Source organism: Manacus candei, unplaced genomic scaffold, assembly GCF_025592945.1.
Source record: "Manacus candei isolate 608988 ecotype Guabito, Panama unplaced genomic scaffold, ASM2559294v1 h1tg000065l, whole genome shotgun sequence".
NCBI classification, from domain to species: domain Eukaryota; kingdom Metazoa; phylum Chordata; class Aves; order Passeriformes; family Pipridae; genus Manacus; species Manacus candei.
The window spans coordinates 9,687,617-9,831,795 of NW_026138113.1; the positions used below are offsets into that span (position 1 = coordinate 9,687,617).

The following is a 144,179-nucleotide window of genomic DNA, read 5'->3' on the forward strand; positions in this document are numbered from 1 at the left end:
TCAAGTGAGTGGGGGAAGCTGCATGGCTGGTCCAGCACCCTCACAAATCTCTAGTCCTTGCAAAGAGGCGACTGAGAGGAGACCTCATCAATGTCTACAAATATCTGAAGGAGGGGTGCCAAGAAGATGGAGCCAGGCTGTTCTTGGTGGTGCCCAGCAATGGATCAAGAGGAATGGGCAGAAACTGATGCCCAGGAAGTTCCACCTCAACGTGAGGAAGAACAACTTTCCTGTGCAGTGACCGAGCACTGGAACAGAGATTGGAGCGGGTGTGGAGCCTCCTTCACTGGAGATACTCAAGAACCACCTGGATGCGATCCTGTGCCATGTGCTCTGGCACGGACCTGGTTGGACAAGACGAACTGTGGTCCCTTCCAACCTGACCCATCGTGTGATTCAGCGATTCACCCCTCGGACCGCGCCCCCCGCACCTCCGCACAGGTGCGCCGGCCCAGCCCAGCCCTTCCCCGCGTCCCGCGGCCGATCCCCCCGCCCCATTCCCGGTCCCAGGTGCCTCCCCCGGCCCGGCCCCGCTCCTCCCCATTGGTCCCGCCCGCCCGTTCCGCGTCGCCCCCCGGGCGGCGGCCGCTGCGCTCGCGGTGCCGGAGGCAGCGCTGCCCCGCGGCGGCGGCGGGTTAAAGCCCAGCCTAGAGCGCTGGGCCGGCTCAAAGCGCTGGGCCGGCCGGGGCGCGCTCACCTGGGCGCCGCTCCACGGGCTCCGCCGGCCGCCCGAGCGGCTGCGGGGCAGCGCCCAGGTGACCATGCGGGGCGGCCGGGCTCGCCCGCACGCTTTCGGGGGCAGGTAGCACACGCCAGGTGCGCGGCGGAACATGGACTGTCTCCTGCTGGCCGTCTGGACTTTACCTGTCGCGATCCTCGGCGGCGGCAGCTCCATGCAATTCCAGACTCTCCCGTGGCTTGGAAGCACTGTAAAGGCAGGTCGAGAGCACTTTTCTTTTGCAGTCGCCTAGTGTGCTTTACCGTACCAGGTTACTGCAGTCCCTGGTGCCTTGTCTTTCTGCCTTCCCTTGTGGAGGAAATCTCGCCCAATACTCCTTTTCTCTCTCTCTTTTTTTATTTTTTTTTCTCTTGCAGACCCTTCAGCTGTGCTGCCTCTGTTGCATGTCTCATGCAGCAACTTTAACCAGTGACAGCATCAGTGAATTGACTCATGGTTTGTATAGCTCTTTCTGTGTCTGTCTATGTGAACATTTGCATGGATGCTTTTTTTTTTTTTTTCGGTGGAGTGAGCATTTAAAGGGAAGAAGCCGCAGTGTTTGGGGAGCATAAAGTGCAGGCAGGCTGGCTGCTGTGGGATAGCGAACCATGGGCAGGGATTAACTTGTTAAGCCCCGTGTGTTAAAGCTGAAAGGAACTACGTGTAACAGCAAAGCAAATGAATGGGATAGTAAATACATCCACATTTCCATGTGTGATTAGAAAGATGAATGTGTGTGTAGCCGCAACAGCAGAACCTCGTGTGTCTGTTGTGGAAGCAGTGAGACAAAAGTAATGAAAATATTTGGGTGGGAGAGCGGAAGGAGCCGTGCAATGCAGGCTGAGTGAAAACAAACCTGGAGAGAAAGGACTCCTGTGAGCAGGAGCTCAGGAGCTGTTTGTTCCCAGGTCGCAGGGACTAACATGTAGATGCTGATGACTTTGGGATGTTTGAAGTGCAGTATATGCTTTTTACTGGGTGTGAGTGGAAACAAAGTACAATAGAGAACCACACCAGGGTGCAGAAAGGAAAACCCTCTTGCACCCTGTTCTCTGCTCACTGGGGATTCCCTCTCTCTAGCAGCTGCTCACATTTTTTGGCCACCAGCCTTCTTAGCGTCCTCAACTTCTGCTGTTGATTAACACCACTAGAGGAAAGTGAAAGCTCTTGATGTATTGTTTCCACTGTCTAAGGGAAAACAACCTATCAGTGGTTATGTTCTCAGCTTAATGTGTGTCCAATAAAGTCTATTCAGGCAAAGAGATTGATAGTTTTTGCAACATCTGTTACAACACAAGAAGAAAGGGGTTTTCCTCTTTTTTTACATGGTGTTATTTCAATTTACTAAGAGAAATTAATTGTTTTGTTAAATGCATGGACATCTAAGTATCCATAGAGAAATACAGCCCAAAAATTAGAATGGGGTTGGAAGGCAGTTTATTCAGCCTAATTACTTGTGTAACCAGGACTAGGTGCAAAGATCCTAGTTCAGGAAACAGCTAAAATTCAGACCCTGGTTCTGTGACACAAGTAATCCCTGCTAGGTCAACACCAATGGTGATGTACTTCAGGCTTAAGACACACACAGCCAGGTGAATCATGGCCTCTATTTTTTCCCCTTTCCTAAGTGGTTTTGAGTAGATCTCAGCATTCTCAAAAATAGTTTTGTAGTTTTTCACGTTTTATTCAAAACAATACATTTCTTTGACATGCAATTAGCAATGGTTGACTAAAGGTTATTAGGTAGGATGTAATCTCTTTCTGCTGAAGGTCAGTTACAATTTGAAACCCAGTCTAATCAAGTCACTACAAAGAGATGAGGTCTCACTCAGTTAAGGCATTAATAAATTAATCCTTTAATCCATTTGAACAAGTGGTATAGTTCTGCAAAGTCTCAGTCATGGTTATCCCTACAGTGATACAATATTTGCTGCATTCTTAGGGAAGGAAAAAGCCTCTCAAACCAGAACGGCCTTCACATTTGACAGCAATTAATACAGGGGGAGGGGAAAGTCTACAGATCTGCTGGTGATGACAAATGTCTTCAGAGGAGCAGTTGTGGGAATGTTCACAGCTATGCTAGTTAGTCTGTGCCTCTCAGTGGGGCACAAAAGAAACAAACACAGTCTGAGAGCCTGTGAGACTTAACAGGGGTGAATTTATGCAGGCAAGGCTGCACACACAGAGCCTGCAGAGCTTTCAGGCCAGTCCCTGAGTGAGGGGAGGCTTCATCCCAGAGTGAATGCCTGGTGCTCCCCGGGTCAGAGTGCTGCTTACCTGGTTTGTGGGATACCAAAGCTGATGGCTAACTTTTTATCCTTACAGATTATGTGTTTGTGACACCTGTCAGAGTGGATTCCAGCGGATCGTACATTTCACATGATGTTTTGCACAGTACTAGGAGAAAGAGATCAACTCAGAGTTCAAAGAGTTCCTTGCACTACAAATTTTCAGCATTTGGACAGGAACTTCACTTAGAACTTAAACCTTCGACCATTTTAAGCAACAGTTTTATTGTCCAGGTACTCGGGAAAGATGGAGTGTCAAATTCTCAGGAACATGACATTGAGCAGTGTTTCTACCAGGGATTTATAAGGAATGATAGCACCTCTTCGGTAGCAATATCTACATGTGTAGGCTTGGTAAGTGTCTATTTAAAACAAATCAGCACTAAAAGTATTTTCGTATGTGGAATAGTAGCCGAAGGAATGTAATTCATATAATATTCAGGGTACCATACACCATTTGCTGATTTTCCTAGCACCACTAGTTGCTACTGCATTTAACAGAAGAGATTTAGTTAAAGCCAGTGAACTGCATCACACCCTTTGTATTTGTTGATGACAGTCTTTCAGGGAAAACATCACACCCTTTGTATTTGTTGATGACAGTGTTTCAGGGGAAAAAACAAACAGAAGACTGGCTGGTAGTCCTAGTAATTATCCCATAACAATTTGTTATGGCTTGTGATAGTTTATACATTTCTGCTCGCTCTGAAGTATAAGCTCTTCCTGCCTTTGTGAACTCCTATGAATAAAGGAAAAAAAAACCAACAACTATCCAGAAGCTTGTGAAAAAATATTATTTTACCTAGTTTTGTCAACTGCTTTAAGGATGGGTGAATTTCCGAGCTCAGCAGGAGTCATGAACCAGTTTCCCTTTGTTTCCTTTGATAATTCAAGCCTTATTTGGGTTTACAAGTCTTGATGAGTTGATCTCTTATGAATGTGTTAAATATTATCGTTGCATATTTTCCATTTATGGCTGTCATCAAAGTTCATGAAAAATTGTCACTCACAAGTGGTTTTTTCAAAGTGTGTTTGACAGTGCTCATTGCCTGCAGAGAAGTCTGTACTGATGCAATTTAGAAGAATCATCTACAGAATTAATAGTTATGGATGTTTTTTAGGCTTAAACCCTTGCACTTGCAAAGCAGTCTGCTGTGGAGGCAGAGTAAGGCAGTGTCATTTTAGCACTGGTATATGAAGTCATCTGTGTGCTTTGTGCTTGACTAAGGTCCAGAGGATATGTTGGGTCACCCTCTAGAAATCTGTTTTGCAAAGGTACTTGTCTCTAAGGGCTATTGAACTGTGTGATGGGACCGAAGAAGGAGCACTTGAGACAGCCAGTGTTTCCTTTGAAACTGGAATCAGTGACTTGAGAAGCCTGTTCATTAGGAAGGGCTGTTGATAACTGGTTGAAGTGGTCTGGGTTATATTTTGAATGCTCTACTCTTTTTTTTTTTTTTTTTTTTTTTTTTTCTCAGCAAGTTAGAGGAATTAGTATCTTACAGTTCACTTGAACAGTTGCAAGTGGGAGTTTGGAGCAGGTGCCCGGAACTGGAATGAAGCTTTCTTTGGCTTTTAAAGTTGTGTTGTTAGTGCTGAACTGTTAATATTGGATGTGCTTAGTTTTTTCTCTGGAAGCCTCGTGTTCACAATTGCTACTTTTTACCAGATTTACTCAGAAAATACCCTGTTTTCACTTATTTGAGTGTTTTGCCTTTTCCTCTAAGGGAAATGCTCTACCTACACGCCACAGGTACAGTTTAGGTGACACCCCCCCTGTTTGGTCACGTTTTGGTTTTTAACATGCTTTCTGAGCTAAGTGAAGTTGGGCTTGTCAAGTCTTGTCTGGAGAAGGAAGGTTCAAGCCTGCCTCAGGTCAAAGAGGAACAGAATGTGGTGATCTTAACTGAGACTGAAATGGATCTTTTACCACTGTCTCGACACAGAGGTTGTTATGACTGGTGAGCTTCACTTAGGAGAGATCCAGAAACTGATCAAAAGAGAATAAATATTGTGGCATGAACGAATTTATTCTGGCAGTACCTAGATTATCAGCAATTAGAATCTCTCTTTAATTAGTTCCAAGGTTCAATAGATTTCACCTTAAATTGTTATTTTTAAACTGGTAAATGAAGTAAACCTTTACTTACAGTAATCTCCTGGAGAGTAGGTATCCCAAAGTATAATTGTTCCTTTATCCATCTGTTAATTTCAGTGCACCTAATGAATCTCAGGCAAATTATCAACAGGATTCTCAGTCTTTCAGTTTACAAGGCTGCCCTCTTAAAAATGTGTCGTCAGCTGTCTGTAATGACAACCACGTCACTTCTCACTGTGATCCAAATTCAGTAATCATATGTTAAGTCTGGACGCTGTGCTCTGATCAAGAGAACCTTGTGAATAGCTTCTATATCCTTTTTGCACCAACTACTTTTGTCACTTGGTTGCCCTTCTTTCCTATTTGCTTTGTTCACTGCAATTAAACCGAAAGTGGTGTTTCTTCTATATGGTTGGTAGCACTAATCTTTCCATTGTTCCTTTCATTAGCAATAGCTTCTCTACAATAAAGCTGCAGTGACCCATTCTTTCAAGCCTGGAACACCACAATGTGATTTGGAAGCAATTGCATTTCAATAGACTACAGGGACTCTTTGATCTAATTTTTTGGATGACCTAGAGTATTCAGTCATTCAGCTGTCTGTTATCTGCTATTGCCTGCAGAGGAGACTTTGGAGAGAGTCTATATGAAATGGTTTGTTAGGCAGGATGACCTTAACACTGGAAAGGAGCAAGAATTTCTTGCCTTGATATAGATCTATTAAGAGTTGTGTGTATCTTATGATTTAATGGCTTAGTTGACAGGAAGGCCCTACATTTTTATGCTGATTTGTTGATTTGAGACCAAATGTTTCCATCAGTCAACACAATTTTCTTGGTGTGTCAGAAGGCAGAACTGGATGTATGCTCTTCATGCTCTGATACAGTAAGTTGGCATTTCAGGAGGATGTGCACAAGTTTACTACAGTAGTTCCTCTTTTCATGATCAAAATGTTTAGGTGCTTTGCTTTTCAAATGGAAACTTGCTTTTTTTTCTGTTTTCTGCCCTTTCGTGCTTCAGTCAGCATCCTTTGCTTGCTGGGGCATCTGTTATGCAGCAAGAAAGCTGTGCTTTTACTTGTTTTTTAAATGAAAACTGTGTTCTGGGCTGTCTGTGGAGAACATCATACGTTCCTTCCACAGCGCTGTGATAGTGTTTTTCATATATTTTGTTAATCCATTCTCACTCTCAAGGGTCTTTTTTTTTTAAACTATTACACCTTCGGGTCAATGAGTTTGTTTATGTTAGTAAATACACAACTGGTTTCTCTCTTTGACATCATCGCAATGTGGCCTGAATAGAAATGCAAAATGTTCAACTTCTTTCTCCACTGATATTCATTATTGCTTTTAATAAACCTCTTCTGTTATCCCTGCATGACTTCTTGGAGTTTCCTTCAGTCCCTTGTCCTCTCCCAGTTGCTACATCCAGGCCACTGGTTTCTCTTGTTGCTTCATTCCCTTTTTACATTCTCCAATTCAAACTGTTCATTCTTTCCAAGTTCAGTCTTTTTTTCCTCCAAACCCCTGATTTGAGCTAATTCTTGCTTATTCTAATTATTTTTTTTATTACTATTATTATTTTGTAATTCATTATTACTTATAATTGCCTTTAGCTAGCTAACTGGGAGGCAGACTGTCAAATCCACAGAATGCAGTGGTTTTTCTGTTTTCCTGAAGGAGATGATGCTGGCCACTGTTAGAATATGGAATTGTTTTTTTAGGACCTACTCAGTGTGGTTGTGTCTGTGTTCCTACCTCATTCCTCTTGCCCATTCTCATCCACATGTGCTATTTAATCTGCAATAAAAACAGTATCTACTAGCTGCTGTAGGTTCAGCATCTCTAACTCTGCTTCCATGATGACATCTAAAAGCCTCACTGCTGCCTTCCTAGTCTGTGTATCCCTGTGTTGTCTCTCTTTATTTGCCAGTTTTTGTCTCCTTACTTTATGTTTCTGTATACAGAATCTCCTGTATACAGTGAGTTGTTTGCAGTCACACAGTAAATCAGGGCAGAGTACAAGAGAACCTCAGAGGTGTCCAGCTGTATTCTAGAGACACTCTCAAAAGTAATTTGTGGCTCTGCATTTAGGAGCAGGAGTCACATTTCCCTTGTGAACAAGAACTCTCCTGCAAAGTCAAACAAGTTTTACTGTAGTCCAATGCACAACACAGGGATTGGTGACCTAATGAGCCAGTAGTTTGTTATACAGCATTTGTGGGGGCACTGCTGGTGCAGGAGACAGGTGAGGGTGGAGAGCAGGAACTACACATGTGCCCAGAGGAGCAAACCACTCGTACAACGTAAGGGACTTGCCTGCCATCGAGTCCCAGAGGAGATCTGTGTGTGTTTTGGGTCAGAGAAAACAAGTACTGCTGAGTGGAACAGTTCAGGTCCCTTAAAACTATAGAATACACAGTTTTATTGTTCAGGCCAAATTTAGCCCTAAGCAAACCCCTTAGAATGGAGGCTTGAGAGGCTGCACCTGCTTGCACCAGATGTGAATGTGGGCCATTCTCTCCCATTTATTTATGTACCTTAATTAGAAGAAGTAGTGGTGCCCTCCTCTGGTTTTGGTAGGATGTGATTGAATCTGTCATTGTAAGGGGCCTCTTTCTCTTGTCTCAAGTTCTGTTATGTTTATTAGTGTCTAGTCAAGGGAAGAGAAAGAGGAGGGAAGGATGAATCATGTTACACTCACTGAGCTGTCAGAGGAGTCTAGGACTGGAGAAAGGGTTAGATGTAGCACTGAGAGATATACAGGAGATGTATTAATTCAGTGGAGATTGTGTGTGCTTGTCTGAGGGCAGGACTTTGCTCCAAGTATCAAAGAAACCACAAAATTAAAGCTACTTAATGCAGTCTGGCCACCTGAGAGGCAGGCAGGGCAACTCATGTACCCAGTCTTTGTAGTCATTTAATTGCACCCTGTATCAGCATCATGTAAGTTCGTGTAACAACAGCCTCCTATTCCTAGAGCTCACACTTTAAGTCCAATTAAATATGTTGAGACAAATCCCAAGGTTCTTATGCAGCCAAACTCCCATCAAACTCAGTGAGCCAGACTGCTGGTGAAGGTACAAAATAATTGCTGTTTGTAGTGAGGTTCCTTTAGGAATCTACAGCTGTAAAAGTATGACAAAATTTGTCCCAGTGGGACCTTCAAGAGAAACCAAGTAGAGAGCTGGTGATTTTTCTTATTCTTAAAACTGGTTTTAGTCCACCCAGAAGCTAGTACACAAATCTTATGTTTTCTGCCATTTTACCAGCATGACATGAGCAGCATCTGGCATGAGTTCTTTGACTTTCTTTATATTCACACACCATTGCATCTCCATCCTGTATAAAACACAAACTGTGTTTTACAGGATCATAATTTTGTCCATTGTTTTGATGAACATTTTTCCGTTATTATTCCATTAGTCCATAATATGGTAAATATGAAAATGAGAAAAATCTCTACAGGAAAATGAGGTGACAATGGGGAAAAGTAATATTCTTGAGGATATTTTAATTTATACTAGGCAAATACAAGACACTGTTTCTGGTCTCAACATTGAACTGACTGTGATGAATTGTGAGATTAGGTTATTGATTGCCCTTCTCCATATCTGTCTGATAAGCTTTCTGTTTAACTCTGCCTTTAACTCTGTGGGACAAAGACAGTGTTATCCCAGGCATTTTGACACTACTGATTCCTGATAGGTAAGAAATGTAATTAAAGAGGGTTAATGATGAGAAATGACCTGCTTCTGCTTGACGGATAAAGTAATAGAGGCTACATTTCTTTCTGGTTTTATATTTAAAAACCTGCAACATACATAGAGGAAGCACTGTGTCCCTGAGAGCACTTTAACTCCATCAGACTGAGCACAGTGGGCTGTGGATGCACAGCAGCTCTCAAGTACCCACAGGAGCTGGTCCTCTGTCACTTGTGCCTGCCCTGGTTTTGCTCCAGCAGAGCATGGAAATGGTTTGTCAGTGTTTGTCAGTGTGTTTCCAACCAGACTCGAGGCTGTTGTGAGCACTGTTGCTTGCACCTTTAGAGTGGTTCCAGGAACAGGGAACTGAGGTAGACAGTTCATCCTGGCCCTTCTTGTTAAGCTGCACTCTCACCATCACTTCCAAAGGCAAGACTCTCTCTATACTTGTAACATCAGCGTTTTTGCTGTAGCAAAGTCTTTCCACAAAACTTAGTTCCCACACTTTCCCTAGTCCATTAGAGAGAAGCTTATAGACAGATGCCCTCATGAGGGTCAGAAGAGGATGACCTGTCTGCACAGACTTGACCTCTTCATAACAGGATGTCTTTGATGTCATGAGGATTTTTATTTTCATTTGGACCACTATTTTCATTTGGACCATACCATCCCCACTGCCGAGAGGCAGAGTATTCTCTTCTGCACAGCTGTGAACTGCTGTGCTGAGAAATATCAGAAATATTTCTCCTTTTAGAGGCAGATTCAAATAACTAATAGCAGCTTATAGTCACTAACAATTAACCTAAACGAGGTTTTATTTCTGTCTTTCCTCTCTCCTTCCTTCACTTCAGAAGTGTTTGAGGAAGGTACCAGGTTTGCAGACCTGGTGTGTAAAGGCTTTTGTTTACCCAAAACACAGTGACAGTCTGTGAAAATGTAGTTCAATTCCAGCTCAAGCTGCCCACTCCTGGAGCTCTGTACCTGACACACAGCAGTGCAGTGGGGAGCACAGGAGTGCCTTGGTTGTGCCCTGATCCTGACACACAGTCCACTTAATTTGAGCAAGAAGTGATATCAAAACTGGTCTTAAACATTGTTTTTTTCCAGGCTTATTCCCTCCTTACCCTCTCTGCAGAACCAGTGCCCTGATTATGGTGACAGCTTTGTGACTTGCACACTTGCACTCAGTTGGAGACTTGACTTTGATTCACTGTGGACTGGTCTGGATGGTCACTGGGAGTTTACCAGCTCTTATAAGTCCCTCAGATCTTTGGGCACCTATGATTTTTGTTTGTCACTGTATTGTGTTTAAGTCCACAAGGTATTTAAGATAATTTTTTCTGACTTGCAACTTTTTAGGGATGGGTTTGTGTGTCTGATGTACAGCATGTCCTGTACTCATTGAAAGTAGATGGATCACTGGGATTGCTGCCCAGTACTGCAAACAGGAGAGAAGGTTGGAGGTCTAAAGACTGTTTTCAGTGCCTGTGGTTTGGAAATTTGCAGCCCACGGATGAGGGCAAGATAAAAGCTGGGGCCATGCTAAGCAAAGGCATCCAGAGCAGTGATGCCCATAACACATCAGTCAATTCTTCAAGACCATTTCAGAGCTATTTGCATTTGATTTCATTCTCTCCTGAGCATGGGCAATGTTGTTGACTTACAGCTCTCTAGGGATTTTCTAGAAGGTACCTGCTTTCTCTTTTTGGAAGTTGCAGTGTCCAGTGGTAACCTGACAACAACCCCACTAATGTCAGCAGCCTTTAGTCATCCAGAGTGTTTCCTCTGAGTGGACTGCTGACCACATACAGGAGCTGTTAGCTCTGTGTGCCTCACTTTGTTATGGTCTTCTCTCAGTGAGCTGGCAGGAGAGGGGTTAAATTTAGTTGTCTCTGCAGTGGGAGCTGGCAGTGGACCTACAGTGAGTTTTAGCAGCTGAAACTCAGACTGCAATATATTTTGTGTTAGGAAGGCTCTGACTAGCCCTTAAACGGTATCTGAATTGAACTTTAATGGATAATTCCATTACAAACAAGGTTTTCCTCTGTCTTTTTGATCATGTCACTGGGAGCAGAAATGTTGGTTCTTTCTTGCCTTTTCTCATCCCATTTTAATCCCAATTCTGTTGCTGCAGGTCTACCATAAATTACAGTATGCTAAAGGAATTTCCTATTGATTTGCTCTGACAGTGATTTGACCAGCTATGTGAATAGCTGATGGAAGCAGAACTTATCTTTGGTTCAGACAGTGGAGCATTGACTAAAGCTCCGAGGTAAACATTTACAGAAGAAACCTGAAATCATAATGCCTTGCAGCTCAGCACAATTTACAAACATGTATTAATTAAGCTTCAGTGCTGGCTTTACTCTGTGTTAGATGAGAACAACATCCTGGCTCATAATAGGTTGACATCAGTAACCTTTTATTGTTTATCGTGCTCGGAAGTCACCGAGAATGAGGGTGAAGAAATGTCAAATAATCAGGTCAGATGCAAGGGAATGAGTCTTGATGGTTGAAGCTCGGTACCGTGGGAACCATTATTGTCCAGAGCAGTTTCTGGAACATGCAAGGTAATTTCTTTCTTTACAATGTTAGTTCATAAGCTGGGGAAATCTGCAAACAAGTTGTACTGCAAGATGAAAATCCCTTTCCTGAATCTCGTGTGCGGCTGCCCAGCAAGTTCCTGCCAAAAAACAGTATAAGACAAAAGGTTTGATGACAAAGATCATGGGTCTTGAAATTAGTCTTACTGGAATAAGAAGGCCTTGCACAAACCTGCTTCATAGAAGAGGAAGCTGAGGCAATAAAGTGATATTTGCTTGCACAGACAATGGGGTGTTGCCTTTTCACTCCCCTGGGCATTAGCATTTCAGGCTGCCCCTCTCTGTACACAGCACACTCGGGGCTTTATTCTTTGAGGACTGGGTTCTTGCTGTTCACAGTGGGATCACTTGAATGCTTGTGCCTGCCTGCCTAATATATGTTAATTGAAGGACTTTTGTATCTCAACATCTTTATTAATATTAATGGAATGAGATTTTTAATGGACCTATACAAAATATGCTTGACCTAGCTTGAGCCCTCACTTTTGTTTTTATACTCTGCAGCACAGTGTGGCTTCCAACTAATTTAAGAATGTAATATTATATTCTGTGGCAGAATACACAAACTAATGAAACATGGATTACTCTTCAGACCTGCAGTTTCCTTGCCATGAGATAGAAAATTTATATAACACCAGAATATAATTAGTTCTTTTTAAATCATGAAATTAAAAACAGATTTGCTGTGTGCAAATTATTGCACTTAAGTGAAAAGAGCAAGCATTTAATAATAATTCTTTTTTGACCAGGCCTGTCTTATGCCACACTCTCATTCTTTTTTAAGGAAGAAGTCATCAAAACAGTAAGTCTTAAAATCAGGCGAGACTAAACCTAAAGAAATAATTCAAGTTAATACTGCTAGTAAAGTATAAACTGGTCATGGTAAGGGATAGGTATAAATAACAAGTATAAGGCAGCATCAGAGAAGAAGGTTTAAACTTCTGTAAAAATATGGCTACCCAGTGTCATTTCTTGTTAACACTTGACAGAAAGTTATGTTACTTATTTTGTTAGATGCAAGTATAAATTAACTATAAAAATATCAGTCTTGGGGTAGGGCTGAGGTGGGGTTTTTTTTGTTTGTTTTCTTTTTTTGTTGTTGTTGTTTTGTTTTTCAGTCTACTGTGGATGATTATGGCATAGACAAGAAAAATGCTTGTGTCACTTTGGCACTTATTTGTTACTTTTTCTGATAAAGAATAATTCCTTGTAGTCCACTCTTCCATTGTTTGCAATAAATGTCTCTGAAATCACTGGAGAGACCAGCCTACCACAGCAGGACCTCCAGCCTCTAGGTTTTTTCTCTATTTGCTGGTTCTCTTCATACCACAAGCCATACTCAAGGCCATGTGGATATTTTTTTGCAGTCCTGACATTATGTACTAGTAAGTACATAACGAGTCAGCTTGTTATCCTGCCTCTGGCAGCAAAAGCTTGGGACAGAAAAAGGATAATTTCCAGGCTGAGACACAAGGGAGCTGCTGACATCTGCTGATTCCTGCACTCCAGTATTGCCTACTCTCATTGACAGGTATTTGCTGGTTTATGGGCTTCATCTTCTTGTGGTGAGTAATATGTGTTATGCTGACTGCTTTGGATCTGAACCTGGCCTAGGGAGAGGTCTCTTTTCTTATTCCCTACATCATCTTGGCCCTTGAGTCAATAGGCACACCACTTCTTTGGGAAACATCACTGTAGTTGCTATTGGTTTAGAAAGACGTTTGGAAAACGGGAAGCACCACTGGCTCATCACAAAAGTGAAGCGTGTTTCTCCTGGCAGACCCCAAAATGCATGTTGTACATAATCCAAGGGGGTGCTGTATAATCAGATTTCACTGAATCAGAAGTTAAATGGAGGAAAACAGGATGTTGCAGGGCAAAGAAACCCATGTGCAGGCTGTGACCCTGTGCTGTTCTCATGGACTGCTCAGACTTGTGACAGCCAGCAGTGAAATGGGGCAGGAGCTCAGGCAGTTTCCCAGAGAATCAGCTGCTGCTGCTACTGCTAGAAAATGCACTCAAGTGCTTGGCATGTAGTGCCTGCAGTTGCCAGATACGTTTCAGTGTGTTAGTGCCAAGTGTTTTCATTCCACTCTGCTGCCAGAGTATTCTGACAATGAAGGAGTAAAGGAAGCAGGATGGCCACCAAAAAGTATGAAGCCAACAGTAAACGTTAAGTGGTTATTTGGCCTAACCCAAATCAAACCCTGATAAAGGCACATCTGGTATTGAGAGAAACAGACAATGGTAGCTTTTGAGGCTTGTTGCCCTTGTTATACAGCAGAGGGACTTCCCAGTTTGATCTGCAAAAATGTGCAAGGAGATGATCCGTGTCATCCTGGCACACCTGTAGGGGACAAGACCCTGTTCATCTTCTGCCCGTCCGGGGAGAGCTGAGTAACTGCAGAGAGGAGAACGCTGTGGCAGGAATGGTTAATTGATTCCTGTGTTTGCCAGAGAGAGTGGGTGGTCATTTTAACTGCCTGAGGCACGGACAGTCCTGCAGGTCCAGCTTAATGAGGACCATCCGTGGTCCCAAGGACAGGGTGGGAGCCAGGGCAGCACAGGGTACAGTCAGTGTCAGGGAACATCAGGTTTGTGAGGTGGTGACAAAGGCTTATGTTCTCCATCAGCCTGTGGGACAGACAAAATACCACTGAAAAGACAGTTTGGACCAGAAGCCAAACATAGAGGCTGGTACATCACCACAGATAGATGAAGCTGGGAGCAAAAACATGCCAGACCGTGGTCTTGGCCTCTGAGTATTGCCCTGCTTCTGTTTACAGGTTCTCAGTTTTTGGGTTACAGTGCCCTTAGAAGTTTATTTTAGTTGTAATTTCCCAAGCATTTCTTGAAAACTAGCTTTCTGGTGCAGAGCAGCACCACAACACTAAATTACTTGCAAATAGCTCGAGGGCTGAGGGAATTGTGTATTTTTTTGTTGTGGCTGTTCACGTGATTTATTTAGTCATTTGAAAGACTACAGTTTGGGAAAGTCAGGAACACACTCTGATGTGAGAAACAAAACAGAAGGAAATGTTATTCATCCAGAATGAAGGTCTGTCTTCTGCAAACTGAAGCATTTGGTCATTCTGCCTCCACAGCCCTACTCCTGTGTTAGGATTAACAGAAGATGTGGAGGATTTCCCATGGGGCTGTGTTTCATGCCCACCATCAACCTGCCCTGGATGGTGCCCATATGCTCCAAAATATCTCCCTGGACATGCCACATGCCCTTAACAATAACTTAGCTTTTGGACCTGGCTTCTTGTGTTTGAACTGCCAGTAAAAAGGAAGAGGAATTTATATATTCATACATACTTTTCTATACCAATGCACTGAATTAGTGTCAATTCTTTAATCTTTATCTTACAAAGGATGGTGCAATTTGGCATCCATTGTTAGTGAAATACTATTCGTATGTCCATAAAGTTGCACAAGGCAGTGCTTTTTATGGCTGTTCTCTCTTCTGCTGTTCAATAACTGTATTATCTCCTAGCAAAATAGTAATTATCACTTAAGTCAACACCTTCTTGCTTCTTCCAGGAAGGGACTTAAATTTTAAAGAGAAAGTAGCTGTGATTTGTCTTTGATTTTTTGTAGTAAGTGGATGGATGTTGGGTTATTGCAAAAAAAATTATTAATGTAGAGGTTGTATATCAGTCTTGCATGACTTCCTTTATCATTTGTTAAAATATGTTAAAGGACTAAGTCACTGTAAATCTCTAAATTATTTTTATAAAATTTATTTGCTATTGAAAACAAGGTTAAATTTATTTCAGATTAGTGACATTTCTGAGAATTAGTGATGGTATAAATAATCTGAAAATCTAGGAAAGTTCAGTGTCCTATTCAAGTCCCCTTGGGGGGTTCAGTGAAGCCACGGAGAGGGGTGGAATCAGATGTGGAATCTTGGGCTGAAATTATTCCGACAGGATGGGGAGTGTAGCTTAAACCCTCTGTTATCTTGCCAGCCTTGTGTGTGCTGTCTCTCCCCAGCAAGAGGCCTGATTGATTCATAGCAACTGATGGGCAGTTTAAAATTACAAAGCTTTCAGTTTCCTTGTTCCTAACAGATAAAGAGGGTGGGCATTTCCTGATTATATGGTATACACTCAAAATATTTAAGTTCCCCATGGTGCTATTTGTGCCTAATTTACTTCCAGAGCACATTAACACCGCTGGTTTTCTGCAGTGGGAGGAGTGTGTGGTGTAACATGCTGTGAAGAGAGGAAATGTTTCACAAGAGCTCCTTCTGGCTTTTCCTCTGTTTGCGTTACCACCTGGAAGGAAGAAAAGGTGGAGTGACTGACTGATGATCCAGATGGATTGCAGGAACACTCCTGTATTTAGTCACAACGTGTGAAGTGGGGCAGATTCACACTGAGAAGTGCCAGGATTGTGCTTTAACTCCTGGAAGCTTCTGTAGGAAAATGTGTAGTCACAAAGGGTGCTTGACTACTATCATGCCAATAGTCTTTTGGCAGGCAGTGCTCCTTTAGAGGCCACTGAGCAGCCAATTGTTTTGGGGAAAAGTCAGGGATATGGTCATACATGGGACAGGGGCTTGAGGACAGGCTCTAGCAGAGGAGTTAGAATATCAGAATGCTAAATCAGAGGCTGTGTAGAGACTGGGAATGGAAGGACCACATTTGCCACTTTTCACATTCATTTTTCTAGTTCTAGCTTATGAAAGTAGGCAAATTGTCTCTTGTTTATGGATGTTGGTGAGCTTTGATGCACTAATTATTTGACACGTGCAGCACTTCTCAGCAGACCAGGTGTGTCCTGATTTCTAGGCAAGGGCTCAAGATCCAAGAGCACTTCTCTCACTGCTGGCTGTGTCCTGTGGTGTCAGGATGGAGCAGGGAGAACACCCAGGCCCTGGGACTATGATCTACATTTGAAGCTGAAGTGTCTGTGACTCTCACACACTTCCCTGATGTCCCAGAGCCTTGGTGACCCTGACAGCACATTCCTCCCCTTGGAGCTTTTTTTCTTAACCTATGCTTAACCTGACCTTTGCTTAACCTACTGTTCAGTAGATTCATTGCAGAAACAAGGTCAGGCTGCTTAGGAAATTTTGCCTCTTAAATCTTTCTGCTGATATATATTTTTTTAACATCCTTTTATAACTTTGCAACATGCTGAGCTGTCAACAAAATACCTCCCTTGTCTTCACTGCATCTTTATTTCAGTAGAAGGCCTATGGTGTTTAACATAGTGCAACATCTGTGCAATAGATATCTGGACATCTTTGACTAATTTAATATCAGGAATATCTCATGGAAAAAGAAGTTGCTTTCAGGCACAACCTTCCCTTTGTCACTTTAGTTTTCCTATTTTCTGAGATCTCAGAGAACATCACAGGGTTACTTAGAGCTTTCAAGCTCCACAGACTATATTTTGAGAGCCTGATACGTAAGGTAGTGTGCTAAAAACACTATTGTACAAATGCTTTCATGAAGAAATGCTCTTCACAGTGTGTGCTTGCTGACACAGGAATCCAGGCCCTCCCTTCTTGAATCAGTTCCTGTGGGACTGTAGAGATGGGAACGTGTCTGTCCTCTCCTAACCTTCTTCTTTGTCTCCTGTTTTCACCTCTGATTCTCAAAGGTTGAACTGATTTCTTTAATGAAAAGACATAAATAAATGCTCCCACATCATCTTTCTTAGGAGTCATCCCAGCTAAACAGTCACATAATTCACAGGCTTACATTGATTTTTACCATCACTAGACTTTAGTATAACCTTTTGTGACCATTTTAGTTCTTCTAGCCTGTTCAGTGGGTACAATTCAAACATGGATCTGAATACCTGCAAACCATTGTGTTAACACTCCAAGTACTGGTTTAGGCTTGTGTTTTGGGCTCTGACTTAGTCAGCAGACAAGATGTCAGGAGATGTAAATGGATGCATTAGGTTGAAGAATGGATCACTTTATGCTGAAAACTTGGACCAATATTAAGGTAGTATTTTTCTATGTCCATTTTAAAATAGCCATGGCATGATGTTTTATTTCATATCCAACAGGACCTCTTTGTGGCAGTTTTTGCATGTCATCACAGTTGTTTCTACTACAGAGATTTCTATAGTTAGAAAATAGTACTCAAAATTACTTCTCATCAAACTTCCATTTATAACAGTATTAAAAATTACTCTAGTCTGGGACAAATCCAGGCTTCCTGCTTTTAACTTCAGCACAGTGTCTTCAGCAGAGCAGTTATACCATGCTCACATTTGGGCATCATCCCCTTAAAATAAAAGCATTGGCTAATTTGTGGGAGAGGAGTGTGAGTGAGTGTGTGCAGCTTTAAAGCAGGACAAAGATGAGTGCAGGAAGGCTGAGCAGTGCAGATCAGTAGCACTTGGCTACAAGGAGATTAAAAAAAAAGCTTTCTGGACCCATGACACACTTGGCAATATAATCTGGGGAAGACAGGTTTTGTGGTTGTAGACAGGGCTTACAAATATGAGGGTTCTTCATGACATGGAACACAGATGTGAGGTACTGCATTTATCTTGGTAAATAACTCCTTATTCAAATGTCCATTATAAACCAAGCTCTGGATGCTAAGGATGTTTGTATGGCTGTCAAAATATTATGTGCAGTTGCCATTGTACAGGTTTCTTAATGTTGTGGAAAACTGAGAAAATGGTGAGGTCTTATTTAAACTTGGTGGATCTTTGGGGTGCTGCTGCCCTGTATTTGGGGTTTAATCATGTGAATTGCAGTCAAGGTTTTACTGATTTACCTTTTCTTGGGTGGGGGGGAAAGATATTTGGAGGCACCTAGGCTGCTGGCCTGTTTCAAAGAGACTGTTGAAGCAAAAGAACAGGAGCACAGGCTAAGCTGCCCAGGGGCATCCTGAAGGCTGGGGCTGTAGCTTAGAGTAGGGCACATGGAGGCTCTTTAATAGAACCACCCAGCCAGGGTCAAATGTGAACCTTCACAAATCTCTCTTGAGCATTTTCTGGGTTGGTTACAGAATCCTACCTATAAAACTGAGACAGAAGGAGCAGAGGAGCTGAAATGCTGAAGAACTGGGAGTTTAATCCAGATAACCCAGGCGCCAGCCTGACATTCTCACTCCTGGGCCATCTTTGCTTCTTGTTTTCCATTCCCTTAATTGCCTAAGCTCTTTTGTTCCACTCCCCTTCTCCTTCCCACATAGATATTTCAACATATGTATATGTCTGTGTATGTGGAATATCAGCAAAGCTGATACTGTGCTCCCTACAGAGTTCCTTGTGACCACTCTCTCATGTAACTAATCCATAGCAATGTATACTCCAACAAGGAAAATTAAAAGGTTGGGAACCACTGATCTAACTTCTTAGTAAGCAATACAGCTGGCAATCAGATGTAACCCGAGCCCCTCGTTATTGGAGCTGCCTGAGCTATTCATAGCAAAGCAAAATTGCTATGGGAATTGAGCTGGATTTATTTTGTTTGAATGCAAATTATCCCAGGTCAGACAGGCTCAGATCTTCTGCCCCCTCAAATTCATTTGCATCAGCTCTGCCAGGCTGAAGTTTATATCAGGAGGATCTTCACTGGGGAAAAGTGGGTGTGGGTGGTGAACCACCCTCGTGGAGGGCATTTGCCTGGGGCTTTGGTGCAGTTGGTGTGAGTCACTGTGCAGCCACAACTCCTGAACAGAGGGAAGGGGCTGCCATCAGGTAGCCCCAGGTGGTGGGCACTTGCTTGGGCAAGTGTCTCTCTCTGTTACCTGCAGCCTCAACAGGGTGTCTTGTGAGGGAGAGGGAGTATTTCAAGCTTGCCTGCTGCTCTCATTCATGAAGTGTTCTGAAAGGTCCAGCTGCCAATGGCCCGTCATCACTGGAAAAGCTGTGTTTTCACTAAAAAAACCCCAAACAAAACCCAGTAAAGTTTGATTCTAGTACACATGATTATGAAGGGTAAAAAAGCCCCTTAAAAATCTCAGTTGAAAATTGTTGAAGAAATCAGAAAGAAAATAAAACACTGAAGCCCTTCAGTGTTATTTTTAAAAAATCTCATAATTTATAGTGTTGTTTTCTGCAGGGCCTAATTCATGACTTTAATGTTTGGAGTTGCCTGTCTGATAGGGAGGAATGTTCCTGATCAGAAGCACTCAAGCAAGCATCTGTTAATGCTAAGTACCTATGGAAAGGAATTTCCAAGTACTGATTTTAGTTATCTATTATCAGTTCTTTTCTTTTCTTTTTTTTTTTTTTTAAGCTGTTCATTTTCTGTGTCACTATGCCTTAATTTTATTGGTTTTGCCTTTATCACCACTCTAGGAACAGAAGCTTCATTAAGAACGTATGCACTTTCCCTGGAATATTTGTACATCTGAACTCCAGCCACATAAAATCGATTAGCTGCACACAGGGGGGAAGGAGAACCTTGCCAGAACATCTTCATTTCACCTCATCCTTTAAGCAGCATAAATAATTCATAGCAAACCGTCCTTAGGATGAAATTCTGCCCTGTCCAAAGATCTGTTAAAAAACCTGAGCATCTTGAAGTTGAATTTCAGATATTTAAGAGGGACATAAATGGTGCTTTTAGTTTGTGCTGTTACATGGAATGAGAGGACAGAGAGAGGGTGCTTTTGAAGATTTCCAAAAGGTCAACCTCCTCTCACACCTTGAGCATTTTCTGAAGCTGGGCAGCCAGTTATGTGGGATGTTAGATTAGGGAACTAACTAAGCTACCCTCTGAAATAAGTTTTTCTGTTATTTGATGTATCCTAAGTAACTAATCAACTGTCAGATAGCACATGTCAAATAGTGGGCTGCCTCTTTTTAGGAAAAGTGAAGCATAAATGCACTCATTAAATAATCCCTCTGTTTCCTGTTTGCTTTGTGATGGATTTCAGAGCTGTCATAACTAATAAAAGATGTAGATTTTATCTTACAATTGCAGGGATTTGCTTAAACAGGCCATGCCCAAGTGCTTGTACAGCTACCAAGGCCAAATTTGAGCTGTTGGTTTTAGCTAATTGCCTTCCAAAACCTTTATAGGGAGCCAAAGAGCCCTCCTGATGGAATTGTAAATTAACTGATCCTAAGTGCAACTTGGTAAACCTCTGGTGCTTCACTTAAATATTACTGGTATACAGTTAGTGCCATAATGCTGTAGTTTACATTAGTATTTTTCTTCTGTTCATTTATCATGCTCACTTCTGTGGTTGTTTTTTTTTTTCAAAAAAACCCAAAATATGAGAAATGAGGGAGCTCACATACTGACAAGCAAGTATTTAATCTGTGGCAAAGCAATCAACTTTGTGTTAGTTCTAGAATATCTCATTACCCTGCAATAAATACCAGTTTAATACATTTAAATACCAAGGTGACTGGTTCAATTACCTTAAGTGGAGGAACAAATAAGAATATTTCCTTATTTGCCGTATGCTGACAGGGGGTTGCATAAAGATGTTTGAAACAAGTTCAGTCAACTGCAGAAATACAAAGGCACTATTCAGAGATAACACCCTCTTTGTTCATATAGGAATAATTAAAGACATGCAATTTTGTTACCTTGTTTTAATAATTGCTGAATGTTCTGCATAGCATTTCTTTTGAGCAACCAAACAGAGTGGTCTTTCATTGACTAACTCAGACTGGTAATTTAAACATTGTACTCTCTTTCTGTCAGATCCTCAGGTAATAATAAAATGCTATATTGTTAAGAACTCGTAACATTTTACATTTGTAAGAAATCTATATTATGTTAGAAAACAGAATAATTGAGTTATTTTTGTGAGTCAGATTTTAAAGAAAAATGTCATCTGCTGACAATTCTCAAGTCAGAATAGGCAACCAGTGATTCTAATGCTTCTTTCACGATAAAAATATTTTAGTGTGTGTAAAGGCCATTAACTTAACCTAAACATTTGCTGTGGTACAGAGCCAGGTATTCCAATCTGGGGAAAATCAGTAAAGGTCTGCTGAGGTTATTCTCATTGGCCAAGGACCCAGTCCAATAAAACATCACTTCTGTATTTCCTTGACTCCAGGGTAGTCATCAGGAGCTGCCCATTTGCAGACTGGATACTTTTCTGAAGGATGGGTGCGTTTTTTCGGCAAACATAAAAGCTAGGGAAAAGTTTAGTTAAAAATTCTCTCTTTCCTTTGGTGTGTTTGCATGCCTTTGTGCTGCCTGGTTTGGGATGGGATCAAAAATGAACATGCTCCGAGTTTTACTCGTGGGATTCCTGACTTCAATAATACATGTGTATTATTGGAAACCTCATGAGAGTCCATTCTCACTAGTTTCCCAGAACATTTGCTTTCCCAAAGTGGTATAAAAGCACTCTGGAAATGCTTGCAGAGACAATGTTCAGCTCAATGGGAGCTCCTGGGTGCTTAACACTCTGTAAAAGTCTGTCATTACTTTAACAATCTGTGTATGGATTTAGGGGCCAGGCTTTTCACTTTTGGTTGGTGGATCATGGATGGTGTCCCTGTCACGGTGTTTGAGTGGCTTGTTTCACTTACCCTGTGCTTCAGTAATGTGGGTAACTGTGTAAGTGCCCTTCTGAAGGGGGACAGAAACAGTGTGTGGAGGCAAAATCCAGATCAGTTCTGTAGCTGCTGCTGTCCCCTCTGCAGCCACTCCCAGAAAAGGGGCTGTGGGTCAGAGTGGAGAGGGAACGAACTTGGTTAATTACTGTGATTTACTGCCATTGGCTTGGCTGTTTGCTCCTGATGCTTCCCGAGGGTAAAAATATCTTTCACCTCAGCAACACTTTTCTGCAATTCAGCTCCTTCTTTCTGCTTTCCAGATATGCTGCTTGTCATTTTTTTTTCTACCTAATTTCACATCTTAATTTGCTCATTTTGATTATATTTTCCAGAGCATTGACATTTTGACCCTAACTTGAGAAGGGCTCAGCTAAGCCATCTCTCAAAAAGTCAGTCAGTGATATCGGGTATCTGCAGTTCCAGGTCAGGCTGTACTATACTGCTGGATATAATTCTTGGAAGTAGTTTTGCTCATGACTGTAGTAAGGTTATAGTCTCACATATTTTTCAGACTACCAATTTAACCCATCCCCAGAGGTGAGTCTACTTCATTACACGTTGTCTAAAGAAACAATAATTTATTTAAACTGCTTACATGGTGCAGGATTGCTTTGAACAGCCTCGCGATAGCATTGGTTGAGTATCTTTGCTTTGGGTGAAAGAGGAATTCATATGATGAATGCTGACAGACTTAACAGGACTTTATTCTTCCTGGGATTCCTTGGCATGTGTGAGAAAATGATGTATTTACCACATTTTCAAGGCTTGACCCAAAACCTGTTCTAAACAGCTGGCACTTCTCCTGCTGGCCCGGCAGGATTCTGTCTCAGGCTGCTGGTGTGAGCACAGGGACTGCCACCTCCACACGGGTTTCTCCAGGGGTACTTTTGAAATGGCTCTGAAATCACTGGTCCTGCTCTCCAAGCTGCTGGCCATGAGCTGGCTGGTACAAAAACCGTGTCCAGACACGAGTTGTTGTGCTGTGGTTGAGCTGACCCAGGCTCTGAGCAGATCTGCTGCTCCTGGTTTGGGCTGGGCTGCCTCTGGCTGCCTTGGAGCATGTGCTCCTGGCAGGAATGGAGGGATGATTGCAGATGTGAAGATCATTTCTGTATTTGGTGAAGGGACTGCCATTACCTGATCATAAAACCTGAGGGAAGGGCCTCATCTCCCTGTCAGTCTGTGGTGGAGTCTGAGCACAGGTACAGGAGTCATGGAGAGACCTCTCTCCTCTTCTAGCACACGTTGCTGTATATCATTATTTAAAAATTGACATCTGCCCAATTCTAGTAGGCCAGTCTGGGCCCAAAGGCAGCTTCTGGCTGTTGTCAGGTAGCTCTAAGTTGTAAGTTCATATTCTCTGGACCCCCAACATGCCTGTTTTTTCAGTATGGGAAATGGTCTGGCAGGCAGAACCCGCAGGTGGGACACCTGAGCTAAGGCAGTCACTCCTCCTTTGTGGGCAGAGATGGGTCTTTTGTGTTTCCTCTGTGGTGCCAAAGTGCCAGAGATTTAGCAGAGCATCAGGGCAGGAAATAAAAGTTTGATTAAAATGAACTGTGGACAAGTTCATCTGTAGACAAGATAATTTCATGAGTTTTCCCTGCAAAGTGAATGAGGAAAGACTCCAATATGCTGTAACATGAGATGGTCCCAACAATGTGATGTGAATACTAGATTTCTGGGAATCTTTGACCTCAGATGATCTTAAATAACCAGCAGCCATCGTTCTTAGGTCATCTGTTCTCCTTGTTCCTTGTATTTCAGGGAAGTTCTTAATTTAAATTTTTATTTGATTTGAGTAGAACTAAAAACTGTGCTTTTTGTCTCTGTACATTCTGTAACTCTTGTTAGGATGTGTTTGAGTCAATGGTTTGGTTTGTTTTTTTTTAAGAGCTGGACATTTGGGAAATAACACAGCAGAAGTCTTGGATGGATGTCCACTGAAGTCTGTGGAAAGCTTTATGCCAATTTCAGTTGGCCTTTTGTCAAGTCTTTTAAAACTTTTCATGAATATTTGGAACTATTTTAATGGGTGTGAAATAAGATTTAACTCTTCCTTTTGAGAAATTTGGTGTAGACTTCATTGATTTCTTTGGCCATTGTTTTAGCTGCTCAGTTAAGACAGTGGGTTTTTAGCACCTAATTTTATCTATATGCTCATAGCATTGAATAAGGCATTTTGGATATAAGTAGTATTCCTTAGAAAATACATGCATATTTTTTAGCACTTTGTTTAGCTGAGATACTCTTGTTCTTGTATGAACTGTAATTAACTTTACATCAGTAGTTATGTTTAGCAGAGACATTGCAGTTCAATTATTTATCTGTTTTAATTCTCAGTTTCACTTCATTGTGCTTCTGACCTCATTATTTGCATCTGGTTTCTGAAACTCCTCTAGCTTTAATATGCTTAAAGCTGTTGCCTTTGATTTAATTAGCATGTTATGAAAATGCCTTGTATGCAAACAGAGAACCCACAGCCATGAGGCTCTGCTGATGTAGTGAGGATTTGCCTGATATCTCAGCACTCAGCTTTCTTAAATTATGGGTGAGAAATGGAAGTTCTGAAAGTCCTTCACTCCCTGTCACTGCTCTGGTTTTTATGGAGGGTCTGTTTTTTTGGAGATGCTGAAACCTCCAACTGAATGAGGTTTACAGGCTGGAAAAGCAGCCAAAGGCTTCACTCAGAGTTTAAGAACACAGGGGGAGCAAATGGGAGCAGCCTCTGTGCTGTTCCAGTAAGAGGCCAATGAGACCTGTTAGGAACAGATATGTTAGTGTGTGACTCTCAGAATTGTTCCATGTAGGTTGTGGTTTTGTGTAGCTAAGATCAACTGTTTCAGTGGTTTAAAAAGTTGTCCTTATTTTTGAACTTATAATCCATCTTCAATTAAAAAAAATCTTGCAGCAGATACCATGTCATCATTTCCCTTGTCCAAATTTAATTCTGATATTCTTTTTCCTTTTGAGACACACCAAGAAAACAGAACAAGTGCTGTACCTTGGTGATAACACCTGGATACTGAGGAATTTCACAAAGATATATTGGATCTGAAAATTCCTTCAGCCCAGAGCTAAGCAAATGTTTTATAACAAATAAGGAATGGGAGGAATGTTACCTTTTTATCTCTTCTCAACTTTTCTGCAAACAAACTACAAGTTCCTCTAATTTATTGATGCAAAATTATTTGCTAACCACACAGGTCAATGTATGTCTTTCCATTTTCTTTCCAATGGCATGGGATATCCCTTGCAGAAGGACAGCAAATATGTATTATGAGGGAAAAACAAGGGAACAGCGAATTCCAACTGAGCAATCTCTTGGGTGTTCCTTCCCACCATATTCTCACAATTATTGCTATTATTAGTGATAGCCACAGTGGGAGACAGAAGGAATAGACAGGAGTCCCTGGCCTTTTTCATGCTGTGTTGTCTAGACTTAGAAGAATGTTAGATTTTGTCATCCTGCTTCCTCTCATGGTGTTATAATTGCAGAGATTCTGAAATAAAAATGGGGGTCTGACCTATCTGACCCTGTCCTCATTGTGTCCTAAGCCCATCAAGGTTACTGGAAAGACATCCTTGATTTGAGGAAAATCATATGTATCCTGAAATCTGTGCTGACAATAGGAGACCCAATGCATAATTTTCCATGACGACTTTGACAGTATTTGTTCAACTACTGAAGTATTTGAGCTGGATAAATATATTTCATCCAACTCACAATTATGGAGATGTTTCATGTATTTGTAGAAAAAATTACCAGAACACCCAGGAGTACAGACTAGCCAAAATCTGGACTTCAAGAATCTGGAATTCCTTGGCTGTGTAAAGTTAGAAAAGAGGGCTCTGGGCTGGTCTCCTTCCTCTGTGCTGTGGCATTTCCCAGCTGGCATGTTTTCCAGCCAACACAACCATAGCCATGGGGTCACTTTGCTTTACCTAACACTAAAATTCAAGAACCTGCAAGAAAGTACCTGGCAGTTGTTGCCCCATTGCCCCCTTTGCAGTTCTCCAGAGGTCTGCAGCTCTGTCTGAAGCCGGGTCAGCATTCTCAGCATTACTTGGAATTCCCAAAGTGATTATTTCAATATGAATCCTTGAAACTATCCCGTCCCATACCTGGAAGAAGTGGAAAATAGTCTGTGATTGAATGAGTGTCCAAACTGTTCTGTGGCACTTCTCCTTTCTTCTTGACAACTTCATAAAACTGGATGTTATCAAAAAGAAGGTATCTTTCATTCACACAGCATTTTTCAATTTGGTGGATGAGCCTGATGTAAAACCCATAGGAAAGAAGTCTTAGTGGAGATTTAGGGTCATTTCTGCTGGGAAAAAGTGACTACATTTATAAGGCACTTAGTCATCTACAGCCTCTGTAAAGGTGCAGCAAAACACATGCAGGGCCCAGAATTCAGTTGCTTCTTCCCCCCCACCCTGAATTCTCAATCCGCCCCTATAAAGTTAAGTATAGAAATTATGTTTGAGGCTGAAACTTGGTGTACATCAGGGACAGTTTCTTACAGGAAAATGTAGGACCCCCTTTTTTTTTTTCCATATGGTTTGAATCATTTACTAAATGAATCCTACAGGAATAATTTCAGATGTGGAAACCTTTAAAATGGGGAAATAAAAACCAGATTCACTACATTTCTGTTTTCCAGCTGAAAAAAAGCCCCACTTAGCAGCACCCAATTATCAGTGCATTCTAGTAGATAAGGATAGCCTCTCAGAACCACTTGTAAATTGTGTGATGACACACATCATAAGGATTAAAATATAAGTCTTCTTCCCTCCAGGAAAGTACTTTGTGATGACCAAATGTGATCTGACATTTGAAATATGCCAATTTATTGCAGTGGGCAGGCAAGTTAAATTCCTGTCAATTATTTGAATCCTGTCTGTTATTGACGGAGGCAATTTTAACCTTCATTTCGAATGTTAAGTAGATACAGGCTGAGATACGTAATTACGAATTCATGTTGAAGAAAGGAGAGGGGACAAATCATTGATCAGAATATCTGTTCAGTTTGTTTTCTTATTATTACTCAGAGGGCAATTAGACACTCTCAGTTCATAATGTGAGATCTCTTCTGTTGTAAAAATTAAGATCACAGTATGATTTTATGAGCATCATTATTAGGCCCATGTGAGAGGTGCTTATATTGGGGAGTACTGCAAAGTTGCTTTTGATTTGGAACAACAGAAGTGAATTTCCATGAAAAGAGCACAGTAGATGACTGTAGACTGTTGAGGACCTGTAGATCTCTGATAAATCTCTCCTGCTGGAATTGGCTTAAAATCATTGTCAGCATTAGCTTAGTAAACAGTTAAAGCTGTGAAGATTTCGTGTGTAACTTTCTATTTTCTGTTAAGTTTTCCTCATGGGAAACAGTTCTTAAAGTGTAGAAAATTCCACAGATCCTTAAAAAATACCGTGCTTACGTTAGACACTGGAACTGCTTTCCTTCTGATACCCATGGCATTCTGGCCCTAGGAAGTTAGGCTAAAGAAGAGCATCCCTTTCAGAAGGGAACAGGTCATATACGTCTCTTACCTGCATTTCCAAAGAAGACTTTTTGGGGAAGGAGGTGGAATCATGGTCTGGGAGGACTCGAGATGTCAGGCAAGATGGTTTGCAATTGACATTTGTTTGTCTGCACATATTTTTCTGAAGCATAAGAGATATGTAGTCCTCGTGGGATGTCAATTTTGGCAGGAGGGTGTTGGCACATGGTAGAGCCTCACTGATCCAAACCAAAAATCTGTGTCTAGTATTACGTATATAATGTAGTAGAATTACCTGATGAAACTTCTCCTTGGTTTTTGACTTGGTAAAAAGGAGTGTTTATTACAACATGTTTTACAAAACCAAGAAATGAAATAAAATCATAACTGATTAATGAGCTGCATGGAAATACTTCCTCAGTGCCACCCACATTTCCCTGGCCCTGATCCTGGAAACACTTCATCACGTGCAGTTTTATGCACAGATACTATGTGAAAACTAGAGTGTAGTTTTCCCATACTTACTTCTGTCTTTCAGGGATCCAAGAAGGAAAACAATTAGATACTTGCTTTCACTGATTATCTTTCTCTTATAGGAGGGTATAAATTTTAAACTGTGTTTATTATGATTAAATTGCAGAGAGTTGATTACTAAATGATGGTGCAAAAGTGTTCAGATGCTTCAACTTTGTGCTACTGTCTTGTAATGTACATCTCTACTTATAGCAACCTGAAGTCTGGGATTCCAGTTTGGTAATACCTTGTTCTGAAAACCCCCTGAATCTTAACTGAAATATTTTGGTTTACTAATCTATGCTTTTATGAGAAGTTACATTTTCCAAAAGCATTTCCTTTTTTATGTGAGACTATATCCTGTACACAAACAGACATACAAATAAACCTGTACTGTGAAGAATGGGTTAATATTGCATATGAAATTATCCATGGTGCTGTGTGAAGGTGCTGTGCTGCCAGTCCCACAACATTCCTGTTCTGTGTGTTACCACATGTGAGGCCTGGTCATCTCCAAAGTGCAACGATGCATACTTTAATTGGGAAGACTGTCCAGCTCATCACTTGAGTAAATCTAATTTAGAGGTGCACATTGCAACCCGTCTGGGCTTTGCAGGGAGATCACTGCAGGAGTTAGCATTTTCCAGCTGTGAGCCTTGACAGTCTTGTCTCTAACTTGTGGTGGTGTTGCTTTTTTTAGTCAGGTTTGATAAGGACACGGAAGATCGAGTTCCTTATATCCCCATTACCTCAGCAGCTGGCACAGGAGCACAACTACACGTCCCCCGCTGGACACCATCCTCACGTGCTGTACAAACGAACTGCAGAAGAGAAGGTGCACCGGTACACAGTAGAGTCCCATCCCAAATCCTTCCCTTTTGGCCATGACAGAATGCACACTTCCCACAAGTATCATGCTCGGGCGAATGGTTACCACCATGGAAGGTTTCAAAAGCAGCATTTTTGTGGACGTCGCAAGAAATGTATGTAAGGAAACTTTCTCTCCTCTTTAGATAGTGGCTGTTACAGGCTGTGTGGTGATCCTGAGGTGTGCTTCACATCTCTTCACATCCCTTTGGGATGAGGATATAATAATTTTAAGTTATGTATTTCTAAAGTAAAACACGTATGAGAACTTGAGTTTTCCTTGACATTCACAGAATCATCTGTTTTGTTAAGCCATCAGAATCACTGTTTAGTTTCCTTGTGCTTTACCTAGATTTAAAGATCCCTTGCTTGATTTTTTTTTTTTACATTGATATAGTTCTCAGTAAGCAATTCTGCATAGTGATGGAGGCCAAGTCCCTGAACTGCTCTCTGTTAGTTTGGGGATCAAAAATTAATTAGGCTCGCAAATGAAGAGAAAGTCTTCAAAGTCGTTAATTTCTGAGAGGATAGAGAGTAAGTCTTTCAGAACTCGCCATTTGATAATGAAATTTTCAGCAACTAAGATCTTCAAAAAGAACCTCCCATGTAAATTGTTTAATAAGATTTTGGAACCACGTCTTAAAAAATACATTGAAAGATATTATCCTGCCAAGATCTATTCTGAGTCTTTCCTTAGGCCCTCATATTGCAGAACATTTTAGAGCCCCCTTGGTCCCTATATCTGTACTTTCAGCATTCAGTTGGTGCTTTTTGAAAGCTGATCAGCTTTGGAGCTGCGATTTTTAATGAGGGTCTCCTGGACTGCAAACAGTGTCTCAGTCCAGTTATATTCTTCCAACTTCCTGCTCAAGTTCTGAGAAAATGAGCAACTTCCTTTTCCAAAGGTGTGTAAGGAAGAAAGAGAAAATAAACAGAAGGGAAGGAATGAGCAAGGAGTTAGTGGAAAAGGTGTCTGGCTGAGACTGAGCCCTATCTGAGCCCTGAAAACAAATGGCTTGTTAAAAACTCCAAAATCCTTCCCCCCAGGTTTGAAAGCCAAACCTCAAATGCCAGATGCACAAGCCTGTGAGTCAACCTGTAAACATTTGCATTCTAATGTAGTCCAAAACTGCCTCATTCCATCCTCCCTTCCCCTCCTGTCTGGTTTTCCTGCTGCAGAGCAGGGGGTGATGGTGCTAAATTAGCTCCTCTGCTCTACACTGGTTAGTTTTATTTGCATTGTCCTCCATGGTCTTGTGTCTTACTTACTGTTCCTTCCATGACTGCTTGTCCAAATTCAGGATTATTCATGTCCTCTTGAGCTTTTACACGGTGCTTATTCCTATAATAAATGAGAGCATTTGGAACACTGTATTTTCATAACCTCCTGGGTTAGGGGTCTGAGAAGATATTATTGTTACTCCTGTCTTATAAATGGGACTCACAGGCACTGGAGAGGTCAAAAATAATCATTGCTTCTGGGTACCAAATCAAGAAACTGGGTTTTTCTTTAAAATATTTATCATATACATGCTTTTGTAATTCATTTAATTTTATATATATATGTATATTCATTAATTTCAGTTACAGTTATGAGTTCTTAGCTGCATATTCAAACTGGGTTTATGTTAAATGCAGAACATGCAATCAGCATCCAACTGTGATTAGTGTTAAGTGATTTACCCATCTTAGGAACTCTGTGTCAGACACACTGTAAGGATTTGATTAAGCAAGATGGCATTTAATTACCCACAAAACTCTTTTCACATCTTGTGGTCTTTAACTTCATGCAGTACATACCTATAACCTTCTGAGAGAAAGGAAGGAGTTATAAACAAAAGAACGTACTTCCAGATCCAGCCTTGATTAATCTATAGAACAAATCATTGAATGAATGCAGTGCTACAAATAAAATCACATGTCATTGTTTTATTTAGTAGGATGCAGAAGAAATCACTCCACTAAAGGGAACACTCCTTCTATGAGTATTTGTGTTTTTTTTTTTTTCTTTTTTCTTCCCCCCTCCTTTTTTTTTTTTAGGTGGTTTTAAGTTTTTACATTGTTTTCCTGGTCTTCTTCTGAGATCTGGAGTCATATCAGTTTGAAATTTTCAGCAAAATCCAGTCTAGTCACCTGGAATAGAAGATTTCAGCTCAAATGAACAAAGGGATGGAGAATTCAGTCTGACAGAAGGCAGTCCTCTGCTATTAACCCTGCCTAGTCAAGGTTAATTTATCCTAACCTAAGAATGAAATCAAACTTGCCGAACAGTAAGAAGGAAGAGCACGTTGCCACTTTTGGTGTCACAAAAATAGCTTGTCCCACTCACCATCTTTAAAAATTTCATGTGTTGGCAGTTTGTAAACATTAGAAAAGCCAGTCACTCATCTTCCCAACTCTCCTTCACAACATAAATGTTTTCAGATCATGAGAATTAGCTGGACTGTAATTAGTAAATCATGCATGAAGCACTGCCACTGCTTATGTCTTATTAGTAGCAGTGCAGTTAATTCAAGAGCAAAACTTCACTGGTCATGGATATTTGTGTCCAAAGCCTTGAAGTTGTATTGCCTTCCAAACAGTATTTGGACACTGATGTGCCTTGAACTGAGCTCTTCTCTCTTGGGTCAGGATTCTCATTATGTCTTGATGTGCTGCCAGAAAAGAAATGTTCTTTGAGCTTGTATAGGACAATTGTTTATAATGTGATACATTTGAAAATCTTACTAGCACAGTCCTTTGCAATGTTAAATGTACTTCAGAGTGACTGAGTTCTTGAAGGCAGACCACTGTTGAGCGTTCTGTGGTATCCTTGATTTCCCAGTTTGGCATGGAAGGAAGTAATCTGTGTTTTAACTCTGTCTTTGGAATAACTTTCTGATGAGGCACAGACAGGATTTTTTTCATTACCTGAGGCTCCCTGACTTGTGTGGTGTTACACCCTGTGTCAAAAAAACCCCCTATTGTTATCCAAAGATTAGGTTGAAGTGGCCTTTGAGCCACTTTCTTGGTGCAAAGGCAGTGTAGGTTTATGCAGCAGAAACTGTGGATAGCAGGAGCACTGCAGGATATGGGACATAGATTTCTTTTCCCACTTTCTGGCTGTCTGAGTGAATGGAGTAGAGACCATTCTCTAACTGTGCCATTGGCCATGCAATACCAGCCAGAGGGAAAAAGTGCACCCTGGCAATGGGATATGCATTGCCTGTTGTCAAGCCCTCCTTGCTGCTGCCTGACATTTCCCTGTATTAAATAAATATATTCCCAGCAGGAATAATCTCAGTGGCAGACTCGCATAGAAGGCTGATGTCAGTCACAGTAACAGGCTGGCAGGAATCTTACTTGTGGTGTGTATCTGCTTTCTGTACTGACCGTGGACATCTGTTCTGGAAAGGACTTTTTTGCCAACTGCTGTGTAAGTAGCACATGCCAAACACCTCAGGAAGTTATCAAAAGGACAGAAAAAATGTAGATACTCTGTTAAAAATTCTGTTGTGTTTTTTTGCACAGATGCTACCATTTTATTAGATTAATTCCTTATTTCAAACTGCTTATTGCATACGAATGTGGTTCTCCCATTTCCTTCTCCCCCTGTAGCCATCCTTCCCTCAGGAATGAATCGGGCCTTTTTTAATAAACATGGAAGAACTTAGCCAGAAGTATTAAATCACATGCTGTAAAAATAATCTAAGGCTCTAAACCTGTGATACTTCATTTTCTGATGAAACAGTTCATGGGTGATCTGAACCCTTTCCAAAACAGTTTTATTTCCTTTTAGATGCACCCAAGCCACCCACAGCAGAGATGTACATTCGCTCGGACGAGTACGGGACTTCTGCGAGGTTCAAGAGATCATCTGCTAAAATTCAGAAAAATGGAAGTCTAAACGTTGAAACCCTTGTTGTGGCGGATAAGAAAATGTTGGAGAAACATGGCAAGGAAAATGTAACAACGTACATCTTAACAGTCATGAACATGGTAAGATGTGGTGTAACTGAAGTGTGTTTTCTCTGTGGAATAATGTTATGTCAGAGCAGGTCCTTTTGTGAGTAGTGACACCAAAAAGAGCAGCCTTATCTAATGTATTACTAATGTAAAAAAACCTTTATAAATAGATCTTTAGATTATCACAGCTCTAGCAACAGTACTACAGAGTAAAAAAACTGGAACATATTTAAAATTTTAAAGTAGTTCCTGTGTAGTACAAAAAAGGCAGATACTCTGAAACTGTCTGTTTTATCTGATGTGTCTCCTTGAAACAAGCATTTATTCGAGAGAGCACAAATTTGTGTTCATAAAATTAATATAATATAACTAGAAATATATTTTCCTGTGTGGCTTTGCTCTTTACTTTTGTACTACAAAACTTGAGCTTGAACTTTGACCTTGATTACATTTGATCCAGGAGACTAAGGACAGAACAAAGCCCATTGAAGTCAATAGATGGTTTTCAAGTTTTTCAATAAGTGTAGTGGTTTGGGGCATAATTCTTCTGGCTTAAGCTCTTTTGGATTAGTCCTACAAGGTATATAACTCCATTAATTTGTATTGAAAATTCAAGTCCAAAGCAATAACTCAGTACATATGTTTAATCTATTAAAAAGTATTACACATGTAGGTGATATTTCCTCTTCAATAATTGTTGCAGGTCTCTAGTCTGTTTAAAGATGGAACAATTGGAAGTGATATAAACATTATTGTTGTAAGCCTGCTTCTTTTGGAACAAGAACCAGTAAGTTGTGTTGGAATTTTCGTCTCAGCTACTTTGTTTGCTCCTGTTCACTGGGAGCACTGGGTGCTCCCATGTTATGTACAAGGTTCTTAAGATATAAAACATGAGAATGGATTAATATCACAAAAACCTTCAAAATGACACTTTCTGCATTTCACTGCTTCTTGGGTTTTGATACTAAATTCCTTCATTTCATGTAAATGTTCTTTAGAAACGTTGAAATGCTTCCAGTAAGACAAAACTTAACAATTTCCAGAGTTTTCTTGAAGAGAAATGTCTGGACTGAGAAATCTACTTAATAAGTGATTAAATAAATAGAAAGATTTTGAACTGGGCTTTCCAGGGTGTTATGATCAGAAGTGGCTGGAATAAGAAATCTACTTAATAAGTGATTAAATAAATAGAAAGATTTTGAACTGGGCTTTCCAGGGTGTTATGATCAGAAGTGGCTGGAATAAGAAATCTACTTAATAAGTAATGAAATAAGTAGAAAGATTCTGAACTGGGCTTTCCAGGAAGTGATGATCAGAAATGGTAAGGATCCAAAATTCCCAAACTGAAAATAGCATGAAACAAAAGGTGGGAGTGGAGCCAATTCTTGTGTCAAGAGCGCTGAGACAAAAGAAGACAAAATCTCTTCTGCTGAAAAGAAATTTGTGATGGGTTGATCTACTTGGATTATACTTTTCCTCCCCAGAAATCACCAAACATTTTAATCACGAGATTTGAATATGGCTTAGTGTTCAGCTTTCTCAGGAATCAAATATATTTGTGCACTGTAGTTTCAACCACCAACTTTGGAAATATCTGTGTGTCTTGGGAGAGGTGCAGTTTTATTTTACAACTGTAAGACATTCACTCATCAACTGACTCAGTCATCACATGGGAACACATAAGTTTATGTAGAACAAATACAAAAAAATAATTCCCTTTTCCCTAACCAAATTCTATTCTTTCAACCCCCTTTCTTGAGTACTGATGGAAGCACCTTGTTTCTGTGTCTGTGCCACCCCTGCAGGGTGGGTTATTGATCAACCACCACGCAGACCAGTCCCTGAACAGCTTTTGCCAGTGGCAATCTGCCCTGGTCGGGAAGAACGGGAAGCGCCACGACCACGCCATCCTGCTCACGGGATTTGATATCTGCTCCTGGAAAAATGAGCCCTGTGATACCCTAGGTATGATAGCAAGCACGTGCTGAAAACTTGGGGGTGTCCACAGCAGAAACTGAAATGGTTTAAAATTTAAAAAGTTGATTTTTGCACATGCTGTCAGCCTCCTTGAAGAGGGAAGAGCAGTATTATTTTTGCATATTTGTCTTTGAGGTACCTAGAAAAAAAAAGGGTATTGCTGGTATCATTGCCCCAGAAATGGCAAAATAAGCTTTCTGAAGACACTCTCTTGGATTGTCACCCCTTCAAGGAATATTTTTGATTTTGAGATTATTTCTGAGCCACTCTTCCCCCCCCCCCGCCTTTTTGTGACTACTTGCCCTTTTTGAATGGGATTCCTCCCTAATTTGGGAGCAGTAAAGGCATGGGAGGTGGGATGAGAATCATCTTTACAAGTAAAGTGTAGTTTGAGAGGTGAGGTTAGACTTAAACTTCTTATTTATTTTTTATATTGTGTTATATTATAATTTAAATTTTATACTTTATTGTCCAATAAAAGTCTGCTGTAATTCCTCCATGATAAACCTGATAAAGTAAATAAGTGTCTTCATGCACCGAAATAAACTGGCTTATTAGGACCAGTGCAGATGATCTGTGTGTTTGGAATTCTGTAGAGGAACAAGCTATTTAACTGCTTCCTTCTTTCAGGATTTGCACCCATCAGTGGCATGTGCAGCAAATACCGTAGTTGCACCATTAATGAAGATACAGGCCTGGGACTGGCTTTTACTATTGCTCACGAGTCTGGACACAAGTAAGTTTCTTCTTCTATAAACAAATGTGTAAGTGAATGGAAACGTCACAGTTAATATAAATCATTTAAATAGAGATCATTTGGATTGGCTGATTCTACATATAGATCATTTGAAAGCTGGAGAGTGGTGAGGAATGGAGTTACATCCAGCTGGTGACTGGTCACCAGTGCTGTTCCCCAGGGATCAGAACTGGGGCCAGTCCTGTTGAGTACTTTTATCAATGATGTGAACAAGGGGATCAAGTCTCCCCTCAGAAAGTTTGGAGGTGACACCAAGCTGGGTGGGAGTGTTGATCTGCTGGAGAGCAGGAAGGCTCTGCAGAGGGATCTGCACAGGCTGGATCCATGGGCTGAGGACAGCAGGGTGGGGCTCAACAAGGCCAAGTGCTGGGTCCTGCCTTTGGGTCACCACAACCCCCTGCAGCTCCAGGCTGGGGCAGAGGGGCTGGAAAGTGCTGGTTGTGCTGGGAGTGCTGGTTGACAGTGACTGAACATGAGCTGGATGTGCCCAGGTGGGCAAGAAAGCCAAGGGCACCTGGTCTCTATCAGGAATAGTGTGGCAGCAGGACGAGGGCAGTGGTCGTCCCTGTTTCCTGGGCACTGCTGAGACACCTCCAATCCTGGGGTCAGTTTTTGGCTCCTCACAACGAGAAGGACATGAACATACTTGAGTGTGTCCAGGGAGGGGACAGAGCTGGGAAGGGTCTGGAGCAGCAGGAGCAGCTGAGGGAGCTGAGGGGGCTCAGCCTGGAGAAAAGGAGGCTCAGGGGGGACCTTCTGGCTCTGCAACCCCCTGACAGGAGGGGGGAGCTGGGGGGGGAGTCGGGCTCTGCTGCCAGGGAACAAGGGACAGGAGGAGAGGGAACGGCCTCCAGCTGTGCCAGGAGATCTTTAGATTGGATATTTGGGAAAATTCCTTCACCAAAAGGGTTGTCAGGCATTGGCACAGGCTACCCAGGGATGTGGTGGGATCATCATCCCTGGAGGGATTTACAAGGTGCTTAGATGTGGCACTTGGGGACATGTCTTAATGGTGGCCTTGGCAGTGCTGGGGAAGTGGTTGGACTTGATGATCTTAAAGGTCTTTCCCAACCTAAGATTCTATGATTCTATGACTCTGATTTATGGAGAAATATATAATGGTTAGGCACTGGGTTTCCATTTTATTTCTATTGTAGTAAGACTGTAATTTTCTTAAGAACCTGCTGTCTCTCATGCAAAATCAGTAATAATCTTCTGTGGAGCTTCAGCTATTTTTTCAAATTGTTGAACTAAATCTGAAGAAGGTGATTAGGTTTTGCTCTGCTGGTTTTTTCCAAAAAATTTTGAATTTCTTTTTCACAACTTTGTGCGTGGTTTTGGTTTTCAGTTTTAGTGTAGTTCAGTCTGGAGTCTGTCTCCCCAGTGGCAGTAGAGGAGCATAGTTTTCTCTGGGTGGTACAAACCCAAAATCAAGGCTCAGATAAAGCATAGGAACTTTATTTTGAGCAGCAACATTAATGCACAGAATATCTTTGAAAAGCAGTGGTACTGCATTCTGCTGATTGGTCAAGGCATGGAGCCTTCTGATTCTGCATGACTGAATCAGGACTATTTAGTTTTCATTGTACAAATATGCTCTGCAGCACATACTAGACCTAATGTCTACACGAGTGACCCTTTCACAGGTTTCTGTACATCTGAAGGGAAATAAGGAATTAAAGAATAATCCAGCTACCAGTGAAGCCTGTGGGACTTGTACCAAAGCATTCAAAGGGACCAAATATGTAAAATATGTATTGTTTGATCCTCCTGTCACACTAATGCAATTTCAAGACCTCAGTACATTTTTATTGATCAATATTAGGAGAGAATCAGGCCCGTAGCTTATTTTTCAAGAATTATCCCATTTAATCCCTTAATAGTCTCCTCCTTTTTTATTTTCTTATTTGTTTTGAGAGATTATACATGGAAATTTTAAAATTTTTTATTTTTTCCTTTTTTTTTTTTTCCTTTTTCACTGCTGCCTTTGATTCACATATTATTCAACCTTTCTTTGGTATACTTCCATATTCCTGTCTAATAAAATGCATTGAATCTCCTGGGAAAAGCCTGTGCCAGATAGAAAATGTCTTTATGACCATTTGCTTGTGTTTATGTTCCTGAGACTACCTAGTATGTGATGTAAGGCAACAGAATTTGGTTTCTGTGATACAGAGATTCCTGGAAGAAAAAAAAGAAACAAACCTGTGACAGCCTTGGAGGTCCACTGTGAATATATTAACCAAAGGGTTTCATAGGAGGAGAATGTTGTATAATGTACAGAACACACTCTGTGGTCCACTGACAAGCTTCAGTGGTTAGACATTTTAGTGGTTTTTTAGGCATTTTAATTGTTTTCTTTACTTTGTGTTTTTACCTGAAAGGTTAACAGTTCCTCTGGGTGCTCAGAGCCCATTGTGTCAGTGGGGTATAAACTGGGGATTCTCTGACTGCAGTGCATGGGAACAAAGTATTTTATGAAGGATTCTAAAATATAAACTCAATTGGTACTTCTTCTGTCCATTTATAGAAAGAGACATATATTTTAGGAAGTTTGGAGCCTCAGCTGGTGGCAACACGTGCAGTAACACTGATGAGGTTGTAGTGATTTATAGCAGTGGAGGATTGAGTCCAGTAAATTAGATATTCCCTGCACATGCACAGACTACATTCATAAAGTCGCCAATGTACTACAATATTGAAGTAATAGATGATGAAACTTCTCTCCAAAACACTTTGAAATCCACAGATGTCCCATACAGTGAGTAAATACAGAACAGTGAAAGGAAAGAGCCTGAAAATTAGCTTTATTATATACATAAAATCCCCATAATTTGTCATTATAACTTGGGGTTTTTTTATTATTGCTTATTATTCTTTGTATCATTCTAACACCTCTCCTAGTGAGAGCAGGGCCTCATGATGCTCAAACTGAGCAAAGAACCCCATAAGAAGCAGTATTCCCACTGAAGAGTTAAATTCTAGACAAAGTGAATGACAATGTATAACAAAGGTGAGGGGAAAAAAGAGGTTTGCTTGAGATAATATTGCAAGTTAATGGCCAAAATTAGAAAAAAAATAATATTTTTATATTCACACCTTGTATTCTATTCATTCATGCCCATTTTTTCTGCTAGAGGTTGAATGCAGCTCTAGAGCTCTTCCCTCCTGTTAGGAGGGCAGTTTAGGTATATTCCTGTGGCTGTGTAACACTGATATTTCCCTGGATTCTGGTCACCACGCCAGTCATGCTAACAGGCATTATCCCTGGGCAGAGACAGGCTCACACTATGTGTTTTAAGCTGATAGATTCATAGGCAAGTACAAATGTGGCTGAACATAAGCTCCACGACTTCATCCCATCTCATCAAGTTCTCTTTCAGGAATGAGAAATGGGTAAACTGTGCAACTCTGGGCACAGTCTGCAGCTCTGGTACCTCTGGGCACTGTCTTGTCCCTGGTTCCATTGCAGAGCTCCTGTGCAGCACCAGTGTGGGTCTTCCTTGGAACACGACTCTTTCTCATCAGACAATTGTGTGATGACAAAAATTTGGTGTTAATTGGAGCTTGTTTCATACTAGTAGTCATTTGTATGGTGCATTATGTTTTTATCCCTTTGGAATGAAAGGCATGAATCCCACTTTCCCCGTGGAGTTCAAGCATAGTGCTGTTGCCCTGAAAGTGTTCCTTTTGCCCCAAATTTTGTCTTGCTTCTGTTTAATCTAGACTTTTGCTCTCCCACCTGGTTCTCTTTTCAGCTTTGGTATGATTCATGATGGAGAAGGGAATGCTTGTAGAAAAGCTGAGGGAAATATTATGTCTCCCACCCTCACTGGAAACAACGGCGTGTTTTCTTGGTCTGTTTGCAGCAGGCAGTATCTCAACAAATTTCTCAGGTAGGTCACGTGTAAATCTGGGCTGGTGCCAGGGAGTGCAGCTTTAGTGACTGGGCTTGAATTCTTGAACAGCATAAAAGTTACTAAAGTGTGAAATACACCTCTTTTCAGATGTGCTCTGGCCCATGTGGTGTGTGAGCCCACACACCCGGGCTGCTGAAGCACAGAGGTGGTGTTGGCATGTAAGTGCTTTTGTCCTGCCTTGTTTCAAAAGCATAAATTTCACCCTCCAGGAATACCCTGCAGTAATGACTGGAATATCATTCTTTCCCAGGCATTCCTGTCAGCAGCTGAGTTTATTAGAGAATTAGTAGGAAGTGTACACAAAGGAGGGCAGACACAGTGGTACCAAAGTCGTTACAAAATGTAAATTAACATTAGTGGCCTTTCTCACTGGAGTTTCTCTCTTGATCTGACTCCTGACAGGAGTAAAGGACATTCTGCATTTTTCACATCCTGTTTCTGAGAGAAAGAAAAAAGGAAAAAGAGAAAGATGCCAATTATTTCTCCAGCATGTTGACATAACTCAGTGATGCTTTTAAAGGAACTGTTTTTCAGTCAGTGTTTAATTCATCATTACAGTAAACTTTCCCTTATTTTTTTTTGTCATATGTGGGTAGACTACACAATTACTAAAGAATGTGTAGGCAGTGCTGTGACCAAGAGCAACACAGGCATTTTAGAAGTTAATTCCATAGAGTGAGAATCAGGCATCTAACTTGTTCTGTGGGTCTGATTCTTGAATTCCCAGTCAATATCACTGAGTAGCAGCCAGGAAAGGTAACAGAGTTCTGGAGATTTTTTTCCTGCTGCAGTGATGCAACATATTCTGAGTACAGAAGAAAATTGCAAACTAAAAAGTCACAGGTCAGTCAATGCACAGAAAGCGAATTCTGGAGTGGGACAGTGAGTCTGCTGATTATGTGGATCCCTAATTTGGGGAACCCATTTAAGGGAAAGAAGCAGACTAGGTCACCTTGCTCTTGGTTACCCAGGAATAAAGGGAGGAAAAGAATTTGACATCGTTCTTTCTTGTTGTCACAACAGTCCCAAAGCCTGGAAATTCCTGCTTCCTTAAAACTTTGCAGGTCAGGCTACCAACAAGATGTCAAGATCTTTTGGCTCCTGCGAGCAGATATTCTCATTTCAGAGCATACCTCTAAAACTAGTTAAAGGTACTGTATACCATATTATGTATTTGTGCTGGTCTGTAGCAAATTAAAATATTTTGATATAAAGATCATAGTCATGATTAATTTACATTCTCATTATAGTACAGCTCAAGCTGCCTGCCTGATTGATGAACCTAAGCAAACAGGACAGTATAAATACCCTGACAAACTGCCAGGGCAGATCTATGATGCTGATACCCAGTGCAAATGGCAATTTGGAATGAAAGCAAAACTATGCAACCTCAGCTTTGTAAAGGTACCTATCAATATACTTTTGAGAAGTTAAATGACATTGGAGAACTGACGTACCCTGAATAAGTACAAGTCATACAGTGTTCTTCAGGGGCCTGGGCTGTTTCCCTGCCTTATCTTGCTTGGCAATTTGCTTTGAAGGTACTGGCCTCTTTTGAGGAATATCACAGTCCCGGGGGAGTTTCAGAAGGAAATGTGTTCTTTCCAGGAGTCATAAGGAGTGCAGTTGAATGCATGTGAGCCATGGGCCCGTGCCTGCTATGCTTAGGGAAATTAGCAGTTTTGATCAAAGCTTGTGTGGGGTGTGGGGTAAGAAGGACTAAGTTTCTTGTGTTTTACTTTTGTGCCTTTACAGCAAAAAGTCTGGAAGAGTTCTATAGGGTTATTTTAGAGCAACGAAATATTCTTGACTTCATGATGAAGGATTAATTTAGATTAACTCATTATTTTAGCGACTGTTACACTCCTCACTGATCTCTTCAGAGAAGGCGTTTTTTTAAATAATCTGGGATGCTCATTCTGAAAAGAAGTATTGTAATTTCTTTTAGTTCTTTTATTATCCAGGAGTATTTTGATTTATTTTATGCTAACTACATTTATCAGGTGATGGCAGCTGTGTTTCTTCTACAGCTAATAGATAAAGAAGAGAGAGTGAACAGCACTGTGCACAGACTGCCTTTCCAGATATCTTGTGTGGTTTAGAAAATCTCGTGTCTTCACAGTATTATATATAGTCCCTGTAGACCTGATGAACTTTGCCTTGAGCTTTTTAACACTGTTTTTGTTCTGTTATAATCTCACACTCAAATAGTTTTTAAAAATATATAGTGAAATGGTGCATAAACAAGAAGGCAATGTACAGGATATGACTGTGCTATGAACCTTAAACCAGGGCTTTTCTGAATTCAGGAATTTATTTGTATGTCTTTTAAGGTAGCAAAGGCATGTATCATTTTTTAATCTTTCTAAACACCAGGAAATAATGGGAATTTTGAGTACTGTAGTGAGTGTTTCTTCCTTTTCAGGATATATGCAAATCTCTCTGGTGTCACAAAGTGGGGCACAGGTGTGAGACAAAGTTCATGCCTGCAGCAGAAGGAACAGCTTGTGGTATAAGCATGGTGAGTTGTTTTATAAATACAACAGTGTCATTCCAGCGTGGCTTTAGACTGTATTGGGACAAATACAAGCTCCCATCAAAGCCAGTTTTATCCATACACCCTCAGATTTGCTGTTGTGAACATCCAGATTGCTCTGTAAAAGCTTCCCTTGAGATGCATAGTCAGGACAGGTCCTCACAGTGGTACCTGTCTGATGGCAGGTGTGATGCCTCTCCCACGGAGCTGTGGGATAAGGTATCTCTGGCATATCTAAATCAGTTAGAAAATACATCAATTATAACAGAAGTCAGATCAGTGCTTCAAATTCCACTCTGATGTGAGCATTCCTTAAACTGTAATATTTCCTATACAGACTAAGGCCATCATGCCTTTTTATTGTCAACAGTGATCTCCACTAAAAGCACTTATTTGTTTGAGCCAAACTTGCTAATTTACTCTCATTTTATTTGTTTGTATTTCCTCTCATCTTGTTTGTTTGAGTTCGAGTTATTTGTTTGAGTAGAACCTTCTAATTTACTCTCATCTGTAGTTACACAAAATATTTTCTTTTCCTATAATGTTTGTCCCAGTAGAAAACTGTTTTGATTTTCAAGTTACTGACAAATGTTCTATTTTGCTTTTTCTCTTTGTGCAGTCTTTCCTAATTGAATCATAAAAGGGAGAAATTCTAGCAGGCTGTTTGTAAATTACATGGGAAATGTTGAGGCTCTGCAGCACAGGACCATAAAATAACATGGATTTTTCTTGGGAAGAGTGAGCCAAAAAACCACTCTCCAAGAGAACAGTTTTGAAAATTTTGTACCTCAGAGATCTTCAACTCAGAACTTGGAAAAATTTTAGGACATTACTTACCTATACCATTGTATGGAGCAATGTCCTGCTTCAGAGTCCTTGTGGGTGACCTTACGTTTATTTAGGTCAGGCACTGGAGATTTTAAATGTGGATTTTTAGCGTTTTACATTTACTAAGTAGTGCTAACTCTGATGGGGTGTTTTTTGGCATTCCCTTGGCAGTGGTGTCGAAGAGGACAGTGTGTGAAATACGGGGATCATGGCCCCAAGCCTGTGAATGGCCAGTGGTCAGCCTGGGCCGAGTGGTCAGAGTGTACTCGCTCCTGTGGAGGTGGGGTCACGTACCAAGAAAGACACTGCAATAATCCAAAGTAAGACATAGATATGAAAAGGTATTATTTTTATACTAACTATTTATGTTTTTAGAACAATACATTAACAGAATCCGTTTCCTTAGGGAATAATGTGTGTGGATATGTTTGTATGACCTTTTTTCCATGTCCAGTATGACCAGGCAGTGGCTGGAAGACAGAACTGTGTCCTGGTGCTAGAAAGCAGTGGCTGTCTGGAGACTTGCTGGAGTACAGAACATCTGCAGCCTGACTTTGTCCTTTTATTTTGTGACACTACATTTCATGAAATACCTGCAGAAGTAACGAAGCACCATACAGACATATTCACACCTAATAGTCTAAGAGCAAGGGGAAAAGGTCTTAAAAGCTATTAAGGCTTCTAATGAGATCATATTATCCAGGATAATAAACCAAAAATGTTTGAAGTCAATATCAAAATGGTTGTAGACAGATGTCTTTGTATGTCTGTCATGTTGTTGGCATCCTTTTATGTTTCGTGGGTCAGACTAAAAGTGCTGAACCCTGGAATTGTGTGCTAACTCATGAAACATTTCTGGTATTTGCATCTAATTGATTTCTTATCACTGTAAATGCTGCTATTCCTTAAAATGGTATTTCAAAGTAGAGGTAAAGTGTTATCTGACCAGCATCTTTCCCAAGTATTCAATTCAGTGCAACTTACAGGAAAAAAAAGGATGTCACTGTTTTATTTCATACTCAAATTCAGCAGGCATAGACACATGTATTCCTCATTGCACACAATAAAAACAGCATTTAAACTGCAGTAATAAAAAACAGAGAAAATATGACACAGTGTATATGAGGCTGTAAAGAAGCCTCACACCTACTATACAGTGCTGCAGTAATAATATCCACGCTTCATATACTATGTTATAGGAAAATGTGAGTTAGTTAAAATAGCCTTTATTACCCTCAGTCAAGCCAATTTTTGCAGATCCATAGCAGAGCATTTTCTCAACCTTTTCTGTTATTTCTCAGTATATTTTGATAAATAAAATTAGTTGGATAGTTTCTTTTATTAAACTGCTTAGCAAGAGAATGCAGGGTCTCAATTACAGGGGGATATATATATATATCTCACAGAATCACAGAATATGCTGAGTTGGAAGGGACCCACAAGATCATCGAGTCCAACCCTTAGCCCTGCACAGGACCATCCCCAAGAGTCACATCATGTGCCTGAGAGTATCAATATGTATATTTTGGTCTTCCTCTTTTGGTCCCTGTTTTCCTTGCTAAATTTGTATGTGTGCTCACTGTTCTTTGCATTTATTCATAAGCCCTCCCTTGCTCTCCTGGTGTTACAGGGGAATGTCCAGTCATGGAAATGGTTCAGTCTGGTGCACTGTTATAGCTGGTAAGGATTTCTAAGGTCTTCAAACAGAAGCTCTTCAAAGTGAAGTGTGTCAGTCCCTGTAGCATTATGCATTTAGAACTTGCAGTCAGAGTATTCTATCTGTTCTAATATAAGTAAAAATTGATGCAAGGCTCGATGTAACCAAGTCAGCTTGATGCCAGAACTGGATCTTGTTTACACCAGGTTTAATTTCATTGTATTAGTGATAACTCAGAGCAGAGACAAGATAGTATAATTCTCTCAGTTACAGTGATGGAAGGACAGGACTATAACTAAGCCACACAACAGTGCTCAAATATCCAAGTACCTGTATTTCCCATCACAGCATTTTGTATAAATGTGGAATAATAAGAAAAATAATACCATCCATTTTCAGTGTTACACCACATGGAACAATTTACAGCCTAGTTCCTGTTCATTGTTCACCTCTGTAGCAACACAGAAACACAGAATAATGATTCCTTTCTTTTTGAGCTTCTGAAACATATTTCAGATGTTTATGTGTTTCGGTACATATATGTATATTATTTTATATGTGATATATTTATTTCACTTTTTCTAATCCAGATTTGTGTAGGAGCTAATGTTTATTTTGTTCAAAAGTTTCATAGACGATTTTGGACAGCAAAATTTTGTAAATGACAAATAATGAAATTTCTGTAAGAGACAAGAACAAAGGGTGTGGATCTAGGAAGAACTGAGTGGACCTTAGAATGAAGTCTAAGTAATCGAATTCTTATGAACATCAAGGGAAATTGCTCAGTTTCTGGTGATTTTAAGGGTCACCCATCTTACCAGAAAGTTAAAGACAGGTGAACTACACAGGCTGTTGTGTAGGAAAGTCTTGTTACCTGTGTGTGTTTGTGAAATTCTCCTCTTGCAAATAATATCCAACCAGTTCAATTCCCTTTCTCTGGCCAATTTGCAGACAGCCCTTGTTGCAACACCCACAACAGTTTTGGGTATGGCTTTGGAATTGCCACCAGAGTTGTGCACACATTCACACCAACAAACACCCATGGGGGTCACCTGTAGTGCACAGAGCTGGGCAGATTTGCTAAAATCATTATGTTTCTGTAAATTGTCACAGTGTAATTTCGTGGATCTGGTTTTCATACACCACAACACTTTACAATTGAGGTGCTTTTCCAAGATAGAAATTGATTGCATAATTTAATAGTTTAGCTGGGAAAGAACCTGAAGAGTGCCCGAGAGATTTAAATTAATACCTAAATCATATCTGTGGGACTGCATCCTACCACTTCACAATAGTGCATTGTTCAGCAAGAGCAGAATGGAGTTATGGGCATATATGCAATCAAAATTGCTCAAACACATTTTAATCTTTAGGGTACAATATCTGTAACAGTGATTACAGACAATGCAGATGTAAACTGATGCAAAGTAATGATGCCATTTAAAATGCTTCTGAAAAATGATGACCGTGAAAGACCTTGTGGACCTTTCAGATTAATACAGAATAAAGTAGCTTCATGATACTATCCTAATACAGCCACAATATGAGCAGAATTGTTCTTACTTGAATTTAAATGATTACAAAACATGAAAAAAATGGGAGTCCAGAATTTCGATGTCTCAATTCCTTTGGTATTGCATAAAATACTTCCCTTGATCAGATTAATTCCAGGATTTCTCACTCTCTATGTTGTGTTCAGTGAATAGCACATCACATAAAGTCTGCCCTCAGAAGGACACTGCAGGATTAATTTAAGCTGCTCTTGTAACATTTTAATAGTTGAATCTTATATGAGGTGGAGTATTTACATCTTTGCATTTGTAGTCCTTTTCCAAATCCATCTTTGGAGATTGGGTTTTTTTCTGCTGGCCTTTCTCACTAAACTTCTCCCTTTTCCAGTTATCCTCAGCAAGGCCTCATGCATGTCAACCTGTGTATGCCAGCACTGGGGAGTCCACAGAGGGATGAAAGCTTTAGGCTGTGTCTGGATTAGGAGCACAGTACCACTGTAAAAATATTGGCATACCCTCCGTGTGCAAGGCATTCCATTGTAAGGGTGGCTCCATGAACAGTTTCTGGAGGCAGTCAACTCAAAATCTACTGGTGGTAGAAACATCCCCCCAGAATTGTGATTTTGTCAGTGTAGATAATAATCTTGTCTCAGAAATTTGGGTTTGTAGATCTCCTTCTAGTTTCCTGTGAATTACTTAACTCTTACTGACATCTTGTTTGTAAAAATGAAGGTGGGGAAGTTTCCATCATTCTCTAGCCAACAGTTTCAGTAATGGGAGTGTACTGTAATGTTAAAATGCTGTAACAGAGCTGGGAAACAGAATGCCTCTTTCAGAGCTTCCTTAGTTTGAGGGAATTTTATCCCATCCTCAAATGCCTGAGTGCAGCTAGAAATCATGATCAAGCCATAAATAATTCTATTATATTGCTTGTTTGGTGGCATTTAGTTGGAAGGAGTTTGCTTCTTTTCCTTACACTAGAGCAGATTTGTTCTCTGGAGCTGAAGGAGGTCAAAAATCATACATGTGCTGAAGCTGTAAAGAAAGTCTGTGGAGAATTGAGTCAGGACCCAAGGGTTTGGCTGCCTTAACTCAAAGCTCTCACCAATTGCACAAAGTCAACATAGATACTCCCTGACTTCACTGATGTTTCATATCCTCCCAACCCTTCATAGAATTGCCACCAACTAGGACAGAAAGTTTGACTTTATTTTAAGACTTTCACCATTATACCCAGTGTCAGTAGCTAGCAGGTGGCCTCAAGAAAAATCACGGGAAGTTGTGTGGTTTTTTTTCCACAGCACATTTTGCTTTAACCCAGTTTTAAATACAGCAGCAGGTGGGTTTCCATCTCTTCCTCTGAAATACTGTTTTTTTTCCCCCAGAATTCTGGAAAAGGCAGATACTGGGTATTCACAGCCGATTCAAAACGTAAAAAAGCAAGTCCCAGCTTGGTTAGAGGGTTAGACATAGGAGGGTTAAAATTTATAATAAAGCAAACAGAAGCATCTGGATTTTCTCCTCCATGTTCCACTGAACTGTCTCCATGTTACTCAAGGCATGATCGTGTCAAGAGGGTTGCATGGGATACTTGAGTGTGGGGAATAGTTATAACATAGTGTTTAGGGATTTAAACAAACAATACATTGCAAATGTCTTTTATACTATTATTATTTTAAATTTATATTGTTAGTTAATATATTACTGTTTTTCAATATCTTTTATATTATTCTAGGGTTTTTTTCCTTGTTTGTAATATAGGCAAGCTGTCCATGGAAGTTTATAGCTTGTCTTCCAAGTGTGTATGTTCCCTAATTTTTAAAAAATCATTATATAAATGAGTGCTAGTGCAGCTTTGGTACATTTCTTTTCACTTGATGCAAGAGTCATATAATACAACGAGCAGTTCCTAGAACTTGATGTTTTGAAGATTTGGCTCAGGACTTGCAGATGTGTATCTGAGCATTGTGAAACTGCACAAGTGACATCAGTGAATTCCTAAGTTGAAAAGTGCAGCTCTTGCATTTTGCATTGTTTTACAGTGCCTGTGCCCAGACCAAAGAGTTAAAAAATTAGTATTCAAATAATGTAAGATACTAGCAAAGTAATAGAATACACTCTTTCCATTCTGTCAAAAATGAAGGGAAATGCCCAGGTAAGGTTTGCTGAAGTGGATGTGACATGTTTAAAATTATCCCTGAATTCCAGCATTTTCCTGAAGCAGCATGGCCATGCACAGTCTTTGTTTCCTGTGTTTAAAAGAACATTTTTTCAAAACGGTTTACAAAAGAAATGAACAAGCAAATGTAATCATTCATTCTCTTTATGTTTGACCAGTGTTTTGTTATCCTTTATTAACTCTAATTGCAATAGGTAATTCTTTGCACATGTTCCTGGGTTACAGCAGAGTACAAAATAGCTCTATAACAAGATTGAACCAGGCCAATACCAAATAGCCCTATAAATTTAAATTACTGAAAACATGACTCACCTCAATGGTTGCATCTTTGCTGAGTTTGCAGTGATCCAAGAAGATAATTCATGGCAACTGCTTTGCTTGGTTTTAGGAACCGTGAAAATTAATGGCCCATGTAAGAAACACTGATCTCCCAGGACAGTCCATCCAGTGCTGTTCTTTGTATTCTCATACACGTGTAACATGCCAATCACACAAAAAGGACATTTTGCAAAAAATCATTTTTTTTCTCTTTTTTTTTTTTTTTTAATTTTTTTCAGGCCACAGTATGGTGGCAAATTCTGCCAAGGCTCCAGTCGTGTTTATCAGCTGTGTAACCACCAGCCCTGCCCAGCAAACAGCCTGGACTTCCGTGCCCAGCAGTGTGCAGAGTACAACAGCAAACCCTTCCGGGGCTGGTACTACAAGTGGAAGCCGTACACCAAAGTGGAAGGTAACTGTGCCCCTCTCTGAGGGACACCCAGGCACAGGGAGCCCTAATTCACCCGTGTTCTTTGGGCAAATATCACCCCGTGTAAGCAAACACGCACAGCCAGTTGGTTTTGTTTGAGATGTGTTTGCTTTCTAGCAGAGCTGAACCCAGCCTCCTGTGTGATCCTGTGTGGACATGCAGAACTGATTTGGGTTGGGAATCCTAATCCTTGTCCTCAGCGTGACTCCCTGGCTGTTGCTGCCCCCCTCTTTCATTTTATGTTATATTGGTTAGTCTGAAACCCAACCAAAACAATTTCCATGGGTTTTTCAGCATCTTCCTTCCTTTGGAATGTTCTCAGATTTCAAAACGTAACAGCAAGTCAACCTTTTGACTTTTCTGCTGGTATAGTCCCATGGCAAGTGGAAAAACAAACAATGTACTGGCATACATTTTTTTAAAGTCATCTTTTGCTAAGAGATCTTTATCAAGTTCAGATCTCAATAACTATTTATTCTTCTTTGTGCAAGCAAGTTTATTTTTACTTTATGCATCTTAATTTTGTGGGTATTTTGAGTCAGTATTCACTTTTATCAGAGAAAACAAACATTTTCTCCAGGTTGAAAGCCCAATTTGTAGCTGCAAATACTTGAATAAAAGCGTGTGGATTATATCACATTGCAGCTGCTTTGTTTAGCACCTGTACAAATTTGCTTTTGATGATAATAAGTATATAATTAAATATATATACACATACAAGTACATGGAACTTTCATTCATAGCCTGATTGTATTGTTTTCAAAAGTCTTTGCAGACAGTTTTGTGGGTATTTAGAAACCTGTGTCCTAACAGCCAATGTGAACAGAGGAAACATTGGATGTTGTATAATAGGCAGAATAATGCATCTTGTTTAATAGAAATATAGGTGGCCTACATTGGTTTTAAAGGTAGGGGCTGCATTTAGTAAAAGGAGCTTAAAACTGGGGACAATACATGTAATTTTCCAAAGTGAGGTGTCCCCCAAGTGACTCTGGACTTGAAAATGCCTGTCCTTGCTCTCTCAGCTGCTTTAAAAATCTCCCCCAAGATCTACATTTATAGACCCGAAAACATGAGCTCGTTTTCAAAAGTGTTACAGGTGCTTTTCCTCTCTAGAAAGGGCTATTGGAAATCCAGCTGCTGACTCAGGAATAAAAAGATACTATTTTGAATCCAATTTCATGTTCTTCGAAACTTAGTTGTGCGTTTTATTTGTTGCACTTACTGTTTGTATTAAAATTGTGATAATATTTACAATTGCATGACTGGTTTTGTCTGTGCAGAATTAACCAGCCCTTTATAAGCATAACACACCATCCATGTGTAAGAAGAAATTTGACAATGGCTGGGATTTGTTGGAGGAAAAAAATGCTTTTAGTAGGGGGAAATCTGGCCTCGGTCCTAGCTTTCAGCTGAAAATTTTCAGCTGATCATTTTACCGTGTTATAAGTTTTCCAAATTTTAACTGAACTTCAAATAAAATTATTACAGTCTCCCATTTCTCCTAATAAAAATGTAGTTTGAACCTGTGGAACTGAAATCAGGGCACAGCAGCAGAGCTGAGGCAATGTGCATGTTTTCAAGCTGGGTTTGAATTCTTGGTTCTGTGTGCAGACAAGCAAACCCACGTGTGCTTTTAATATAATATAGCATATTATAAGCTACTCTGTTTAATTCTATTTCTGCCCATCTTGGTGTCCTAAGATGTCTCCACGCACAATTAATCCTTGTAGCTTGTCCTTGAGGATTCACATGAAATAATAACAAGGTGATTTTTTTTTTTTCCTTTAAAACTGTGCTGCAGGTCTGCTGATGCTTCCTTGTCCTTTTTTGTTTGTTTGTTTTTCCCCAGAGGAAGACAGATGTAAATTGTACTGCACAGCTGAAGACTTTGACTTTTTCTTCGCAATGTCCAGCAAAGTGAAGGATGGAACTCTGTGTTCTCCAAATAATTTTGATGTTTGTATTGATGGAATATGTGAAGTAAGATAAAATTAAGTTTCTTACAATCCTATTGTCTATTTTTTTTTTTAAGTGGGCAGTTGACTCCTTTATGGAAAATGCAGCTGTTTCTTCAAATTCCCTTGTGTCTGAGTCCTTCACTTGTGCCTTTTGGTTGCAGCAAGTAGGGTGTGATCATGGACTTGGTTCCAAAGCTGTGTTGGATGCTTGTGGAGTTTGTAAAGGAGATAATTCAACGTGCAAGTTCTTTAAAGGCCAATACTTGATCCAGCACAAAGCTAATGGTAAGGAAAACTGTTCCACATCATCATCAACTCATTGCTCTGCTCTATCCCCATGTAATATATTTGACTCCTTGCTCATTTGGGCAGTGGCTGAGGGTCCAGATGTGAGCTGAAAATCACAGGGAGAGTGAGAGGAGAGTTCACATTTCTCCTGTTTCTTGGTAACACAAAAGCTATGAGCGTAAGTCTTGGTCAGTTGAACATTCCTCTTGTTTCTTAAGCCACATTTTCCCTGTACGTGTGAATTTCCTCTTAAAAGAGGTTTTAGTATTCAGACAAGTAAAAAAATAGCTGTCAGCAGCTCTGACTGCAGTGGGAGTGTAGAACATATAAAAAGCAATACAGAGCATAATGCCAAACATGACAGTATTTCCGTGTCTATTTTCAAATTAAGTTGCCTGGAAGCTGTCCAGCTGATTCAGTGGAAGATCCAGTCACTGGGAGGTGGACTTTTCTTTAGTGGAACTGTCACAGGCTTCTTGGGAAGTAATCTCACTGTGCTGCAGTTTCTCAGGCATAAAATGAAGATAAGATTTCTGTACCCAAGGGGGTATTTCGAGGGTCCATTTACTTCTGATCATAAGACATGTCAATACTGCAGTAACATAGGCCAGGAAATTGGTCAGGATATAGTAATAGAGCACTGGCTGGCAGCAGGGAGATCCTGTGGTATCCAGGGCTCTGTGAAGGCTCTGTACATCCCAGTGCATCTTGTCTGTGATGGTAGCAGTACCTTTCAACTGCTGTAGGGAACTACCAGGAAAACTTGGTAAAACAGTTACAGTGGAGCCACCTTCAGTGTGTTCTGCATTTTTCTAAGGTGAACTTGATTTTTCTTGTCTTTAATCACAAAGAAAAATTTCAGGGATTGAAATATCTCAGAGTTACTCTGCAGGCTACATAACATAGCGGGGTTAAAATCAGAACTGGTTTTTCCTTGTGAAAACTTGGTGGACCAGAACAGCTGTCTTAATTAAACTGCAATAATTTCAGATTGGCTCACAGATGATAAGCCACCTCTGTCTGTATGACAGCTGCAAACACGTTGCTTACTTCTTTCCTTCCAGACTACTACACGGTGGTGACGGTCCCGGCCGGAGCGCGCAGTATCCAGCTCCAGGAGCTGCAGATCTCCACCAGCTACCTTGCAGTCAGAAACCTGGGCAAAAAGTACTATCTGACAGGGGACTGGACAATTGACTGGCCAGGAAAGTTCCCTTTTGCTGGGACAGTTTTTGATTATCAACGCTCTTTTAACCATCCAGAGAGTCTCTATGCTGCAGGACCGACTAATGAGACGCTGGTCTTTGAAGTAAGATTTCTTCTGTTTATTCTTCCCCTGATGTCCATTACAGAATTAATAACGACAGCTGGAGCTCTGCACTGGAGCTCTCAGCAAGATTAAAGAATAGTGTTGAGTCACGATAGCATTCAGACTTAATTGTGTGGTCCCACTGGATTGAAAGGCCTTTCACTGCTTTATCAACGTCTGGAGTTTAGTAAACTGTCACAAACTCAGGGAAAAGGAAAGGGCATAAAACACACCGTACAGCATCATTTCTCAGTTGCTGCATGATGGTGATAGAGATTATAAATGCATGGTATACAATAAAACCTAATAATGTAAAAATTAAATGTAACATTATGTCAACAACTCAATGGTAACAGGTTCAAATAACGCTTCTGAAACTGCAGGTGCATGGAGCAGTTTTCACATCCACCTTGGAACACAGTCAAAGTACCACACATAGTTTCCTGTAGAATTTCCCTTGATTCAGTTGTTTTATTATATATGTTTCTCTCACAATCAAATTCGTATCACCTGCTTTGTCTGCCAGATGTCCTGTGTTGAAACTATAGTTAGTAGAAAGGAAATTTGGTACTTACATTGTTCGTTCCAGTTTTACAATTTCAAAATTGGCCACTACTGCTGCTGTTCTAAGGATAATCTCTTCCTGCATTGGTTTACTTAACTGGATTTTCTTTTAAAATGCAGCAGAACATCTGAGGGTCCATTTCTGGCTGAATCATTGAAGTCTTTGCTCCCTGTTAGCTCTGTTAGTTTGCCTGCTTTGTTGGAAAGCTCTGACAGGTCTTTGGCTTTGTAACTCAGCTGTTATGTCTGTTTTATGAATCCTTCCTTCCCTGTGAGAAGGAAGGAGTCCTCTCCAGAAGGGATTCAGTTCCTTCCCACCCCTTCCAGCAATACTCAGGCTGGTGTAGTGCACCTGGAGAGCAGGGGAGCGAGTGCTGTACCCCCTGTCTGAGGCAGCATCTGCAGTCCTTCCCCCCATCCCCTATCCCTGTCACTGAAATCCACTCCCTGCAGCCTCAGCAGGGAGCCCAGATCTCTCCATCCCACCTCCTTACCCAGCTTGGTTCTGCTGAACCAAGAGAGAGAACAAGCACAGACTGTGACATGAAATATATTCTTCAAGGATTGCATAAACTTTCACAAGTATCCAGTAAAGTGTTTATTTGGAATGCTGAAGAGCTTTACTGTTATTCATACTGACTGAGTAATGTACTTAACCGTGGCTTTAAGAGCCACTGAGGGCCATGGACCATGACCACATGTTAAAGCACTTCAGGGTGAACACATGTTTTAGAATGGACAGTTTGACATGGGCAAAGGGTGTGTATTTTCACAAATTGCCATCATAACTCTCAATGCCTTTTTAAAACATTTTTCTCCATTGAAGAAATTCATTTTGGGTATGTGTGTTAGCAGGGATCTTCCTTTAGTCCAAGGAAGAGTTTAGTCTGAAAGTTACAGACATGCTCCCCTGACTGCAAATCAGCTCTAAAACAGCCTTACACCAGAGAAACAACCACACTTACAAATACTGTGAAATGTTAAGCTGAGCTCTCAGGAATCTTATTTGTCATAACACAAAGTAGATTTGGGCTGTGTTATTATGGAGTTAAAGTATGAATAATAAATCTCCTGCAAGACGACTTGGCTGCATATTCTGCACATACTTTGCAGAATAAAGATTAAAGAAAAAAATTTTAATGCCAAATAACACTTCTATTTTCATCCTATCAAATTATGCTAAACTGTTTTATTAAGATGTAACATTTAACTGGAGGCTGTTTCTCCTTTCAGAGCTTATTTAAGCTTCCCTTGTATTTTTATTGAAATACCTACACCACTGGCATTGGTAGCTAGGGATTCTGACTGAAAATGTTACTGTTATGTATTCCCCAATTATGGATATCTATGAACTGCAGTTAAGGATTTTTTCCCTTTTAATAATTAAAGCAACATTCAACAAGCTGAATTGTGAAATAAAATGCCAAATTTTGTATTCAGAGATCTGCATTAATTATGATTCACCAGTAACTCTAAGACTCAAAAATGCCAATGAAAACTGAAGAAAATATACTTTGATGAGAAAGCACACGTATTGCTGAAGATCTGCTTGGAGCAGTAATAATGAAACAAATCCTACTTCCACTATAAATACCAGAAACTGATAGAAGGCTGAAAAAAGGAGTGTTTAAGCATAATACAGTGTAGCTTTGTTTTCATTTTTATCTCATCTGTAATTTTCAAAGAAGCATACGGGAAAAGTCATGCCAGCAATTTTTTTATTCAATTAAGGTTTTGATAAGATAAGGTTTTCCAGGGTTTGGACCTCAACTTCTTCCTGTAATCTTTAGATTCTTTTTCTTCATTTTGTAATTAGGTTGTATTCAAATGATATTTAATACTTCTTTTCTAGATTAGGTTTGTTGATATTTTCTTTTTCCCCCAGAATACTTCAGTGTGAGCCCTTGTAAAAATGCACACTGCAGGTATTGAGTAAATAAATTGCATGTATAAATACAGGAACTTTTATTATTCAGGTGGGCAGAAAGTATAAGGTTTTGTAGCTGTATTTATTGCCATTCCACTATGACTGAAAGACAGATTAGCACAGCTTGTGCCCACTTCATTCTGTGGTTATAATTTCATTCCACATTGGTGTGGTGACTCAAATGGCTCAGGTTTTCTGCTCCATTTCTGCATGCAAACCAATCTGTGTGTATCCAGAAAGCTCAGGTTATGCATGTCCTTGGAGCAGCATTCCCAGCAGAGGATGGGACCAGGCAGGTCTGGCAAGTCTGTGCTGAAGGCAATCACTTCCTTTGAAATGCAGTCGTTCTCCAAAATATTTTCTTGAAAGAGACATCTGAAGCGTGTGTTAAGAGAGAAGGAGGAGATGCAAACAAGAAAGAAAAATATCTTTAAGTTCCCTATTGTCTGGCATACCACAAGTTCAGCCTTGCAGTTCTGTGAAATGGTTTGTATTTCTGTTTTCTTGTACAGTATGTTCCTGAGCATCTACTTTTCTGTCAGGCTTTTCAGTAGTTCAGCTGAGCACGTATCATTAATCAGACTTTGAAGTCCTCAACACTATTCAAAAATGGGTAAGAGACAAGAAAAAGACATAAAAAGTGCTTTTCTTACTTACCCTAGAATTTCACAAAACCCCCTCCCCAGCACATACATATATTTATATATATTTATGTATATTAAGTGTATGTAATTATGGAAATGGGTCATGCCAGAAAAGACAAAGGACAGACAAAATCTGTAATTTAACTGGGTTGTGGGAGAAGAAGTACAAATTATAGTGGCTAAATATTTTTCAGAAGAGGAGGAGAAAAACATTGTGAAGTGAATGTGGAATTAAATATGTATGACTGGTATTTTCTGAGCACAACTACAGGAGGGGTAAATGCATGATGAGATTTTAGGATTCATCAGGATCCTTTCTGGATTGTTCAGGAATTCATTTCACATGTGGAAGCAAGGGGAAACCAGTAAAATGGTGTCCTTCAGAACTGGTGTGTCAGTGCCCCTCTGAAGTTAATATTAGTAGTGTTTTGGTGATTGTGGGTATTTATAAACCAGTAACAGCTGAAATGAAAAATATTCATGGATTCAGAAGGCAGTTCCTGAAATAGCCCAATTTAGATTACATGAAATAACAATCACTGGTCAGAAATATGATAGTTAGATGCTAATCTAGGATGAGAAATTGATACCAGCCTTTTAAAATACAGTTTCTGTAGAATATTTATCTCATCTTAAATAGAAATAAGCTGGAATTTTTTTTTTATTGTAGTTGAATATATTCAACTCATTTATCTGTCGTTTGGGTTTAGGTAATCCAAGGTCAGCACTTCCAATTTAAAGACCTTGCCAGTGTTTTTCTGTTAACTGAAAAATATTTAAGTTGGGGAGAAACAATCAGTATATTTATCACTCATTTATCCAGCTTTGCAAACAAGAGCTGCCAGTGGGCACCAAAATCCTTTGGAGAAGAGGCTGGCAGAGGCCAAGGGGCATTGCCCTCACAGGGCTCTGTCACTACAGAACTCAGAACTCACTTGTGAGATCCATTTGGTGAAATATTCACCCTCCACAACTCACTCAAATCCTGGGAGAGATTCTGAAAGAGCAAAAGAAACTGAACTATTATGTGGGCGTGAAAAACGCTGCATGGCCAGGGATTGATGAACTGACTTAGAAACACAGGAGTTTTATAGTTTGGTTTTCCATGCTATCAATAAACAGATGAAGAATTGACTGATTTGAGAAGTCAAATATGATTTGAGAAAGCACTGTAAAGTTTTCCAGGATGAGACAGGATCAGTATCCTCACTGAAGCTGACCTCAGTCTTGCTGAATCAAGAAATTGTGAGATCTTTGTGGAAAAAAAAGAAGAGTTTATTTTGACATCAATAAGTAACAGATGGAAAGGATGCTTTGTAAAGAGGCAGACATCCATGGGAAGAGAAGGTGAACGGAGCTTCAAGGCAGGAATATGTCTAATTAAATCCAGGATATCACTTCCTCTTTATCAATAGAGTAAAACAGGAGAAAGGAGGCCAGGTGGAATGGTTTTACTGATGATGTAGCTGCCACTGGGAGAAAGCCAAGTTGCAGTTATAAAGGATTACATTTATTATTAGCTACTAGATGATAAATTTGTACTGATTTCCCCTAAAGAGAAAGTAGGCTAAAGAGAACTAAGATGTGCTTATAAGATACAGATGTTGATGCAATACAATGGATAAAAGGGTTCTCCTGTAGTGAGGAGAGATTAGCTGGACAGTGTCCCTGAAGGTTGTACATTTAGCATGTGAACAGTGAAAAAATGGAGACACTATAACAACGAAGATAAATTTGAAACAGCTGAAGTAGAAATGAGATCATGTAGGACCTTTCAAGGATACTTCTTTTTTTTTTTTTTTTTCCTTTTAATGACCTTAGTGGACTTTCTTGAAAAACAGTAGTTTGTCATAAGCTTTTAGTTAGGATTGTGTTTAAAGTTACTTTAGAAATATTGAAGAGATAAAACCCCTTTTGTTTTAAGGTTTGGCTTAAGTACTCAGTGGGTAATTCTTCCTTTACTGCTTTCCAAACAGGTGTTCTCTCACTTTCCTTTGAAGCTCTGGTGTTAGCCACTGTCAAGGATCCCATCCAATAACTGCCCATTCAAGACAATGGTCTTGTTTTAAAACTTGTTTTAAGCAGTTTTCCACCAGCACCATATGCTGCATGCTTAGATTTATCCTACTGAAACCAGAGTAAATTCAGAGAAGTCAATGGAATTAATCTTGACTGAACAGAGAAATCGGAATCTGGCGTAGGATGTTGGATGTTACAATATTTATTGAACAGTGTGTACATCCACAGGGGATGAAAGCTGCAGGTCTCAAGCAGAGCACACCAGGCACTTGCCTTCCACACAAACTTCTCCATCTGCCCTCATGCAGACAGATTAACTTGCTACATCCCCATAAAGAAATTTTCAAAGACTTACAGAGCATGGGACTGACCCAGGAAGTGTAGCTGCAATTTGAAGACACGGATAAAAGCTCCCACGGATGCTGGGATTCAAAGTTGGGGCTCATGCCCATTTTGTAAATTGGGCACATGCAGAATGTGTGCAGCTGAAAATAGTCATTTACCTGGCTCTTTCCTCTATGCTCATCTCCACTCTATAAGTGATTTGTAAATGTCTGTTAGTCCTCCACAGACCTAATGAGTCTTTTTTAGGCTTGTTACAAGCCAGGCACTAGTATGCTTTCCTGTACATTGGACAAAATATTGTGGAAGAAAGAGGAATTTAGCTTGTGTAAATTAATCTGTCTTAATTCAGCGTGCTGCAAGTAACTTCACATACACATCTTACAGTAAAAAACCCTGAAAAGCACTGAGTCAATCCTAACAAAGCAACATTGGTAGACTCTTTAAAAATCTGCCTGCAAAATAGAGGTATTATACTGGAAACTTAGGATGGCCATGGGAAAAAAATAAAATCTCAAACAAAGGAGCAGATGCACAGCTAGTTTGGAGAATTTATTGGTTTAGCTCTCACATCAAAATTAGCAGCAAAAGGAAAAGGTTCTTTACTCAGGAGAGTTCAATTTATCCATTGTTTTAACATTTTGTGCCCTAAGCAAAAGCCACAGTTCTTTTTCCTGGGGATAGATCCGGCAGATTCCAGCCGTAGAGCCTGTGGTTTTCCAACTCAAGAAGCTGTAAATTTTATAACTCTGCGCCCTGCGGTCAGAGCTGCTGAGTGTTGTGTCTGAAGTCAGGTGGTTGGTGTGTTAAAGGTAGACATTAAACAGTTCTATTGAGGAACTGGAAATGTTTAAGGAGGTTGTTTGCCAGCTGTAAATTTGGGAGCAAATGCCAGTTGGCTGAAAAGATGCTGGAATGTGTCCAGTTAAGTAGACTAGCACTGGAGGTCTTTCCAAATTTGTAGGTCTGATAACTTGGCTGAATATGCAGACTTCAGTTATTAGGTTGTTAAGAAAGGGCTTTATAATGAATGTTTGAAAATACGATAGAAAACTTTTTATATACTCGTTACTTTGGCAAAATTGCAACTTTGCAATAGTATTGCATTCCTGATGAAAACCTGGTTGAACATTATACATAATATACTATTTTTCAGCTGAGTGCCAGGGACTTTAAAGCATATGGTTTTGTGCCCTGCAATATTTTGTTTCCAGTGCTATTCCATAGTTTGATTTTACCTTTTTTCTACGTAGCTGGGATGATACAGGAGGACAGACACCTGACTGTGGTGCAGCTCTCGCTCGGTAAACATTCCCTCTTGCGGTCTGCTGGGTGGGAAGGGGCTCCAGCTTTGGCTGCCAGCCAGGAAATGGAGAGGAAGTTCCCTTCACCTGCCTGTTATAATTGTGGCTATTTCCCAATGTGCAAGGAGGGGGTGTAGCCCAAGGTCTTAAAATACATATGGCCCAACTTGCCAGGGTTTACCCCCCAGGCACTCACCCAGCTGGAGGCTTGAGTTGCTTACACCGCTGTGTGGTTGTTCTCTGAAGTGATAGATACTGAGGTGTCTTGTTCTTACTTGTCCAAGATCATTTCCTCTTCATTCCCTACACTCAGGTGAAGCATCAGGAGAAAACAGTTTTAACAGGAGTAAAACCTTTTGCCGCTTTTACCTTCTCATCCTCCCTTTCTCCTGCTCTGAATCCTGTGTTCTGGATGCATTCGTTCTGTTCCTTGCCTCTACTGTCACAAAATAATGAGCGCTTTCAGAAGACAAATGTTCAGTCTAATGCTTCAAGATATTTTTATTAGAAAGGTTTTAAACTTTACAGGGGTTTTGGCCACTGACACAGCACGGTTTTATGACGGTTGTCAGAATGAAATGAGATGAGGACTAACCCTTACATGAGGTTTTGTGGTGTGGACAAAACCTCCTCCTCTTTTGACACTGTGTATTAAAAGGCCAGACAGAATTTCAGTCTCTGGGCTTGAAGGAACACAGAGCACCTACTGAAATGGGAGAAAGTGTTTCTGGCTGCCTGAGATGCTGAGATCTGTGCTAATGCCTTGGACTCGTAGGACCTTCGGATGAGTAAAAGCAAATTGAAACATTTTGAGGTCTGGTCTGTAAGAAGAAGGAATTGTTTTAATTGAAGAATAGTTTTCCAGGGCTCAATTCTTACTACAGTTAACAACCCCCATTTTTTCCCTGAAGCACATGTTCTGAAACTTTACACTTTAGATATTTGTCTCAATTTGTCCTTGAGATAAGAAAGTAGAGTGAACAGGTTATTGCACCCTGTTTTACCTGGAAACTCTACTGCCCATGGACTTGGGGTTCAAGATTCAAAGTGGAACAGCTGTTTTAACAGAGCTGGACTTTTTGCTATCAGCAGTCTGATAGCTTTCTAAAAATAAAAATTTTAGGTAGAAGAGATGTTTTCCCTCATCTTAAGGGGCTGTTAAATCTTATAAATCATTTACATCAGATAGTGATGAATATTCAAGGGAAAAAGAAAGGTCCTGAAGAAAGTTACACTTGGGAATGGTTTGAATAGAGTACAGCAAAAAGGACACAGAACCACACATTGAGGAACGAGCCTAAAGTCAGACACAGGAGCTCTGTGATGTGCTCATTAGGGGGTACCATGTGCTGGGAGTACTGAACGTGGTAGAGGGTTTCTGGGAAGCCAGCAGGAGATCCAGAGATTTGGGGTGCATCCCTGCAGGGCAGTGAGAAGTTTCACAGCAGTCTCAATTCTAACTTCTCCTAATTTCAGAGTGTTCAGTTTTAATCCTGTTCTTGTAAAATAGTTGTGAGATACACCTGTGTCTGTGACTTACCCCTAAAGCAGATCCCATCGTACCATTTCTACCCAGAATTTTCAGTAAAAATAAAGAGGTCAGCAACTACTCTCAGATCTGTTTCTTCCATAATCTCACAGGCATTCTAAGGTGCTCATGAATTAAGCTTGGATGGGTGAGATGAAAATATTCACATCTAATAGTTCCATTTACTTGGGCTTGAAGGAGCTTCTAATCTGAATCCTGTCCTGAGGAGACACGTACTCTTCAATTCTTCTGGAAGTATTTTGCCTTTTGCAACCTTAATTGCTGTATTCTCAGTCTGGATCATTATTGAGGTTCCCTGACTGAAATCAAGTCTTTGGCTACTAAAAATGGAAAATACAGCATCCATTTTTCTTTCTTCTAGAAAAGTAAACAGTATGCAGTCCAGGTCCTTCATGTGTTCAACATTATTGAGCTGGAGGTCATGCAAATTTGGTCTGAATTTTCACTGTCATGGGCAATTTTTGGTTTCCAATGGGTACATTTTCAGAATACTTTAAAACCCATGGCTAGGTTTCAAAATGTTATTATATTCCTGTGTCTCAAACAACATAAATGCGAGTTTGTTGCTTTTTATGAAATCAGTCTATACAGAGATCAGTTCTATTTATATGGATTGCTTAAGTGCTTGGGTCAGACATCATGTGAACTTAACTTTATTAATGTTTTGAATGGCAATCATTAACATAGACTTGAATTATACTTGAAATGCTAATGCTTATCAAAAAGCATATTTAGGAACTGAGGTTAACTGCACCTGCTCTTTATGTTAGTATGACAAGATCCATAGAGCTCTGTAACTGTAAACTCTTGCAGTGTTTCTATTAAGTATGAATATAAATGCACTTTGCTGCCAAAATGTTTCTAAAATAAATGTCATTAACTAGAAATTTCTCCCCAAATTTAGGTGTGTGTCAGATGTTCGTCCATCTTGCATTGATTATAATTCAGCCTTGAAATGAATACAGTGAATTTTAGAAAGTTGCCTGCATGAAAACTGCAATATAATTCACCACTAAAATAGTACACCCTTGAGAGCTGGGCTCTTGAATTGAATGACAAAGATTGTTATTATAGTCAGTAATCACACTTTCTGTAAATTTCCTAACACATTATGCTGAAGTCATGAAGTAAAAGATTTTTCCAATCCTTTCTCCGTAGACACTCAAGGACAGGTTCTCTCCTGGACTGAAGCTTTATCAGCTTCAATCATCATGAGAAAAATACCAGCTGAGGGTCTTCCAAGCAAAATTTATCTGCATAAAAAATTTTTCTGCATAGAAGAGAGTTTTTTTTACAAGAAAGAAACTTCTGTTTCATACCCTCAGCCTCAAGAACTGAGGAAGCCATCTCCAACCACCTCTGCTCCCAACCCCACACAGCTTTACTACTGCTTTGCTTCTTGTAGTGAAGTGTTTTGAGTCCTCCTTAATGGGCAAAAGCTTCTTCCTTCCTACAAGGCATTGTGGAAGGATCAGCCTGGACTTTGCTTAGTGAAAGAGAGGAAATGTCTCCCACCCCCAAAACCCAAATCCATCCCCTGTGGATAAACTCCAGCCCCTGCCAGTGGGTTCCCAGTGAGTGCAGGGACTAGCTGGGTCAGGGCCAGGAGCAGAGCACTGAGAGCTGCATGGGGGCAGCACAAATAGTGCAGTGCCAAGAGCCTTTGGGTGATATTCCATGTGTGCTGAAGGCATTGCTGCTTCACCAACCCAGTCAGGTGCCCCCTGATTTACAGGAGGACTGTGTGTTTCTGCACTCCTTTGTTATAGGCAGCTGTAAGTCAAAGCAACACTTTGGTGTTTATTGCTTTGATGGCCAGCCTAAAAATCCTTTCACAAGCATGGTGTGTATATGTATACTGTGTTTGTATCATGTTTAGCTCATCTTCCTTCAGACTGACAGAATGCTGTTTTTACTCCCTCCCCCTTTTTTTTTTTTTAAACAACCCCCAAATACCCCTCTGTAGATCCTGTTACAAGGCAAAAATCCTGGGATTGCTTGGGAATATACATTTTCCAAAACCAACATTGAAAACAAGACATCTGTCAGAAAACACAGCTACTCCTGGGTGACAGTGCAGTCTGAGTGCTCAGCTACCTGTGGTGGTGGTAGGTAACTTTCCAATTGCCAAGCCTCTTCTGTTTAATTTTTTTTAAAGCATCTCAAACTCTTCAGCTGCCTTTAATTTTGCAAATGTGTATTGATACATACAGGGGGTTACAGCAAACACCTGGTCCTTATTTTTTTACCTGACAATTTAGAACACAGATGAAGTACCTTTGTACTTCCTTTATAGTAAAGAAAAAAAAAATCCATGCCAGGCTCAATTCATGTCACTGTGACTCAGTCTTTTTTGTTTAGGTCAATCCATATCCATATGATAATCTTGATGTTGAAGTAATGTGGGAATTAAATATGTGCTTTGAAGTTGCAGTTGGGGAACATTGAAAGATCCTGAATAGAGGTAAATTAGGTAAAATGAGGAAAATCTATTCTATCTGTGGAGAGCAACAAAAGACTAAGATATTATCAAGACCTTCACTGAAAGTTGCACCAAATCTTCTCACTGTTTAATTACCAATATTTTAATGCTGCCAGGTCAAAGTCTGGAATTCCATATAAGCTAAGGAGTTCCTATTGCCATGTTCCTCTTGCTTTGCACAGACCATCTATTTGTTTTTTCTGAATCCTGGGTGTTCTGTCAGTGAAAGTAATTCTGGAGTGTAATGAAAGCAGAAAACTGGCATGTGGGAAGTCTTTAATACCAGAGAACAGGACTGGGTAATGAAGGAAATGCCACGTTGTGCTCCTGTATTGGCAAAATAGCCCATCCAGGTGAAACTCAGGAATATCTTGCCAGAGTGTTGTCAGACTTCACAGCATCTCAGTAAACAGTTCATGGAAGAAAGAGCCACCAGGAGCACTGCAGCCCTAAAATATGCCAGCTGTATTTTCTTCCTTCCCTTTAAAAGGTAGCAGCATGAATATAAAAATGATGGAAACAATTGTGCTTCCAGATTTGACTCACTGTGCCAAATGAACCATGTGGGAGGTGAATGATAGATCTCAGTTAAAAGATAAATCTAGAAAATCACTTCATCTCTTAAGGCATTTGCAGTCTTCTCTGTAACCTGTCCTGATGCTGACACTAGATTGAGTGTAGGTACAGGAACCTGCAGAATTCTGGAGTCTGTAAACATATACTGTAAAAAGTGTGCAGAATGTCTATTTGCAGTTTGTAGGGGCATGAGGAGGGCTCTAAACAAGCCCTGCTAGTGTCTGCAGAGAATTAAGATTTGAAGAATCACTAACTTTTGCTGAGGGAAGATTCTGCAAATATGCTGCTTATAACTCAAATTTTCATCTGACTGCAATAGTACAAAGAAGGAAATCAATGTTAAAAACATGTTGCTGGATAAAAACCTATTTTAGTTGAAGTCAGTGGAATTGTACCAAGGATGAGCTTGGGCTTGTTTAATTAAAATTGTTGCCTACTACTTTTTCTCTTACATTTTGAATAAATGTTTATTGTAGTGTAATTTTTTTTCAAATGCTTCCCCAGGGCACATTACAGCAAAAGCAATTTGTTTGGAAGATCATCGTGTACGAGTCAACACCTCCCTTTGTGGCCCAAGGATGAAGCCCTTGACTGAAACAAAACTGTGCAACACCAATCCATGCCCAGCATAGTAAGTTCTCTGTGTTTTTGTACCTGCTGGCTGTGCCTTGTGCCCGAGTGTGCCAGGCACAGGGAATTGTTTCCCTGCTAGATGACCCCCTTTGTGTTCTGTAACGTGAACCAGGGATTGTTTAAAGACGTGAGTGGTGTGGCTGCTGCCCAAGGATAACAGTGTCGGTGTGTCTGATGTCTGAGCAGGGCCTGCTGAGCTCTGTCACCGTGCTGGGGTGAGCCCTGTGACACAGAGCAAATCCAGCTCGCTCACAGGCCTCCTCTGCCACCTTTACTCATCTTGAACCACTAAGCCCATTTCCTGAGTAAAGTGCTACTCCCTGTGTGCAAGCGTGGCCCCCACGGCTCACATTCCACATGTTAGATTAGGTTAAAAGAGTCTTGTGAAGTGTAATTAGTGATTTTTGGGCAAAATGCCCCACGGAGTATTGTGATACCAAGAAGAGGACTATCTAAACCAAACAAATTGTCAGCAATGCTCCTGGTGCCCACAGAAATAAATATGAAGGCATTGCCTATGTGAACAACCCTATTTTCTAAAAGAAAGGTGAGATGCAAAGGAAGACATTGACATATAGATAAGCTCTTAGAATCCAGCTGGTCTAAATCAATTTAAAAACCAAGGGAGTTGCACTGATTTATAGTAGCTGTAGTAGGGGTCCTTTTGAAAAAAAAAAATGTTGTGTGCTTATATAATTAACCACAGTATTATGTGGCTTAGAGTATAAATAGGTAGATTGGGATATAAATGGCCATCTTTCTTCTGCTTTTTATTCACTTTTGGATTCCTGATTTTGCAACCTTTGCATTATTTTAATTTTATACTAAAGATCACAAAAGCTGTACTATGTTGGACAAGACATTTGGACTCCAGAGCAGGAGATTTTCTAAAGTGATATGTTGAAAAAATTGAGAGTGTTTCAGTCAGTGGGAAATAAATAAATTTGAAGATGCACCGAAGCAGAAGAAATGCAGGAAGGGTCTAGACCTGGTGTCATCTGCTGGTTTTACTCTCCAGTGATGAAAGCAACGGGGCAGTAAAAGCAGTTGGCTAAGCCCATACTTCATAAAATAACACATTTAATGAAGTTTAATAGAAAGCATTCCTCTTCTCCCCCAGTCCAGAAGAGGATGATGGGGCAAAGCAAAAAGATGCATATGTTCTGCAGTGACTTTGTTTTTATTTAAAAATCCATAATTTGCAATATGTTGAACATACTGAAAAATAGTCCCGTAATAGTTTGGAATTTCCTGCAGAATTTAATGATTACAGCAGAGTACACAAAACCCAAATGGCAAATTATACACTCTGACCACAAAACGATAGAGATAAGGTTTAAATAATGGTGACATGTGACATGAGAGCCCCGTGTTCCTGCTTCAGCAGTTTCTTTACATTGCGTTTAGCCACATGATTTTCTCAATACCAATTTTAAGTAATCTTTGTAGCCAAACCCAGTCTTTTCATATGCAACTTATCTTCTGCCAGAACTATTTTTATCCAATGAACTCAGTATCGTGCCCACAGAAATGTATTGTCTGTGATGTCCTCAGGAGTGTTTTTAAGCTCTTTATGCCTACCTTCATTTTGATGTGGCATCATTATGCTATAAAGCTCCACCCAAATCACATTAACTTCTACTGACCACACACAAAATTTCCATTTCTATTAACCTGAGATCCTGATGTACTTTGAACATCCACTGATATACCTATCAGTGAAACTGCTGAATATCCATTTTGACACACAGTGCAGTGTTTTCATGATGAAATTGCAGCTATTGTATAATTTACTATTTAAAATACATTTAATGACTTGAACCCTAAAAAGAGTACAAAAAGAAAAGATGTAAAAGCCCCAAGCACCTCTAGGGAAAAACAGTTCAACTCACTAATTAATTATTCATAAAATCCTTAGGATATATTAATGCATGGAGGATCTACATGTAGGATCATGCCTTAAATTAACACATTGCCATTCAGCTGAGTGAAACTATGCCAGAATCTCTCTGCTGAGGAATCTGCCCAGAAAGTTGTAGCATGTAATATTTCCCATAAACCTGAGACTGCCAACAGAAAAAAAAAAAAAAGTAGGATTAATTAATAAATCACATGGAGGAATGCTTAATAGCCAACAATTAACACAAACCCCAGTACAGCAGACAGAACAGGCGAGGGAAGGAGGTGACTAACAGATGAGATACAAGTGTGTCAGTTTTGGGACATAAAAGAGGCTCCAGACTTGTAAGGGTCAGTGAGGAATAATTGTTGCATAAGAACAAAGGCTTATTAGTCTGAGTGGGCCCAAACTACTGTCCCAACAGTAAGAACACAGAGAGGCACCAGCGCTGCACACTGTTGTTGTTGGGTTTCAGAGCTGCCAAACCTGGTCATAATTATTTAGTTATTTGAGCTAATGAAAGATACTCTTGGATCACAGCCCAGATTATCTTGGAAAATGGCAGTTTACTAGAGGACATTAAAGTAGGTTTATTGCCCGCTCCTCTGTGAAGAAGGGAACTTTCTGAGCAGTGATGGTGAATAAACTCTTAAAGTGAACACTTTTGGTTGGTCTACCAGTCACCGTTGTCAGAAACATCAAGGCAAACTAATTAAAAGTTGTAAAATGGATTAAAACTCTTTTCCCAGAAGTTTGTAGTGAAATGGTCCAAATATTTATAAATCAGACAAAAAGGAAACTTCTGATGTGTTTCTGGAATTACATAACTACTGACTTTTCACATTAATATTTCTTTGTCCTTAAATTAGTGCCTTTTATATTTCCCCTACTTTTGGCAGTTACAGGAGTTGTTAGACTCTGAGAGCTGAGATTTCTTCTATTCCCAGAGGGATTTTGCAAAAATAGGCTTTTTAGGCATTTTCTACAAATTAAAGTTAGCTTTGTTTTCAGGCAGATGTGAACAGACAGGCAAGTGGGAAGCTGTGCATCTTTCACACAGGAAATAAAAAGCTTTCTTATCATTAAAACTGTATGTAAGGAGCTATTCCAATGGTCACAGGACTGATGCTGTGAGAAACTGTGGAAGCAGGATAGGCCAAATGGTCAGATTTGAGACAAGAACCTTTCTGTGAAATAAATAATTAAAAATTTGTAAAACTTTTCTAAAATCCTCAGTTTAATTTCAGTGCTGGGTCTTTGAATAAGAGTTCTCAATGAGTAATGGTTTAGTCATTCAGAATTTCCTCTGTTTCTTCACTTCTGTTTTCCTATCTAGCTGTTATTTATGGTCTTACATTGGAAGCCTTCGAGGACAAAGACACTTGGTTGAATGTTTCCAAAGTGTTCCACAACGGCTGGGGACCCACTCAGGGCTTCAAGAATAGAAGTACTGAGCAGTTCTTGGCATTCCAAAACTGAACTTACCCCAAACAACTGGCAGTAACTCCTCAGACTTTGTGTCACTTCAGGGACATGACGTGTAGCTGCAGCATGTCTGTGCCTCGAGCACAGATCTGCCCAACAGCTTGTGCTGGTTAAATTTCCTCTGTTTTATTTAGATTCTGCATTGTCTGTCTGCCAGATTTATTAGTCTGAGGACGTTTAAATCATAGTCATAGATTCATAGAATCCCAGAACGGTTTGGGTTGGAAGGGACCCCAAAACTCATCCTGTCCCACCCCCTGCCATGGACAGGGACACCTCCCACTAGCCCAGGTTGCTCCAAGCCCTGTCCAACCTGGCCTTGGACACTTCCAGGGATGGGGCAGCCACAGCTTCTCTGGGCAGGGCCCTGTGCCAGGGCCTCCCCACTCTCACAGGGAAGAATTATTCCTAATATCTAATCTAAACCTTCCCTCCTTCAGCTCAAAGCCATTCTCCTTTGTCCTTGAGCTTGTCCTTGTGAAAAGTCCTTCTCCATCTTTCCTGCAGGCTCCCTTCAGGCACTGTGAGGGCACAATTAGGTCACCCCTGAGCCTTCTCTTTTCCAGGCTCTCTCAGCCTTTCAGAGCCTTTTCAAATCCTCATGACACTGGTGACAGGACTGCTGCTTTTAGCAAGCAAGTTCTTTATGGTGAATGTAGACTGGTAGGGTTTGACAGACATACCTTCACATTTGTCTCCCTGGATGAGTGTATCTAAGCACAAACCTGGTAGGTACATCTCAGCTAAACTGGCCTTTCTTTCCTTTCCATGCCAACTTTTCCTTACATCAGCTTAGGTGAATCTTCCTCCCTCATCCTGTCTTCTGAGAGAGATGTAAAAAGGAAAAGTCATCAACAAAGGGCAATATCAAACCTTATCTTATTACAGAAGTCTCTCCATCTATTTGTCTCCTTCCTTTGGCCTCTGTTAGTCTGTGTCTCTTCAGCAGCTACGGTGACAGAAGGGATCATCCATTTCTAAATAATCTATTTAGAAAACGTTTTTCTTTTCCTGTGTGAGAGAGACGTTTTAATAAACAGCATAGACAGGGTTAAAAAGGAATGGTGATTTGTTAACCAGACCCTTATATTTTCTAAATACTCCACCAGCCTCAACGGCAGCGTCTCTCTCAGTCCCCGTGGAATTCCAGATTCCAAGTCAGATTGATAGGCAAGCTGGTTCTAGTAGATGAGAACTGTAAATAAGCAGTACTTGTTTTTCTAGTTGTGTGACTTATATTTTATCCCTAGCAAAATGTTCCATGCTTTGAAGGTAGATAATGTAACTACAGCTCTCTGATTGCTTGAGCAGATATCAGTCCATCAGGAGATCGGCAGAGCAGGGTCCCTAAATAATTCACATTTGATAGGTGGCTCATGTGTATGGATTTTATAAAGCTAATTGCACTCCCGTGTTTCTAACATGCCTTTCCTCCTCTAAGCTGGTCAGCAGGTGAGTGGAGCACATGCAGCAAGTCTTGTGGAGGAGGGCAGCAAAGTCGCCTCATTCGGTGTGTCCAGAAAAGGGCTTTCCAAAGAGAGGAGGTCGTGGCCCATTCCCTGTGTCCTGTCAGCACCCCCCCACAGGTGCAGATGTGCAATAGTCAGGACTGCCCACCAGAATGGAGCCCTGGCCCGTGGTCTCAGGTAATTTGGAGAAATCTTAGTCTGCTGGCATAATGAAAACATTGCAAAAAACTCTCCTCAAAAAGAAAAATAGTGCAAACTCTGTGGAGTTCAGTGTTTTGCAAGTGGCTTCATTCATGAAGAGAATGTGTAAACCATGTGTGTATAAACATGTAAACTATATATGCTTTGTAACCAGCCTTCAGCAGTGCTCAGACAGGAGGGCTTGCCAGGAGCAGACAGGTGGTGTTCTTTTAGGTGGTGCACATAAATGGACAGATAATTCTTTCTGATTTCATAACTCACGGCTCTATGAATTCTTCAAGCCATTAACCCCCTCTGAGATTACTTCCCAAGCAATATTAAGTTCTCTCAGAGGTGACAGGCAGTCAAGGAATGAAGAAGTATTTGGGCTTAGAGTTACACACATGTATATGGATTGTGGGTTGATATATTTGTGATTTACACGTTCACTAATGACTTCTGTACTTTTGCCACTGTTTGAGCAGCTACTCTACTGCCAGCAGTGCTGCTGCAGATACTGCCATGAGGGGCATGAGGCCTGTGGGCAGATTCTGTGTGTACACACCCTGCTTTACACCCTTGAGAGGTCCCTGATATTGAACCACCTGAGCTAAAAAACACACAGATGCTCACAAAAACCTCAGCTCTGCTCCATCTTTCACTGCTGTTGGTGCTATTGTGAATGGTTAATGTAAGGATAAGCAAAGTAATGAGAAATCTGGGATTTAAGGGAGAGCTGGCAGTACACTTATATCAAAAGGATTCGAGATGGATTTAAATTTATTGAAAAATGTATTACTTATGTGTTCTGTTCTTGGCACTGTTACTCTTTAGGTGTTCAAGAACACCTTGACCTCAGCATTCCCAGCTGAGAAGCACAGACTGCCCCTCCAGGGCAGTGCCCTGGAATGTGACAGTCGAGTAACCACTCAGTAGTCCACTGAAACAGAGTTTTAACAATCCAAAATGAGTTTCTTACAGTGTATCTGAAGGAAACCTGAGTGCAGCAGGAGATTGTAAAAACCAGATCTTCAAATACATTCCCACATTCAGACTTTACTCCTCTAAAATAAAAAAATGACAATTAAGAAAAATCCATTTTCCTCTTCTTTAAGAGGTGTAGAGATTTTAAGTTTACAAGTCCTGCTGAAATATAGTTTAACAGGCCTATTGAACAAGTTAGTAAAGATTTTAAGATTCAGCTGAAAACTGTTAGATCACAAGTTCAAAGGAGTTAAGAGGAAAAAGTGCAAAATCATAGAATCACAAAATGTTTGGGTTGGAAGGGACCTTAAAACTCATCTCATTCCACCCCCCTGCCATGGGCAGGGACACCTTCCACCACACCAGGTTGCTCCAAGCCCCATCCAACCTGGTCTTGGACACTTCCAGGGATGGGGCAGCCACAGCTTCTTTTGGTAACCTGTGCCAGGGCCTCCCCACCCTCACAGGGAAGGATTTCTTCCTAATATCTAATCTAAACCCAGCCTCTCTACACATTTTAAATGAAAAGAACTTTTTTGTTTGTTTGGCGAAGGATTAAAACCACAGATTTTCAACATGCAGGTATTTCTGTTACATCCTCAACACAACTGTGCTTTCATGAAATCTTTTAAAAGCACTTGTAATTTGACACAAGTAGTGATTCTGCCTTGGAACATGCCCCATAATTATTAGTAGAAAGAAGAACAATTAGAAGAGGATGCAAGAAAGTAGGAAGCTGACAGTGTTTATTCCTTCATTTCTTCAGAAATGGCTCGTTCAGGCATTTTGTTGTATGCTAAGGCAGTGAAAGCTGCAGAATGCCTGTTCCACTGAGCTACGGTTCAGCAATGCTTTTTTATTCACTGGTGACTTGTCCTAAGCTGCAGTTGGCAATTAAAACATCTTTGGTGTAACTCCTTAACCACGGTCTGTATCAGATTCTGTCTTGCGGTGAGATCCGCTCGGTGAAGGAGTTATGTATCAATTCCCTGGGTGGTTTTCTCTGCCTCTATCTCATCCCTCTAGGCCAAGGTGAGGACAAAAAAACAAATAGCTGAGAGCATCTTGCCATGGGAGATTCTGCCATGGGAGGTTAGGACCAGCTTTCAGCTGTGCTGAGCAGGGAGAAAGCACTTTGCTCACAAAAGCATTTTGCTCACAAGTCCAACTTACCTCATCTATGGAAAAGAGATATTACTCATATCTCTTCTATATGGGGGCTGTGAGAGTTCACAGCTTACATTAAGAGAGCACTTAGAGCAACATTGTAGAAGTGACATACAGATGTTACTGTTACTTATGTACCAGCAGAATTTCAAATTTGCTAATATACAATAGCAGCTACACAACATGTTAGCCATGACTTCTACATTCTGCTGTAAAATACAAATAATGCCAATTTTCATTTCCTCTGCTTCAAATGAGTGTTTCTTTCCGTCACAGTGCTCCAAGACTTGTGGGAGAGGTCTTAAGAAACGGGATGTCTACTGCAAAAGTACTGGTTCTCCCAAGGTGAAAATCTTGCCTGAAAGTATGTGCAGCAGAGACCACAGACCCGAATCCCAGCAGACCTGTGTGCTAGGACGCTGTCCCAAAAATGACCGGCTCCAGTGGGTGATTTCTTCCTGGAGTGAGGTAAAGTGGTGCACTTACATGGCTCACTGCCTGCCTTTCTGTTCTAGGAAATGCTGACTCAGGGACACACACGAGCCATGGGGAGGACAGAAAGCTGAGCTGTCATTTGAAAATCAGGTGTTCTAGGCAAGCCTCCACCAAACACAGATTTAGTTAAATGTACCCTGCTGTCTTTGTTATCCAGGACTTTCACTGACTTGGATTCGTATTTCAGTTTTCACATTATCGAGCATGGTCTTTGTGGGTTTAGTTCTACAGTGCTTTTATAATGCACACTTTGGGTTCTCTTGCACACTCCCCTTTATCTGACCGTGTTCCTGTAGATGTAAGAGGTGTGTTTTGCCTCTGCAGTGCTCAGCCTCCTGCGGCCCAGGCGTGCAAAGGCGAGAACTCAAATGTGGTGAGAAAAGCATCCACGGGAAACTGCTCACCTTCCCTCAGAGGAGATGCAGAAACCTCAAGAAACCAAACACCAAGCTGGAGGAACCTTGTAACAAGGGAGCCTGTCCATCACAGACATTGTATAACATGGTGTCTGGCTGGTATTCCTCACCTTGGCAGCAGGTAGGAATGGAAAGCTCTCTCACCTCTCTCCCTGTCCTGGCTATTGCTCTTTCAGCAGTATTTCATGTCTTGACTCTAAGGAATTTGCAGAAGGACCAAGTTTCTCTGTACAGTAGCTCAAGTCACATCCCCTGGTGCTCTTCCCTGCACAGCTCTGCAGAACAACACAACTGCAGTGTGACTGCTGCCTCCTGGGCAGTGCATGCCCTGGAATGCAGGTGAGGTGTCTGTGCTGGGTTTGGAGAGCACCACGCTCCATCATATCCCACAGAAGGCACACTGGCTGGAGTGGCACAAACAGCTGGTGGCTGTAAAATGCTGACAGCCATGCCCCTGTGACCACGGCAGGGTGAGCCCAGGCTGCCCAGATTAAAGCCAGCTCCAGCCTTACATTCTGCTGGAGTCAAAAGTCCAGTGGTACATTGGAGCCATCCCCAGTACTAACAGTTCCCAGGTGTCTCCTGCACGTAGCCATTCCCTAAAGAAGGCCACACCACTCAGCCACTGAAACATGATGCAGCTGGTCCACATCCATCATGTACTTTGGTGCAGCTCATTTCTTTGTCCTGAAACTGAAGAATGTCACCTAAAAATGTTATTCGTGCTTGAGAGGCATTACATTCCACACTCATTTTCCAACAGTTTCTTCTCCATCTTCAAAGTGCACTGTGGTTGAACTGCTGCATATCTCTGTGCACAATGTATTTGAGCATCTGCACAGATTGCCTGGAATTCCCTAAATACTATGATTAATTGTGGGATCAGTCTGTATTTGTTTCTACATTCTTGCAAACAAGCTTCTGTATTTCTGGAACTTATCTACTTCACGAGTCATATATCAAAGAGACACACACTCATTTAATAACATTTATATGAAACAATGTATGCCTGACAATTGCAATCAGATGAAAATGATCACATTTATCTTAAAGACAACTCTTCATGAAACACATACAAGTAAAAGGCTTATTAATGTTAAAATAATTCATAGCTCTTCCTGCAAATGCATAGTGGTTTTCCCCAGATACTGCCATAATTATTGTTCCAATGGGAGTTTTATCTCTGTTAAGGCAGCAGGATTGGGCCCAGAGATCAAAAGAAATCGGGGCAGGCAGTCAGGAATAGGTTTTCTAAAATGTTCAGTTTCTGTCTCAATGCCTAACTTAAGGAACCAGATTTTCAGCTGAGTCCTTAAATAACCAAAAGACAGACATGTCTCTGAAAAGTTGGTCCTGGTGGGGGTTACTGAACAGCGACACATCCAATCCTGACCTTTCTTGCTTTGAAAGTCTCATCCAAAGCCCTTGAAACTCCCCACTTTGGCTTTCATGGGCTTCCAGAGTCTCTGCAATGAAAGACAGCTTTTCCTTTTCTCCTCAGTGCACGGTGACCTGTGGAGGGGGAGTGCAGACCCGGAGTGTGCAGTGCCTGCGCCAGGGGAGACCAGCGTCTGGGTGCCTGCCCCACCAGAAACCAGCTGTCCTGAGAGCTTGCAACACCAACTTCTGCCCAGTCCCCGTGAAAAGAGGTAAACCTCGGCTCTACATGCTGCAGCAGAGTTGTTTCCTTAGAATTCTATAGCCAGCAAAGCCCACCTTTTTGTTACACTCACTGATTTGGCATGTTCCTTCATAAATGATTTTTTCCCAGGCTTCCAGATTGACAGTAACTGTCTGATACTACAGCATGTCTCTTCTCAAATTGAGCCCTCTTAAAGCAAACTTAAGAGTATGACTGACACAGGAGATTTTAAAAACAGTATGTGAAATAGTTATGCTGTTTGGTTCTGAGCTGCACCTTTATACTCTTTGTTGAATAACAGAAGCATCCTGTGCTGGTACTGCTTTGTGATTAATAATAGCAACTCTGGAGTTAAACAATAAGAATTTGCCATTTACTTTTAGTCTTTTGAAGTCAGACCAAGCTTCAGATTGCACCCAGATCCCGGGACTCCACAAATGTTTTGTCTAGAATGTCCTTGAGACATGCCGTCAGGGAACATGAAATTAAGCTCTCTCCACAGTTGTATGTCTACTGTATCCCTCTCTGCCTCTTCAGTGTGAGGAGCAGGGAATGATGGAAGAGGAATTCTCTCAGCACCATCACAGACACAGAGTGGTCCCATATATTTGGTTACAGGATGGTCACTGTTCATTCCTTCCTAACTGTGTGAAAAAAACTCATGGAGGTCCAGGCTTATCCCACATAACACTGGTTATCTAGGTATGCTAAAGCACTTTAAACATTAGCTTTCAAAATACTGCACATTAATTGACTTGTTACCATTTTAAAACTGGGAGCTGAAAGTAACCTCTATAAAACCCAAGCTGGATTGCAAGAGGAAGGTGGTAATGGAGTTGGGAGCAGAGGTCAAGCTCTGGCCCTGCATCTTGTAAACTGACATTAGCCAACCACCCCCAATGTCTGCCCCAGTTCCTGGCATTCCCTGTGCACAGAAACCCTGTGAAACCCTGGGAGATCCTAACCATTCTACTGCATCAGCTCAAGACATGCAGAGTATCAAGCTGATCTATCAGGGGACCTTAATCCAAACAAGTCTATAGAGATGAAATGGTCCTAAAAGGGATAAGAAATACTTCTGCTGTTTTTATCAGTAAATGTTCCTAACACTTCAAATTAACCTTCCTAAAAGGTTCTGCTGTACTTTGGAGTTCCTGTATAACTCCCTTTTCTGTTACATAGCAAGGACTTTTCTTTCACCCCTGTTTTCCCCTGCTATATTTCATGTTTGAAGTACTGTCTGTTATTAATTTTGGCCTTGGCCTGTTTCTCTCTCTCCTCACATCTGCAGGAGCCCTTTCCCCTTTATTATACCTGGGTCGTCAGGCTCTAGAGATCAATTATCTCCTCACTGCTCTCTAACTTTCTGTCTAAACCAGCAGAAAGAGAGGAAACCAGCTGTGCTGGAATCACATTGAAGCAAATCAGTCTCTATTATCAGCCATGCAGCTCCAGCTCAGTGATCACAGGCAAGAAATTAATGTTTCAGGGAGAGTTTGCACTTTCCTGGACAAACCAGGTCATTTCCACCCCTCTGCTAAATGCAGTTAGGGTCACTGTGACTCCTAGTAAATCCAACTGCTTAAAGGAATGAAAATCTGAACAACGTATAAATACTTGGGTAAATAGAAATAAGGGACTGACAGCCTGATCCCCATCCACTGAATTTTGTGGGACTCTTTGTGTTCCTTCCAACAGTCCTTGGATTAGGTCCCAAGTGTAAAGTTTTCAACCATACCTCTGTAATATTAACACTGTCCTCTGATCTTCAAAGTGGGAATAAAGATTTATTAATGTTGCTTCCTCCTCATACATTTTTTTTTAAAGAGTAATTTGTAATTTTTTAAAAATTTACCCTTTCATGGCAGGAGAGCTTCTTCTGTCTTACTTAGAACAGCTTTCCTTCCTCTGTGTGGTGTGTGCTTTTCGTCTCTTGTCTGTTTTGGTTCCTCCCAGATTCTGTCTGGTGACAGCAGGGGAAGGAACGGGAAGGTTGGTGCTGAACTCCAGCTGCATCCCTCCTGACACTCCATGCAGAATGGAAAGGCAGTGCTGTGGAGTGGGAAGGCTGCAGTTCAGTACTGAGCTCCCCACTTCCTGGACAAGTGTTTGTTCAAGAACAGTGTTTTCTTTCCCTACCATTAGAATTTACAGACGGGCTTAAGTTTTTAAAAGCTGAGAAAAAATGGCATATTTTAAAAAAAAAAAAAAAAAGAAATAGTTTTCCTATTAATTCAAATTTGAGAGTGGTAAAGGCATACAAAAAAAAATCACCTTTGCCATGATATAAAAGGGAATTAAAAAAAAGCAGTGGTGATGAATCCAAAGAAGTTCCTATAGAGAGATGGAGATGATTCCTGGTCCAGGGAACATGAAGAAGTTGTCTGTGCCATGTGAGGGAGCATTTATCTGCTGTGACTCAGCTTAGCTGACCTGAGAATACAGTGGTGGCTAGATTTTATTTCAGTCTCCTTGTAAATTCCTTTTATTGACCATGTAAACAGTAGTTCTGAGAGCTGAATGAAATCTTTTCCCATGCTCACAGGAGATTTCAGTTTAGCTATAAATTTTGCTGAAGCTCATTGAGTCCTATTGCTGTCTCAGACACAGTGAATTTGTTTATAAATCATCCAAATGAATCATCACTCTGCTCATTTAAAGAAACATAAAGCATCCTCTACAAAACTGGAGAGAGGAGCAGCTACGAAATGTTTTTAAAGCAGCAGAGCTGTGTGTATAAATGATCTGTACAGAAACTGAAGAGAAATAAGATCTTAATTGAAAAATACGACTTACCTGTATTTGTAATTAAAGGCTTTTCAGAACTAAACACTGTCTCTTTTCTCATTGCACTTAATTAAGATTTCACCAACAGGGCATAGTCCTAAAAGCCTGATTCATGGCACACAACTGAAGTGTCTGAGGAAGAGATTTCTGGGGTTCCCTGCAGAGTGGAACGGACAGAAAGAAGTGCCTCTAGAAAGTGCTGGGACACAGACAGGGAGCAGAGCACTGTGTGCCCACGTGTGCTCAGAGCAGGGCCCAGGCATTCCCATTTCCATGTGTTTGTGTGGACACCCACTCACACTGGGAGCTGACACTACTTTGAGGTGCAGGTGAACTCTGTGGGATGGTGGTGGCAAGAAGCAGTTGGCATCAAGTGTAGAGCAGGCTCATATGTGCAAGTACCTGGCTTTAGAACAACATTTGTAATCAGAGGTGTAAACACGGATAAGTTTTTCTATCCTCTAATGTGGAACTTCCTTCTGTTTTCCTGAACTTCAGAGTGTACTCTAAATTTTTTAATTCAGCCTCTGACCCTCCTGTGATATTAGCTCTATCTCTATAAATTACTAAATTTGATCCCTTAACAAAAAAAGAAACTAGTATTTTTGAGATGAAAGCTCGCTCATGTTTCCTCTTCTTTGAATTGAGTCACCCACCATGTTTTTAATATTTACAATTGCATACAAATGTTTGGAAATATTGCCCGACTTGCAGACTTGCTAAAAACACAGTCTTACCATATTGCTTGGATTTCTTTCCTTCAGATGATCCTTCTTGTGTGGATTTCTTCACTTGGTGTCATCTGGTGCCCCAGCATGGTGTCTGTAACCACAAATTTTATGGCAAGCAGTGTTGTAAATCATGCACGAAGAAGAACTGATAGCAGCGAGTTATCTGAACCCTTCAGTGACAGGATTCTCTTCTTCAATTTATGTTGGAATTATCTCTACTTTGAGGCAAGACATGGTGCCACATAAACCACTGATGGAAGAGACTTGTTTTTTTTCTAAGGGAATGTCTGAGGTACAGTAATTGTTGGATATGTGTTGAAAAAGGAATGCTTCTTTTTTTTCTTTATTTGCTGACCTCACTAAAGCACAGGGTACTATGGATCACTTGAACACTGAGACTCGAGGGGAAGTTCTTCTTTCTTTAAAAGTGTCATTTTGCACTGTCACATGTTACGAGGAAGAAATTAAGGCAAGGAAGCCTTTTCTGGCTAATTTACCAGAATGCAAAGCGAAAAAGAGATGGGGAGCTGGAGGAGAAAGGCTGCGGCGTGGCAGCAGGACAGAGCACACTGTCAAAAGCGTTTCCTCTCATAATTTTTTTATGATACCGTTGTCCCAGGGTGAGGAAGCTGTTTGCTGCCACAGAGAGACATTCCAATGGCTGTTGGCTGGAGAGCACAGTGTCACACGTGTGACCACCAGAAGTAAATAGTGCACTACAAAGATTTATGGTGCTTCTCTATCAGACTTGCTGCTGGAAAAGCAAGTTTTGCATCATGCTAATGTTCTTATTATTTTGAAGAATTCATTTTCTGCTTTGTGTAGAAACTCAGAGGTGGTTAACTAGTAACTTGAAAATGTATTCCTAGAAATACTCAGCGTTAGAATATTTGGACTTTTAATATTGCTGTGTTACAATTAATAAGGATTTTATGTTTCAACTAACTCAAGGAACTCAGATTTATTGAGCTCAATGGTTATGTTTTCAACTTTCTAAGCTCATTAGATATGTAATTTTAAAATTTAAACTTGATATTTTAAAGTAGTTTTGTTTCAGAAGCTAGATTGTTTGAATGCCAAGATACTGAAGAATGTCTTCCTTTCAATCTCAAATCTCTGCAAATTTTGATTCATTCATTACCCAAAGGAAATAATAAGAATATTACAGTCCATTAATTCATACTGAACTTCTCTGAACAGTTATTTATTCACACAGGTTATGCGGAAAAAGCGCTTGAAAAAGATAAGTGGATTATTTACTCAAACCAAATAAAAGTCAATTCTATTTTTATACACTCTCCTAATACTTGTATTTAGTTCAGAATCCACCAGCAAACAAAAGAATTGTAAACATAATGATATTTGTAACCGTTCAGTATCGAGGTGCTCGGTGACACGATCAAATGGTGCAGTTCAAAAGGTTTCTGCCTTGAAAAAATCCCCAACCTGTTTGCCAAACCCATCTGAGACAGAGCTGTGTCCTACTGTAATTTTCTGGGGAGTGCCTATGAGGGACGTATTTATCTAATTCCACCCAATCCCACAACTTTGTTTGATGAATGTAGTTCAGTTTGACTGTTTTTTTTTAAAGTATGGTTTCAGCATAAAATTAGCCAGCTCAGCACTAATGCCAGACAGTGGTCACTTAAAATTAGCAGTTCCCTCTGCAACAATTTAAATTAAAAACATGTATTCTGTGATACTCTAAGAAATGATGATTGGAAACATATCTCAACCTACACCGCTCTGTCTTGATATTGGACATTGTGTAATTATAACTTTTTTTTCTAGGAAAACTACAAGGTTGTTTTTGTTTTGTTTTTATAATTGTGTCCTTTTTATTATTTTATGTAAAATAATTAATTTATTAATGCATAGCTTTTCCTTTATATTTCTTTGCTCACTTCCTTAAGTGACAACTGAGGAAAGAAAATGGTAGTGTCACAAAGTATGAATTATGGTGTAAAAAAGGCAAAAAACTATAAGTGTAATATTTAATTATTTTATAAGCTTTGTAATAAAATACTCTAACTGTTTCATTATATTTGGAATTGTAAAATTCATGAATAAAATATGGAGGTTATAATTAATATCAAGTAATATAAGTGCTGTATGCCTTCCTTTGCATCTGTGTTGACTGTCCCGTAGTGGGTTTAAGGAGAACATTATCCTGTTATCTCCTGCTGTGTAATTGGCAAAGGTCTGTGACTCTGAGCTGGTTCTGGGGAGGGGCAGAGCTGCCCACAAGAAAAGTCTGTCCTCTGGGGAGTGGCCATTTAGGCACCGTGGCTCAGTGTGACCTCCCTGCCCAGCCATGGCCCTGCCATTCAGGTCTGGGGTGGGTTAATTTTGGGGGGAACCCACAGAACAGTGGATCTGAGTGTTAACAAGCCATGATGATGAATGGGATGGAGGTCACTCCTTTCAGGCACTCAAAGTCAGGCGTATGTACTAAGGTCATGTGAAACTTCTCTGCTTTTGAAGGTCCCATTATCCTGGCTGGTGAGGAATGCACGGCTCGTTATTCAGGCAGTGAATATGTTGGAGTTGCTTTTTAAGAGCAGAAGGTGTTTCTCATTTGAACGCCTGCCCTGCCACTGAAACAGCTGAAATGTGCCCATTTCAGGTCCAAAAAGGCAAAATGGACAAAACTTCATGGGTTTATTTTCATAACAACACAAAAGCTAAAATGCACAAAAATACAGCTGCCCCTCTCTGTGCAAGACAGACCTGACTCATTGCTCCTCTCACCAAAGGCAGTGGACAGTTGTGTGTACCCCTGAACCAGCAGGATTCTTCCCTGTGTGTGTTTATCTGCAAGGTGATTTGCAAGATAAGGAGCCTCACTCAACACAGTTGGGTTTTACAGCCTCTCCCATCTGCCTGGGGATACTTTATTTTTCTAAAAATGACTCGTCTGAGAAGTTTCAAAGCCAATCCCTAATAGGGGCTATATCAATTCACTGGATCATTTTATATATATCCTCTAACATATATTTGCTGCTTTCCCCTTCATTCACAATCACTCAGTGCCCTCACAACAGCCAGCTATACAGAGGGTTGTTGATAGGAAATACTGAACATGCCTCTGACTTGCAGTACAACCCAGTAGGCGATAATAAGCAATAGATCAGTCTGCTCCTGAAGGACTCCCAGCAAGAGCTCTTTGGAACAGGATTTAGACTAGTGATTTAAATAATTAATATGCCCACACAAGAATTCAGACTCTATAAACTGCTTAGTGTTCTGGGCTAGAATTTTGGAATTAAAATGAACCGACGGTTGTCAGTGAATTACAGTGTTGGAGAGGGATGTTGAAAGAGGAAATATTGCATAAAGATGTGCTATTGTGTGCTTGGATCACCCCCAAGTCCACAACTGTTTTATTGCTGAGCCCTTACAACAGTATTTGGTATACAAAGCTTGGCAGTTTTCTAGAAGTATATTGCTGCAAGGCTCACTTTATAAAGCAGAATGGGGTCTTTTCACAAAGGAACAGCTCCATTTCCTGTAGTCAGATTTCATCACTCAGGTAAAGGATGCATCTGCCTAAAACTCAAACAGATATTTAATGAATAGCTTGATTGTGTAAATCAAACTCGACTCTCTCGGATGCCCAGAAGACATGAAATGCTGGAGACAGATGAATGTTTCGCTGCATGTGGTTTTATGGTAACATGATCCATAGCCTATATTTCCTTTATTTTTCAGCAAATCCTAGTCAAAAGCATCAAGAAAATAAATTAACATTATTATTTCCATTGTAATTGAAGTGCAACCCTACTGAGTCGCTGGGATCCCATTGTGTGCAGCACTGTGTGCACATGTGAGGAGCTCACAGTCCCGAGCGTGCAACAAGAAACTACAGGAAAAGGACATGTTATCAGGGAGCTCGTTGTGATTAGGAGGAAAAGTGCTGCTGGTGGCTCACTGTCTGGCCACTGCAGAACGTCTCAAAGGCAGCTTCATGCAGATAAGATCTGGAAGAGCAATACTGAGGAACTTTGTCCTGCCTCTGCTTGGAAGGCAGACGCTGAGCATTGCTGAGGGTGCATCAGAAATGAGGTGTGTTCGGTGCCGAGTCCTAACCAAGACAGTGACTGTCCCCAGAGGAAAGCAATGCCAGTAACTGGGGACTACAGAGATGTGAGGGTTTGGCAAAGCCTTCTTTCCATCAAAAAAATCCTGAAATAAGGAGGTGCGGCTTCTAGAAGGTGCTTTAAATCCCTCCCCAGGCACTACTGTGTGAACATCAGCCAAATCAAGCTAACCCTCCTGCCTACTTGCTGTGAACCTCCATGGTAGATATTCTTCATCCTCTCCTCTTCAGAACAACCCAGGTCCAGGTTGGGCTGGAACACGTCCTTGGATGTCTGTCACACTCTGAACACGGGCACAGTCAGTGTGGAGCTGATCCCCAGCCTTGCCCTGCAGAGGGCACAGATGCAGGGGGGTATTTACAGCATCTGTCTCACAGTGCCCGTGGGAAGCCAGAGCCTGTACCCTAAGGAGAGGCATCAGAATCACCCTCTGGCCTGAGAGCTTGTCTTCTAACAGCCAGCACACACCAGGCAGGGCTAAGGGAAGGGATGTAAACATTTTCCATGAGAGATACCAGGGCAGAAACAGCCTGAATGTCCCAACGGGGCTGAACTAGGGACAAAACCTGAATATCTCAATCCACAGTGCAATGTAGTAACACCAAAAGCAGTTTTCCTTATGCTCCCTGAAGAAAAACATCTATTACAGGACCTATGCTTCAAACTGCTAAATATTTTATGTACTTTCTGTCCAATAATAAGAATTATTCAGTCATCAACAGAACCTGTTTTAATTTCTGGATTCTGCCAACGGAGGCAGGAACCTTCAGCTAAGCCCTAACTTCCAGGCTTACTTTCTAAACATTAAGTCAAGCTATTGTCCCCATACACTGAACACTGCAGTGTGCCTACTGCAACTTAAGACAGGTCTTTAGTATCCCTTAGGTGACTTGAGCTGCCAACAATTATGTTCTGTTGTGATAATGTTCACTAATCCTTTCATAATAACACAGGGGAGCTGACATAAAAGCTCATTCAAAAAGAATTTGAAAGGGTTTATGAGGGAAATGTTTACTCATGAAGGTCTTACCTATGGGGGAGCAAACAGATCTAGGAGGAAAGCACACACAAGAACTTCTTCTTTGGGATCTTCATCTTCTCAAATCACCTCAACATCTGAATTGGTCTGTCTGATAGGAGAAAGGGAAGGTATTTTTCCTAAAGCAGGTATTCTCCCCTGCCAACACTCTGCTTCCATGGAAATAATGGCCCTCACATTTCCATGTTGTACATTCAATGTAACTGTTGAGCAAGGAAAAAGTAGTTGAGGTCTTTATTTCCTCAAAATTCATCACCAAAAAATGACTTTTATAAGCTAGTAAACAAAGTGTTTTGTAGTTTTCTTTTTGGGGGCTTTGATAGCTGAAATATAACTTTTGGTGGACAAAGACAAAATCAGTATTCTAGATATATTTTTAATATCCAAACAGATCATCTCACTGGTATTGTTTTGCCCCAAAATGATATAAACAGAAAAACACTGCAGAAAGTGCTCATATTCATGTATCAGTGGTATGTCATTTATCCACAGGAGCTAAGTTTCAATATACAAATCATTATTTTACGCTCCGCAAAAAGATCCTGTAATTCCAAGTCCATTAAAGGAATTTTAACTTTCAAAGACTTTAAATGGAGAGCATCCTTCACTGATAGATGATATTTTAACTGGATCAGAACACTTCACTTCTAGAGAGAGATACTGCCTGTCAGCAGAAAGCTCATCAGCTCAGGCTTTGTAAAGCTAAACTGCAGTTGCCAAGTTGCCCAGAACTGCCACAACTTGCTCATTCTGGTGTTTGCTGGGGGAAAGCCAACCAGCACAGACAATAACAGGCTGTAAACACAGCTCTCTCCCAATTAAATATAGGATATACTTCTTCAAACTGTATCATTTCCCACAGTTTCATTTGGAGGGTTTTGGTGTCCACTTCCAAAATACTAGTTGCAAACCCAAAATTGTGTATAAACATACTGGAACATCTCATTTGAAAAGCATCCAGACATTGAGTGAGGCCATTAGATGGTATAAGGGCTTCTGTGATACACAGTGACCATATTACATGGACCTGTGTCCTGTGGTCAATTAACAGCTAATGCTGAGGTTTTTTGGTTGGTTCTCAGTTGTAATGGAACTTGTCAGGAAAATCATGAACTTGGTATAAGGTTATTGTTCAGGTAAGCTCAAGTGTCAGCAACAGTCTACTAACTTCCAGCTACAGCAGACCTGTGTGATATCAGGCACATGGATTTGAGGGCAGACCAACACAGCCCTCACAGGCTTGTAGGAACACTGAACTCACTAAGACATTTTACATCTGAAACACTATCAGCCCTTTATTTACTCCTTAGCACAGTGACTCTACCCTAGAATTTACACACTGTTGACAATCCTGCCCAGTTTCACCAGTCATACTCCTGAAGAGAAGGTAGAGAAGGGTAATAGCAAGGTAGTGATACAAATAGGAAGGCAGAGCTAAAGCTTCCCTGCCTCAGTGCAGCACTGCAGGTTGGGTGTGAGCATTGTGGAAAAAAAATGTCATCTGAGAAGGCAGATGTTCACAGAACTGCTTATGGAACAGGTTAGAGGATAGCCAGAGCTATAAATGAGTGTTTGGGATTACAGGACTCCTGATCTCTGCCCTGTTGTGATCAATAACTGCAAGGTTGAAGCGAGGCCAGGCTGACCTGTGCTTGCTGCACAGAATTGGCTTTACATTTAATTTGGCCCACTCTTTGGTGTTTCTTCTGGTCTTCAGGAGGGGCTGGGAGTGGGGTTTGCATCTTGAAGCATAACTTGGAATTACAAAATAGAGAGGAATTTGTCTTCTGACTCACAAAAAGGAGAGATGAGATACTGTACAAGATTTGCCAGTACTCTCTTGTTCTTGGTTGAGTGATTTGCTCAACTCTTTTTTTTTATAACCAATAAATCTACGGTCAAGAAGGAGGATTTTTTCACCCAGTTAAGATTTTCTGGACATTTTCAAATGCATTCAGAGAATCATAGCATCATGGAATGGGTTGGCAGGGACCTTAAAGTTCATCCTCTTCCACCCCCCCCTTCCCTCCCCCAGATTTGTCCAACAGCTTGTGCTGGTTAAATTTCCTCTGTTTTATTTAGATTCTGCATTGTCTGTCTGCCAGATTTATTAGTCTGAGGACTTTTAAACCATAGAGTCATAGAATCATGGAATGGTTTGGGTTGGAAGGGACCTTAAAGCTCACCTCGCTCCAACCCCCTGCCATGGGCAGGGACACCTTCCACTAGCCCAGGTTGCTCCAAGCCCTGTCCAGCCTGGCCTTGGACACTTCCAGGGATGGGGCAGCCACAGCTTCTCTGGGCAACCTGTGCCAGGGCCTCACCACCCTCACAGGGAAGAATTTCTTCCCAATATGCCATCTAACCCCGCCCTCTGGCAGTGGGAAGCCATTCCCTCTTGTCCAGGCTGTTGTCCAAAGTCCCTCTCTGGCTCTCTTGGAGCCCCTTTAGATACTGGAAAGCTGCAATAAGGTCACCCTGAAGAGATTCCTGATATCAGTGCACATATTTTAACCTCTTCTACAAACTTCTTTTAATTACCAGGGTTTGAATCTTTTATGTTCTGTATCTGGTCTGCTGTAAGGAAGCAGATAGTGTTTTTACAAGTTCTTCACTTGCTCTGAGGAAGGAATAGGAGAAGGAGAAGAGAAAAGTGGATCCTCTTTGAATTCATTCTGGACTGTACACCTGTGACATAGCATGTTGTTGTAAGAGACTGGATTTGCTAAAACAAGTGATCCCTTTCAGCCCTTTAAGCACCTCTCTCTAAGTCACTGTATCCAGTATCCTCTTTGATTAAGTTGGTTAAATGGTTAATTTTATTTAGTGCAGGCACAACTCATACCTCATGTTTTACAAACACAAGTGCAATGGGGTCCTTGTGTTGACAAGTACAGCCCTGATCTGCTGAGAGAGCGTGACTTAAAGGGAGACTAAAAGTCTTATTCTCCTTTTAGGCTAGAGATTCCTCTGATAAAGCCAATTTTAGAAGCTGCTACTCCAACTCCACTTGTCCACATGTATACATGTATACATATATATTGTATACATGTCCACATGCATAAAATACATATTGTATACTTCTTACAGGCTCTTTTTTTTTATATAAGGATCTTAATTAAGGTGGACCACCCCCCCCCCAAATATTTCATACATGCTAAGTCCTCTTATCAGGCAACAGCCAGAAGGAGGTAGTTCCTCAGCTTCCTAGACTGCACAATCCCACTTTGCCCATGAACAGAGTGTTGCAAGAACTGGGCTGTTCTTGGTGCTGGCTTTTGTAAATGCTCTTCCTTGAACTTCTCATTAACCTTGTGAACCTCATGCCTGCTGGATGGATCCCAGCCAGCATCCTCCACTACTAAAGGACTCTTTGAAAGGAGAGTTTACACCTCAGGTTCCAAATTGGGTTACTGTGGCACACTAACTACATAGAAGAGGAATGCAAACAGTGGATTTGCCTTTGTAGAAACAGCGGTCGATTAAAAAATAAAGTACCAATAATGTGAGAATCATACAGTCCTGAAACCTTCAGACATTTTGGCACATAGCTCTGTCTCTCTCGGACAATTGCATCCCCTTTTTCACTGCTTCCCTCCTCCTGTTCCAAAGCTCCCCCCCAAAGCCATCAGGGGGTGGGAGCAGAGTGGGTTGTGAAGTGTCCTGGGGTAATCCACTCTGACAGGGAACTGTGCTGATTAAAAGTTATGGCTTTGGAACAGTAAAGCTCCCACTGCTGTCCACGTAGGAATTGCTGCTTTCTATTTAAACCTTAACAGTCACATCTAATCAAGAGAAAATAAGGACATTTTTATGAATTCCATGAGAAAAATTCCCCTCAGGTGTAGGTTGCACGGTTTGATCAGCTCCAGTATCATGTTTTAGCGTCTCATATTAATCCTGCTGATTCTGAGCCAAGAATTTAGCTTTCAAACTCGTCTGACAGCCAGGCAAAAAACGTTTTGGCAATTTGTTATTATTCCAGCTAAACTTGCAATATGCAAATTAAGATTTATGGCAAATGAAGGCTTAAAACTGTGCATTTATCTTCATGTGGAAAAGGTATCACGTAGTTGCAAGGTGCCAAAAAATACCAGAGCTGGGCAGAGAACAAGGGAATTACAACTCCCAGAAGGCACTGGAGAGTTGTACATCAGCATTTGGTGTCCTGATGACAGGAAACAAACTATTTCACAGTCTGAGATCTTCTGGAAGATATGGAGTTGACCCAGCCCTCAGACTAAGTATCTCATTTCAGTGTTTCCAACTGAAAACTGTTAAAGTGTCAGGTAAATCTAGGTTTTTCAACAAGGCTGAACTAAAGGAAAAATTATTGTTTTGTGGAATGTAAGTATCCTGTTGAAAACACGGTGATGGGAAAAAACTGATTAAGTACAGATAACATTTATATTTCTTTCTATCCTCCCATCCTTTCCCTTGTTCCTCCATGCATGAGCAATTAAAATATTCCCAGCCATGTGCCAATTCAGCTCTGCTGCAGTCCCAGTAAGGCAAAGAGACAAGACACTGCCAATTCCCTGCCTCCTCTTTCTGGGATAGTCCAGAGGAGTATAAACCATGGAAGCCAGATCCAGAGGTGCTCTGGAGAGATGCATTCATTCCTGTGTGGTCTAATTCCCTGCTCTATATTCTGCAGAACTGAAGACAATAGGATGACACATGGACTGGAGATAGATCCGTGCATACTTTCCTTCCTAAGTCAGGGTTTCCAATGAGAAGCATTGGAAAACTGAGATACGTGCCCAAAGTTCATCTCAGCCTGAGCCTTGGGGTCCAATTTTCATCTCGATCAGAAATTATTTCCCTTAAGTTAAAGGATTCATAACCACACAACATCAGTGTGCACAAGCCAAACTCAAGCCACATCTGGTAACAAGGGCTTGAACAAGAAGAATGTTAGAACAGCACAGATTTTTTCTCAGCCTGTCCCCTCACATGCAAACCACAATTACCAGATTCTGGAAGCTGCTTTGCCTCACCCCCCTAACTTACTGGAAGAACAAAGTAGCCTTCATTATGCACCTTATTTCCTATTTTTACTTGACTCTTAGGAATACCACATAGAATTTGAAATACTAGTTGTTGCAAGGAAATAATTCAAGCAAGGCTTGGGCTCAGTTGATATAAATACATAATTCTGCCTTGCAGAACAAAACTGGTTTAATTGAAGGGATCTGGTGTCCAGGACACGTGGGACTGGGTTTCCTCAGGCCTGACTGTGCAGTGGCACCTGGTGCCTGCTGTGGCTGAGGAAAGGGTGCTCTCCAGTGTGAGAGCAGAGAAGGGCACAGACACGAGAGCCAAATAAGAGAACAAGTACAGAGCAAGGAAGAGACTTATGTGTGTTCTTAGACAGCCACCTAGTGAGTTTAGGGAGGAATCAAGAGCTTGAAGAAAATGCAGAGGTTTTGGAGTTACTACAAATACAGTGCTAAAAGAGTGCTAAACTTAGCATGGATTTCAGAGGGGCTTTGCCTCGGTCAGTGCAGCAGCAGATCAAAAGGGCTCTTCAATTACTGAGCAGCTCTGAGACAAGATTTCTTATCACTTTTTGATTCTAGAGATGAATGTTTGGGTGAGAGTTCAAGTGTTAAAAGAGAAGTCTGAGGTTTAAGTGAATTTCAAAACTTTGCTTAGGAACAAGTATACGTATATATGGTTTTTATATATATATATATGTATATATACACCTTACCTTTTTCTTATAAAAGGGGCAAAGTCCAGAGGGAGAGATAGAATCAGAGAATCATTAAGGTTGTGAAAGACCTCTGAGATCACCAAATCCAACCATCAACCACCATGTTCACCACTAAACCACATCTTCAAGTGCCACATCCACAAGTTTTTGAACACTTCCAGGGATGGTGACTCCACTATTAGCACAGACAGCCTACTTCACTAGTGTGGTGTATCCTGCCATTTCTGTCAACCCAAATTTAAATGTGGTTGTGAAAACAGCATGGTCTTTCAAATAAGAAAAGAGAACCTGTGAGCCCAGTTCACCTCAGGAATAGCACTTGCATTTGCTATTGTGTGTGCTCAATCCCACCTCTATGAAAGAAAAGGAAATACAAAATCCCTCAACCACAAGGGTCCACAGAAAAACACTCAGGTGTGATTTCTGAGATTGCCTGTGCAAAGTTATTCCAGGGAGACCTGCCTGACAAAGTTACACACTTATTGTCCCACACCTCTGCTGGTGCTCTGGATGCTCACAGAGCCACAACATGCAACTTTATCCCTGTGTTAGGAGGACACAGAATGTGTGGAATTATAATGAAGCAGCCAGAGCCAGCACCTCATCAGTCCAGCAGTTACCTATTAACTGCTGCTCAGTAAATTGCTTTTTGCTGTGAAGCTCCCAGATGGTCTGCTTTTATAACTGTGATCACTGAAAGAAAAATTTCTAAAAACAGATCAGCTGAAACAAAAAATTAAGACATTAGTGGAAAACCTTACCAAAACTGTGGTTCTCCAAAGTTTCTTCTACTATCAATATGCCACAGATTGGCTGCAGGGGAGTGAGTAGGTCAAAGAAGAAACAAACCCTGATGATGGTACCCTTTGGGATGCTGTGGAATTTCTACTTAAATATTTATTGTCTCCCAGAACTTAGATAGAGAACGACCTGAGGTACAGATCATGTCAATCTTGAACCACTGCAGCCTTGGACATATAGTTTCTTTGTTCTTATGGACTTGCAGTGTTTGTAATCCCCAAGTCTAACAATGTAATAACATCCTAAAAATAGCTATGAATGCGCTTTGAATTCCTCTCAGAAACATAGCTCTACATGCCTAATTAAATATCCTTGACACAAAAAAAATAATTGCAAGGAAACGAAACCTCTCTCATGAGGGCCAGATGATTTTAATTAGGTCTCACTCAAAATCTTCCTTGCCTCACATGGCTCAAAAAGCACTGGGTCACACTGAGATGGCACGCTGTGCTCCAGGCCTCTCCTCCTTTCCCTTTCACACTGGTTGCTGCTCTTCTGTCCCAGTTTCTCCCTGTTCCCTAGGAATTCACTGCCCTCCAGCCTTCAGAGCTCCAGTTCTGAACTCCCCAGACATGTGGGGCTGGGGTCATTCACTGGTTTCTTGCTTTCCACACCTCCAAAGAGCTCGCCTGCACATATGGCTTGCTTCTGTGTGGAAGCTGAACATATGCACAAAGGTTCCACACAAAATCTGTGGAGGAGGAGAAACAGTATACATTTATTCCAGAGCAGAGTTACAGCCTTACAGAGTTTATCCTCCCACAGCCACCAGAACTGGAGTATGAACTCAGATCTCACTCAGAGGGCTAGAGGGGTTCAATCCTGATGTCACCAGAAGTGTATCCCCAGAGGGAGGGTGGACACCACCCCAACAGCAGAGATCCTCACAAATTCACACTGCTGCCTCCATAAACATCCTTTTCCTTCTGTTTTGTACCCAGGGAGGAATTTGATGCCATGCTTTCCTGCAACAGCGCCCAGGCATGTGAGATAGGCACTTTTCAGTGCCTCACTCAGATATTTAAGGCTTTTGCATTAAAGAATTGGGGCATCTCTAAAGAACAGACTTCAACCTCCCCATTTCCCAGCCCTGGTTATTAATAGTTAGCAAAATTTATGCTCCATGAGAATTGGGATGATATGGATATCCAGTTTGCTCTGAGTAGATATTTACAAATACTAGAATTGTTTCAGCCACTTCAGTATAACAGATATTGGTTGTCATGGTTAGTAGAGTCCTGCAATTCTTTCTTGTGGGATTTCTCCTTTCTTGGCCCTGAGTATTTTTAAGCATAGGCTTTTGGCTTGATATTTTTTCTGTGTGTGCCATTGATTTAAACAGTATTAAGTGTCACAAGTGTCACAAGCCTCAACCTGCCCTGAATGGCTTGTGTTCACTGCAGTGTTTTATCTGACATCTCAAGGGTTCATTCTAGCTCTTGAATGTTTTCTGTTGGTTGGTTGGTTTTTAAATGTCAAATCAGGGAGTTTGGTGAATTATAGTTTACAACATTAAGTTCCAGCTGTTGGAAAGACTTACAGCATGGAACATAGACCTTCTGGAACATCTCCACTGCAGTGTCATACTTCTCCTCCACCTGAGGTCACCTACCAGTGGCCACTGGTTCCCAGCACTGCCCTGCTGCTGGAATTCAACATTTGCAGGTGCTGCCTCTGACTTTTGGGTCTGAACTTCTGCCAGCCACTTCTGCAGCCTCTGAGGTTTCCAGCTTTGTGCTGGGAGTTCACTTCCTCTGTGCTGAGGGGGTTTTTTTGCTTGTTTTTTATTGTAATTCTAGTACTGCAGGGAATTTTATCCAGAAACCTGCATCCAGCAGTAGTTTAGTTACAAAGGTTCTTTCAGGGGACAGTCTCCACAGCCTCCATGATTTCTCAGGGTACTTCTCCAGTTTAGTACAGAAATCCACACAGAACTTGTTGGCAAAATTCATCCCTATCAGACCATGCAGCAGGTATTGCTTCTTAACACCTGGGGTTCTAGAAAATATATTTTCTTTATGTTAGATATGCAAATGTGTTTTTCTCTCAGGTAATACCTGCACGACACTAATTTCTACATTGGTTAAAATCTTTTCAGTGATGGTCCCTAAAAACATCCTTCTGAGAACCCGAACCCCCTGGAGCAGTTAATCTGTGTGTTCCCTTTTGTTCTGGCTCAACCTTGTCACCAGAATCACCTTGTGAGGTGCCCATTAGTAACCATAAGACATTTTTGAATTGCAGAATTTAAGACAATTTGCAAGGCATTGCAGAATTTAAGGTTGTAGAAACAGTGTTGTGAACAACCTCTGAACCTAGATAGGTTTGGGCACAGCTGCAATTTTGTTCTGGGAGTTCTGTTCATGCATTTGACAATTTGTTCAATACCATTGCTCTGCTGCATGAAGTGAAAAGTCTTGGCAGGAAGGGAAAGCATCCAAGGGACCAAAAGCAAGCCAAGTTTCTATATCCCTGGAAAAATAACTGACTTCTCATATGAATGACCATTAAGTTGCATCCATCTGTCTGTTGTTTGAAAATAAGGACAGAACTTGATTGAATATCTTTGTGATTAGGGATTTAACCTTTAGTGATTCAGGGCAAAAATATCTCTCCAGGGACTTCGGATTTAGGAAGAAATGCTACCACCTTTGGAAATTGAAAATTAGTATCCCCCAAAGCCTCTGGAAAATACTCTAAGTAGACTGGGAAAACTAGAGCCATGAATTTTCTTGCAGAGGACATTTTGGTGGGTTTTTATTGCTTCTCAGATATTTAACTACAGAAACATTCCTTTTAAATCTTCATAGACCTTTCACAAAACTGAGTTTGGATTATTTTATTGTTTCTATCCCTGATTAACTAACTTTTTAATTTTGAAGGCAGGCAAGAACATAAAATTATAGCTGAAGCTGTTGAAAACTTGAAGTATGGAACTGCTAGAAATTCACCTCTGGTGTCAGAGTAGAGCCATTTTACAGGAGTCACATTGTACATCAACTGAACACTCACAGGTCTATGAAATTAAACATGTACTGGAAATTCTTTTACTATGCTTTTAATTTTTCAAATCTGACATGCTGGCACAGAATGTGGCAGAGTAACCAATGGTAGTAGGAGAGCATGTGCTTATATCCTCACTGCATGTCCTGTAAAAATTTCTGTTATTGTGTCAATACATGATATTGAACATGAGGCACATGAGAGCACAAATTTAACAATTAAAATTTGCTTGAGTTTTTTGATGAAGTCAGCAATCAACCACACTAATGCAGTGTGTGCAGGCAAAAGGTGCTCTGCAGGCATGACTTGCCCGAGGAAGCAAAGTTTCAAAGTCATTTCAAGAATATAAGAAACAAACCCTTACATTTGCTGGATGACTTGCTTGAAAAAACCCAATTTTTTCCATTTTTTTCTTGAAAACAACCTCAGAGACACAAAGTTGTCACAGTTTTTGTAAAACAGGAGAAAGGCTGACCCACCTGAGAAAGTGAGATACACCTGCTGGTGTATGGCCTGGATGAGCCCTGTGCTTGCACTGATAATACCTCAGGGCTCAGACGACAGAGCCAATGGAACACTGAGCATTCAGATAGTGTTTCTCTCTTGTCAGTGCTGCTCAGGGTTAAGCCTATCTAGTTTTGGAGAAAGCCTTGTATTTTTGATCTGAAAGAAGTAAAAAAACCTACTCTGTTTTCACAGATTTACGAGATTTAAATTCAGGTAGTCTGTGAAACTTCATAGAAGCAAAAACTTCCCACAGCTCATCTAGAACTTAAAAGAGGTATTTGCTCATTCTATTGTGTTTTACACTCTTCATGTGAGACAATCCCCTCCACTGATCTCCCCCAGTGGTCCTAATTTCAGCCCCAAATTGTTGTACCACAGAAGCAGACTGTGTGGTGAGATGGTAGAATTAGTTGCAGAAAAAGTCCTATATCATATGGAAAATCTTTGAAAGCAAGCTCCAGGCGTTTAGATTATTAGAAAATGAATGATAAATCCTTCATTTATACATTTTTTTTTACATTATTAGAAGAAATGCTATAAACAACCATCCTCAGAAGTGTACTATCCTTGCTGTTTAGCAGGAGTAATGCCTGAAAAGTTTTTACCTTTTTCCCCCTTGTTCCTATAACCAGACATTAAGATGGCTGTGGAACAAAATTGCAAAAGGCTCCCACTAGTAGGCCCTGAAAACAGGGGAACAAAGATGTTGTCGAGGTCCCGTGGCTGGAGTTTGTTGCTGTGTAAGAGGAACTGATCAAGGGTTGGGATGAGGTTTGGAAAAGCACATCATGCAACATAAGAGAGGTGTGGAACAACAAGACAGGTAGAGCTGACTGGCTCGAGCTGTTTGCAAAGCATGAGCAAAGTCTATACATAAACACAGCCTGAATGTTCCCAGCAAGTGATAAAACTCAACAAGGAACCCCTTACCTCTACTCTTATATATTATACCTATGTATTTCTGAGCTACCTTTGCCACGAGACGATAAAAACTGAAGCAAGTTTATTAGTGTTATACCTGTTCCCTTAATATACACCTCCAAAAGGTGTTTAATGAGAGTGCCTTTCCTGGCATGTAACCAATCCTACCAATCCCACTGCTTCCTTGGGCCAGGCACTACACAATGCATAAATGAGCAATTGCATTCAGATTGGTTTTGCCTGAAGGTTTTCAGCATATGTGGATCCCCTCTTATGCCTTAAGAAAAAATACTCCAGCAAGTAAAAACATGAATGTGTCCTTAAAATTGCCCTTCTGGAAATAGCTCAGCCTATTTGTAAGAATTCTTGCAACTTAGCACATGCTTCATCTTCAGCTCAGAGTGTTAGCCAAGTAATAATCAGCACTCAGCAAGAATTAGAAAGCCAGTTTGTCACAGTGAGGTCATGGGGAAGATTATTCCTGCTTTATGTCTCCATTTATAATAAATATTCCATAGCCTGTCATGGAAAGGATGTAGAACATATTTATACTTCCAACCTCCCTTTTCACATACAATTTATCAACTTGTCTGGTAAATTCAAGAGAAGCCTATTCCCTCTTGTCATCTTTTACGTGCCTCCTGGCTCAGAAGGACCAATAATCTACCTCAGAGTGCAACAGAGATCTTGTCTGCCTATGAAAGTTAATGTAGCACAGATCTAGATTAACAAAGGCATTTAGGTATTTCCTTTGAAGGTAGAACATAACTGTATAAATCTTCTTCTCAGAGTCAAGGCAAACATCTGAGGCACTCACCTCGTATTTAGGCTGCTTGTTACCATCTGCTGAGATATCATGATTCGATTTCACAACTTCATCTTACTCCCATCCAAGTATTTATTGCCAGATAAGTGTGGGCTTGGAAAAGCAGCCTACATGACAGTGTAATGGCTTTGTCCTGCTCTTTCAGAAACACTTGAAGGAAAATCTAGTGCATTTCTCAGAACAGAAACATTCCCTTCTCTGAAAAAGGAAACAGGGAATGTGAGCTGTGTCTCACTACGTGGCAATGAGCTATTGGAATCACTTGTGGTAGTCATTAAGGAATTAGTGCTACCCTAAGGGATCTCATAGGAACATCCCAGATAGTACAGTTATCTCTGCATCTGCATGTAGAGGTGCCAAGGAAAATGGTGATGGATTTGGCTGTTGCACAGCTTGATGGGAGCATTACATGGAGCCATTTGCTGCAGATGGGATTGACTGTGTTGGGGAAACCAGCAACCCAGTTCCTGTGTCTTAACAGTCAGGGAGCCAAAGCAACTGGTCTAATCTACAATGGGTGTCTTCCAACGTGACATCTCCCATAGCCAGATGGTCAGAGTTCAGCAGACATCAGACACAATTTTCTTATGTCCTCTGATTCCCTAAGGGAATATGGCAAAGGAGCTGGTTGTGGTATTTTTACACAGACTGGAGACTCCTTACACCAATAAATACCCCTGAGAATATTTGGAGAACAGCACATGCTGATGCCAATGTGCAGCTTGGTGTTCCTAAGTTTGCAAAACAGGCTGAAGAAAAGCTTTAGGTTCTTTTCCTTTTCACTCTGTACATATTAGTAGCAGTGCAGTGACCATGCAACTTTAAAAATGAAATAACACAATAAATCAGACTGAGGAATGTATTTTAATTCAGGTCCCAGACCACTGAAATGTTATAAAAAGGCAGGAAAGAAAACATGTCAGCTAAGATTTCAACAGGATGGTATCTCAGAAAGACTTCTAGTGGGGAATTGGCCAGCAAAGAGAAAAAGCATTTATTTACAAGACATGAAGACACATGTTGTAGCTGCGTCCACTATAAATATATAACAAATATTTTAATGCCTATTGTTGAAGCAAATTGAGTACAGACAACTATTTATTTTTACAAAACATATGGGAATGATCATGATGGAATTATTTTTTTCAGAAATTCAGGCGTAAAGTTTTGAGGAACTTCCACTTGTACTCCCATAAAATAATTGCTTGGAAAGAAAAGAAAACCAAAACACCCAAGACCTTTGTTTTTTCTATTAAGAAAATTTCTAATCCTACCTTTGGTCATCCCATAATTCTTACCAAAATGGCTTTCACTGAAGTCCACTGCATAAAGAAGAATTCTTAAGTGAATGAAAAATAATAAAAATAATAATGAACAAACTAGTAACATAATTTAAGCTTCACAAAGAAATAGATGTTTGTCTTGAGACAGTAAATGAGAGGTTTATCTTGAGAGGAACGTGAGAAATAACTTGCATATTATTTTTTTTTTCACAACAGGATAGCATCTGCTGCCAGGGTTTTGTGACATATCACAGGTGAACTGATTCAATGCCTGGCAGCATTTAACTATTTCACAAAAATAGCTAACAGAGGAAATGAATGCACCTATCCTTAAGGGGAGAGGACAGGGATGATGGAAATAGAGAGGAAGAAGGATTCCACCCCCCGGGGCTGAGAATCTGTTAAAACCTTATATAACTTCATGGAGCCAATTCACACAATTGTGGTTTCAGGACAATAAATCAGAGAAAGGCTGAATGAATGGATGAACAGTGAAAAAAGAACCACACTGAGAACAAACCAGTAACCACATCTAGGTGTTGAAAGGTGTTGGGATGTATTTTATGTCTTTAAAATGACCATCTTGCTCTGATGACCCAAAGATAAGTACCCTCACCTCCATCTCCCAATCTTTTCTTCAAAACATACATCCTCTCTCAGCTGCAGAGCTGACCTGGGTCATTTTCCATACCCTCTCCTGAAAGCTCCTGATGCCAGCACCTGGTCCTTACCTCAGGCTGTCTTGCCTTTACAGCAGTTATAGCTCGTTGTCCATATCCAGGAATTGTCAGCATCACATCATGCAGTTCACTGGGCATTTCCATCATTATTCTAAGCAGGATTCTACGACATTTTAGTGGTTTTGCTTTGGGCCATTTCAGTCCTCTAACCTGAGGCTGCCAGTAAATGGAACAACAGACTTTGCTTTCTGATTTATAGACACACATACACAGATTTTCCCCTGACATGGAAAATACCGGTGCTTATCTGAACAAAGTGTCAAGTGAGCTTAAAACCATCAGTTTTATATGTCTTTCTGAGGCTGCAGCACTTTGAAACTATCAGCATGGTGTATAAACCAGTCAGCAGCTATTACTGTTTAATTGTCCTTTTCCCCCTGCCACTTGCAGCTGAGAGGGCAGTGTTGGCATCTCTGTGCTCAAGCTGGGGAGACAGGCAAGGAGTTTATGTCCCTCCTAAAGTAACAGCTACCATTAGGATCAGCTCTGCTTAGAGCTCAGGAAAGTCACCTTAAAACCTTGTATTGTATTCAGTCCCACCTACCTTGCTGAATCCTTTCCCTATTAACAAAACCTTAAAGCATTTTGCTGAATGAATATTAAAGAAAGGGATTAAAAAGTAGCAAGAGGCAACCAGTTGAAAAGTGAGAATAAGGACTAAAAACTTGCAAAACATAAAGATGTGAGCACCGAAGGAAAAAAACCCTCTGAAGCAGGTGGTAAGTAATGTATCTTTGGTTAACATGAGCTACACATCTGTCATAAAAGCCTCCTGCAGACCCATGAGCAACTATATTTTAAAAAATCTGATAAGAAACACTGAATACTAACCCAATCCAGCATAACTAAATACTATTTCTTGTTGACATCAGCTCTGTAGCTGAGTGGTTCTCAGTTAAATCTCTGGCACTTAGGAGCAGGGAGAGAAGTACACAATGAAATCTTGGAGAGCAGGCAAAGACAGATGGAAAGAGACAATAAATGAGCGGGTGGTGAGACAGACAGAAAATCTCACCCAAGATTTTATCTTCCATCTGCTTCTCTTTATAACTGTACCTTCACAACATCAACTCAAGACCCAGATCTCCCTTCCTGACACTGGAAATGGCACAAGGAGTGTTTATGACAGGGTGGAATGTGTTTAAATACACAAAAAACAACAAAATTAAAATCTGAAGGAAAGCATTTGAGAGCAGACACTTCTGAGAAAGATTTCTTTAAAATAAAACAATCTTGTGCTTCCTTTGTTTTCCCATGTTGTTGTTTAATCTCCTTCCTAAAGGGGGGTCTGAAGATCAGCGAGAGATAAGCAGAGAGCAGATGAATAAAGGAAAGATGTAGCTTTGAAACAATAATATCTGTTTCTTTTTGTCCTTCTCTCAAGTATCCCCTGCAGCAATGTAGGGAAGCAGGAGGGAACTGCTGGGGTGGGATTTTGGCTGCAAGCTTGTGTTCCAAACAATACATTTTTTGCATGGCACAGGATACAGGGTTTTTCATCCTTCCCATCAGGTCTAATGATATTTGACACTTACAAGTTAACATATACTGTGTTATTTCAAAACCTTGTAAATCATTTTCCATTTCAATTTATGTTGCTCCTGTGTTGAGAAGGGAAGACAAAAATCCCCGAGCGATTAAAAGCTTGGTAGTTACTGAATGAGTTTCCAGGCTCAATAGAGTCAGTCTAATTCTGTACCAGGTTTTCTGTAGGAGGATTGGTGCCTGTGATGCCATGTACCACATCACCAGACAGTGCAAGGATACAGAGGGTTAATTTTTCCTTCTGTTATCAAATATGCAGGGTTAGCATGACACCAAAACCCTTTCTTCTTTTGCATAGGAAGGAGTACTTTGGTAACTAATATAAAGTCAGTTCTTCAAGAAATAAGTTTATATTCTATCTATCTATCTATCTATCTATCTATCTATCTATCTATCTATCTATCTGTCTATCTATCTATCTATAATGCAGCCCTGGATTACTTCTTCAAGCCAAACCAAACAAGCCCAACATTCAGGAGTTCTGACTCACCATTTACATGACCCTGCATCTACTGTAACTATCACTTTCCATCCCCATTTGTTGGACTCAGAGAGAGTACAAGAAAACCATTTTCAACAGGATTAGCAAATTTAGAATCAATAGGTTTTATTGATGCAAAGGACAGAAGGATTTCTGGCAGCAAAAGAAAACATACACCTCCACTTGAAGCTCTCACTAATTTTGATTTCTTACTTAAAAGCAGCAAAACACTTCTGAGTTGTCCCTGGAGACCAATTCCTAATGAGAATGGGGCTGGCGTGGAGCACTAAATCAGTGCAACAAAGGACACTATTCCCTGGCACTGAGTAGTGGGTTTTTATGGCAAACCCATACTGATTTCCAGACCATTCTGTACTCAAGCATTTCAGAGTGCTGCAAAGACTTTGCAAGAATTGCAGCACTGAATTTTATCAGTTGTGTCAGTTTGATTGGGTTGTATTCTAGCTCCAGAGATGCCAGCTATACAGTAATATTTTATTGCTTGTATTGCTGACAAAGACTGTATTATCCAGCTCTGGAAATGTACTTAGAGGGCTGTAAATAAAAAGTAAAACTTTGCAGAACTAATATTCAGGTTGTGAATGGCAAGAGGACACATTTACAATAGAACACTGATATCACTTTCTGGCTGTTTTAGCAATTGAATAATGATGGAGGGAGCTACAGCAACTTTGCCTTGAGTCCCAAGGGAGATCAGTGTATAGGCTGAGAAAAAACCCCTGCATCTCCATCTCCCTGTATATTAGTTTCCTATCTTAGGGAACACTCTGTGGAGTAACTGTGAAATACAGTCTTTTGATTAAATACCAAAATTAAATACAGAAAAGACTAATTTCTTCTGAGCAGACACTTTGCACAATGCATACCATGGCACCTATAAGGCACAGATTTGGTGCTTCTGAAGAGATGTACTGACCTGCATCTACTGGCCACGGCCACCCTTTAGCATATGGTTAATTTTTGCAGAATCTCTTCTGTGTTCAGTATCTCTGGTGACAATACCAGCTCAGCCAGTGCAGTTTACTTCAGCTGACATCCTAAAGAGCTCCTCTGAGAGCCAGGGCTGCAGAGTTTGCATTTCTGTGTTGTGTTGAACCTGATCCAACATCCATTCCAGCTGGTGGAAAGACTCCTGGTGACTTCAGCGTGCATTATATTGGGCCCTCGGTGCAGTTAGCTGCAGTGACAGAGTTTGAACGTTGAAGTTCTTGAACACTTTTGCTATGTGGATACTTCACAATTTAAGGAACAGAAAAACAGAGCTAGAGAAAGCTGTTTTCCTTCCCTTTCAGTGCTCATTTTAGAGTCTATCACAAAAACCCCCCAGTTTCTCCAAGCCACTGAGCAACTGTCCTTGCTTTTACATTCCTTTGTTCTTGGAAAAAAGTCAGACAAAATTATCAGCTGCACTGTCTCAATATTAAACAGCTACTTCAGAGCAAGGGTTGTCTTACTTTTTTCCAATATTTAGCACTTCAGAAGTGGATTGTGTTGAGAGATGAAACGAATCAGCCATTTCATTTAGTAAATTCCAAAATCCTAGTTAAAACCTTCTTCTATCTCAGGCATGTCCCTGTGTCACATAAAGCATGCACTGCCTTGATCATGGACCTAGGGAAGCAGTTCTCTCCAGAGACTCAGCTGAAGACTTCCCAAATATCTCCTCAGCTTAAATACCTTTAAACTTGCTAAATGCTGAATACTTTAAAACCAGTTCCAACAATCTGATTTCCCACCACAAAGACGTGTGCCTAAAATTGCTGTTGCTTCTAAAATCCACATGATACATGTAGGACTGAATTCCTTTTGTAACTGCAGTTATCTGATCTGATCATACTAGTTCTGTGATTAAATATATTAGTTCTGATCAGGAACTCCTACTGGGAGATCATCAGGAACTGAAAGTGCTTAGGAGCAAAGAGGCTGTGTGTGTAACAGGATTTTCCACGTCTTTGGTATTTTTTCTTTTCTTGAGTCCTTCCACAGTATGAGATAACATGAGAAATTTAAGTTACTTAGTGATCTTACACTGTATTTGTCCCTTCTAGCAGCCACCACTTTATTGTTTAGCAGAACAATGCCTACCTTTGGTGACAGTGCTGCAAACAAGGTTTACCATGTTATGAGCCACTGAGATTTGAAATTAAGGGGAGTTCTATTGCTTTAAGAACATATTTTGGTTTGGGCTTTGGTTTTGTTTTATTTTGGTTTTTGTTTGTTTGTTTTGTGGGGGTTTTGTTTTTGTTTTGGCTTTGTTTTGTTTTGTTTTTTTAAACTTAGCATAAAATGGCATCACCAGGAGAATAACATAGCCTGGAAGATTGTTTCAAAAGAATGAGGATTACAGGCTATCCACAAAAACAATCTCCTTGAGGTGTTTCCTAGAGATCCTATCACTGTCATAGTAAAATTTCAATGTGTGAGGCAGATAAATATGGATGGCAACCGAGCTGCAAATTGACCTTGTAGGCTTGGGATAGATTTAGTCACTCCTGCCAAAAAAATTTTCAGGTACATCAGAGATTTGTGCCCAGGGGTCTTCTTCTTACCCAACTAACTTGTAATCACAACTGTCAGCTTCAGAACATTTATATGACCCTGTGGAGTGTAATGTGACTCAACCATCTGAATGTGAAATTCGTTAGACAACTGCAGCATGCTCAGTGGGAGCAGATTGTGAGACAACAGTGATGTATAAAAGAAGATGAAAGAACAGGTTAAAGGGTTCCTGCAGTGGTTTTGCAGGTTTGGGAATAGGTGTGCACATATTATGTGCCAAAGTGCCTCCTCACACACCTCCAAAGGGATCATCTGGATGCTGTGAAAACTTCAGCAATAACAGAACCTGACACCTATCTGTTCCAGTATCAGGGCATAACAATGATTTCACTGCACTTTAATAAGTCTTGCCATTCCTTGTTTATCAAGGACATAAGGCTTTGAAAGAACAACTTGCTTGATTATAATTTTGCTGTAAGAGGTGTGAGCAGTGCTCCTCACATCACTTCCCCCATTACCCACAGCACCTCTCAGCCTATGCCAATCCCTCATCTGTAAATCATTCTAATTGTATAAAGGGGTTTTGAACACTACTAACTTGTGTCTAGTAAAAGCAGGGTTGATTTATTGGTCTTCCCCAACTTATACTTGTTTTAACCTTCAGTGGTCCAAAAGGAATTTGTTGATACAGTTAAGGGCTCTATGTAAAACTGAATCCTTAGGCAAGCTCTCACTGAGTTATCAGTTGCACATTTTTTTTTTTTTCAATTAAGTCTAATTTTACTTCCCGTGTCCATTTTGCCCCCATAATTTCTTCTTGCTGAGATGGGCACTTACAGAGAAAGGCAGTACTGCTTTTGAAAGAATCAATACTTCCATTGCAGGACACTTAGAGTGCTTCATTCTGCATCCTGTGCCCTTCATATGTCAGGGATAGGGATCAATTATGAAGACCTGTCAGGTTTGTTATTACATGAGAACACTTATTCTGTTAAGAGGATAAGGCAAAGTCAGCAAGCCAAGAACACATCAAGTCAACTACAGTTTCCAAGCCTACAGTTACAGCCTGGTGGAAAGACAAGAATATTTCCTATATTCTAAAGTCAGAGTTAAGAACAAAGGGACACTAAAGAAATGTAATTGAGAATCAAAACATATAGCTTGAAATTACCTGAAGAACTTCTACTAATAGTGTTTTTACCTAAAGGCTTTCCCCTAAAGGCCTCTCCTCATAAAAATAGTCAACTAGAACAGCACTTTTCAGATTCTTTTTATGCTGGACCAGGAGAATGACTTCATTTTCCATAACTAGCCCAGTTCAGGTTCTCAGGGAATTACCATTAGATCATGCAGCTGTGGTCTTCTCTTGCCTCTCTAAGACAATGTCAGCTTGAATTTACCAAAACTAGCAGATGCCCAGGTGCACTGTAACAGATAGAAAGAAAAGAAGCAGGAGCAGAATGTGGCTTCCAGACCTCTAAGAGCTTGTTATTAGTGTGATAAGCTCTAGTATAGTAATTGGATAGGCTGGACATCATATCACTAACCTTGCAAACACATTCAGTTGCTGACTAACAAGGTCCTCATTCCATATGTGTTCCATACATGCCCAATCCAGGCAAGGGTAAGGCCAAAGACAGGTTTTGTTTCTTAGAGATTTTATGATTTTGCTTTTCTTCACAGAATAAAAGACAAAGATGTGCAGAATTTCCTACAGTGCTTTTCAGTTGATAGTTTGAAGGTGAATTCTGAATATTTAAACTTTTCCTCACAGTGGGAATTCTGGTATTTGTAGCCACTGCCAAGGAAAGATCTTTTACCACTAAACTGGCTGAAACTGAAAGTGAACATGCTGCAGGGTCTGGGAGAGGTGCCAGAACTGCATGTTCTCTGTGCAGCTTCAGAGCAGGTACAGTGCAGGGACTGCATGGTGAAGGTATTATCTACCCTCAGCAAACACCTCATCCTAATTTGGAAAGGGCTATGTTTGAGGGGAAAATGTTTTTTTTTTTTTTTTCATTCTGCTCTTTCATTCAGCAGTGATTTAATGAGCTAATTAGAGCCAACATTTGAGGTCCAGATCCTAAATAAGCTTAAATACCTATTAGCTATTGCATCTCATGCCAGCTGCAAGCCATGTCCCCTCGAGGATCTGAGCCCTGACTCTACAATGACAGGAACAGCTCTCCAGTTAGAGGAAACCCAAGCACATGGAGATCAGTTCACACTTGTGTTCAGCCCTTACAGGCAGCAAGAACAGATATAACTCTGAGAACACGAAGAGGAATTTGACTCCAGGTACCAAACTCAGAAAGATTTAAGTTACTTCAAAACCCTATATGAGCTATCACTTAACATTTGAAGTATTGAACCAAATGAGGGGCTGAGAACCTGCTTGGAGTTACACATAACACCACCACCCTCTCTTAAGAGATGAGCTCCTGAGCTAAAGAGTGACACTTAAAATAGGCTTTTCTCTGTCATTCTGCTTTATGGGACTCAAGGCAGAAACCATCATCTCAGACCACATAGACCCAATTCTCCTTCTAGCTCAGCATGCTCCTGGATAGACCTACCTAGTGGTCTGTGCTATTTCCAGGGCCGAATTTTCTTTTCAGTACAGATTTAAACTCTCCAGAATGCAGTGGAGATTTTCCAGACATAGAGGTCAAAATGCATTTAAATGCTTAACTTTTCTTGTTTCTTGTTATTCCCCCATATATCTCAGGGACAGCTTTCTTTTAAAATGTGAACAATCTCAAAATACGTATTTGCATATATGAAACCAGAGTTTGCATCCTGGAGAAGGTGACCCCGTGACACTCGAGGTGCTGTGCCTGTCCAGAGTCTGCTGATGTGTTACACAAGCTGCAGAGGAACACTTAAGAAGAAAAGAAATGCAATTTGAAATGTTTTATGCTTATCTACATTTGCAATTCCAGTCATGGATCCTACCTGTTTGTAAATTTGAAAGCAAAATACCTCTGAACTTGCTAAGACAGTACGGATATGGATATGCTCATTTTTATCTTGCTACATAAAATTAGACACATACCAGGCAGCTGTGAACTGATTAAGAGTCTCTCCAGCAAAATAAAAGAAGATGGGTCTAGTTATCGACTTGGTTGCTGACTCTTGACAGAGGCAGGGATGTAAGGGGCATTGAGATGCTTATGAGATTCCTACTGACTATGATGAGAACTTTCAGCAGTGGTTATATGCTGAAAAGTGACTGAACAAATAGCATTGTGAAGTTCCAAATTTATTTTCTCTCAAAGTCTTACAGAATAAATTTGCCCACTTTACAGGTAGAGATGCATTTTATCTCACTGCCAGCCCTGCAAACTCTGAAAGTCACAGCTGTTTTCTCCTTTCATTGCTGTTCTTCCCAAGTGGTGTCTTACTTAAAACTCTATTGTTAATGTAAGAGATAAAAATTATCAAAACTACTTCCTGATTCTATAGGATTCTACAGAATTTTCTCATATTCTTCAGCAGCTCACCTTTCTGGGTTGCTTATGCAAAAACTGAGCAACCCCAAATTAAACAACCCTTGTATTCTGACCATAAGAAACATCCTGTTTGTGTCCAGTTCAAATCAGAGGTAAAGATGCAATCTTTCTTACCTAACTCCTGCTGTGACTGGCTCAATAGTAGGTTTAGAGTGCTCACCCCTGTGCTGTGCTCACCCTGACAGATCCCTCCATGGGCATGGGTGCTGCAGTGGCCATGGGCTATAAATTTAATCTTCAGACCTTTTGCTGCTGCTCTGAAGTCCTCCCTTGCTCTAGTGGAACTCCTTTCTGGAAAATGCCTCCATTTAACCACATACATGGACACCATCAGCCTCATGATGTCCCAGGAAACTGCAACCTGCAGTACATCCACCCATTTACCTTCAGAGAGAAATCCTTTAAAAAGCCTGGAATATAAAAAACCCCAACTAGTGCACAACCTAAGATTACTATAAAGCTGTAAGCATAGTTAAGGGGGGACACACAAATCACTCTGAGATTTGATTTCTCTGAATCACAAAGATTCAACATAAAAATCTAGTTATGAGGATCGTTAAAAAAATGAGCTTCAGAGCATGAAATGTTAAAGACAATCACAATCTTTTAGAGAAATAGTGTCTTGTTCAAGATCAGGCTTTAAATCATCCTCTCTAAGTTGTTTGAATGCTGACTTCTTGCAGGCAGGTGAAGTAGATGTGAAAAACTGTTGGCAAATGTGTTTCAAAAGTGTGGTGTGACAGACCCGGTACTGGGATGTCACGGTCTTCTCTTCTCAGAAAGGGATTAGGGTCACATTTTGATAGACATTTCATTTTTAAAGATGCATATAAATACTTACTGACAGTTTTGAAAAATTTTAGAGTCTCACTCTTGTCAAAATTTTTTAAAACCCAGAAGCATCTCAGCTGCTTTGAAAATTCCAGGAGTTACTGAGCATGGCAAAAGCCCAAGTGACTTTAAAAGTCTAATCATCAGTGCCTGTAAATGGCTGGCAAAAGAACAAGTAGAACAGACCCCTTACAGATTTAAAGCAACAGATAAATAGATCACACAATGTAATGGGATGTTTTGCACTGCTCTGACCCTGTTTCTTTTATTAGGATCACGTTATGTCAACAGAGCTGACTGCAGGAGACAGCTGTGAAATCAGGATGAGACAAAAATCAGGCCCAACACGAATATGTAAAAGCCATAGTAACATTTCTTGTTTGTAAACTCGCTGGGATGTCATGATCCACCTTTTGTTGGGGATTTCAGGATTTTGACTAAGAAATGAGGAGAGTTCTTTGCTGGATTTCATCAGCATGTTCCCAGCAAAATCTTTTCCAGAGGTGCACATGAGCTCCTGCATGAGAACAGGATGAAAACACCCTTGAGAGAACTGGACATTGTACTTTCCATGGATCACTTCAGGACTCTTGATTTGAGTTCTCTGGATTTTTCTCTCAAACCACCCCCTGAATGGCAGCAAAATGAATGTGATGCATGGTTTGAAGAAAGTGCATTTACCTGCTGATCTGAGCTCTACAGTTTCAGGAAGGTTAGTGAACTTTTCTAAAAAGCTAGTGTGATTTTGGACAGTATTAAAAAAAAAAATCTAGTAACTTTTCCTATTGTGTTTAGAGCTTTCAGAGGAATTCTGGATATTATGTAGCAAAACCCAAACTCTAATGGACCATTTTCATCTGCAGGAAAAATTCTACATAAGAGAATAATTTCATGATCCTATTTTCTAAATGGGAAAAAGTGAAGCACAGGAGAATAAGATGATGCAGGAAATCCCAAATTTGAACTCTTAGCATCCCACAGTTAGTGAGATCTTTTACCCACTAAGCCTTCCAGCAGAACTCCAGGAAATGAGGAAATGTGCAGTATTTAATACCTGGCTGGTAATAATACTGAACACCATTTAAATATCAACCAAACCACGACTTTGGTGGTCTCATTTTCAAAGAAACTGAACATTCCTGTTGGCCACTTTTACTTAAAAGTAAGGAATTACTGAAATAGTGGTACAAGGTCCTAATTTTCAGCACCCACTCCAGCAAACTACCTGTCTACTAATATGAATTTTTTCTCTGGCAGGGGACAGTAGGTGTTTAGTCCCTACTTTCACGGAGAGGACAGATCTGGATCCACACTCCCTCACAGTCTGGGACTGTTTACATCAAGAATTTTTTTAGACATAAGGAAAGCACTGGGACTTAGTAGTTTTTCTTTTCTTTTCATTTCAACTTGCAAATTTCCCTGGAAATTTGAAAACCTTGGATATTTCTATAAAAAGTGACAAGTATTTACTTTTTTCTCATTCTTTTATGCACATCTAAGTCTCATCAACCAGACATAGTAACAGATCATGTTCCAATTTGTTCATGCCATTCTACAAAAATGCTGATTTGAGCTTAAACTGCCATGTTTATTTCTTTTATTTATATTGGCCAACTGCTAAACCAAGCATTTTAAACTCCTAGAGAAACTTGCAGCCACAGGAAAACTGGAATTAGATCAAAATGTCCATACAGCACCAGGGCTATCCTCCTTGGAGTACAAATAGAGCTGTGGAGAGCAAAGATCCCTGTGCTCCCCCCTCCCTTTGTATGGGAATGAATATTCAAAGCACTGGTTCTCAGTCAAGCCCTTGAATAACTGACCCAACCAAAATCAAGGAATTGCAAAATGCCTCTTTTCATGGATATATGATAACTTCTTCTCAGGGTCAGCTCTGGCCTCTATGGAATGTACATTTGTTGTTCAATTTTGCAGATGGAATCTTCTACACAGATTCTGCAGTAACACTAGAGGGCAATAATGCATGAGATATTCAGGATTTCTGAGCCTGAGAATATCTGAGTGGCCTTCATTTGTTAAATCATCATTTGCTTCACATGTTTGCTTTATTTTAGAAAGAATTTGTTCTGGGATAGGAAAAGAGGAAGAAAAAGCTTCGCAGAAGACCAAAAATTAAATATCACTTGCTTTCACAATGCTGTGATATTCTTAAAAAAAAGTGAGAAACTCTTTTGGGAAGGAGGTCTGTATACAGGGAGAGGGTGTCTCTTCCAAACAAAATATTAAAGGACCTATTAGAGTCCCTTAACTTATTTCATATTTTGGTGAAGCACAGACAGAGAAAAATGTCTTGGAAAGGAAAGGAGAGAACAGGGAAAAGGGAAAACAAAAAGAAAAAGGGAAAGACAAAGGGGAAAAGAAGAGAAAAAAAAAGTTCATAGAGATAGGTAGAATTTTAAAAAATAATCTTTTCAGTAGAGGTATGTTACCTGCACAACCCAAAGATTGTGCTTTCCTTACTGTTGAGTGTCTCCATAAGATTTTTATTTAAAGCCAGTTGATCTGTAAACTGCAAGTTTGACAAGGGAAGGGGGGAAGGGAGGAAGGGTTTAGTTTGGTTCTCTTTGCTCTTGAATCTGATCTGTCACACTTTCCTCCAGTGTCCTGGGTCACATACTCCTGTAACAACTACTCTCCCTCAGGTTGCTATTAGAAAAGGATACTGTCTGAAGCTTGGACACTCTATAGTGCTGGAAAATAAAACAAAAATCTTCACATCTTGCTGCTTTCAAGTCTCAATAAATTCAAGGAACCTGGATGGCTTTTTGTCTTGGATGCCTGTCTCTGGTGATTAACATCTTCAGGGTGCATTCAGACATCAAGAGAAGGTTTTGCTTCAGAAAAAAAAAAAAATCTTTCTTTAAGGAACGTCAAGTGCAAAATTAATGATTCAGGATTCAGTCTGGAAGAAAGAGATATAAGTGTGAAGTGAACCTTTAATGGTCTGTTAAAGGGAGTGACTGCTTAGAAGAGTTTTTATAGCACTGCACTTCCTGCTACTTCAGTAATAATAACACCAGTAACAGTAATAATGCCCACCTCTGATATTTCACTTCCCATCAGCAGAACTCAAGTAATTATGTTCATTTCTTATCTTAAAGAAAGTGTTACCGAAGAAAGGAATGTGATAATGGGATGTTGGCAACTATCTGTGTTTTTAAGCCACATAGCAGGACCAGTTTTGTCTCCTGTACTGAGGCAGGATGCAGGGAAGGACCAAATATCAGCCAAAACTCTTCTTGAGCACCCACATTTTAAATAGATCACTGTAATTTCTTTAAAGGTGAGGTGGGGATCGTGTCATGGCCCATGTCACAGGGTGTCTGGCTCCTTTGAGTAGAAAAAGGGTATGTTGGTTAAATTTGAAATCCTCTCTGTTTCTGCTCTCAAACATGCAGCACAAGACTAGCATGAGGCCACACTGCTACAGCAGGTTATTAGTGGGGGATGATATGTATCAGTTCAAGCCAGGCAGCTTAGAAACACAAAATGATATGTTTTTTAAGAAAAGGAATTAAAGAGAAGTCTTAAAATGCTCATCAGCCTGAGCAGGCTTCATTTTTTTTTTCCCTCCTACTGCCAATAGGAAATTATCATGTCATATGAAATTAATTCAGGTCATGACAGTGCCGTGGTAAAGCCAGAGGCCAATTCATGGAGATTGCTCAGAACAGACTCTCTGTTTTCCTGTTGCATTTAATGAGCCTTTTGGTTGAAAAATTTGTTGTGCTGCACTGCAATTCCAGTATAAGATGAATGTGGCTCCGGTGTTTCAGAGCCCGTCCAAGACAATTACTGTGATTCCTTTGTTTCTACTTTCTGTACCTGTGTTCATAGGTCTGCACTCCCTCTGTCTCTGGCAGGGTATGAAAGGCAACACTAAGGATATTCACACAGGTCAGGTTTCCTGAAGAGATCTTGCCTCTCATACCAGTGCTCCTTCTGCTAATCCAAACGTAAAGATGAAGAGTAACAATTCATTCCAGCCATATATTATTAATTTTAAGCAGTCTAGTTTTTCTTTCAGCCACTTTCTATTACCCACATGTAATGACCCTTGCCCACATAAATCAGCCAGGAAGATTTAATTCCCTTACTGATGAACTCAGTTCTGTTCATTTCCAGTCTCTTCCTGCAAAACTCAGAACAGAATGCTCACTTTTTTCTTGGTCTTCTTGAAGAAGTAATGCAGAACTAAACACTTCAGTGAAACTTGGAAAATTGCCCTTCAGCCCCTAAATGCTGACTATAAACTGCAGGAATTTTAAGTGTTTTGCTCTCTTGTATTTAGCTCTGCTATTCTAGATTATCCTTGATTTTTGCACTGTCCATTTTTGTTGAATGAGGTGATAATTAAACACATGCAGTCCAAAGAACAGAAAGTGTTATTCAAAACTAACCAGCAAAGGTCACAGAATAAATACATTGACAACTTGCTAAGAAAGGAGATTATCCAAAGTCTTGACTTGGTGTTATTTCAAATCCCAAGACACAAGAGAGTTTTTATTCCCTCTCAATTCCTTTGTTGTTCGGGGATTTCTATGTATTGCTTAGCTTAAATTTCTGCCAAAGACATCCAATCAACTCTGTTGCCTGCTTGGTGAAATTCCCTTCTACACTTGGGTCAGTATGTACTGAAGAAGAAGGTTATCTGCACTATTAAACCTTTGACTTCTCGTCTTTTGAAGAGATCATTTTACATTTTGCTATGGCAGAGCTGTAATTAGATCTGTTAATTAAGGACAGAATGAACTTTTTAAAAACTCTAAACCCCTTTGCATTTTTGATAAGTTTGCTTAGGTTGCTACTGACCTTCGTACAGGGTTTGCCACTGCTTATTAATTGTTAAATTTTAATTAGGCATGCTGATGAATGTGCTAGCCTTAGCAATAAATAAAAGGTAGCTTCATTTATAATCGGATATTTACCACTCTGCACTGAAATTATCTGCTTTCCTAGAACACAGTTAATTTAACATATTTTGATAACAGTAATTGGGGGTCTATAAAACCCAAATGCAAACAGATAAATATAATGACTCCCTGGTTCAAAGATTGAATTACCAGTGCTAGCAAACTGAGCTAGGACACCAGGTCTTAAAAACATTCTACAGGCACTTGAACTAAATGACTTCAACAGCTGGTCAGATATTCATGGTATTTTACTGAAATTCCTTCAAAACATGTTTTCCAGAGAATAATCAACCCTTCTTTTGGAAAAAAGCAGGTCAGACTGGGGAGATAGAGGAGTAAGGGGATGAAGAAGAGGATCATCTTTCACACCTAAGGGAAATGAAATTTTGCAGCACCAGTGAGCAAGCTGCTTTTTAACTTGACAGTAATACCTGTGGCCCATCCCAGTGCCTGTGTGACCCACCCAGGTCACAGATCAACACACCAATAAAGCTGTAAAGCAAAATAGTGGGAATCTGTCCCAAACTCCCTCGAAATCAAAGAGTTCCAAGGATCAAAATAATTCTTTTAGATTAACCAATAGCCCCATAGTGAAAGAAATAGCAAGTGTCTATCCTGTGAGATTACTCTGGGAGAATTGGTAACTACACTATTTAAACTGGACCTCCTGCCACTTTCACTTGTTATCTCTGTGAAGGATCATTAGAGAATCTTCTCATGAGGAATAAGATATTTAATTAGCCATGGCCATGGCCATGAAGCAGAGTTAACAATCACCAGCTCCTGACACAGTACACTTACATATGTAACTTTATCCCTGAGTTCAGTGCCATAACTCAAAGCTGCACAGTGAAAACACAAGAGACAATGGTTGAAACCCTGGTAGAGGAAAGTGGCAAAAATCACCTTTAATTCCCACACAGTCCCTGCCAAACTTCAGATATCAGTGGCCAAATGCTTTGCACCCACCACATCCATAAGGAAATGCTGCTGCCACCAGTGCTGATTTTCCAGTTGTTTTACTGTTTCCCTTCAAGAAAGAGCACATATGATTCACTTTTTACTGGGAAGTTTAAGTATCTCTTCCCAAGGACTGGATAATTAGGTAACTATCACGTTATCTGTATTATTACTGATGAAATGCACCCCAAATTTCATTAGGGATGGTCCAAACAGGTTTTGAAGGCTGATGAAGTGCACTGCTCAGAACTGTGAGTGCAGTGCCCTGTCCTCTGACCATCTCAAAGCACGTGGTCACTGCTGTGTGGCTTGATGCCAGTTCTTCAAGTGTCAAGTGTGGTTTGATGCCAGTTCTTCAAGTGTCAAGTGATGCTTTCAAGATTCACACTGCAAGCAGCAGGACTGAGGACTGACTTGCCAGGGTGATTTTGGGCAGTGATGAAAGTAGGACTTTTCAAAGGCTGATGCTTTGGGAGCTTTCTACCAGACTGTGGGAGTATTTTGCTAATGGTACACCTAGTTGCCAGCTTGACTTACAGTGAGAATTCAGAGATAGGAGGCAAATTCATTTTTCTGGGCCCTAATAAGTATGTCTTCCCAGAAAACAAGTTTCAGCACACTCCTTACGTGGGCCTTATGTGTTTGATTATGTCCTGACACTGAAAAAGAGACCTAAGCCAGTTTTCAGAGAGTATTCAAGCAACCTGTCTGCTTTTAACCCTGGTTTACCCACAGATGTTCCTGCAAGTCTACTGACAATCAACTCTTTCCTTTTGAAATCAGGTATGATTGCATGCTTGGCTTCACTTTTCCCTGCAATGAAAAAGCAAGAGAAATATCTAAAAGCTTTCCCCCCTTAGAGACATAAAAATGACATTACATCTTCAGCACAGGGTGGGGCATAATTCCCTGATCCTTCCAGACAAAGGCTGACACATTTTACCTGTGCTGTTGATTTAAGTGAAGACCAACACCCCAGAAATACAGTTGTTTCTGCAACAGAATATGGGGCACAAAATAGGGGCTGCATATCAGTCTTCTTAATAATGATCTCCTCAGAGTTGTATTAACGAGCTGGAAGTGAGGAGAGCAGAATTTCTTCCCCTTGAACTTAGACTAGCAGCAGTACATGAAGGAGCTGTAATAGAATGTTATTTTACAAGAAGTAAATAATGTAATAGAGTCTATAAGGATGTCAGCAGGAGAGTTAGAACTGTCATAGCATAATCCTGACTTGAGCAGCAATGTGTGAAAAAGTAGCCTGCAGCAGTTTTTCCAGTACTTCAATAATTTCTGCTTTCTCACTGATCTTTGTTTACTCTACTTACCTTGTCAAAAAAATGTTTTACCTTATGTTAAAATGCTAGCTAAAAGAGGAAAATGTATTCCCAGAAATCCCAACTTTTCAAGCATACACATTTTGTTTTCTTTTCTGTTGTTGTTGTGGAAAAGAGGGAAGAATTGTATTCCCTTCCCTTAAAAAAATATGAAAAGTAGTAAAACCATAAATAAAAAGAACCTGCCTGTGTCTTTGTTGCTTCTTTTTCCTTCAGACTAATGAATAATTCAGAAAATTGGTAGTATTAGACTTCACATCCTTGTGATATGACGGCAGATTTTCCAGTGAGTCCTCAAATGTAAGCTCAGGAGGGTCATGAAACTACACAGTTATTGTTATTGGAATGCAGGAACATCTTCCAAGGTACTGCAGCACCTTTATATCATCACTGAAGCAAGGCAGAGAGGGCAAGTTTGCAACTAAAGAAAATGCTAAGTATTAAACTGAAGTTACAAAAAAAGAGGAGGGGGGCTAACTCTCTTTTTTTGTCATTTCTCTTTTCATGCGACATCTATTTATATTTTCTTAAACCGTTATTACAGAAATGTTGTAAAGACAAGGGGGACAAACTAACCCAAACTTTCAGGATGGTTTTGCTCCTGCTTTGACACCGTGCAAAGAGTTCAGACTATGTACCCCCAGACGAATACTCTCACAAGCCTTCACTGGCACAAATTCCATCTGACTTTCCACAGGATCCAGGTTCCTCTATTTTCCTTTTTAGAAAGTGTTGCTTCTGCTGTTACTTTGCTACCCGGTGCTCTTGCAGAACCCAAGCTCCTCTGCAGTTCTCTCACCCCATCCCAGTCGGAGCCTAGGGAATACTATGCCATGTTTTAAATTCAAGTTGTGTTGGCTCCTCTTGGTTTGAGACAGACCTTTAACATCAGTCTGGTGTAATGTGTTTGTATGGTATATTTGTCTTGGTTTTAAGGAAATACATTAAAAACCTTTCACTGAGAATACGAGATATTGCATTGTCCTTGAAATTGTGTTTGGACCTTCAAAGCCATTTAATCTCAATTAAAGCAGAGCATACAAGATAAGGTGCTCTGAAGATGCATTAAAGCGTGTTATAGTGCCAAGCCTCCCTGCACTTTGACACATCCTAAAAGCACTGTGGCACTGGTTTAAAGGTGTGGTTCAGAAAGCTCCCTGTGCCCCATTATCCATGGATCATTAGCATAACTCAGAACTCTTCCAGCGCTGTGCCAGTGTGTGCTAACAAGTGCTGTTAATGTATGAAGCCTTGACATGATAGATTGTAATGCCTCTGGCTCTGTCATGTCAGAGGCAGTTTGTGCATTAAGTCAAACACACCAGGGGATTAGATAGTTAAGAGATTGGAAATGCACCATAAAGCCTTTTAATTCAGAATCACCATTTGTAATCCATGCTCGAACTGCAAAGTGCAACCAAAAGTTTGACCTCGGATGGATGGTCAGAAATTTATTTGAAATGAGTTTAGGGTTCTCAGTACAGTCCTTCCACCATGGGATGACATCCTTCATATCATTCCTACTGGGATCCTGAGGGCTGTGGGTGAAACGAAGCCCAGGCTGCCCTCACAGCTGAGCGAGCACAAGACATTTCAGGGTGACATGAGCGAGTTTGTGCTGCCATTGATTTTGTTGCACTAATTCAGAGGATAAACAGAGGACTCAATTCTCCAGAGTTATCAATCTGGCACCTTTCAAGCACATTTAGATTGGCATGGGCTTTTGTTTTCTGTTTGCTTTTTTTTTCCCTTCCTAATTACATGTTAAGTGTAGCAGTGTTAACAGATGTCACTAGAATATAATCTCCAAAGATTTCAAGAGCAAATAACACTAGGAAAAAATTGATTCACAAAGAAATGTTTAGCTATCACGATCATTGAAAATAAACTACATTATTTTCTTAAATGCCTAGTTCAAATACTGGTTTTGGAGTTATTTTGACAGAAGATTTTGTCAAGGGTGCCAGCAAACAGTGTTGAATGACAATCATACAGGAAGAAGATGGTGTAACAGTCAGAATTCACCAGTCACAAAGATGAAAGGCATTGGATCATGGTTTTTACAGGCATCTAACCTCCACACTTACAATATGGTTTGTATAGAAAAATCCTATGTGCCAGAAAATACATTTATATTTGTAACATGCTAAAAATACTATGAGTGCCATGATATCCTGGTTCTATTTCCTCCTTGCTTTTTGAGCTTAGGAAACCACTTTTGTATTTCTGTCCTTAATTTGTTAGCTGATTTTTTTAAAGCAGATCACTTACTAAATAAGTCCGTTGTTAATAAATTTATGGCTGGTTTGACAGATAAATTAAAAAAAAAAAAGAATTATGTAGGAACCTGAAGTAATGAATACATCAGAATGCCCACCTAGATCCCTACAAAGTAATGCCCTCAGAAGCACAGAGCTCCCATAGCTTCCAAAGAAGGGGGTGACAGCTCTGACAGCAGAGCTGTTTTAGTACCTTTGCCCACATGTGGTCATGCACACTAAAAGTGATGCCCACAAAGCCTGTCATACATCTGTCATAATAATAACTGATTAGTAGTTAAGCTTCTTTCTGGAGTTCATTGCCATTGCCTCTTTATTTTACACTAATAGACAGCAGTAATTTTTAATATGTCTATTTTGGATATGGCAAAGCGGGTCACAAACAGATGAACACACTGACATATAAATACTTCACACAAACTCTCTTTGTAGCTCATGTACAAGGACTTTATGTTTGTTTACTGTTACCCTGGTCTGCTGCCACAAGTAAAAACAGCAAAACCAGAAGAATAATCTGTGAAAATTGACTTCTACATAAGATGAGAATATCCCTGACCCTTATCAGAACCTCTGTTGCTCATATTCCACTGGACCACAGCACCTGGAGTTGTATCAGCACCTCCAGTCCCTGAGCTGGCTGGCTGGGAAGGAGGACCAGCCAGAAAGAAACCAGCTTGTCTGGCCCCTCAAGGCATGGGGAAAGCAGATGTGCATCCTCCTGCAGCTGATCAGAGCTTTTTTTCCACTTGTTTTCCCTTCCAACTTTGCCCCTGGACTTTGGGATGAGATCTGCTCCTCTTGCCCATCCTGAGTACCTTAGGGGGTTCATATTCCCCTGGGAGAAAGCCCATTAGCCCCATTTCCACTGGCATTTTTTCACAGGCCCTGAAGTCTCCCATACCAGAAGAGAGACTGCCCCAAAGCCATTGCAGAACAGCTTCAGCTCTGTGTGAATGCTCTTTCTCTGTGCCACTGAAAAGCAGTGTCAGTAAAGCACATCAAAATTGTGCAGTTTTACCCTCACATTACTGTATTCTCCTCACTGTCCATTGCTTAAAATGTGAACAGAATCTGGGTTGTACCTTATTAATCACCTGGGTCAGGCTCATATTTCCAGTATTTCTGGAACTATTTCAGAGATGAACTGTAGATGGAGTTATTAACCCACCAGAAGCATCTGACAGATGAAAAGGAAAAGACCCTCATTGATTCTTCTCCAAAACATTTCCAATCTTTTCAATTGTTTGTTCATCTACTAAAAATAGTATATTTAAAAGCACAGAATGGCAGAGGGCTGGAGTTGTTGAAGCATATGACAGATATGACAGATACCTGGTTTGGAAATGCCACGGGACTTCTTGTCCACATACCACTGTTCACCTCTGAACACTTCTCACCAATTCTACACCTGCAGACAAAGAACAAAAGCCATAAACACAACAGGAAAAGAACAGGAGAGATTTCAGGATCAAAAAATACACAACCAACCTACCCCTCAACAAACCACATTCATAGAAACACAAATGGCTAAATTTATTTGATTACATTTCATTTTAGGAGTAGCAATAGCTCCTCACTGTTGCCCAGCTATCAGCTCACATCACAGCTCACTCTCTCTCATATTTCAGCCTTGTTTTCAGCTGAGCTTCACCAGTATTTGAACTTGGGTAATGATCAACCCACTGTTCAATAACATCACTACTGGGTGAATGCAAACAAAACCAGGTTCACTTTCCAAGACATACCATCAGCCTACTGAAAATATCAGGATGACATTCCCTTTGTAATAGAAGATCTCTCAATTGTTACAACACTTGCACATTTCTAAGGAAGCAGAACACCCAGTCTGCTGTGGGTTAAGATAATCCCCTGGAACTGCATCATAAGCAAATTTTATTCCTGTTCAGTGATTTATTTAAATGCAGTTATCTCTGAAGGATAAGAAACAAATCCTCAGGGTATTCACAGAAGCAGGGAGTTAGGGCACAAGGGGATTTTTCACCTTCACATTGAATTAACTGACTTTATTCTAAAATGAGGATGGTCAACCAGGATGATCAACCAAGCATTTGCCCAAGACTACAGAACACAACTAGCAGAGGAACTCTGCTGACCTGAAGGGGTTTTGAGTAATCTAAAACCTCAGCTGTGGGAGCAAGTGAATTAACAGGGACTACTGGGGCTGAAAACTAACAGCCAGTCCTCAACAGGATCTTGGAGAGCTATTTGAATTTTAAGACACTCCTCACCTCCTCCTTCTCTATCCATTTTCCAAGGGGTTTAGTATGCATTTTCTAATGACCCTCAGCAACATGAAGATATCAAGACAAGGTTTGGAAAGTTAGGAAAGCTGGTATGATCTCTTCTAGCCAGCTGTTCTCAGCAACCCATGCTGAGGCAAACATGGAAGCATCCTCTCACCTCAGGAGATCCCCAGGGGAACCTCTGGAGAGAAGAGGACACAGCAGCCAGGGCACCACTGCTGACACAGAGCACTCAGCAGGAGGAGACACACGTGTTTATAAAACTTGATAAGAATTTGCATTATTACTCGTATATTACTCGTATATTCTCAATACTCCCATAGATTCTTCTGTATGTCTTCTGAACATGAAAGAACATGTTGATCTCCTTAATATATTTTTCTTCTTTACTCGTCTATGTCCCTATTCATATCTATGTGATCCACTGTTGGATCAAGGTCAGACCTTTAATTTACAGCAGGGCATGTATTAGGAGGTGGCCTAATTCTGAAAATTGCCAACACAGACATTCATTATTGTCAATAAGAGTAAGACAGTCTTGGTAGCTTCCATGTAAGCCTATATAATGTCAAATATCCAAGTTTTCTTATGCAGATAATGCCACAAGACAAACTGCACACAGAAAATTGTTCACATTTACAGGGAGAATGAAGATCACACCTTTTAGCCAACTTAAAAGTATGAAAAGTTACCATTTAAAAACAAAATACATTGAGAAATGTTTGTTATAATCCATACCATACTACAATTATTTGAGCTGAAAAACCTCCACACCTAGCAAGGTAGTAATTTGATGGCTTGCTAGAAGAAACAAGCCATAATAATGTGTTCATGTTAAGATTCCACATTAAATGGAATAATTACTTGAAAAAATGTATGTCTGATTCCCTGTTACTCTGATTCTCAGTTACCTCAGGACTACTTCAGACTCCTCTGATGAAACAGCCTCAGACAGTGGTGTTTATGCAGCAGAGAAGAAATGGGAGTTCTGGCTGATAATTTTATACTGGAGAATGTATAGCTGGTTTTGGATGTATTGTATTGAAGGCGCCGTGGAAGTGCTAAATGAGAGCTATCAGCACTGTTGGTGTGGCTGTGCAGAGCAGCTCTGTCACACATTTTTGGCAAGGCACCACTAGAGGTCTGTCTCTGCCTGTGCTCGGTGGTGGCACTGCTCGCTCCTGGAGGGCCTGGACATGAACTCACATTTTGGACCACAGCTTCTCTTTGTGCTTGAGACAATTTACCTCATATGATCTGAGTGCTGGTATATAACACCCACTTACTGAATTAACTGTGTAACAGACCAATTAACTGCAGCTATTTCTCTCTGTAAGTGAGCCAATGAGATCGTTCTCTTCCCCTCCACAATATGACACGTTTGTAGTGAAGAGTTAAAGGAGGCTGGATAAAGCAATGTAGCACTAGTTTGAGTGTGATCCAAGAATTATTGAAGGCAGTGGGACTTTTGCTACTGACTCCAGTTGCACCAGGGTCTGCAAAAGGCCACTTTACTAAAACAGAGTTGTTCATTTTGCTGCATCATTTTAATAGACTCATGTATTGCTCCACCCCTAAGGGTGAGTTTACCTTTTGGGTTGTGTGTGTGTTAGCTAATCTGTCTCATATTTTGTACTTTTTTCAGGCTGACTCAACTAGTTGGTTTATTGAGGGTTTGTCACACTTCTTACACATTAAGTAACCCTGACTTGCACACTTAGTCTGCACTCCCCAAGCAGTGTGAGAGCTGAGCTCCTGAGGAAATGCTGCCACAGACATACCCAGGGTAGCAGCTACTCAACAGAGCACATAAATTCCTTCCCGTGTGATTCAGTGTCTTTGGCTGACTCCTGCCAGAGAGCCTGCACAGAGATCCACCTCAGCATCACTGCCACCTGTAAATTAACCTGTGGCAAGGAAGGCAGCTACAGCTTCCAGCCATTTGTGCCACCTCTCCACAGGAATTTGCTGCCTCTTGCCAGGACTAAGAGGATCCCCTCAGGCGTTGAGGTTTGCATGTGAACTGTTCATGACAGGGTAGCAAATGGCTCTCCTATCAGCTCTTAGGGATCCATCCCATCTCTTCCTCCTTTTTCTCCCCTTATTATAGCCTTTATCACCAGTTGTTGGAAAGAAGTGGAGAATTGTATAGGATTAGGTGTCCACAAACTTTAAATCTGACTTGAATCCATTGTCATTGGCACACAAATTGGCTGTACTAAGTGGATCAGTGAGCACATCCCTTGCATATGTTAAAGTCCCTCATAGTTGAGTGGTGTAGCCATTTGGCTTATTTTCCCTCACAGTAAATAAACAATTCTTTCTTTTGGTGTGTGGACCTGCTAATACCTCCATTTCCATTTGAGAAACTGAGTTAGAGTGAGTCTGAGTAGTTTGCTGAAGGTCCACTCACAAGATTTCTGGCAGACCAGAGAGAAAGCCAGGAGTGGAAAAGACAGCTAGAGACTTGGATACTCAGTGTTTCATCAGGCTGGCAGCAGATTCTTAGACAAAGTGAAAGGACTGTTCCACAGAATGCTCAATTGCTCTATGGAGTTCAGTATCATTTAATGTTATGGAGAATATGAAAGACAGTTGTGTTTGTCTGTCTAACAGAGAGACTTTTTTGTATTGGACTAAATGCAAAAGTCCTCTTGCAACAGCAACAAGTTCGACCCATTGGATGAGTGGAAAAGGTTCACTGTTACACACATATTCCTTAAACAGTCCCATCTTCCACCCTGCTCTCTCTGGAGGCAGGATGTTTCACAGAAGAGGATTTGTGTTGAGGTTACCACTCCAGCCCAGAGGAGAGAGGAAAGCTTTATTTCATGAGAGATATCTAGCAAGCAAGTGCAGTTATGGTTATATAGTGCAAAGAGGATTTGCAGGGAAGGAAGAGCTATTTTTATGACTTTCCTCTAAGGTTTAGAGGCTTTGTTCCTATAAAAAGTGTCATGTCTTAGTTGAGAACAGCTGGTTCAGGATATGCCATGGAACATGCAAACAGTAGTGACACAGTTTGCATCATGGCCAGAAGACTAAGCTGGTAAAGTCAATCCAAGTGGTTTTCCCCTTCCATGGATGGGAAATCACCCCTTTCTGACCTCATACACACACTTACCACACACCAGGTGTGGAAATCAATATGAATAAGAGAAGAATCAATCAGAATGAGAGAAGACAGAACCTCAAAAGGAGCCTTTCCACCTTTTTTGACCCAAGCATGGTACAATGGTTGTAAGGGTAATTTTGAAACTAAGGGCACTGCAATGTTGTTTTTGCTTTGCAAAGCAAATGCCAGTTCTCCGAGTGCAGTGGTAACTGATGGCAGCTCAAGGCTATATCCATTTTTATTCCACGAGTGTACCAGGAACTAGTAGTGCTGGGAGCTTGTTGTGGAAAATGAGGGCATCTAAACAACTACTTGTTTACATAAATATTCTAAATATGACTTTAGTAAAGCACTGGGGTTATAGAACTAATTACCCTGCTCATCTCCTCACTGACTTCCATGCCTGTACCTATTCTCCTTTAGGGTGGATATCTAATTTTTCGTATGGATCTGTATATGCCCTGGCTTTTATTGATTATTATGTGAAGATCAAACCAGATATGTGTTTTTTCCTCCTCAGGATCCTGTTCCCAATGTTACATTTATTAAATAAGAACATTATTAGCAAATGTAGCAAGAAATTAAAGCAAATAAAAATAAAACCAAACACAAGCCGTCTATTTACATGCTTATTCTTATTTAATGACAGACTTCAGTGCATGTTTATAGATACTCTGCCTTGCACCTAGAGAAGGCTGTAGTCAACTCACACCTTTTCCTCTCCTAGGTCAAGGAGCTCTTTCTTTAGCAGCAACTGCTTTACCCAGTGAAGATCTCCCCCACCTTGGCTCTGCCTTTCAAGGAAGCTGGAGCTCCTAAAAAAAATCCTTATCTTCTTATTTTTCCTCTCATTTTCATACTGCATGCTTCTTACACAGTCTTTAACTTCTTTTTTCCCCACCATTAATATTTTAAAGCTGGCAAAATTCTAGCCAAACAGAAATATCCAGAGAGAATGCCTTTCTCATTTAGTTGAAAATTGTAAATCACCTATGGATTGTTTTTTTTTTTCTCAAAATGAGAAAATTCTCCTGGATCAATTGAAACATTTAGTTCATTTCACAACACCAATGTTTCAGGTTTTATTTCTCAGGATTTTTTTTCCTCGTAAGCTTCTAAATTATGTTTATGTGAGTTTATCTGTAAACTAATTCAAAGGAGTGTTTTCTGAAATGTAAGAAATAAAACCTAACCTTCTTTATAGTTTTCATTTTTTAGACAAAGAAGCTTCTGAAGCTGAAAGCAATTGTGTTTATTAACCTGAAGCTGCATTTTTTAGCAAATTACTAGTGCTTGTTTATAGTTCCCAGTTAGGCAGACAGACCATCCAGGAGGAAGTTCACGTGATGCTTTTGCAATCTTAATGGCTGAACTGATCTCGTGCTTGCAAAAAGGTACGTGGGAAAAATATCTATGATAACCCACTTCTGACACTGAATGAATTCCATTTTGGAGCAGCACAGTGAGAACCCCACCACAGCCAAACTGCTCCTCAATAAGCAGACAGAACATCACTGTCAGCAGCCTCTCTTCTGGTACTGTCATTCTGTGTATCTTGGCTTTAAATGGATTATAATTTGGCTCAGAATATTTTCACTTAGACTCTTAACAGGTCCATATTGTTACCATTACCAAACCTTTCAGACACATCAAGGAAACAAAACTGAAAAGAGGGGGAATTTTAGATAAAGCCAGCAAGATAAATCTATGCTCCTAAACAGATGCTACACAATCACACACAGCTCAAGATGCCAGCTCCTAACGTCTTATTTCAGCAAGTCTCGCAGATAAGGAATTTAACACAATCTCACCAAACACAAGCCCAATCAGCCTGCAGGATTCATGGGTTTCAAAGCAAGCAGAGAGAGCTATGACTACTCACTTTGATTTGCATTGCCCAGGCCAAAGAATTTCATCCAATAAATCCCGCTATCAAATGAATTATTTCTTTCTTCCATGCGAGCAATCCTTAGACCCAGTAAGTTGTGGCTGAATTATAGCATGTCTTTCAGGAGGGCATCCAGCTTCCTTCCATCCTATAATGCTTACAAGGTTAGGCACAGAGCCCAGTAAGCCATCTTCTTTTCCATTTCCTACTGCTGGAAGTGAATCCAGCTATGATGGGAAGGTAAACTTATGCTGTTGTGACAGAATTCCATACACCACTGCCCTTACCCCGTGCCAGAATTCTACCTTTACTCAGGGAGATAAGTGGCTCTTCAGAAATGATGACTGGGGTAGCAGGAAGAAATCAGTCAACAAGAGGATCATGATCTAACAAAGGAAGTACTTCTCATTTGGATCTTATCCCAATTTCTTTTGCAAACTTTGAGAAATTTGAAAAGCAAAGCAGAAACTGGAAGGAGGAGTGAAGATGGCAAAATGACAAAGGGTAAGAATGTGAAAATATCTCAGATTTGTCTTGTGCCCCCACTGGAAATTTTTGAAAATAATACCCGAACTTTAGGAGTGTGTCATGGTTTAACCCCAGCCAGCAACAAGCACCACATAGTCCTTGGCTCACTCCTCACAACAGGATGAGGGAGAGAGTCAGAAGAGAGAAGGTGAGAAAACTGTGGGTTGAGATAAAGACAGTTTAATGGGCAAAGCAAAACCCACCCACACCAGCAAAGCAAAACAAGGAATTCATTCCCCACTTCACATGGGCATGCAGTTCAGCCATCCCCAGGAAAGCAGGGCTCCACCATGTGGAATGGTGACTTGGGAAGACAAACCCATCACTCCAAACATCAGAACCCAGATCACAGGCTCTGAGTCTTCTTTAGGTCCCTCTCTGCATCTACCAACATAGAGCAGTGTATTGAGGGCAGGTAAACCCCTTACCTGGTTTGTGGGGTGAATTGGAGCATTAATCATAGCTGTGCCTAGATGAGTGCAGACTGAAAATGGTCCTATTTATTCTACTGACAGGCATCTGAAATCAACTTGCATCTTAATTTGTGTATCTATTACATCATTGCAACAAGGAATATGTTTAATAAGCAGAATCCCAACAATTTCAGTGTGGACCAGAGATTTTTGTTGTTGTAGGTGTTTGCCATTGGCGACGTAAGCAAATACAAGATGTCCCAGCTGCAACCCATTCTCCTGCCTGATTCAAGATTTTAATGTGAAAATGGCTATTTTTAGGCTAGAGCTCATTTGAGGTTGTTCTGTGTCCCCAGCATGTAGCTGATTGCTGATAACCTATTTGGGGGAGTGGGGGTGGACCAGTGCAATCTGCAAACATTACGAATCAGATTGACGGAAAAGCAGAGCAGAGCTGCAGAGACCTTTCTGAGATTCAAGTCTGATCTCTGATACTCTGCCTTCTCTTGAAGATCCACTCTTTAGTTATAAGTGACACTTCTTTCACATTTTAAATAGCTGGCAGAAAATAAAAAGGAAAAGACCCTAAAATGCTTTTGCCAGACTAGTCAATACATTTAAGATTAAGCTGAACATTTCTATACATCAGTGACCTTTAAAATCTGTTAGGAAGGTGAGATGTTAGGATTTAGTCTCAGCCAGGTGATTGATGTTTTTTTTTTCAACTGCAAAGCAAAGCTATAGCCTGTAGTCTAAAGCCTATTTATAATCCTCTTTAACAGCACTTGGTATAAAGATACAACTCATTTCTTTGTGAAAATAGCCTGGCTCTGCAATAGTGTGATATATTCAAGGAAGACAAAGTAAGGACCTGGAGCTTGCCTCCAAGATATATATTAAAGAACTGTCAATTACTGCCCTGCATTTGAAGGAATTTTGTTAATATGAAAACCTGGTGGCATTCCCGCAAGTTTAGTGTCAATAAGGGCGTTTCATTCATCCACTTACCTTCTGCAGCAGATCGGCAATGACAATAAACAACAACAGAAGCAGCTTTGTGGGTGGGGCATTTGTTTCTCGGGCTGCTCCCAAGGTTGTCACTTTATACCAGTGACAAGTGAGTGCCGGTGCAGGAAGAGCAGTCTGAGGGACAAGTGCCTATTGACAGTAGTGCTCAAAGCAGCCCTTTCACTCTTAACCTGCTCTGCTCCACCGAGCTGCTCCTCCTGCGCTCAAGGAAAGGCACACCCAGCTGTAAATGTGCGTGCCTTTCGCGAGGTTTTACCACGCGGCTTTTTTTCCCTGTCCTTGCAAAAGTAATGGAAAGAGGGAGAGGAGGTCTTTTGCGTTCACTGAAGTACAGAAATGGCCCAAATTCAACGCTTGGCACCTCAATGTCTTGTGGAAGTCAGACTCTGATTGTCCTATAACTCCGATTTCCCATCACGACGACCCTGCTGTTTGCTTTTTGTCACCTCGTTATCTCACACTGGATTGTGCATCTCACAGTAAACCAGTGATACGGCCATGTGCTTACATGGGCCATTTTATACCCCTCACCACATATCTGCCTTCCTTCTGGAAGGCCAGGCTTACTTTTTTCTTCTCCTTCATTGGGTTTTTTTTCATTATGCAAGGCTGCAAATAACACATCGGAAAAAAGCATCAAAAAGGGGTACAAAACCTCTTTGTTTTACTTAAAGGGATATACCTAAAAGCCTGTCCTGATCCACTTCCAGCTGCTGACACACGGAGCATGTCTGCTCAGAGGGTTGGAGAAGTATTAAACACACATTATGCACTCGGGTTTCAATCCTGCCATCACTGAATTGCTTCGTTTCAGTTGTTGAGCCGCAATAAAAATTCGCAATGAAACACATCCCTGATGTCTCAGTGCAACTTCTTTTTGAGTTTTCCTGTGAAGGAAAATGCGGGAGCACTGCCTGAGTTATTGCAGGCGGATCCCCCTGTGCATCCAGTCCCTCCCTGCCAGTCAGTCCAGATGGATTTGTTCCTGGCTGCGATCTGCCTTCACTACCCTTTGTCTTCCAAGGTGAAGAATTCCTCACTGCTGGCACTCAGACTGATGGGCCTGTCTGCTTCCTCCAGAGCTAAACGCTTACCCTTGATCTTTACCCCAGGGCACAGTTCCCTGCACTCTGCAACTACCAGTCCCTATCACTAGTCACATGCTTCTTTTTTTCCGTGCTTAGTAACTAGAAGAGTTTGTCTCGAGATTTTGCTCAGTGGGATATTAACATGAAAGGGATGCTTTTGAATTTAACAGTGTCACCTTCCTTTTGCAACAAAACAGCACGTCTGTACAATGGCAGAGTAAAGTACTCCCTGCAATCACAGACAAGGGGCTTTCCAGACTCTGGATGTCCCAAGAGTTAGGTGTAAATGAACTAAAATTTAAAAACACATAAAGGTTCAGGCTCTGAAATGGAGCCTCAGTTGAGCAATCATCTCTCTAAACACCACTGGGACTTAACTGATCTGCAGACTCTCGAAAAAACCCAACAAAATATACTTCTGAAAAGGGTCAAAAAACCCCCTTAATGGCAATGTGATCAAAGCTAGAATTTCTGTGGGCAAGGAGAGGGAATTATTAACCAATCTCTCAAAGGAAATACTGAACCAACATAGTGGAAGGAATGATTTTATTCTGTGTAGTCTGTTTGGAATTTCCAAGTTCCTCTGAAAGCATTGCTGGAGGAACATAGTGTATATATTTATTTTACCTGAAAGTGATACAGGAACATCTGCTGTTACATCTTGATATGAAAATGTTAGCTGTTAGTGCTGCACCTCTCAGGAAAAGAAGCAGAATAGAAAAAAAGAAGCTCAAGTAGCAGGTAAACATCAGTGCTACTGCATCTTTCTCTGCATGTCCAGCCTTTCTATTTTGGTTCTTTGCTGAAAGGAAGTACAGGACAATACCTAAGAAACGTGACTGTCAGCATTCATTAAGACCAATGTTTAATCTCAGTTGACAACATCAGTGTCAGAATCATAGCTGGGAGCTGGCAGCATTTCAATAGAGGATTCTTCTGAGCTCTTACACACTACTTCAATAAATAATCCTACTGGGAAATATGGAGAGGAGCATTTAAAATGATTTTAGCTGGCACGTCACTACAAGGTTGAACCATCATGTAGTGCTGTGCCCACTGCCTAATTCCACTGTGAAATGTTGAAATACAGCTTTTAGCTCCACAGAAGCATGTAGGCCTCTATTTACATGCAAATTAATGCTATTCATGTGTGAACTACAGCAGGTACTGACTCTGCCAGATGGAATAATTTGGGGATGGGCCCATTCTCTTTTGCTGAGGGCTGCATGTATTCTCACATGCTGTAGATAATTGTTGGAGTTTCTATGTCACCAGAAGTCCCAATTAAATAGCTATTTAAATAATTTACTTTTTTTCCAAGCGAAACATGGTCATGCATGCAGTGGCATAGACTAAAAATAATGATGACTGTAATCACACTTATAATACCACTATTAGCAATAACATCATTAGCAATGAAGGAGAAGCAGGTGGTTCAGGGCAGAGTATCAGGAAACCTGGACGTGTCACTGCCCAGTGATTTTGGACGCACCATTTCATCCTCTCTTTCTTCCTTTTGTTGTCATGTGTAAAGTATTCATGGAAGGCATAATACTTTATTCAGTTCCTGATCTGAAGTAGGCAAAAAAACCCCCACAAACATTACTGTGACATTTACATGCATTTTGCTGCATTAGCCCCCACTTGACCTTCACCAGCAGTGAGGGTCACTTGATTTTAATCAATGGCAGCTTCTTTTCACAGAATTAGGGTGATATTGCAAAGCAGCAGGTGGCTAAACAGACTGATGCAAACAGGCCTGGTTTGGCTGATAGTGTGTTATTTGAAGCACTGATATACTTAATATTTGTTCAATTATCATCAGCAGAGAAATCAAGATATCAGTGTGTGAACCTCCTCAACACGCAGTGGCTAACTTTATATGAGGCAGCAACAAACACAAGACCTGAGAGGAATCAACAACAGGATCAGCTGATCTGTTTACAACTGGAAGCTACAAAGAGTTTTTTAGCCAGTGATTTTTATTCTCTTGAAGCTGGATATGCAGAGAGAGATTTTGACAGTTCCACAAAGAAAAGGATTTAATTAAACTGAAGAAAATGAGATAAACTTTGCATAACAAAAGAAAGGAGAAAAATACACCTATCTTGCATAAATAGGCTGGGACAGGATGTGAGGGGCTCTCCTGCTCTCCTTGAAACCTGTTTCTCTCATGTGTGACTTCAGTCACTGGCACAGCCTCTGCCTGGCGCTCCCACAGCCCCTTCCTGAGCTTCCCCAAACCTACCTGGGCATGGCATCAGCAGGGCAACCACAGAAAGCAGTGAGGAAGGAGAACAGCAAGTGAAGACAATCTGCACATTCAAAAATCCATAAATGGAAGGGACGAGAAAGGTCATAAACACAAAACCAAAAAAAACCAACTCAAACCCCACATCAGAAATCTCTAAATTCGGGCTAAATATTCAGCCATTAGGAAGTTCAGCAGAGCCCTTTCCTTTCCCAGTTTCTCCTATTCCAGAGCCATTTCACCAGCATTCATCTTCACTGCTCCCACCCCCTGGAATACTCCCAAATGCCTTCAGATGTCAAGGTCTCCAGGGCTGATGGATGGGTTTGCTTCACCTGTCAATGTTGGCCAGCACTGCAAAACACAGAGTTACTATGGAATCATTGCCGTGGGAAATGCAACATCATCTTCCAACCACGGAATAAATCCCTTTATGGTAATCCCTAATTCACAGTCAAAGATATTTCTCCCTAAATATAATTTCTGAAAGGCCATTTAAAAATAAGATCAGACAATCATATATATTCCTGCAGAAGGGAAAGAAATAAACCTAAGGTGTGATGAGCATCACATTACAGGTGAAATGGCACACATTCAGATACTGCTGCCTGAATCTTTTTATCTGTAACAGACATGAAAAAAAAAGCCCAGTTTGTAGTTTTGGCTTTCCTCTGCTGTAGGAGACGAATTTTGTTTGTTTGTTTGTTTGGTTTTTTTTTTTTTTATTTTTTTTAAATTTAGTCTTTCTTGGTCAAGTCTTGGGATAACAATGATTAGTTCAGCGAGTGGAACAAAAGGTGCTGCCACGAAGGGAAAATCTGTGTCAGTGAATGTTGTGTCTTCAGCTGGTGTGCACATGTTTGGGAATAGAAAGGCTGGATTTGCTTGCCCAGATCACCAGGAATTAGTCTGCACAGATCTGGAAAAAAGCCCTAACAGAGGGAAAACAATAAACAGCTACTCTGTGCTCCACAATTCCACAGGCATGAGAATCTAGTGCACTAGATTAGGTGAAAAGCCCACCTAGTTCTGTTCTCAGTCTCTGGGAGCAACCAAAGAGCAATGGGAATGCACAGGAAAATGCTTCTCCTGCTGCGCTCGATGATTCAGTCTCTGTGACAAAAAGTTTGAACAGTCTTGCCACTAATATGCTTCTGCTTAAAGAGTTTAATCACATTTTGAATCCATGTTTAATTTCATCTTCTAAAAATCTTGTAGGGATGAGTTTAACAAATTGATTATACAGTTTGTGAAAAAGAACTTCCTCTTCCTGTTAAATGTGCTTACCAGTAAGATCACTGGTTATGTTCTTGCACACCCATCTTGAAAAGCAGTAAAGTAATAATTCCTGCTGCTTTTCCTTTATATTGTTTGTGATATTATCAGCTTCCATCACATGCATCCCTTTCATTTATTTCTAACCCACAGACTCCTAATCTGTGTGATCTCTCCTCCTATTTTGAGCATTCTTGTTGCCTTTCTCCTATTTTAATATTCCGCCCTGAGCATTGCTTTGGACTTTTCAGTACTAAATTTTATCTGCTATTTTATTAGTTCTTTGAGTTTAAGGCCTAAGCTTTTCAGTTTTCAGTTTGACTATCCTGATAATTTTTTTATTGCCACTACACACGAACCTTCTCCCCAGGACCTCTGATAATACACTGATTAGTACAAATCCCAGCTGAAAGCCTTGGAGTGCCTTCCTTCAATGGAAAAGCAGTCCATGTATTCTTACCCTTTATTTCTTATCTTTTTACCAGTTTCTAATATGTGAGAGGACCTTCCCTCTTATACTGTGACAGCTTAGTTTCCATGAGAGTGTCTCATGAGAAACCCTGTCAGGAGCGTTGAATGGAAACCACTTGGATGAAATGTTTGTTATCAGGAATTACAATATTCTTTCAGGATCAGCAACCTATGGAATGGACTGTTTGATTTCTGGAGAAAAGGAATTGTGAATCATCTAAAGGATGTCTTCTGACATCCTATGTCAAAGTAGATGCTGCAGATGACAGTAAAATATCGTAATTTCAGTAGCTTAGCTGATGTTTTAGTAATATCTGGTGAATAATAAAATGGATAATTTTCTCTAAATTCTAGGTAATCCTGCTTTCACTTCTTTTATTTTTTTTAACTGAAAACGGAAATTAAAACAGGGATGACCTGACATTAACTAGAACGAGCTGAACTTGCCTTCAAGAACTGAGGCTGAAGAAAAACAAGAGCCAGTATTCAGTGCTGGAGCCCCCTGGCAGCTCCCATCAATCCTGGCTCAGAATGCCAGGCCTGCTTAAGGTACAGGCAAGACAGACTGAGAGAAGTGTCAGACTGTCCCTTTGCTGTGTCTGTTCACTCTGCAGCAGCGGATCAGCCCGAGCTGCTCTGGCAGATGCTGTGTTGCCACCACAGTCTCGGGTACAGGCCACGTTCCCTGCCAGCCTTGGCAGCCACCTCGTGCAGCTCCATCCTGGCAGCAACAGCCCCAAAAAGTTCCACTTTAGCAGTCTCCCCAGCTTGGCACCTTTCCTTTCCAAAAGCCTAGCAAGCACTTCAAAGCTTTGATGTAGGGCAGCTTCCCCTAAATCCCAGGAAGGACAGAGGAGAGGAACACAAAAGCTTTGAAGCAGGTGGGCACTGAGGACCCCTCAGCCACACTCCTCCAGCCAGAGCCGTTCTGCTGACCTCCCTCCTCCAGCCTTTCTCTGTCATGGACCCCCTAAGCCCCACTGCTGACATTCCCAGCCCTCTTCCTGCTTCCCAGCCATAACCTTAGGCACAGCTGGCACTGCTCCTTGCCAGCAGAGCCCACTCTGCCATCCCTCCGGAGCTGCATTTTCCCCACTCTGCTGAGAAGCTGTGGAACAGCAAAGAGTAAATGGAAATTTATACTGCTGACACTGAGGAGGCCCCTGTCTGTCTGAAATATAAGTTATCCCCGTAATTTGGAGAGCTAAGCAAAGTGAGTAGAGAATCTATATGAGCAGGCTTTCATGTCCTATTTCCTTCTGGCCAGAGCATAGAGAAAAATAATTTACCAAGGAAATGATCTCACAAAGACATAACGTAAGAATTAGTAATGTCTAAAATAAAAAAAACCCTCTCTGTATGTTATATTTTCCTATAATTTCATTAAAAGAAGCATTTTTCATCTTGAAAAAATCCGAGTTAGCTTTTATTTTATTTTATGGTCGTTTTATAATGTGTTACTTCCTGATGAATAATCATATGGAGATAGAATTCAGGTTCATGTGTACCAGGCATTTAAGGATATAAAATATCAGAGGCGTATTGTTAATACCCTAAGCCATACGTTGCAAGAATACCACATTAAGATTACACTTAGAAGACATCTGCAAATACTAAGGACAGTAAAGGTCATTAAATAAAATTAACATTTCCCTGTACTTCAAATACAATAAAGAGTTTGAATTCCTGCTGTAGGTTTCAAGTCCACCCTGTTTTGCCTCTCCAGTTATGACCAGTTTCATATGGGAAGTTATCATTATAACAGAGAAGCTCCCTACAAAGTTTATCTGGAGCTACACAGAAATTTTAGAATAAAAACTAAACCAGAAATTTTAAAAGAAAACAAACAAACAAACATAAAAGTATTCTGGAACCAGTTAATGAGAGAATAACTGCTCCTTAACAAAATGGAGAAAGATTAGAATACTTGATCAGAACATAGTTGAAATTTTTCCTTTCTGAGGTGTTCTGTGCTGGCTGGGAGCCATTTACTCCTGCACTGCAGCTGAAGAGAACATTTGCCTCCTTGGTTTTCCACTCTAATATCTCATAGCACAAGCAGAGCTTTTGTTATGCATCAGCAGCTGCCAATATTTTAATGAAAGGCTCCAACAAAAACGGTTGTCCTTTTCATTTCTTTTAGCTGGCAGCTCTTCAGAGCTTCACTCCCCGGTTCAAACCCAGTCCACTGCAGTTTCTATGTGCAGTCCTCCAGGATCTCCCAGTATTCTCCCATTACACACTGATTGACTACACTGTCAGAACCTCTCAACAAACTTCCCAGGTTCATTTAGTCTGCAAGATTTTTGTCTTCAGCAAAGCAAATTCCCAATTCTACCCTTATCTCTTATTAAACTGGAAGGAGTATTTCGCATCAGATACGTTCCTGCTGAATCCAGGCATTTGGCAAAGTCTCTAATTGTGTCTCTTCATCCTCTATTCTGTTTTCTTTCTCAACATGTAAGGTCTTTATTTGCCTATTAGGTTATATAAAGTTTTAATTTTTGATTTTTTTTTTTTTAAATTCTTGCCTTAGTGTGTATTTCACTAACACTCCATCTTGGATGCTCTGATAGGCACAAGCCAAATGTCAGGCACCTAAGTAAGCCTGTGCTTAAGACATATAAATCTGCAGAAGTTAAACACATGTCTACATGCTCCCTTGAACTCTTACTGACAAAAGATTTGTGGGCTTTTTGCACTGGACTATACTGATGTCTCTGTTTTATACTACTGGTAACAGCAGCACTTAACAATCTTCCTTTCTGGTATGATATTCCTGGGACCTTTCAGCAAATCAGTTGCAATCAGAGGAAAAAAGACCTCAACTCTTGAAAGATAATAAATGTGAATTCATTTGTACAACAAGAATAATGAGGCTGGTGGCCAAACACACTTTAGAAAAAAAAAGTGGAGACACTACGAATTATATCCCTATTCCTGACATAGAATTTAAATCACAGAATTTGCCCAGATTTAAAAAAAAGTTCTGGGGAGTTGATATTATTTTACCCATTTCTACCAGCTTTCCCAATTTATCTGGCAATGATATCTCCGTGGAGATATAACACTGCTTGGAGCACTGAATAGTGTCACTTTCTTCTGATTCTGGCGGGTTTTAATGTTGACTAGCACAAGGAAATGTTAACCTCTCCTGTTCTCACTCCTTCAGCATGATTTCTAATACATCTGACACAATCCCTTGCAAGTCCTTATTTCTCTGTAATTACATTAACACGATGATGTGCCTTCATCTGGGACTTCAGGAGGATTTCATCTTGTAAAGAAAAAACAAAAGTCCTAGTTCATTGAAGTGCCTTTTTTCTTATGGAACTGTCTTCAAAGCCTTAACCTCAATGTTTCTAGAGATCTGTCAGCTTAGAAGTAACACCTGACTCCATCAAATTATTGCCATTATCACATCCAGGCCAATCACTTCTCCCTCCCCTGCCATCCCAAGGTTTACAGAAAACAAAAAAACAAGGTTTCTTTCAACTTTGAGAGCTGTTAGGCAAGAGTGTGACTTAGATTTGCTGAATTGTTCTACTGTAGTGTCCCAGGAAGACTTGGCAGAGATTGATTCCAGCCACACCAGGGATGACACATATCAAACTCCTTCACAGATGCTTATTCACCCATCAGATTATATAAGGCTGACCCTGGAATTGCAGAGAACTAGAAGGAGTAAAGAGAGAGTTGGATGTGTTTTATCTGGGATGCCAGGTCATTAAGACTATTCTGGTAAGATATAACAGAAGGCTATGATGCAGACTTTCTACCTCGGGCTATGAACTTGTCATCTTACAAGAGAAGTGAAGCCAGTCTGCTTAACTGCCTGAGCAATAAATAGAACTACTTTCCTAGCACATAATAAAAGCAATGGACAACTTCTACTTCATTTTTTATTCTTCATTCTCTCATCTAACATTGCCCTGAGCTCTTCTGGAGTGCTTGTTTAAGAGTGTTCACTGTTGATACCTATAAGCAATTAGTCATGGTAATGGGGCTATTTTTTGTGCCATGAATGCCATTTTCTGTTTACAAATACAGCATCAAAACTTCATGAAGTGGTGGGACATGGCTTATTTTTTGCAAGCTGAAACAATGCTTAAGATTGGAAAGAAAAAAAAATGAAGTTTTTTCCTATAAATTTCCCACAGCATATCATTAAGCAAACTGGAACATGAGAGCTGTAGAGCTACATACTCTAATGCTAATTATGCATTTGAGTAGATGTTCCATTTTAAGATGATTTCTTCCTTATGGCAGAAACCTGCCTATGGCACAGGGAACAGACAAGAGGAAACACAGCAAGGGTGGAGTTTAGACTCCATTATTTCAAAGGTTGGTTCAGACTGGACTGAAAATTTACTGAAAAACTGTTCTATAGTTGTGCAGAAAATATATTTAGTGTTTATTAGAAAGCCTGCATTGCTGGAGGACAGATATTACACTGACTGACTTCTCTCCCCACTCTCTTGATATTCACAGAATTTAAGGCAGCTGGGCCAATTTGATCTATATCTGGCAGGACATTAATTTCAGTTCCCTCTGGGCTCAGCCCAATACCCTGCTCTGGAGCGAGGCATTTTGGTCCTCTACAAACCCATGGCAACCCCAGGCAGCAGTGGCAAAGCCTTCTGCTAGGCCACACCATACCAGCTGTGCTTCACACAGCAGTGCTGACTGGAGAGGGGTCGGGAAAAGCAATTTGTATCAGCTCTTTTCCTGTGGAGGTACAGCAAACCCACATGTTGAGGCAACTGCATGTCATCCTTCTCTAACTGCAGCTTTCAGTTGCCTCAGCTTGGCAGTGAGAACAAGTTGCCTTTCCTGCCAGATAGTAAAAATGGCCATTCCTGGCCATTGTGTCATACAAATTGTTAGGTTTCTTTAGAGAAAACAATAATTAAAGGCTAATATATGACCTTTGGTACTCCTGTCTTCTGAGGAGTATGTTTTCCTCCCTATGAATGGCTTCACATTGGCCTAAATAAAAATGTGGCTTGTCCTCAGTGTCCTGGTACAATCCATGCACTCAGCTCTAACCCTCATTTCCTTAGGTATTTAGGTTTTTGAGTTGGCAGAACTTGTATCTTCTGTTATTGCAACAAAATTATGTTTACAAACTAGGGAGATAATCAAGTCCCTTTAAAAATCAGGTTTATGGGAACTAATCTAAACGTGAAGTTAACTCATTTTTAAAGCAGCAGCTTAAACTGTCATTAAAGCAAAAAAATAAAGGCCTTTAGAGAGAAGGGAACATTAAAAGGAAGGAAGAGAGACATCAGGTTACAGATAGAGTTTTTTCCTGCCCAGCAAACAAGTAGTAGAGCTAACCACTTCATCTTCCACCCCACATAAACAAGTAGTTGATGATACAATAAACACAGCAAAAGTGAATCTCAATACTGCAAATGGCTTTATGCCAATGCACAACAAAAATCAGGCTCTGAGGTTGTTTGAGCTCTTTACAAACAGGCAAGTTAAGACTGCAATATTGCACAAGATCATTTAAAGCCTCTAAAAACCTTTAAAATTTCTCTCCCTCTTTCACTGGCACTTTAATAAGGCAATTCCCAATATTTGACTTGTGAAATAGCCTGGAATATAACAGTTGCATGGGCAGCCTGTAGCGAGGCTGTTCCTTATTGGCCCTCTGTGCACATTTCAAACCCCCTTTGTAACACGATGAAAGCCATACCTATTCCAAGGCTTATTTGCACAGAGGGAGCAGTTAAAAGTTTTGATTATTGGGACTGCAGATGGTGGGGCTGATTCTGGGAGTAGCAGGCTATTCTCCCAATCCCCAGCATCTGGAGACCACTGGCTACACTGGCACCCATTTTTTCTGAACTGAGTCCTTTTCATCCGATAACAAATCTGTGACTCGCATTGTTCATTTCAGAAAGCCAGCTCAGTGTCACATCAGCTTTGTCCCCAACTTTAAATATATTCATGCCATCTGTCTCGTGGTCTCAACTGGTGAAACAATTGCAACACAGGTTACGTACAATCAATTCCCAGTTGTTCTGAACAGCTTGAGATGCCTCACGTCTTACTCAGTGGCTTGTGAAAGAGCCTGGTAAATGAGTTTTTATAGGAAGATGATCAGTTTAGGATTCCCTTTACAGACATTTTAGATGCCAAGAAGTTCAGATTTCAGCTTGATATCCTTGCACTTTTTCTCCATATGGTTTTGGTTCTTCTTGCAAAGAAATGTGTTTGTCTCCATATGTCTCTTATCTTGAATTTTCAGTGTCATCTTTAATTAGAAATTGAAAATCACTTGGTTTGATTTATATCAGTATTTATCACTGCTGCTATTGTCTTTCAGGCAATCAAATTCAGATGTTAATGTCAGATTAAAATTATTCTTTATAGGGTCATAAATATGAAATATGCAATTAAAACATTGCCATTAAGAAATAACAGAGTGTATGACAGACTCTTGTTCGTGATGCTTCAGTCAGCACTGTCCTTGTGAGAGAGCATTGTGAATCTGTCACTCAGATCCACCAGAGCAAAACCCAGATCAAATCTGGGACTGCAGGTGTGACACAGTTCAAATTCAGACACCAAGGGACTTAAATTTGCCCTCAGCTCTTGTGATCATGATGGAATTGTCAGAAGTGAACGATGACGCATCATCCAAATGGAGAATGTAGGTGGTCCCTGCTGAAAGCTGGGTATCAGGAGCAATTGGGTCTCCTTACATGTCTGGGAACAAAGCCCAGGGGGAGCAAAGCTGTGGTCCCTGGCAGGATACAGCTGCTCCCTCCTGGGTATGGAAAGCTAAGCGTATATAGAGAGAAAAATGAAGACTGTGGAGAAGCACAGGCCTGAACAGGCACTTCCTACATAGATTTGTAAGCAAAACCACCCTCCCTTCAATTCTGTTCCTGAAAGTATACCGTATTCCTAATTATTGTTTTTGGACTTGAAAAACTTACAGCTTCCTTATGAGGCAACTCCACACTAACCTGTGGGTTCTAATGACAATAAGTAGGTCCTCGCCTTGAAGCCTCTGGAAAGAGCTGAATTTTGTCTTTTTCTTTAACTGAAAGGAGCCTGAACAAATGTATAACTTCCTTTTGGTAGCTCCTTTTTCATCCTGTGCCTATAACCCGCATTTCTCTTTCATGGGGAACCCTCTACAGTAACTTATCTGACCCTTTTGTTCTGTTCCACATGAGCACAGAAGCTGAGAATTTCCAGCATCTCCTCATTACCTTGCCCAGAGGTGGTAATGGGCCCTCAGATAATCCATAAATAGTGCTAAGAACTATGTGTGAAGAGCTGTACACAAAAGAAAGCCTTTTACAATGAAGCATAAAACAAGGTATTTGATTTATCCTGCAAATCACAGGAACAAATGCTGAATGCTCCTGAATGCCAACTACCGAGGCTGCCTCCAGACTAGTTATTGGAGCTAGTTATTTCCACATTCCCAGGGATCAGTTTTGTCATTAGGAATGACTGCAGTCAGTGTGTTCAGGGCTGTCTCCAGCAGTGAGTGTATCCCTCTTCCCTGCAACCCCTCACACAGGGAGGGAAAAGGGAACCTCGAGGTTCTGGAGGGATAAAAGAAAGCAAGAATTTGACAGGACTCATGGCACGGAGAACAGACTGGTCCTTAATAAGCTAGGGAGCAGGGAAAATACTCATTTTAGCCAACTTCTAGAATTTTCCTGAATGAAGAGGAAAGGACACAAATCTAAGCACAAACTGCCCTGGTGGCTCCTCTGTCTGTGGTCAAGTGTCTGGAAAGATGATAAACACCTTCCAGAAATGGCCAGGCTTCTATTCTATGGGAATTTTATTTCTGTGTAACATTTTGATCATTTTTGATCATTCAGACCAGTTTTAAAATGGAATTTCTTCTGCTCCCAGCCATTCTGGGAACTCCTGTTTTTGAGACAAGGTTCTAGTTATCTTGGAAATTGCTGTACCACCTGAGATGCTTCAGCTCCATGCAGGGCTATGGGGACATTGACCATAAAATAAAAATATCTAAAGCACTGCTTCTGGATACTGACCTGAGTAGAGTCATTCACATTTTTGGAAGGCACCCAAGCAGTTCTAGCCTCCATATTTTCTTCTCTCTTAATAGGAAAATTGAGAATAAATCAGGGTCTTTTATTGGTATACAAAAGAAACAACCTGTTACACTGGGCTTCCTGGGTCAGTGCTTTGATGTCTGTGCCAGTATAAATCTAAGCTAAAATGTATTTGCAAACTGCACAGGGAGAACAATAAAGAATGTGAAAGGAGCTCAGAGGATAAGTAGACTCAAACATGAATAATTGAGATAGGTTTTCAGAAGACATTGCATTCATCTGCATGAATAAAATGGGTCTGGTCTGGATTTTGTTTCCATCTCAGTCACTGGCAACTCTGCCTTGTCTGTACTGGGAGAAATGGGAACACATCCCATCACCTATAGTGCACCTGCTAATTTCTGCTGGGACAAACTGGTGCAAATACAGCATCTTATGTACCTCCTGGAGCTCCAGTTCTCCTGTAACACATCGACTGGGTAAAAGGGAGAGATGGTTAGAAAACTGAGGGACCACATGCAAGAATTTGTCTGTCTCACTGACCAAAAGGGTCAGTGAGACTGTGGAGACATAAAGTTTATTGAGAAGCAAATTAAAATGCAAAATATGAGGGCCTGACACTGCAATGTCTCTACGAGAAGTCCAGTGAATATCAATCTCAATTAATTTTGGCCTCTTTAATCAATCATCCCTTTATGAAACACAAATAAAGCCACATCAGTGTGACATGTTATTAAGGAAGAAAAGAGAGTTGCCCTAAACTTCTGGTGGCAATTTACATAAATGTCATTTGAAGCAGCAAGGTTAGACCTCAGGCAGAGCATTATAATATTCTAAAGATCATCAGCAACTTCACTGTATACAAACCATGAAACAAAGAGGATTGGTGCCCAGAAACTGGGGGGATGCTGGAGGAGTGAGAGAGAAGGAAGTTAATTTGGCATCTTTGCAAATCTTAGAGAGTTTTCATAGCATAAAAGGAATGTAAACAAGTCATCACAATAAAGTGACCTGAAAGAAGAATATTTGGTGCAATTTTTTTTTTAAAGAAGAACTGTGATCCTCAAGTCATCCAAAAAAATCTGTTTTAGCAAAAGATTTGTGTCCGTGGGCAATGTATTTATTATATAGTATTTGTATTATTGTAACTCCCAATTCACCAGATGGGAGTGGGACCCTGTTATCCCCCACGTTTGCTATAGAGGGATGTCACATGCGGAATTTTATTTTCTAAACAGTGGAGAAATGGAAGGAGACTGATTTCCCAGGGATATATTGAACATGGCTGGTTAAGCCCCAATTAAAGCTCAGGAAATGCCATTCACAGCCAGTGCCCTGGTCAGTGCCCAGCCCAGCTCTTGCACCCTCCATGCCTCTGATACACACTGTGGGTATTCCAGGCAGAAAGGTCATTGGATCACACTGAAGTCTCAGTCGTAGCCAATTTCTCTCATCAGGTCTCTAATGTGTGTTTTGCTTTCCTTCCCTCCAGCCTGTTTATCATTTATTCCCATTCTCCTATATAAAAAAAATGAACAAAGACACTTTCTAAAGGCCATTTCACAGCTTTAGGGAGCCGTATTCAGGAGAGTAATGTGTGATCTAAGGCAAGCTGAGGAGCATTATTTTCCTATCACCACCCCACAGATGATGGGGAGTGACAGATTACGTGTCAGTCACAGCACACTAGGCAAGGGGCCTGTCTGCCAGTAGTCCTGTCCTCTCTGGCTCCAGCCAAAGCATTGTTGAGAATGAAAGAATGATTTATAAATAGCTCACACTGAAGCCAGTCTATCATAGAGGCTGCAGATCAGCCTGGTCTTTATTCAGGCTGTTCAAGATGATGTCTGTGTGCTCGTGTACGAGCAGGTGTTGCATACAGAACCTGCAAGGATCATGTCCCAGAGCTATTCCCTTCCGAGCTGTCACCTTTCTTTGCAAGAAAAAGAAAACCTATTCCGAGCACATTTAACTTCACTCCCTTCATTCCTTTTTAGCTTCACTCTCATTTGATAAATTCCACATTAATTTGTACTCTCTTAGAAAATCTTTTTTTAAAAAAAAAAATTTCAAGTTTCTGTCTTTTCTCTGAAAAACTGAAAAAGAAGAAAGAACAATATCTTATTAGCAACTGTGTTAACAGATCTCCCACAGAAATTGTGATATGGAGAGTTGGGTATTCAGTGATAGAAGAACCTTCTGCCAAAACTGAACTGAATCAGTCTGGAGCCCTCACAAATGAGTCATTATTCCCTAACGTTTCCCTGGATGTTCACACACAAAAACTATATGGATTCTCAAGACTTTCTGTTTATTCTATGAAATTAAATCTATCTGAATCCAAGTATGAGGGTTCTCAGTCTGCTGAGAAAATTTTGAGCAGTCCTAGAGGCAGGGTGGGCCCGTGACACCTTTACTCAGACTTCCTATGGCTTAACCTGTGGGCAGACCCCAGAAGAACCCCCCCCGCCCAGCATTTTGTGATGCATCAACCTCTCTGTCCTGGAGCTGAACACAGCTACCAAGAAATGTCTCCTCTTCCAAGTGAGTGACAGGAGAGACTGGTATGGAGCCAGTTGGGGCAGACCTGCAGCAGCATTCCCTGTTTTGAGATGGCTCCTGAACTGGTGGTTTTACACAACAGGACCTGAAGTGGGACTGACTTGCTAATGTGTACCTTCATCTGGTTTATTTTTAAGTAACTTCTCTGAAATTAACTTTCTGCATTAGCCATTAAACTTGCTTTTGGTGCTGCCAATAGGAGGGAAGACGAATAAAGCTACTTCTTTCAGGAGTCCTAAGCTACAATAAAATTTTATTGCCAAAAGCAAAACCAGAACAGATTGGAACAGAAGCTGTGCCCACAGAACATTTTTTTTTTAAATTACCATTAAATATCATTTATCCTGTTTTAATCTTATGCACAGAACATCATTACTCCTGATATATTGACCAAGAATAAAAACCGACAAGTTACTCAGTAGCTGAACGTGTAAGATGAAGACTAATGAATTATACATATGTTTTGGGCATAGCTGAAATCAAGACAATATGAGTCTAAATGGGTACTTACACCTACCAAAATCACATAATCTGACATTTTCAGCCACGTGCCTTCTGTCCATTCTGCATCACTCTCACATGTGTGAGCAATGACTGCCTTGTATATCAATAATTGCAAAAAAAAGAGAATTACACTGCAGCTCATCTCTGATACTGCACAGATTGTGGACTTATTCCTCTGGAGGGGGAGAGAAGATAAGTATATAGACAGACAGGTAAGATACAACATGCTTGTTCTACCATCTACACCCATAAATCACTGAGACACACAGTGCCTTTTACCAGTGCAAGGGTTGGAATTAAACCCTGATTGCCATGGAATGGAGAAGTACCCAAGTTTACTTCCTTACAGGATTAATTTACCCTTTAGAAGAACTCTCTACAATCAGAGGCTGCTCAGGCTGCTTCTAATATGTGACACATAGGCTTTTATAGCCAACTGGCCCTCTTAATGCCACAGTGCTACCTGCAAGTTAAATCTATCCTGAGTGGAAAATGTATTGAGCTCTTCCTCAGTACTGTAGAATTCATGTTTTTGTGTTTGTGGTTTTCCACTAAATGTGGGTCTGGCTCTGTAAATAACTTCCCACCAGGAGCAGTGCAGGGACACAAACAGGACAAGCCTGTGCTCTTTCCTGTTTGCTGCCCGGGCTGGGTAATGCTGAGCAGGCAAACGCCAGGAAGATGGTGACAAGCAGTTCTTTGTGCAACAGCTGAAAATAGATCTGTCTTAAAAGAGAGCCTAAGTGTTGTTCATTGATCATGTCTGTTATTGTCTACATAAATAGAAGCAGCTGATTGCAAAAGTCCTCCACTTTGGGAAAATGAGGATCATGCTGCCAATTTAAGGCCAGATTGCACATGGCTGAGCAGCAAAGTAAAGGCGGAGGAATGGGAAGTGTTCTGCCCCAAGGTAGCAGGATATTACATGAGTTTTGTGGCTAATCCTCTCCTAGGGGGTCTTCAAAGCAATTAAAAGTCTAGGCAAGCTTTTATTTATAAAGAATTGGCATAGTTCATTGACTTGAACCCTGGGACACTGATTTACATGGGTAAGTAGGCAGTTACATGGAAGTCATTGACAGGAAAAACAGAAACTCTGTTAGCAAGGATAACTAAGTCTCAGAAATCTGGCCATGAACTTAATCAGCAGCAGAATTCTAAATCTTCTGTGCCATCAGTTTTTTAAATTATGCACAATGGAATGGAAGTGTCCAAGGCCAGGTTGGATGGGGCTCTGAGCAACCTGGGCTAGTGGGAGGTGTCCCTGCACATGGCAGGGGTGGAATGAGATGAGCTTTAAGGTCCCTTCCAACCCAAACCATTCCATATTTCTTTGACCCTATGAGTATTGCAATATCCAGTTACAAATAAAGCTGTTTGATTAGGTTGTTTACTGCTCTTGTGGTCATTTTTTCTACCACTGATCCCCTGGCCAGAAGAAGCACTTACAAAGTTTGGTGGTGATTCCTTCACTGAAAATTTAATGAAAAATCTACTCTTTTTTTCTTTAACCAATAACTGTTTTATTGGTCCATCTCAGACAGTTAAGCCTACTATTTTCCCTGAATCTTGACACAGGATGAATTCTGCAGGTTGTTAAGTGCCCCTAAAATCACAGCAGGCATTTTTTGCAAATCCAAAATAATTATGTTTTACTCTGCTACTTCATCCCTTTCAGTGATGGGATGTCAGGACCTACCCTACCATCAGCTGGAAGTTGCAGAGGATAAACTTGGATTCCAGAAGGAGAAATGTAGGAAACATTGAGTCAGTTCTTCTGAGAACCCCACCAGTAGCCCAGCAACATCATTTGCAGGCTAAACACTTTTAAAAGTCTTCCTTCAATATTTTAGACTCCCTTAAACCTACAGCATAAAGGGCCATATTATCAAAGATTAAAACAAATATCTTCCGTCTTAATGTCCTCTGAGTCGAGCTATTCTTAGAGGAAACATAAAAAAAAAAAGAAAGAAAGAAAGGCTGGCTGTACCACTTAGCTCTTTAGTGTATAGAAATAGCAATGCTGGGCTAACACAGATATTACTTAGCCAGATCCTGGTTTGGTATTCCAGTGGTACAGAGACTTCTAAACCAATATTTTAATATTGAATTCCCTGAATAATTATTCACTCTAAAATATATTCACTCCACAGAATTTTCCCTTTTATTTTCAGGGATTGAATCTGGGAGTCCTTATTAAGGTAAGATGCTGCAGAAATCCACAGGGCTTACCTGAGTTAAGAGCTCAGGAACTGGTCCTGCATATGCACATAAATTGCTTTTGGAGCTGAAAGATTGCAATGTAACAAAAGAAGAGTCCTTAATGCATGCAGGCTTCTGACAGTTTTTACAAACATCAAGGAATATGACACCTACCCTTAATGCGTTTCTGCTCTGATTATGAAACCCCAACTGCAAGGAGTCCATTTTTGCATATGCCAGATAAATCAGTTTTCCAACCTGAGCTGTCTGGCATTTCTTTGAGTGGATGATGAACTTGTTAAAAATGAAATAGAGAGTAATGGGTACTTATAATTTAAATGAATCACTGCATGCAAAGTAATTTCTTTAAACTATCTGCCAGGTAAATCTTGAGTCACCAGCACGACACATTTGAAATTTTAAAAACGTGACCATATATTATTTAAATACTAGTACCATTAATTGACATTCAACAGAGTACAATTCGTTGTTTAAGGGGAAAATCCCAAGATGCCTGTGCAACAAAAACTTCCAAAGTCAAGAGAAGTTACAGATGGAGAACAGGTTACAGAAGTCCCACTCTTCTCTGTCAGACAGGCCAACCTAATGTTTACCTTTATCAATTTGCAAGGAGGAACTTTCAAACTTTGCATGATGAAGGGAAATGTTATCTACCTCATTATCTAGAGACCTTCTACTAGACAAGCTACAAAAGGCTCAGGAAGGTAAGCTCTGCTCTGCCCAGAGAATCAGGATTTTATGTACCTGAGCTGTTTGCAGGCGCTGTACAAATGCTAGAGCTGGGTCAGTGCTGTGGGAGTCTGAAAACACTTCACTCTAAATGCAGCCTGACATATTTTGGATTGGTCAAAGCCATTAATTTTCACTATCTACAGTTATTTATAGTAAAAGTTTTCCCTTTAAGAACAGCAGCACACACTTTTAGGAAGAGGCATATCTGGGTAAGAACACGGGATGGGGCTGGTTGGCTGGAAAGGATTTGAGGAGGGGAGATTGTGTCCTGCTGTTGGGGGAGATTCTCTGCAATGTTGTTTTTCAATCAAATTTTCATCAATCCTGGCAGTAAAATTCAGGCATGTTTTCATATAAAGGCAAAGCAGCTGTGCAGATTTATCAATCTATTCAAGTTTTGTACAGGTCTGAAGTGAGGATGGGAGGTGTGTATATGAGCAGATTTGGGCTTGCAGAAATATTATCCTTCCCTTTGAAAATGTTGGTCAGTGCTTTGCAGTACCTCAAGAACAGCTCCCAGGACATGGATCAAGGAGACTGTGGGATGTAGTTCCAGCCTAATTACAGGATCAGGCTCTACATGGCTGTCACTGTGCACATCACAAATTTGTCCTGGTGTGGTTGTTAATTATGTCTAATATTTGGGGCATCTTTCCACTGCTATAAAATGCTAAAAGATCAGATTACCTCATATACAGCTTGAGCCAAAC

At 40.6% G+C, this 144,179-nt stretch overlaps 1 protein-coding gene across 1 annotated transcript; it reads left to right on the top strand.

The window, feature by feature from the left end:
- The first annotated feature begins 459 nt into the window (after window positions 1-459).
- ADAMTS18 (ADAM metallopeptidase with thrombospondin type 1 motif 18) lies at window positions 460-79,814 on the top strand. The gene is made up of 23 exons (XM_051805972.1): window positions 460-935; window positions 1,096-1,174; window positions 3,044-3,360; window positions 28,650-28,932; window positions 32,595-32,794; window positions 33,465-33,548; window positions 34,567-34,726; window positions 35,369-35,474; window positions 39,254-39,391; window positions 40,666-40,819; window positions 41,841-41,936; window positions 42,951-43,099; window positions 48,684-48,856; window positions 50,727-50,857; window positions 50,997-51,120; window positions 52,188-52,432; window positions 62,748-62,889; window positions 64,344-64,470; window positions 69,299-69,503; window positions 71,934-72,125; window positions 72,477-72,689; window positions 74,070-74,217; window positions 77,762-79,814. The coding sequence occupies exons 1-23, from the start codon at window positions 831-833 to the stop codon at window positions 77,875-77,877; spliced, it is 3,687 nt and encodes a 1,228-aa protein (XP_051661932.1). The 5' UTR covers window positions 460-830; the 3' UTR covers window positions 77,878-79,814.
- Window positions 79,815-144,179: the final 64,365 nt, after the last annotated feature.

What these genes read in the sequence shown, in the direction of transcription:
- ADAMTS18 (XM_051805972.1), top strand. Translation starts at nt 831, where the DNA reads ATGGACTGTCTCCTGCTGGCCGTCTGGACTTTACCTGTCGCGATCCTC. An exon ending in ACCAATCCATGCCCAGCATA is followed by an intron (nt 64,471 to 69,298) that starts GTAAGTTCTCTG and finishes TCCTCCTCTAAG; the next exon opens with CTGGTCAGCAGGTGAGTGGA. An exon ending in CCCAGTCCCCGTGAAAAGAG is followed by an intron (nt 74,218 to 77,761) that starts GTAAACCTCGGC and finishes TCTTTCCTTCAG; the next exon opens with ATGATCCTTCTTGTGTGGAT.